Source organism: Lagopus muta, chromosome 1 (genome assembly GCF_023343835.1).
Source record: "Lagopus muta isolate bLagMut1 chromosome 1, bLagMut1 primary, whole genome shotgun sequence".
NCBI lineage: Eukaryota > Metazoa > Chordata > Aves > Galliformes > Phasianidae > Lagopus > Lagopus muta.
The window spans coordinates 61,308,674-61,451,881 of NC_064433.1; the positions used below are offsets into that span (position 1 = coordinate 61,308,674).

Here is a 143,208-nt window from a genome sequence, read left to right on the forward strand (position 1 = left end):
TGTGAATTCCCTTTTTTCTCTTCTTTCTCTACTCCCAGGTTAAATAAATCCTCACTTCCCCATTCTGTCACATCCCCAGCCTTCCCACAGCCCAAGTGGAGCACATAAAAGTGTCTGCCCTTCCTCTGCCCGCAGGACGGATTCTCCAGAGGCAGATTTTCCTGAAGATTACCGTGTTCATGCAGATGATGTTCTTGGCCACTTCTCTCCCCAACACAAACATAAGTCAGGATATCCACTTGCTTGTTGGATTTCTATGCAATTTCTTTAACTACTTACAATTCCAGCCTACCTTAACCCCACTTTTATTTTGCCATGATAGGCAGGTGAGGAGCCATTTCCTGCAGAAGTGAGGGTACGACAATTCCCAGTGATTTCTTGATTTTTTTAATACATGATAGATTCATTCATTAGCTGAATGAAAAATTCTTGCTAGTTTGAAATGACAGCCCAAAAACTTCATGCTGACCACACTAGGAGTCATTTTGGGAGAATTTCTAACGTGAAACACGTTGTGTCCTACAATGCACCAGGCGTTCACGGGTGTCCTTTCAGGAGCTGTGCTCAACCCAGTCTGTACCTGAGCTAACAGAACACAGCCAAGCTAACATGCCTGTGCCACCTACCCAGGACATCCAAATTTCCCCCTCCAGAATGGACTGGAATTGCCCAAAGCCTATGGCTAATGCTGTGTGTGCAGGTACATGCACAGGCAGTGTGTGAGTCCAGACTTCAGGCCCACTTTTCTGCTTTCTGAATGATTTCATCTTCCTCTCCTCCCCCATGTGCTCAGAGGATGAGAGACTCATAAGTCAATCGAGTTCCTTGTTGCTTCTCCCCTTCAATCCAAGCAAGAATTAGGCACAGTTTTGTTGCTCGTTTGAAGGAAAAAAAACTTGGTCACGCCAGGCTGCTGCTTATGATAGGAACTTCAATTGAGAAGGATTTCTGATTTGGTAAAGGTGTTTTTTTTCTGCTGGAAAGGCAGTACGTTATTTCTCTCCTGCTTCTTCTATGTTGGAGGTGCCAAACTAATTAGAGCTGCCAAGTGGCTTTATCATTTGTTAGTGTGAAGTAGGAAGTGGAAGGAACGTGGCACTGCTTGTGCTGTAACAACACTGCTAAATGGTACGGCTCCTGTGGGAAATTAATCAGCAGCCATGATCTGGTTTTCTGTTCTGGCTGTCAGGGGTTAGCTGAACACAGCCACTCCGTTCCAACTGTGGGCTTTTTATTATGGGAAAATTATTCTGTCAGCTGATGAATTATTCTAAAAAACCCACCTCTGCTGTTTTGGAGCAGAAGGCCTGCTTAGGGAAGCATTTCAAAATTGTTGCATCCTACTGAAATCATTGTAGTATGACAACCGTCCATCTGGAGTAATGCTAATATTTATTTAGTTATACGATGGCACGTGACACGAGAGCCTGACTCTCTGACCAAGGTGCCAGTGTTCACTGTGCTGTTCTACTGCCACATCACAGCTATGACAAGCTCTACCGTTACAGTCTTTCTGCAGACACTTTTTCCATATGAAAAAGGGAAAGGAAGGGAAGGAGGGAAAAGAAAGGAAAAAGAAAAGAGAGAAGAGGGAAGAGAACTTAATGCAATAGCAAATCTGATTCTGTGTTATTGGTAGGCTACGGAAAAGCTGGCAGATGTGGGGACAACAAAGGTCATTGGAATTTCCAGCTTCAACTGTAAGCAGATAGATGGGCTCTTGAGCAAACCAGACTCAAAGTACAAACCTGCCAATACTCAGGTCAGTTGTGTTTCAGCTCATCAGGACTGGTATCACACCTGTCTGTGACAATCAGTGCCTTGCATTTAATGGAGCATCTCTGGCAGCGGAATAGCTTTTATGTCAAGGCTGTGGTTTTTGATTTGCCTGTGAAAACACACCCTTACCTGGCTGAATTATCAAGAAACAGAAAACTCAGACTGCTTTTCTCCAATCTTGTACCCCAGGGCTGGCAGAAAAGAGGCAGCACGACTAGATAGAAACAGAGCCAGGCTACACTGCAGGGCCAAGGCAAATGGCTAAGGACAGTACGACAGCTGGGTGCTCCAGCTGGATGCAAACAGCTCGACCTTGGTGTCCATTGATATGGGGTCTATGAGAGGTCATGAAAAAGGAGGCAGACAGCTGGAAAGGGAAGTAATGTAAGAAGTCTGGGACTTGTGAGGCAGAGTTGAGAAGGGGAAACATTCTGACATTTTGGCTGATACTCTTAAAATCCATATAAATGCAAAAATTATAGCCTTTCCAAAGAGGAGGTGGCATTAGTAGGTTCCTGTAGTGACGTTAAACCTTGAAGAAGCCTCTGCTTTCAAAGTGATTATGAATTTTTATTTATTTGTAGATTAAAAGCCACCCCTATCTTTAAGTGGAGCTGATTATGTTTTGCTGGTCCAAAGGAATCTCTGTCACCACACACTGTTCACTTGGAGCACCCAACTGGCCATGGTAGGAACACTTCGTGAGACTTCACTCTTAGACATAAATGAGAACAAACACAATAAAACTAGTGTGTGGATAACTTTGCACAGGGTAGAACTGATGTAATTAGAAAGATTCTCAGTAATTTGTACAAAATTGGAGAGAACAAATTCCCAGCCTGATCCCAGGCTGTAGAACCGTGGATTGAAATGTATTATGAGTATCTGACACATTAGAAACAACAAACATCTGCCTGCTTGTGATAAATGGAAAAGAATGAAAGCAAGAGTGAGCCAGCAAGAAAACAATGAATCAAAGAGTGCAAAATGATGTTTTCTTATCATTTAACTACTATTCATACACTGCAGTCTTTGAGGGAGACAACAGCAGGTCATCCAATTGCTGAAGTTTGTTCTTTATTTTCCAGGTCCAGGCCTGAGGATGTTCCCCTTTTTGATAACCCCTAAGTTAAAGAAATTGCACTCAAGCATAGCAAAACCCCAGCTTGGGCTAACATAGATCTTGGAATTTTCCATAGTGATACTTACTTTTTCCTGTTGTGCTAAGGTAGCAAAAGACCTTATAGGAAGTTGAGTTCTAGCTGTTTCATCTCCAGTGTAATGCTTTAAAACTTGCCTCTAGATTTAAAGTCAAGTTTAGATGGTTACCAGTGATAACCACTGTCTTTGGATTTTTACTGGTGGTCTTTAATTGCCACTCCAATACACAGCATCCCTGGCCAATTCTAAAAAGAACTAAGCATTCTTAGTTGTAACAAAAGATGTTAACAGGTTGCCCAGAGAGGTGGTGGATGCCCCATCCCTGCAGACACCCAAGGTCAGGCTGGATGGGGCTCTGAGCAACCTGATGTACCTGTGGATGCCCCTGTTCACTGCAGGGGGTTGGACCAGATGGCTTTTATGGTTCCCTTCCAACTCTAAGGATTGTATGACTATATTAGTGTCCAGAATCCAGAATCCATGGGATGTGCAAAAAGCAGTCTTTGTCATAAATATAAATCACCACAAGCTTTAGAGAAATTTAGGGATTCTCCTGCTGTCAGTATTTTTAGACATGTTAAAACACACCTTCAGTGGTTAATATAAGACAGGCCATTCAACATCAGAAGACCTTTGAGGTAGAACAATATGCTGTTTCAGATTCTCACCAAGTCCAAAGCTGTGTGACTGACTGAAAACACCACAGAGGACACTGCTGAATTGTATTTCTGGTGCAGCTTTCTTAATGAAGTTTCCTATTTATGAACTGCTAGACACTAACAAACTGGTAGGAGATTTGTGTGTTTGGATTATCATATCTACAGAAGTATATAAACCCTTTTATCTTTATCAGTCAAATAGCTGCAGTTAAAGCTACAAACTTCTTCCAGCACATCCAAAGCCTGATAAAGGAAACAGAAGAATTATTTTATTTGGCAGAAAAGTCGGGTAGATTTCTTGAAGCCAAGAGTACATTTTCATTCTTACACCTCTCTCTTGATAGCAGTCCCTTTCTAGTCTAATCCAAAGGTTGTTACTGAACACTGTTTCCCATAGGGAAAAGAGTTGCTTCAGCCTATGCACCTGCTTAATATTTAATGAAGTGTTTGTTAATCAAGACTTCTTGCTCTTCATTTCTAACACACAGAATCCCTGTAACCCCTTTGGGTTCTTCCAGTCCAGGAGAAGAATGTGGACCAGCACTGCCACAGGCAGAAGGATGACTATGCAATTAAAGTTCAGGGCTACGACACAGACTTCAGGGATATTCTTTGGCAGCTGATTTTCTCTGAACCTGAGGTTTTTAAGCCTCTTAGGGGAATGACAACACATCTTTGAGCTACTTTAGCCTTCTGTAAGATGCTTTAATAACAGGTACCCTAGAACCAGGAAAGCAATGCTATCAAATCGGATTTCATACAGCAACTCTTCTAAAGAATGCATTTCAGACCCATGCTTATCAGCAATTGATGCCAAATAGTCATAATGCAGTGGTATGGACAGGAAGGTGCCTGCAAAAGATACTCTTTCTCCCCCTCTCTAATAGGTTAAATTGAAAAGGTCAGTTTACAGTCTGTCATTGTAACCACAGTTGGAAAACAAGCCTTGTGGAAGATGTTACATTTCTAGGCATTCAGACTGCAGCCTGGTTCTATCAAAAAGATCCCAAGCAGATCCTGAGCTGTCCTGAAGCATCAGAAGCACCCAGTACACATTCACCCAGTGCTGCAGTGCACAGCCTATCCTGCTTTAGAGGAATTGTCTAAGAACATTCCAATTTAATCACAGTTATCAAAGTTATTTACAGGATGTTTATGGACTCTGGTAGGCAGGAAGCCAAACTAGATGATCACAGCAGCTGCATAATAGTAAAAAGTTCAAAACAAGCTAGAAGCCAGAAATTGTTCATTTGTTGTACAGACAATAGATAATTTCTTTTGCAACTGCAGAGAACTTATCAGAGGTAAAAAGAAAAAAAAAAGTGAGTGATAATAGTCACAGGGAATAAAGTATCTTCAATTTTGCAGCAGCACTGCAGCCATATGACTTAATGACAGCATGTCCCTCTGGCATGTATTAGTGCCTTGCAGCTCTCTACAAAAGCCTGCTATTAGCTGCTCTGAAAGCATACTTCCACAGCTTTACCAAAGAAGTTTTAGTTGTTGTAAGGGGAGCATCCTGCACAGAGCTACTTCTACCTACTGACAAGTTCTAGGAGCCATTTAATTACCACCTTCAGATTCTTTTGAAGTCTATGTTGACAAGTGAGTGTGCACTGGTGGGCATTTTATCCACTTCTCTTTCTAAGAGAGAATTGCAACCAATTAACCTGCATGCTGCTATTTAGATCCATGCAGCAGCATTCTATCTCCATCCTCTTCCCAATGACCTATGGAAGATCTGTCCACTATTAGTCACTAGGCTGTACGGATTCATAGCATGAAGGCAGATATTTGAGATGCCACAGTTCTAGCACCTCATAGTCCTGAAAATAGCAAGGCCCTCTCTTAAAGGCAAGGGACACAAGACAAGCTACCACAACGTGCTTCAGGAGAAGAAAACGAGCACGAGACGCAGCCAAAGTCCTTAGAGCCCATTTATGCAAGTTTCTCAAAGGACCAGCAGATTCCCTTCCTGTGCGCCAGTTTCCTCAGAGCACCATCACCAGCTTTCTTTTGGAACTACAGCAGAAGTCTTTGATTACCCCCAAATTATTTTTAATCTCCCTCAGCAATGCCACAGTGTGCTTAGGGCAATCTGCAGATACATCTTTCCTAGTCAGCAGTGAGATTATCCACGCCACTGGACTGAACACTGTCAATGAAAAATACCTTAGCTTGACATTTTGCCTTTCTATCACAATACGCTGCCCCATGACTTGAGCTTTTATTGTGCAGCTCATCCATTCTGCTATAGTTAGCCCTTGATTAAAAGATTCAAAGGGGTTGAGTGAAAAAAACCAGAGTATTATTCCCACATTTCAAAGGGAAAACATGGTAACAGATAATAAACAAGTAGTAAAACTCAGAACACTATGCCAGTTATTGCTTCTCTGGTTTTCTATCTACTATCCAACTACTACAATTCCAAGCTTTCTCATATTGAACTCCAAATGATTCAAAAGTCAACAAAGAAAACACAAAAACAGCACAACAGATCTATTCTACTAGATGAACTTTTCCCATTTAATCCTGCACAGAGTTCAAAGAACCTTCTATTGTAAGATGAGGACTAGAGAGCCAACTAATACAATCCATGCCATGGGAATAATTCATATAAGCTGCAATTAAGCAGGCTAAGACCCTCCTCAACCAGACACTGCTGAGAGGAGCTATGCCAGAGTTTTACAGAGTCCAGAACAGTTTGGAAAGCATCAAGTGTTTTAGAGTTGCTTTCCAGCTTGAATGAGCAAGGCCCAAACAGAGTAAGGCCCAGCTCTGTACTTTTTACGTGACCAAGGACAAGGTCAGGTGCGTGCCTGGTACGTGACAAACACTACTGATGGAGTTCACTGATGATAACCCATAGGACTAAGTGATTAAAATTGGTCTTAGGGCAACTCTTCTGTGTCTAAATTAAGCAGGAGTTCTCTGACAGTATTTTCAATGTAGCGAATGCAGATTACAGTCCAACTGTAGGAGGATTTTCTTTTCCTGTGCCCCAGATTCCACAGCCTGACACAAGTATTACAATATGTGCTTGTGTCAGACTCGAGCTCAGCAAGAACAGCCTCCTCCCTCTTCCCCAGAGATAAAGACAGTCCAAGTCACAGAGCAAAGTGATTCCAGCCGACCAGCCTGTCTACGTGTATCCCAATATCAGAAGTCAAGCCGCTTTCACCCAAAGGAACATTAATGGCAAGCTGAAACATACCTGCAAAACTGATGGTGGTGTCCTATCTTCAAATAATCTGATATTGACAGCAGCTGACAGCAGCTTCTTGTGTTCTCCTCTGCTACACAAAAATTCCTTGAAGAGGGACCTGTTTCCCAGATAAAGCAGTTCAAGGTTCTTCGCTACTAAGGAAATCCATCTGTTCTCTCAGATGCATTTTAACACAAAAAAAATACTTCCTAAACCACTATCACTTTAAGCAGTGAGAGGGCAGCTGAAAAATAAAATTGGAGTGCAACCACTGACTTCACAGGTCCTAGGACTGTGTTTGTCTCCAGCTCTTAATCTCTGCTGTGGGCTGGTCTCTCCCCCCCTAGGGTGCTGCAGCATCACACTGGGGTAGCTGTTGCAGCAATGTCCTGAGAAAGTCTGATTAAAAATGCCAACAAGGTGGAGTTGAGCCACATGCTCTGAAGCTGAGAAAACAAAAACATTGCATTGGAAGAGCTACAAAATTATATTTGTCCTTCCAAGTTCCTTTGATCATAAACCCAGAGATCTGTCAAGTCACAACAGAAAAACAAATGCTGTGAACAGTTGTAGCAGGAAGAACTCTGTTAGCAGGAATGCAATGCTCCGGATATCTAATCCTTTGATCACTCCACTTTACCTTTTAGGAGATGAAAGGAATTTTATGTCTTAGTATACTTGCTACAGTAAAAATAAATTGCTGGTTTACCCCCCCACAATCCCTACATCAACATATATTATAATGAAGACTCTGCTGCAGTACAGAAGACCAGCTCTCCCTCTATCTCAGCCTTGTTTGAGATATGAGGCCTCAAAGAAACAACTGAAAAAAAAAAAATAAAAAAAAAAAATCAGTATAACTGACAAGGTTTTCCACCACTCATTCTCTTTCTAATCCTCATGGTCTGAGGAGAAAGCTTAGCTGTGTTCAAAGCTAGGCATCACCATCCCTTCCTTCAGGTGCTTCTGTTTCTCCTCCATTCCCACTCATACATCTCACCAAGCATCCAAGCTCTCTGTCAGAGAAGAGCTGCTCTGTGTCCCAGAATGACTCTTTCCAAATTCCTTCCCCTTAAGTCATCCAGCAAAACACAGAGCGCGTCTGTTACAGTGTCCCTCCAGTCAGAGGGACTGTTACTCTTCCTTCTGCTCTAGAGCAGTGTGTCCAAGAGCCTCCTCCAGTAAAATTCCTACTCAGAGGATGGAAAATTTCAGGCACGCATTTTCATGAAGTTTGAGTGAAATAAAAACAGAGGAAATGAACAGAGCCTGCTGTACTATTTCTGAATCCCTCATCCCCAGTGTAACTTCTTGCTAGAACACTCGGTGCAAAGATTTTATTTCCAAGCAAGTCAACATAGCCCCAAACAGTTTTCTGTCACAGCTCAGACTAACCTAAGAACATCAGCTGTTCTGCTTTTCTTAGATACCTTTGGGCTCTTGTTTATTGCATTATAGATAAACAGAGCTACTTTCAGAGCTGATTTTTTTTTTAATTTGCCTTTAAGCCCAGAATTCAGTGATTATAATCAACTTATTTTAAGAGAATCAGCACTAGAGGAGAATATTGCTTACTGCTTAGTCAGTCACTGATTCTCCCCTCCCTCCCTTATTGTGCTGTGAGGCAGCTCAGCCTTATCTCTTGAGCCTGTTGTAAATTATTGACTAAAAATACACTGCACAGTGTAGCTTCTGGAATAATGGAAAGACTTGAAAGCAACATTGTGATAAAGTGTATTTTTCCCTTTCAGTATAATAGTTTGTATTACTCAGAAAGACTGAAATTTTAGATTAACATGAAACCTTAGTACCCTTCTATCAGTACCAAAAAATAAATCACCTACTTAGGAAATACTATGAGAAGAATCACATCTGCTCTGCTTCCCGTAACGTTTCACTACTGCAACTCTTGAACTAGTCGAGATCCCTATTTCAACAACAGCTTTAAGCAGCCTCAGAAGGCACCAACTTCAACGTATAGCTTTCACAATACCAATGGATAAATACAACTAAATACCCACATCTTGATAGACGAGGTATAAGCTTACTTTCCTGCCCTCTCCAAACAGAGTAGTAGCTTCTGATCTCCCCATTCATGATTCAAGAGTTGCTTGGAAGTACACTGTGTTATCCCTATGCTCATACAAGCAGCAGTTGTACATCTTTCCTGCATCATGTGCTATTGACCTAAAACACATTTTATAGTATTTACTTAAACCCATAGGATTCTGTCTGGGCTTGATGTTGTTAAAGGAGCGAGTTTTCTACTAGCCACAGCATACTACCACAGCAGTGAAACATACTTCAGCATTAGTACCTTAACTATCAGACATATTGAAACAGCTCTATTTGTAAGTAGGCTATTCAGTACCAAGGTTACAGTACAGATCCGTGGCCACAGGTTCATAACACTTTCCGCCTATGCAGTAGCATAGAACAGTAGATAACCTCTTATCTACTATCTGCTAACACCAGTTGCTGTGATTTCTTGGTAGTTATCCTTGTGTTTACGTAATCTCCAAGACAGCTAACATAATGGTAGTGATGCTGAAGTAGCTGTATTATAGCATTACTGAAATAATGATCTCATTACACACAGTAATGAAACTATATTTTATTATAAGCAAAAACAGCTTTTATCACCAAGAAAACAGGACCTTTACACTTTTCAAAGAGCTACTCACGTAGCAACTGCTATACTTAGAAATCAATTGTACTTCCAATTAGAAAGAAGCACAGAGTGTAACAAAAAACCAAAACCCAGAAGTCATTAGAAAATATCCGACCTCAACTTAATTAAGCAAAGCCTGTCATATTCTGGTCCTTCCTGACAATAGTCACCGCTCCAGTTCACAGTACTCCAAAATAAAAGTGACTGGTAGTTCAACCTTTCTCAGTGTTTTCTGCATACCAATGCTACCAAAGACTGCTCTACCACAGTCCACACACAGTATGCTCCTCAGAAACTCTAGCATTTCCTTCTTCCAAAAGAAACAAACAAACAACAACAAAAAAAACAGTCATTGGATAGATACACTGTGTCTTTGTGGGGGGGGAAGGGAGGGAAAAAGCAGAGAGGCTGATGCAGTGAGAACACTATATAGAAAACTCATAGGCAACAGCAGAAGCGTATCTGAGAAGTCTGGAGAAGAGCAAGAAACCATCTTCAGTACTCTGCATTAAAAGGGTACTCCTTATGATTTTGGGACCTAAAAGAAATCAAAGAGGAAAGATTAGGCTAATGGCTGAAAGTTGCAGCTGTAACCACTGCAAAGAACCATAAGAGCAGCAGACGAACTTATTAAAGCAGAGTTAATTTGTTGCAGCTTTCTGTTTTCCACAGTGATGGGTTGCATTTGTAAACAGAGACTCTTCCCAGCTCTGAGCACACCAGGCTGCATTTAATATTCCAACATACTCCGGGATCTAAGCACTCTACGTAAGTTTACTGTTTACTACCTGGAAGACTCTCTGCAACATGACAGTTGTTTAATATATGAACCAAACTATGATGTGCCAGAATGTGTAAACATTTGAGTGTGAAAAAATTGTTTTAAGGATGAACTCCCTGGAAATGGAGCTTGAATATCCTGGATTTTAGCAAGGTTTAGAACATGGAATTATAATCACACAATCACAGAGAAACATCAAGGTTGGAAAAGACCTTCATGATCATCCAGTCCAACCATGCACCTGTCACCAATAGCTCTCACTAAACCACGTCCCTCAACACAAAATCCAAACATTCCTCAAACACCTCCAGGGTCGGTGACTCCACCACCTCTCTGGCAGCCCATTCCACTGCCTGACTGCTCTTTCAGTAGTATTTCCTAACGTCCAGCCTAAGTCTCCCCTGGTGCAGGTGGAAGCCATTCCCTCCAGTCCTATCACCAGTTACACAAGAGAAAAGGCCGACCCCCAGCTCACTACAACTCCCTTCAGGTAATTATAGAGAGCAATGAGGTCTCCTCTGAGCCTCCTCTTCTAGACTGAACAACCCCAGCTCCCTCAGCAGCTCCTCACAAGCCCTGTGCTCCAGACCCCTCACCAGCTTTGTTGCGCTTCTCTGAAGCCACTTCAGGGTCTCAATGTCTTTCTTGCAGTGAGGGGCCCAAAACTGCACACAGGATTCAAGGTGCAGCCTCACCAGAGCCAACTCTCACTTCCATGTTCATGCTGTATCACTGTTTCTGATGCAAGCCAGGATACCATTGGCCTTCTTGGCCACCTGGGCACATTGCTGGCTCATGTTCAGCCGAGCATCAATCAATACCCAGGTCCATTTCCTCTACACAGTCTTCCAGCCACTCCACCCCAAGTCTATAGAGTTGCTTGGGGTTGTTGTGGCTAAAGTGCAGGACCCAGCATTTGGTTTTGTTGAATCTCATCCCTTTGGCTTCAGTCCAGCCTGTCCAGGCCTCTCTGTAGGGCCTCGCTACCCCCAGGCAGATCAACACTTCCAGCCAACCTGGTGTCATCTGCAATCTTACTGAGCATTCACTCAGTGCCCTCATCCAAGTCATCAATAAAAATACTGAACAGGACAGGCTCCAGCACCAACCCCTAGGGAACACCACTCGTGACTGGTCGCCAGCTGGATTTAGCTCCATTCACCATCACTCTCTGGGCCCAGCCCTCCAGCCAGCTCCTTACCCAGCCAACAGTGTACCTGTCCAAGCCTCGAGCTGCCAGGTTCTGCAGGAGAATGCTGTGGGAGACAGTGTCAGAGGCTTTGCTGAAGCCTAGGTAGACTACATCAACAGCCTTTCCCTCATCCACTAGACAGGTCACTAGATCATTGAAGGAGATCAGATTGGTTGAGCAGGACCTGCCCTTTGTGAATCCATGCTGACTAGGCTTGATCCCCCAGTTGTCCTGCATATGCTGCCTAATCTCCCTCAAGACAATCTGCTCCATAACCTTCCCTGGCACCAAGGTCAGGCTAACAGGCCCGTAAATAACATTAAATAACATGAGAAAGTAATAGCATGAAAATGCTGGCACTTACATGCTCATTGCACAAGCTCTCCAGTTTCTATTAAAGCTGAGGATAGTTGCCATCTCTTCTTTAGTCAGCTCAAAGTCAAACACCTAACAAGAAAAACAGGTGGAAATCACCTCTTTGGACAAATCAGAGATTGTACGCAAGAGGCACAAAATTAAAAACCAAGCCCACATTGGAGGTAAGCTGGTTAGAAATAATGCCTGCTTCCTTCATAAAGGAAAGAAAAGGAAATCCAGAGATGCCTTTTTTCAAGACTTCAGTGGTAGAGGGAATAAAAGCCAGAAGGTGAGGTTGACATGACAGCTGTTCCAAAAACTTTGGTGAGCACTTCAGCATCACAAAATTCTTCCACCCTCTTTTTGTCGAGGATGCATCTTCTGATCCCATTCCAAAGAACAACCACAAGGCTTCCATATTCCACTTAATCCAGCTAAGCGTATTGCTGAATTCTAATGACCACTTTCTGTCAAGTATCACTTAAAGCAACACTATTTAGGAACACAAGGGCTCAAGGGTTTGCAATCTGCAGAATAGGAGACACTACATAAGGTGATGACTTTCAGCAGATATCTTCACAACAGTGCTCATCTCTTCTCCAACTGCAGCCCTCAGTAGAGGTAAACAGAGAAAAGCCCTGTGCTCTTGCCTAAGGAGGACTTGGGAAGGCTCAGAAGGGATCCCTGTTTGCTCTGCAGGGAGAAGCGATGCCAGGTCACTCGTAATTACTAACCTTGAAGTTCTCCACAATGCGCTGTGGTGTGACAGACTTGGGGATCACAATCACGTTTCTCTGGATGTGGAACCGAATGAGAACCTGCAGGAACGTATCACTGAGTCAGAGAACTGCTCTTATTCTGTGAAATGCAAAACCTATCCCAATAGCCATCTGCTGTTAACTGTACAATGAGCTGGACTAACCAATCACAGCACAGTTACATTTCACATCACACCTGCACTCCAAGCAGAACTTCAAGTATAAAGAGTGGAGTTTTCCTCCTTTTCCATATTGTTTGTGGTACAGACAGCTTCTAGGCTTTTAGCATTCTATATAAGTGCTTATTTCTTTGCAAGAACTTGAGATGGGTAGACTGAAACATCTGAAGGTGGGTCAAGAAAGCATTTCTTACTGATGGTTCATTGAACTTTTTGAGAATACATTGCAGACTATGCAATAAACAAGCTGCACGGCTACTTTGTGTGACTGCAGCAGCTCAAAGGGAGTTGAAAAATCAGGCTGTCCTTTACACCTTTTGTGTTGCTATTATTTAGAACAATTAATGACACAAACTGTGCTACAGGAAGCAGTACCCACCATCCATCTCCCACATACCTGTGCTGCTGTTTTGTTGTGCTTGGCTGCAATCTCTTTAATCTTAGGGTCATCCAGAAGTGAGGGATCCTCCGGCTTAGCCCTACACAAAGAACATAAGATCAATGGCAAGAAATCCACACAGAAAGAGCCAGCCTACCAACAGATATCTGTATCATGATGAATGATCAATGGAACAACTTGTAATCTCAAGGCTGTTAGCATAACCCGTCCAACTCCCTTGCAAACTGATCTTACCATGGCCTGTCAGGAGAGCCAAGGGGACTGTATGCTGTCACAGCAATCCCTTTGGATTGACAGTAGTTGATCAGCTTCTCCTGGGTCAGGTATGGATGGCATTCAACCTGGAAACACAAGAGTGCAGAGAACGATAGCAGCAGAACTACTTCCATGTTTCATTTATTGATTTTTAATCCAAAGGAAGTTTGTTTTGGTCCTAATTTATAGCCTATGAGATATGATGCAGCATTGCTTTTCTGTATGCCCCCACGTCCTTTCTGCTCTTTATAGCAGGTCTCCTCACAAGTGCAGGGTTCCAAGGACAGCAATACTTAAAACTTCCCTGATCTATACTGTCCCTAATGTACAGGACTGTATTTATAATTGCTTAAGTAGAACAGTCCAATGAGATGCATATACAAACAGCTGCAAAGTCACAAGAATAGGAAAGTTATTATATGGTACAGTTATAGCATATAACTGTGTACTATACAAGAGCACAAAGTTCTCCCTACTTACGTTGTAAAATCATTATGCTGTAAAAATCATTATGCTTTTATACCTACTGCACTAGCCTCAATACTGGTATTGTTTAACTCCCTTTTTATCAGCTTCATGTCAATACTCATGCCAAATACTTCCAGCCTGCAAATATTGAGTGGCTATTAATTGCTCCAGATATGAGAACTGCAAACTGTTTTCCATTACAGAATTACTATGAATGCATGTGTGCTTACCATTGGTTTCCAGGAGGCTATCAATATAACACAATACAGAGTCCTTAACAACAGGTCTGTATTCCTGCAGGTTACTGATATGCAGTATAGAACAGCCATTATGCAAGTTGTCTGGAGGCAGTGAATGAACATGGAATTTTGGTACTTTTCATAGATGGATTTGTGGGATAGCCACATACCAGACAGCACTATACCTTTAGCAGGCTAAAGAGAACGTTCTAACTACTCTGTCATTCAAGCCTTCAAAGTAGCCTTGTTCTGCTTCAGAAAGGAGTCCCTGGAAACTTGTGCTACCAGCAGGCAGAGCAACAGTGCAAGTCATGGGATCAGATTGCAGCCTTGAGTGCTTTATTTATGGTTCTGGCTGCTTGCTACCATGAGAAGCCTTCTCTTCTGAGGCATGTTGGAATATTAAATGCAACAGGATGTTAACTCAGTTCCCAGGGTAAATTATGCATACTAATGTTGCTTCAGCAGCTGCTCAGAGTAACAGCAATTAGACAAATTGAGGATGTCCTCCACTACATAACAGAAAGAATTTGGAGCATGAGGCAAAGTCATTCCTACGTGCAAGACTGAGCTGCATTACGTATGTGGCACCCAGACCATGGTGAAAAGCCTCTGATGTACTTTTAGAATACGTAAGAGACCTCAACCCCCACTGTGACAGTGCTAAATTACCAAAGAGTCAGTTTTCCTTTGGGAACTAGCTACCACTATTATAACTACCTTGCCAAGTTAATATCTCACCATGAATGAAACCAGTATGCATACTACTTGCATTCATAATTAATAACAGGAACCTCAATACACGGAAGTGTTGGACTATACATGGGATGCTGATAGAGAAATGTTTCCAAGGAGCACTATAATCCTACATTAAGATAACTGGAGAGAGTTAATAACAGACAAACTCCTAATCTTGCAAGCATTCCTGAAGTGCTAGGTTTGGAAGGACAGATACCAAGACCTATTGCTCCGAGTTTAACTTGATTATAGTAATCAGAAAGCTTAAGTAAACTTGTAGTGTGTCAAAAGGTCAGCATCCTCTACAGAAATAGAGGGGTAATCATTAACTACAGTGAAAGCTTTCTTGGCAGCGAGAGGCAGTAGGAGCTGAAAGATATAATAAGACCTCTAAGTATTCTGAAAGTCAAGATTATGAAAATACTCTGCTCAAATCAGAGATCCCACACTTGTCAAAGGGTTTGACATTGAATAGAAGTCTAGAGAATGCTCCTGATAGGCTTTCCAAAAAAGAAAAGTCCTTTTTAAGTACATATGCTCGAACTACCACAGTAAATAACAAGCTCCTGTAATCCAGTCCCAGGAACAGATGGCAGTCCTTCAAGTACCATGGCAATTTATGACAGGCCTAGGTAGATTTCACAGGGATCTGGAACCTGTCCTCTTCAGCAACTTGTGAAAGGCAGTAACCTGTCAGTTCTTAGGCGATTTAAACTGAGGGGGAAATACAGGAGCAGACAAAATACTCAAGGCTTGGTTGTCACTTCAGAAGGACCTACTCACACCAACAGGAAAGAGGTTAACAAACTTTATGAAACAAGATGCAAAGCACTGCACCCTGGAAGGAATAGCTCCAAGCAGTGACACAGGCTGGAGCCTGGATGCATAGAGAGCAACTCTGCTAGAAAGCAGCTGGGAGCTGAACTGAACATTAGCCAGTAGCGATCCTGTCATCAGGAACACAGACAGCAAGTCACAGGAACTGATCATTCCCCTTGATTCAAAGGGTAATCAGATCACCTTTAGAATACAGCATCCGATCTCCCCCTCTCCAGTTCTTTAAGCAGAAGATTGGCAGACTGGCATCTCAGCAGAGGGACACCCGGATAGCCAAGGAATGCAGCACAGACTATACCAGGGTAGGCTGAGGGCATCAGGCTTGTTCAGCTTGAGGAAGGGAAGGTCCCAGGGCTCCTAGCAATAGCTTTCCAACAAAGAAGGTCATCAAAAGCAAAGCCAGGCTCTTCAGTAGCCATGGTGGAAGGACAACAGACAGCAGGCATAAGCTGAAACAACATAGGTTGGGACTGGAAATGCTAGAAAGGCAGCCAGGCAGCAGAACACTGCACAGAGACTGTTCATGAAGAGTCTATAGAGCATACTTCAATTCAGTTCCTCAGTTTTAAGTCATCAATTACAGGAACTGACCTCTCTAAAACAGAGGAACAAAACCAAAAACAAAACAGCCACCTTGTTCTCTACCAAGTTCTTGTACACATACAGAGTTTCGGTCTACTGAAAGGTAGTTTTAAGGCTCATCTGACTTCCCTCTCTGCTCCAAAACAAAGACATGCTGGAGAGGCCCCTTGCCAGATTTCCAATTGGTAGTGCAAAGACTCCAGCCTTATCCTACAAGATGATCTCAGCAATCACTGAAGGGAGAGAAACCCCAAACAAATCCAATTAAACCTGGAACATTTACCTGTGGGTCACCTGCCTTACCTGGTTGTTTGCAGGCTTGTATTTCAGTCCTGGCTTGTTCAAGATCCTTTCTATCTGCTCATGGTTGAAGTTGGAAATCCCAACAGCTTTTGCCAGACCAGCATCCACCAGTTCTTCCATGGCCTAATGGCAAGAAGAGCCAAGTATGCATAACAGGGTCTGAAGACAACATTCTTTCTGACTTGGCTTACTTCCTTCATGAGAAGGACAGTGTTTAGATCTGCACATCTCATGTCTGAGGGACAAACAGAGCACTGGAATATTTATACCACACCTCCCATCTCACCAAAACCCAAAGATGCATTCTTTAAGGGTGCATATGCTCATACTAAGTTGAAGTGGAAAGCAGCACTTAACAACGCACCATGCTACCAGTGAGCCCCTCCAAGTAGCTCTGCAAACATGAAATAGTTTGGAGTTTGAAGTTAATGATGACATGGAGGAGGCTGCTGAGGATGGAGGGCTCAACTGTCACTGTGACTAAACTCACCTCCCATGTTTGTAGAAGATCCGTGTTGCCAGGTATTGACATGCCTTTGTCATCTGCGGGAAACAGGTCCTCTCCTGCCTGTCAGAGAGAAAGATGATGGAAACATTCCCTGCTAGGAATATTAACAGCAGCTAAAGACCATATCACAAACTGAATGCTACTTATCTCTGTGCTTATTAGTAAGCACATCAGCTTACATTCTTCAGTCTTATTTTGTTTTCACGTGGGTTTGTGGCATTTTTGCCAGAAACCATCCAAAGAAGGGCTGGACCTCCACTGCACAGCAATGTCCTGTGGCTCACCCAAATACATATAAAAAAAGCTATGCTTCACCTGTAGAATCAATGAGCTTTCAAGTTTACTTTCTGTATTACAAAAGCGCACAGTTTTTATGCGAGCATAACGGAGTCTTTTCTTGAAATATATAACAAGGATCTACCTAGGATCTGGCTTTTTCCACAGTCTTTCCATAAGGACCCAATATGCTGGCAGGTCTTTCACGAGGAAGCTTGCTAATAAAACTGCTGGCAAACGGAATGTGGAAGCCTCCTGTGCACCAGTTTGGACAAGATGCTTAAGTATGAGCTTGGTTCAGAAGCAGGTGTTTTCTCTTGATTACCACAACACATTTTCACTTTGACAGCACTGCCCAATGAAAGTCATTTCAAAGATGCATGCTTCAAAAAGCAATTTGTGTCTCAGAAGCAACAGTTAATATGGAGATTTTTATTATGCCATAACAGATTAAGCTTAAAATTTTCAGACAGAGACATCAATTGCTTCCTATGTAGCAAGTAAAAGTAGGAAATTAAAGAGCCTCACTTTTGAAGATACAAGCTCTGTAGAACACTAAGGCTCCTACAGCAAAAGTCAGCTCCACCTCTATTGTACTAACAGCTCATTTATGAAAGAGAAAAATAGAAGCATTTTCTCTCGCTCTGCAAGCCTGTAACAAGCAGGGGAAAGAACTTCTGTCAGATGGCAAATTACAGCCCTCTCACTAACAAAGGGGGCTGTAATTTCATCAACCAAATCTTTGCCACTTGAACATATTTTTGATTTGTAGAAGACGACTCCCAAGTTATACTGCCTTCATTTTGATTGTTACCCATGACTGCAGTAGGGAAGACTGCTTCTAATTTTAAGTTTACCTGCTGTATAATCAAAACAGCAGAGGATGCTGTGCAAGCAAGATTCTTAGGGGTACAAAACCAACTGAACAGTTACTGAGCTGTGAAACTGTAAGCTCTTCAAAACTGCCAGGTGCAACAAACAACGCCATGGGCACAGCTCCTACCATACCTTAAATCCAACAGGCCAGTGGATGAGGTAGAGATCCAGATAATCCAGTTTCAGGCTGGCAAGAGTCTTCTGGCAGGCTCCTTTCACCAAAGATTTCTCATGAAATGTGCACCACAGCTGGAGACAAAAAGCCAAGCCACATCATGACCAGCTGGGTTAAAGTTGTTGGAGCAATTCTGTCCTGCTTAAGAGAGAAGCCTCCTTTGGAAACTGATGAGGAATTAGATTGTGTTACTGCTCTTCAAATGGGGCTTCCTCTGAGAGCTGCTGGCAAGAGATAGCAGCACATAGGACTGGATGGGTTTATATCAGACAGCAGAAGTAGGCAGGAGGCATGAATTAAGACAGTTAACTACTACAAGGTCAGTTTCTGTATAAAACTAGGCAGCATAACTGCCTAGTAACAGTCAGGATAGTTTACAGTATCACCCATCCCACAAGGAAAAGCTCTTCCTAATTCTCAATGGAAAATAACATAAAGGAAGCAGCTCTAATAGGAGGTTACAATAAAAAGCAGGTCCCCCATAGGTCCCCTGCAGTACCAGATCCTCACCTTACTGACTACAAAGAGGTCCTCTCGCTTCACAACACCCTCCTTGATTTTCTTCTGGATCCCTTCCCCAACTTCATTCTCATTCTGGTACACGTAAGCACAATCAAAGTGGCGGTAGCCTGCATCAATTGCAGCCATCACTGCAGCTGTTACTTGCCCCGGTGGGGACTGAAGGGAAAAAAAGGAAAGAAAGAAAGAAATGCCTAAAGAATGCTCATCAAAACATCCTGAAGATCTTTTCCCAGTAAGACAAAACCCATGAAAGCCGCCCCACCAAAAGCAACCCTCAACAAAAACAAGCGAAGCAAGAAGTAAGCAAACAAAGCAGTTCTCCCTGCAGCATTCTTCACTCCGAAAACGTCTCCAGCACAGGCTCCCATGCTCGGGGCCGGCCTCCAGCTGTTCAGCGTCACCCAGCTCCCGCGCAGGGCCCCACACAGCCGAACCCAGGCCTCCTCCCTTCCCCCCGCCTTCGCCAAAAGGAGAAGCCCCAGCAGCTGCCGGCCGGGAGGGCCTCGGCCCTACGAAGCCGAGCCGAGCCCCAACGCCAGCCTCACCCGCCCGGCCAGCACTGCCCCGCTCGCACTCATCGTCCCCAGCACAGGGGCGGGAGAGAGGCGCGGGGCCGCCCCACAGCCCACCAAAAGCGGCACAGCCTCGCTCCAAGAGCCGGCCTCAGCTCGCCCGTTACCTTCCAGGTGCCGAGCCCCAGGATGGGCATCTTAGCCCCGGTGTTGAGCTGCACGTAGGTCGCCATGGCCTCACACAGCGCTACGAGGGAGACGGCCCCCTCAGAAGCCTTTAACAGCCGCCTGGCCCCGCCCCGCCTTGGCTCGGCTCGGAGGCGGGGCTGGCTCTGTTCCCCTGGGGCTCGGGCTGGGCTTTGCGACCGGCCGCAGGCTGAAGGCGGCTGTGTGTGCGGGTCTGGGATTGGCGCTTCGCTGCTTCCACCTGGGGGGAGGGCTGGTGCTCAGGAGGAGTCCAGGATAAGAAAAAAACCCAAAAAGCAGTTAAAGAGCAACGGCGGTTTTGTTCTGGATGTTGGGCGTGTTTATTTATTTACTTTCAAAACACGTTTCGAAAGCTGCCGGCGAGGAACAGTGCTCAGTTTCTTAAAATTATGTATTTATTTTTTCGGGGCGGTGGCGGTGATCTGACAACCACGAGGCCTCGCTGTGTTGAGGGAGGTGCTGGAGGCATAAAGCGTGCCGTTGTACCGACCTGCACGAGGTGGGCCGCACCGCGGCTCAGGAGCGGGTGACCGAACGCGGCAGGGCAGCGAGCGCAGCCCCGGTGGAGGCTGCAGCGCAGTGGAAAAAACCCGCCTCGTGCGTGGGGCTGCGCTGCTCACTGGCGCGTGGAGTGCGGCTTTGGGTGCCTCTCCCGCAGCTCGGCATTTTTTTGCTCCATTTAACTAAGGGTGAGCTAAGGCAATTGGTTTTCCTCTTTAATGTCCCTCCTGGTTTGTGTCAGCGCTGTCAGCCGTTCCCGGCAGGATGTGATGTTTTTTCCCTTGGATCGCAGGGTGCTTATATAACTGCGTGCTTATCATTCACCGTTTGGTTTGTTTTTTCCCTGGTGGTTTCTGGAAGGAGGGATGTTGTCTCTCACAAGACTTCACGCAGAGGTTCTACATTTTGCTTTGCTCTTGGTTCACCCGATGGGCAGCTCTGCCCCAGCCTGGCTGCTTGCTTTTCCCCAAGGCTGTGTGTCACGTAGTAGTGAGGCCTTGGGGATGAAGAAGAGCAGCCCTGTGTCACGGGCAAATCTTGCAGGCTGTCCTTGGTGATGTGCTGGTTGTTTTTGCACAGAGAGCGCTGCAGATGTGGGGCTGTGTGTGGGAGGAAGGGTTTTATTTTCTTCTGCTCTGTGCACGAGGTTTCTCACTGAAACAGGATATGTAGTATCACGAGTTTCTCAGTCTGTTTTGCTAACTTTGCATTTAGCAATAGTAATTTCACCACAGATAGTGACTTCAGAGAACAGCAGTGTTTGTCATCTGCAAAAATCTGGGCCCAAAGTAACTGGAGTTATGGGATCACAAGCACTGACCAAAGGAAAAGGAAGGGGGTGGCAGGGTCATGAGGTACAACCCCCTCAGCTGTAAGGGTCTGCAGCTGTGTGTGTTGGTGATACAAACACAGCTGAAGCCAGTGTTCTGAAGTGACAGCATGTAGGCAGCAGGCTGGAATCACAGCAAAAGTGAACTCACTGGTGGGAGACTTCTTCCTTGCTTGGAGCCTCTGCAGTGTTTATCTTGTGAGGTGGTTCATTTCAGCTCTGGATGTTAAGATGGGCTGTAGATCCATGGGTCTCGGCCGAACCTAGCTGTACAAGAGCTTGGCCTCTTCCTTGCAATGAGTTAACTCTGAGCCAGGAGCAATTTGTGGTTGCTTTGTAGTTTGCTCAGAATTAATGAGGCTTTTTGTCTTCACCTGTTAACCCTAGGTGCTGCATGTGGTTAAAAGAGATGTGGGTGACCAGCCAAATGCTGAGGAAATGTCGTGGGTGCAGGGTAGGACAAGACTGTGAGTTGCCCTGGGCTGCTCAGAACCAGTTCAGAGCAGCTCTAAAACCTTTGAGGTGCTGGAGCTCTGGCCAGCAGGATGGTGTGATGTGACCTGCCATATTGTGACTTGATACAGATATCCTCACACACTGGAGGAGGGGGCTCACAGCAGCCTGGTTGTGCTGGATCAAGGGTGCTAAGGAACAGCATGACAGATGGGTGATGGATTGAAGGCCTTGGGCAACTATCCTCCAGCCTGAGTTGACCTTACCTCATGAGAGGGACCATGATGTAGCTCATACTGCATGTTGGGGAAGCAGAGACTTAGGGCAGGAGAGTGTAGGTGCTTGGCTGAGGGGATGGGGAAGGGGAAGGAAAGGTATGTACTGAGCATTTGTGTTTTTCCTTTGGTGTTCTTTCCCACCCTCCTTAGTACTGGAATCAGTAATCAGAAGCTTGTGTACAATTGGCAATAAGTGAGTTTAAGATTTCCCTGAGATAAGACTGTTCTGCTAGGGATGCTTGTTGTTAGAGAGCATGTGCAACTCTCAGTTCTGCTGCCTCCCAGACAGGAGAGACTCCAGGGCTCTGGAGGGAGCCATGATTTCCGTCTGAGAATACAGGGTGGTGTGTGAAGGTGGTCAGAGATTAAGTACAAATGGTGTGCAAAGTCAGAGAAAGGAGGGACCTGGGGACACCACAGGCACAACAGACTGTGCATCAGGCCATAGAGTGACCAACTCAGAACAGGACTCCAACACCCTGGGGGAGAAATAGGTCTTGTGCTGACATAAAAGCAAAGCTCTTTCAGGCACAACCAGCTGCAATCATTATTGTAGACCTGTGGAGAGGAGAGTGCATGTGTGTGCCCAGCGTGAGCACACTCTCAGCAGCTCTTTGCTCACAGTGAAATTACAGAACTGCTGGACTCTGGCAGCTGTGGCTGTGCTGGTGTTGGAAATATACCATCCTGATAAATTATTTGGATCTCTAGTCAAGCAGATTTTATTCACAATTGCAATGGTGGGCCTCCTGCAAGCCGGAGAGTGTGCAGAAAACAGCGTTACACCTTTAATGCCCTATTATGTGACACTTATCTCTTTCTCCTCTGGCTCCTCATTGGCTAAGTACTTCAGGTTTGCAGTCTTCCTGATGCTCAACTACACATACTGGCTAACCATAATTTTTTGCTAGCTGAGCATCTATCACTAATTAGTTAACTTCTCACACTTGCTCATTCAACACTTGGTCATTGTTTCTGGACATCTGCTCGTCCTTGCATAGAGATAAGCTTAGAAGGAGGATAGGGGGGAGTACCTTGATGCCTGCCTGTTGCATTCCAACCTACCCACAGAGCAAGGCAATCCAGCCTTGTGTAGAGGCCCTGGCTTCTTCAGTGTTTGCTAAGTCTGTTTTTCTTTTGCTGAGGGTCTCTTATCCAAACAGAATAGCCCTACAATCCGCTTTCTAGTCCACCATACTATACCTATACAATTTGGAACATCTAAAAACTATTGCAGTTTTGCAAGCAAGAATTAATCACATAATTCAGCAACTATATTTCTAAAGTATGTTACTACCATATATGCTATTTCTACTTTTTCACATCAGCTTTTTCTAAGGAGCAGTTACAAAATGCAAATACATTGTGCTCTACTTCTTCAGATCAGTTCCCCCTTCTTAATATCTAATGCAGAAACAACATTCCATTCCTGCACTGGGAAGCTGGTGCACATGGGGTATGGCTTTTGCTATGGGAGAAGAGAGCAGAACTCTGGGCAGTTAGGACTCTGCTGCTTGCAAGCGCTGCCCTGCACAAGAGAGGAGTGCTATGGAATCTGCTAGTGAAGGGCCATGTGGAGCACTAATCCTGCTCATCCCACAGGTGAGATAGGCCTGCAGAAGGACCGGGAGGAAGAAGAAATGATTGCAGTTGTTTGGACCGCTGGATTGTGTTGTCAAGCGAGGGGGAAAGGACCCTGAAAAACTGTGATGACTGAGGGTGTGGCTCAGAAGCTGTGAGGGCTGGGTAATACTCCTCTGGTGCTGCCTGATAAGTTGGAGGAGGGCAAGGATGTGTTTGTGCTGAGGGGTGCGTGCCACACGGCGGTGTGAGCCTGGCAGCACGATGAAGGATGGTGCTGGGGTGCTGGTGGCGTGGCTGGGCTCGCAAGAGGATTGAAGTGCTCCATGTCCCACCTGTTGTGCTGGGATTTGTGGATGTTACGTAGGAACAGGGAGCTGATGGCGGAGTGGGACAGGGGCTGAGCTCAGTTTATGTTGCTACAGGATGTGGGACGTATATCTCAGTGAAATAAAGGAGGGCGACAGCGGCCGTCTGCACGGACGCCGTGCTCCGAAGCCGAAGAGGCGGAGGGAGCGAGGCAGGCCGGGGCGGCTCCTGTGGAGAACGGCCGCCCTCTGCTGCCCGCGGCGGGAGCGCGCTCCTCACGGCGACGGGCCGGAGAGCTGAAGGGCGGGGTGGCTCTGAACGGGGGGACGTGAGGGTAGAATCCCAGGATAGCAATCATCTGAAGCAGCTGCTGAAGGAACTGTATGCAGCAAGCACCACAAGTCGTGTTTTTACACCCGTAGGCATGTGGGCGCAAGCCCGATTATCCTGCTGCTCATCATACATCCTTGTTTTCTGCGTATGGAAAATATAAGAGAGGGATAAATGTGATGTGAGAGGTGGGGGGAACTGATGCACAGCACAAAGGAAAAGAGAGAGAACACCTTTTGATGTTCAGTTCTGAAGTGGTGAAATCCTTGATTGTCTCCCTTATCCTTAGGAATTTGATCTTTGCTTCATATTCCTCATAAGAGACTTTCATCCTCTTCAGCCTGTGGTGCTAGGTGCAATACAAAAGTGAGTACAAATCTGACTTTGTGTTTCAAAGTCTCTCCCTATTTCTTCCTCAGTAATTCCATACAGGGCCAGGGACTTACTACAGCTCACACTTTGCTTTTCTAACAAATACCGTGTCCTTCTTGCAAGCAAAAAACTCCAGGAACGACAATAATAGACAGTCCCTGAACATGTATCCTGTGACTTTGTAGCAGGAGGACAGATGCAGTAAGAAAGCTAGATAAATTGATACAAAGAACATTAGACCAAGCTCCAAATGAAGACACAATAAGACCATCTTCAGTATTCTGCACTATTCTGCGAGTTTTTCTCCTAGAAAGAGAGGAATTAACATCACATATCAAAATAATTTTTCAATATCAAACTGTATGGGCATACTGAAAGGATCTGCCACTCCTTTTCCGTGAGAGTCTGGGAAAGTTGAGAGAGGATCCGTGCTTGCTCTGGAGGCTGTAGGATGCCAGGTCACTCGTAACACTTCAAAGTTCTCCACAAAGTGCCGTGGCATGACAGAGTTTGAGTTCACAATCATATTTCCCTTGATCTGGAAGGTAAAGAGAACCTGCAGGAGACCGCTGAGTCTGTTGCTACAGGTCTCTTCTGAGGGATGGCTGCCCTCCAGTGGCTGTAGGGAAAAGCACGATGTGGTTTTCTCGAAGGGAATTATCCTAGGGGAATTAATAGCCATTACAAGCAGATGGCTCTGGAAAGGAAAAGTATGATGTGTGGTGTTTCAGTTGTGGAAATTTTAAAATAAATAAAAAGACAAATGGCATAGAACCAAAAGGCCATGCCTTACTCCCTTGTAAATTCTAATTCTTTCAGTATGCCCTGAATCCATTAGCCCAAGGCATGTCACAACCAAAGACCCTTGAAATACTATGCTGTTGCAACACCTGCTAGCTCCATTAGTACTGCTCAATGACACACCTTCCTTTTCTGCATCCCCCTCCATCAGGGAAAGGCTTTTGCAGGGAACGCTTCACCCTTACACAACATTAGTTAAATCAGGCCTGTCCTCATTGTGCTGTCAGCCTGAAGGGAACATGACTCTTATGCCAGCTGAGTGTGTCAGGCTTTGGGCAGCAGCCCAGCATCAGCACTTCAGAGTAGAGGGTGCAAGGTGGCACTGCTGTTCAGTATTAGTTAACACTGCCTTCCCTCTCCATACAGCCTCTGTTAATCATAGAGAAATGCCAGCACAGGCTGCTAGCTAAATCAGTTGGTGCAGTAGTAGCACCATACAGCCTACAACTAGCTGCTTCCAGTTATGGTCTCCTGGTGCTTCTTGATACCAACCCATACTGCGGTATGCCACATCTGCTGCTGCCATCTGTCTTGTTCCATCAACTAAGGTGCATTGTACTTGGGTATTAAACACTTGAGCAAGATAAAAATCTTAGTACTCCCATGACATAGTTTAAAAATGCACAGTTGTTTCAGATGATATTTTTTAAACACAACAACAGTTTTTCCACATTAGACAAGAGCTTCCACGCCGTTAGTGTTCAAACTTCTTTATTTTTGAGAGAATACAAACAAGTCACAGTTCAGGTTAGGTTGGTAAAGAAAGTGACTGCAATAAAGCAATTATGCATGTAGATCAGACATTCATTTCAAGAAAAAGCTTTGGGTCATATTCTAGAAGTGAATAATTTACTGGGTGAAATGGCAAAACAGCAAAGACAAGTACATAATGAGTAAAGAACTATTGCAGCAAGTTATTACAGTCTGCATTTTTTTCTTCAGAGCAACTTTATTATTTTGTTCTACTAGAGAAAGTCTCTTTGCTGTCAGGATGGATACAGTAGTACAAGGTACACAGTGGATCACTGTAGGTAGTGGTAGAATCTCATTAAACCCTACAGGCCTGCAGGAGGGCAGGATAAAGCTATTTTCAGTATTCAGCATTGAAAGGATACTCCTTGTGGTTTCTGCACCTGAAGGAAGACAAAGAAGAATGATTATAGGTAAAATAAATGCTGACAAGACAGCAGTTACTGACCTTCAAACTAAAGCTTTGTCTAAGTATGTTTCCATGGTGCACATTTGCAAGTGATAGCTCACTCTGCCTGCCACTAGCCAGCTCCACAGAAGCTGACACCAGTTTACTATAATCTCAACAAGGAAAAAAAATTAAGAATTTGAAGGAAACAGCTGTCACTTACATGGCCATGTCACAAATTCTCCAGTTTCTGTTTAGGTTGAGAATAGTTGCCATCTCTTCTTTAGTCAGTTCAAAGTCAAACACCTAACAAGGAAAAACAGCTGGAAATCACCTCTTTGAACAAATCAGACTGACAGAAAAGCTCATAAAAGAGCAAGTCCACAGGGGAAGGGATGTTGGTTACGAACGGCTTCATGAGGTTGGGGGGAAGGAGGTGGAGGAGGAGGGGGAAAAAGGGAGAGCCTGCTTGGATGCCCATGGCAGAAAGAATTAAACAAACAAAAAACATAAAGCCCTAAAGTCACAGACGTACTGGCTGTTGCAAGAAGCTTCATATGTAGTTAGATGCATTCTGAGACACTATTTGTTGAAGATGCATTTCATTCCAGTTCTAAATAAAGATTTGGAAGATTTCAGTATTCCAATATATTTATGTTTCTTCTAAAAGCCTGATGTCCAACATCAGGAAAATACCAGCAACTTAGCAGTTAGAGGAATAAGATCAGGATTCTTAACACTGCTTACGCTATATAAGCTTCTTTGGCATGCTACTGCACTTGTGCTCCAACCCAGCCCTGCAGGCCAATTCATTCTCTTTCTGCAGAATAGGAGACAATGTAAAGATGACCGGCAGTGTTACCCAAGACCTCTGTCAACCTCTCTTCTGCAGTTGTAGTTTTCACTTAGCCCTCAGTACAGGTAAAAATGCAGATCGAAAAAGGCCTGTGCTCTTGTCTGAGGACGACTTGGGAAGGCTGAGGAAGGATCCCTGCTTGCTCTGCAGGGGAAGGGTCACTTGTCATCGCTCACCTTGCAGTTCTCTACAATGCGCTGTGGTGTGACAGACTTGGGGATCACAATCACATTTCTCTGGACCTGGAAGCGAAGGAGAACCTGCAAGGAAAGAGAGAGAGGTACAGGCACTTACATAGATATGAGCTTCAAATTATTGCTGTCCTTGTGGTTTAGATAGTGCTTTCTGAAGAGCAAAGGGTGAAGTGACAGAGCCCCTCACAGGAAGTCTCCTTTCTCCTTTCCCATCCAGTTTTGAGATTGTGAGTTCCCTTTCTTACCATCCAGACAATCAGTAATTTATGCAAGCTTTCACTCTCTGCAACAGGGCCTGAGAGGGGACATGGCAATTGAAGATGGCTCAAGAATCTTCACTGAGGGCCAAAGATTTTCTTCCAGCATATACAGGATGGCTGCTATGCAGCCTGCAATATTGCTTGTTAACATCACAGAGACCCACTACGGTTCACTGGGAGCACACAGACCTGGGTATATACACATAGAGGGTGTATACCCTGTATATTTTCCTTAATGGATGTTATTTTCTGGTGCCCACCTACCTGTGCTGGGGTTTTGTTGTGCTTTGCTGCGATCTCTTTAATCTTGGGGTTATCCAAAATGGCAGGCTCCTCTGGTGTGGCCCTACAGAGAGAAAGCAGAAATGGCAAAGAGCCACTCTAAAAGGTTTCTGCCTAGAAGTAATTAACCACTGCATATTTGTGTATACACACACCTGCACCATTTCTCTTTCAGTTAGTCTGAAAGTTATAAACTTAAGCCATGCTAACCCGTTCATAAATTACCTATCAGGCCGTCCGAGGGGACAATATGCTGTCACAGTGATCCCTTTGGATTGGCAATAGTTGATAAGCTTCTCCTGGGAAAGGTATGGGTGACACTCTATCTGCCAACACAGGAACACACAGGTACTTGTAGAACTACAGTAATGCTCCAGAGATTTCCCCCCCCCCCCCCCCCCAAAAAAAAAATCTTAAGTTCCCTAATTATAGGCTGCCTTCATCTTTGCCTGCAGGTGGGCTGTGGGATAATATAAACCCATAATTCTGTAGGGCACTAATTTTTATACTGAGTCCTTATATACATTTTGGATTTTGTTCTAAGAAGTTTCATAAAAATCCTTGGTTACACAATCACAGCTCACATATATGCTCTTTTGTCACTCAGAAAGAATGTTTCACAAAGAAATATTCCTATATCTGTAAACGGTGCCACAGGAAGGTGAGAAAAAGAATCTCAGTCCTTTTAGTACCCAGTACAGTGGGAATTGAAATACATACCGTGATAGTCCACTTTGTTCCCCCTTTTTCCATATCCTCATGCAACTGGAATTAGATCACTGTAATTCCTGAAAACTGTTCACTATTAGCAGCTTACCTGGTTGTTTACAGGCTTGTGTTTCAGCCCTGGCTTGTTCAAGAGTCTTTCGATCTGCTCATGGTTGAAGTTGGAGATGCCAATGGCTTTTACCAGACCAGCATCCACCAGCTCTTCCATGGCCTAACAGAGAGAGCAGCAAAGTTGCTATCCATGATTCAAGACAGGGCCTGAACGCATTCTTCCTGATGTGCCTTGTCTCCCTTCTTATGAAGGGAGAAATAACTGGTAGGATTGCCCAACTTAACTCTCTTGGGAAAGAGTGGGTACTGGTAATTTTTGCACTTTGTCTTTCATCGTCTTCCAGCCAAGCCCAAAAATCTTTTTTTATGGATGAGAAATTCATGCTGAATTACACAAGGAAAAGTTTATCACCAGTCTATGATCTACTACTGTGACAGCACTGGAGAGCTATGCTCTAGGATGATGGCAAGATTATAGCCTAAATTGCTTTTATTTCTACAAAATCCTTGTACTTGAGTAGTTTGAGAACAACTGTACAGTTGTCATGGACAAGCAAAGAACTATTTCAACTTCAGATTGTTCTGCAGCTCCCCTGGGAGTAATCTGAATTTACTTCTGTACATTCTTTGTTAAGAAATCTGCCTCCATGCAGGAGCCACACTGTGAACTACTGAAATATCATTGCTCAGGACAGAAGACATGACTGTCACTGTGGCTAAGCTTACCTCCCACGTTTGCAGAATATCAGCACTGCTGGGGATAGACATGCCTTTGTCATCTGTGGGAAGCAGGTCCTCTCCTGCCTGTCAGCAAGAAAGAAAATGTTTGAAAAATCTGTTGAGAAGTTTGTCTAAGACAGTGACAGCTCAGGACCAAGACAGCTTAAACCACTGGTGCAGTCAAGAATACCAATTCTTTCTACAGTCATTTCTTCCTTCCTGCATGAAATGAGTAATTGGAGGTATTTCTGGCCAATCAAGGCAGATATTTCTGCTGGGCTCCTCAAAGTAATGACTCACCTAAACATCTACGGGGAAAGAAAACACTCAGATCCAGATTGAGGTAAGAAATTCATATGTATCACTTCATATGGTATTCCTTTTTCACCCATTTAAGAACTGATTCTTCCCCCCCCCCCCCCCCCCTTCCCAGAAGTGCATCACAGGACTTAGTTTTTGATAAAGGTAACACACAGCTCTGGCCAGTACTAAACCAAATCTGTTGAAAAGAGACATTACGTGCTGTGGCAGGTCATCCATGGCAAAGCTCAAGAATGCTGTTACCATGCCAGGAAAGTCAGAAGAGCCTTTGAGAGCAAGCTGTGTCAAGACAGCAAGACTAAACTGCATCTAACTGAGTTCGCTGCTGCTGCAAGGAGAGTTTCACTTTCATGGCTTTGTTAACAAAGCTAAAATAGAACATGAAGTTAAGCAATTCAGAAGCAAGAGGTAGGATGGAGACCACTCACACTGTAGCAGGAAGGAGAAGGTAAGACTAGAAATAATCAAACTCAGACATCAGTCTGAAAGACTTCAGCTCCACAGAAGTCACCCCTTTTGCAATGCAGGCTTTGTGGAACAACAGTAAGGCTCCTACAGCAAAGGTTAACTCAGTCTATACTGAACTGAGGACTCAGTGATTGAAAGCAGAAACGAAAAACAGAAACAATCTCTAGACGTGATTCTGTAACACAGAGAAAAGAACCTGTCAGGCAGCAAAATGTAGCCAGCTCTCCATAAAACATGATTTTCAGAGAAGCATATTTTGGATTTGTAAAAGAGAGGGAGAAGAGCCTAGCTACTGCTTGCAGCTGGGAGATCTGCCTCCAGTTTTGAGTCTGTCAAAACCTATGAAAAGACGGGCATGCAAGTAGCATTCTCAAGAATAAAGATCAAGGTTATTCTTCAGTGCTAGCAATGATTGGGCTGTAAAGCCATAAGTCTTCAAAAACAGTGATCATTAAGAAAACGCGTGCATCTCCATTACCATACCTTGAACCCAAAAGGCCAGTGCATGAGGTAGAGGTCCAGGTAATCCAGTTTCAGGCTGGCAAGTGTCTTCTGGCAAGCTCCTTTCACCAGAGGCTTTTCAAAGAACGTGCACCACAACTGGAGACAAAAAGACAAATCACACCATGACCTCCGGGGTTAAAGCTTTCCAGTGTTCTCCTGCATTAGATAAAAGCACTCCTTTGGAAGGCAACGTGGAATTACACTAACCTGTTGCTCTTAAAATGGAGCTTCCTCTGTGAGCTGGACCAGATTGTGACGGCAAGAGCAGCACGTGAATAGGGTCATATACAAAGAATCCTCTGTTGCTCAGTTAACACCACCTATGCTACTCCCTTTTACAGAGGGCCTGCCCTTGCAGTAGATGGCTTCAAAAATGAAGACAGATACCTGTCAGATATGACTATGCCTGGAACTTCTGCACTGAACATAGCAGGTAATGCCATGAAGATATGAAAAGCCATGCAGATGAATCAACTCCCCATTTTCTTTAATAAGCAAGAATGCCCACACTCACATCTTATCCAGTGTGTGTGCAAAGCAGATTATGTTGCTCCAAAATGCCCAGAACCTCATCTTGCTTACACAGAAGAGAAGCATAAGCCCCACTGCCAGAACAAGCAGAGTTGCTCCATAGGCACCAACCACTGCAAAGCCTGTCTCTTTTGCCATCAACAATGTGCAGTTACCATACTGCCAGTGCCTCTGTACCAACTCATGGCCACAAGTTAGTTATCTCAGAGCCCTGCATCACTGATTTTCACATGCCTTGATGCTTCTCTTCTTTTTCCTACTCTAGCAGGAATATGAGGTGCAGGGCCATGTTCCCCCCTCCTTTCGGTACTTCTGCTTCTCTTCAGAAGACTGCCAGAATACAGAAGGGCTGTGGTGCTCAAGGTGTTACAGAGCTTCCAGGGGAATAAAAAAATCAGTCTGACTCCATTCAATATTATCTGGCTAACTGGGGAAGAAAGCTGTCAACAGTTATGATCCTTTTCTCTGCTCTGACCTCAAAGAACTCACATTCCTATCCAATAGCTACAACAGAATCAATAGCAGTCAACATCTGAGAGGTATAAACTATATCATTGTGGTTATGGGAATGAAACAAGAAGAGTACCAAGAGTCATTTCATTTGCACTAGGAGTTTCACCATAACATTGCATAAGAATGCTTCAAGTTTTAGGTTTTTTTTTTTTTTCCTACAGCAACATCACTGGGCAAGTATGGCAGTCTCTACCCAAGGCCAGTGGACATTTACCTTACTGACAATGAAGAGGTCCTCTCGTTTCACAACACCTTCCTTGATTTTCTGCTGGATCCCATCCCCAACCTCCTTCTCGTTCTGGTACACATAGGCACAGTCAAAGTGGCGATACCCAGCATCGATTGCAGCCATCACTGCAGATTCCGCCTTACCCGGTGGAGCCTGGGCAAGATAAGGGCACAATACATTACGGTTTGGGACCCTTGCAGACTGTTTCTGAAGTAGGTAGAGAAACTTCTTCCAAAACATTTATTTTAAGCCTGTGCACACAGCATGCAGAGGCACCAGGGCCAGAGCCTGCTCCAGCCATCCACCTGCTGTTCCCACGCGGGTCCCAGCTTTGCCCAGCAGAGCCAGATCGTAGCCCTTCCACCGCTGCTGCCCAGAGACCGCAGCAGCAGCCGGCCAGGAAGGCTTTAGCTCGGCGGAGGCGGCTCAGCGACCCGGACCCAGAACGGGCGACACAGAGCCGCCACTGCCGGGCGCTGCAAACCGCGGGAGTCCCATTACCTTCCAGGTGCCCAACCCCACCGTGGGGATTCTGGCCGCAGCGCCCAAGCGCAGACAGCTCGCCATGCTCAACACGAAGGCAGCCTCCTCTCGCCGAGGCCTTTAAGCCCGGCCCCGCTGTGGGCGCTGCCTCCTGCCGCCCCGCCCCGGAGCGGGGAGCTCCGCCTTCCTGCGCGGTGCCGCTGTGTGCTGGTGGGATGGGCTGAGCGCGAACGTATGTGACGGAGTCTTGGCTCTGCACAGCGCGCGTCTATTGGGAGGGACTATGTTAGCACTGGCATTACCATTCTCAGAAACAAGGAATTACCTCTTGGGGTAGGAACTGCCAGAAGCAATCAGATTTTGTACTGGAGCGGTGCCAGGGTGAGCTGGTGGCATCAACAGCATGTGCTCTGCAGGTCTGTGAAAGCTTGGCAAGTTCAGCTGTTTGGACAGTAACAAGGCTTCTTCAGTAAGAGGACAAAACACCAGAGTGCTCTTTTTTTCCTGAGCCTGACTTTTTTGGGGAGAGGCTTCAAAGAATTACGTACCTGTGGCAGGGCTCATGTGATGACAACTCGAGTAGAATAGTTCCAGTTGGAAGGGTCCTACAAAGAACACTGAGTCCAATTGCCAGACTGTTTCAGGTACGTCAAGGCTAACCCTGAATTGGTGGAAAAACAAAAATGAGAACACCACCTTACAGAAAGTAATCGTCTCTGATTTATTTATTTCCCAAGAGCAGTGCTCCAGAACTGGAGGCCCACCTCCATCCACTTCTCCATAGCCCCTCTCTCACACAGGCCCAGTCCCACAGCCAGGCAGAGCAGAAGCAAGCCATCTCTGCGCCAGGGAGCTCTGCAGTACGAGTGCTTTTCTGTCAAGCTGTTACCTTCCAGGTGCCCAGCCCCAGGATGGGCATCTTGGCTCCAGTGTTCAGCTGCATGTAGGTCGCCATGGCTCCTCATGCTGCTCCTCAGGCTGGCTCTGCTGTGGCCCAGCCTGCTTAATCCTGATGGTGCTGCCCCTGGGCGGAGGGAGGATGGTGGAGCATTAATGTGTGTTGGAGTTCTCACGTGTCCAGCAACAAGGCTGCATTTTAATCTCAGTTCACACAAGTTCATGTGTAATCTGAAATTAATAGTGACAAAAGTTTGTCAACACAGGGTGTGCTGCGGCACAACCCATGAACTTTTCTGCTCAGTCTGTTCTTTTCTAAAAGGGGGGTTGAGGGTAGCTGTCCCTAGCAGGTCTGTGCTTGTGCAGGGTCTTGCCCCTGTGCACAGCTGCAGGCACGTGCCTTGGTAGTGATTGGCAACACGCTTCTGAAGTTTGCCCTGTTGATTACCTCCTGTTTGAGTTACAGTGGCACTTTGTCCCATGACTCGGCATTAATAAAGCCAGAGGTTGAACTATAAAGATTCAGCAAACTGGAGCCCTATGGCGTGGTGTGAAACAGCTCACAGAGCAGTCCTGTGCTGGTGCGGATGAGCGATGAGTGACACATGGAGTGGCAATAGAGAGGAAGAAGTCATTCTCTTGACCAGTGGTGATTTTATCTGTACTTCAGAGAGAGGGAAGCCAGACCCAGAGCTAGCATTGCTGCTGAATTCCCGCAGAGCGTGTGTGGTGAAGGTGGGAAGTTAAAGTAGGTCCTCAGTTTTTTCAGAATCTTAAGAGGACCGTCTTTCTTCTTGTTTACTGTGGAGTTCCCTCTTTGTTGTTTTCACTTCTAATTATTTCCAGTTATTAGTACAGGCTAGAGAACATTCTTCTGCAAAAAAAGAGCACAGAACTCATACGATTGAGTGAAGGGTGTATTTTAGTGTTTGTACACAGTGTGTGATCCTGTGCAGAGAGGTGGACATCCAAGAAGCAGCAACCGCGTTGTGACAGTGCCATAGCATAAAGAGCTTGAGGTGATATGTTTTGGCTTCCCAGGCAGCCCCAGTGAATCTGGTTCTGAGGCTATGGGAAGGAGCACACACACAAAGAGAGGAATGTGAGGAGAGTTTTTGGGATATAAGCTTGTAGCTGTCCAGAAGATAAGGTATTTAACCTAGCAGAACTAGGTGATGTTGTCATTTTTTGAGCTACACCAAATAGATGTTTTGGTGACAAAAAGAGTTGCAACATACCAGCAAGAGGGTAACTGAAGGGATATGAGAGAGGAAGAGAGCGTCAGTAAAACTGTGAGCAGGCAGCAGACTTGGAGGTACTACTATAAGATGTGTTGACATCAGAGAAATTTAAAATAAGTACATGATATTTAGGCTCATTGTTCAGTCAATAGGGTGAAAATGTGATGCTCTTTTAAGTTATCAAGAGATGCTTAGTCTCCCAAGAGTTTGAAGGAAACGAGCTGTCACTTAGAAGACCATCTCAGATTCTCCATTTTTTGTGTAAGGTGGGAAAGAGTGTTTCACAGTGTTGCTATATTTGCAAACAAGGGTTGCAAATAAATATAATAATAAAATATAAAAAATAATAAAATAAATAAACACAGTGAGAGCATCATGAACTTTCCTTGTCTGCTTTGCAATCAAAATTTTCCACAAAGTGGCATTTGGAGTACATGGAGTGTCCACTTTGTTCTCCCTCTTTTCATACCCTTTAGCAGCTTTATTCAGATCTTCATAATTCCTGAGAGCAATGCAACTGGGTTCACAATTATTGGCTTACTTATCAGCTTACTTGGTTGTTTGCAGGGTTATAATTCAGTCCTGGCTTGTTTTGGATTCTTTCATTCTGCTTGCAGTTAATGCTGGAAGTTCCAATGGCTTTTACCAGAGCAGCATCTACCAGCTCTTCCATGGTCTAGCAGAATGCAATGAAGTCACTATTCATGATGCAAGACAAGGCCTGAATGCATTCTTGTTGATATTCCTTGTTTCCCTTCATGAAAATGGAGAAGGAACTGGTGAGCTTGCCCAATTTTATCATCTTGTGGAAAGGTGAGTAGTGATAATTTTTGCACTGTTTCTGACATTGTGTCCATCTCAAAATCTCCTTTATTTTGAGTGGAGAAATTCACACTTCATTACACAAAGAAAGAAAAACCACCGATCTAGTATTTCTGAGTATTTACTAGTATTGCTACTAGTATTGCTAGTATTTAGCAATAGCTATCAGTATATTAGTTTAAGGACCAATGTATTAGTTTAGCAAAAGGAATCAATGAGTGCTAGTTGTAAAACTTTCCATTTCAGCTTGCTTGGTGTGTGAACAGTCTTGCTTTCTCTTAATTCTGCTTCACATGAAGCCCTGGAGTCATTAATAGGCTACTTATGTTTGCATTAACTAGGTGCAAGGATGTTTTCCTTGAAGTTTCACCTATATTATTTTGAAAGTTATAGCCTAACGAGGCATGGAAATTTGCCAAATTGGGGGAAAAAAAGCTAGAAGTCAACCAAAAGTCTCAGTGATGAAGCTCATGGTAGAAAAATGGGGAAAAAGTAAGTGGGCATGTAACCACCTTAGATGCTACTGTGTGTGGCCAGAGGGACTTTAGCATATACTAATGAGATCTTGGAAAAGAATAAATATGTTCCCCCAAGTAATGCTCATGTGTGTCATTTAAATGTAGAACCCAAACTCTGAGAGCACGCACTTGTTTGTGAAGTTGCTTGGAATGTATCATGAGGAATAAAGGAAAGATGCTTCCTAACACCACATTGGAGTTAGGATGACATCTTGTGTTACCCAGCCCTCCATGACTTTATTGTTTCCCTTCCCCTGTGCTAATGCTCAAAGAAAGAAAGAAGGGTAAATTTATAGGGATTTCATTTAATTTCTAAACAAAAACGATTCAACCCATCATTCCTGCCCTAACATTTCATCCAGTTCATCCAATTTCAAGCTTTAAAGTTACTTGTATTTAAAAAATGGGAGAATTCACATGCAATGGTGGATGTCTGTTAATTCTTGTGGATTAGCCTCTGGTTTGCATTGATGCAAGACTGAAGGCACTTGCTGAATAGTGGTTCAAGAGTTCAAACTGTCCTTGTTTTCCACTGAGCAGTTCTGCTAGATACTTCAGTAATCCTCCTCTCTTCTGATAAGCAGAAAATTATTACATCGCACAATTTATTCTACTGAATACATCTTCCAAAGAATAAACTCAGACAAAATCAATGGAATAAGTGCCCTCTGACTTCACTGGCAGCAACAAGGCAGATGCAGTAAGAAAGCTAGATATAGAGCTCAAAGCTAGGGGAGAGGCATAGGAAACACCAGGGGTCTAGAGAAGGCCCGGTTACAAACAGCATCAGTATTCTGCATGGAAAGGGTACTCCTTGTGTGTTCTGGCCCTGAAAGAAATCAAAAAGAGAAAGTACTTTTAATGACTAAAGCATGTGTTAGATCGAGGTGTGTTCAGTGCATGGAGGAACCACAAAAGGGGGATTTTAAGGAGCCTTGGGCAGCCTGATGTAGTGGTTGGCATCCCAGCCAATAGCAAGGGACTTGGAAGTGGGTGATCTTTAAGGTCCCTCCCAACCCAAGCCATTCTTTGAGTCTGTGATTCTGTGACTTTGTGACTCCATGATCTGAATTGTGTAAATGCCAGAAGAATGTGTGAAGATATGCGTCCCAATTTTTCTAATGTGGAGAAAGGCAAAATGATCCATGAGAACCCATCTTCTGTACTTGAAGTATGAATTGAAAATGAGTTTGTGGTCTGCTGTTTCTATTCTTTGGTTTCAAAATGAGTATATTTACTTGTCTGTTGGAGAAGTATTTTTGGACAAACCTTCTATTACTTGAATTAGTAAATTTTGTCAATTGAATTTCATGCTACCTAGCAGCTCTGACAGAAACCACACTGTGAAGATAATTCAAGAGGTAAGAATTGAAAGTAAAGAATCGATGTCACTTACTGGCTGACTACACCCATCCTCCAGTGCGTTTTGAAGCTGAGAAGAGTTGCCATCTCTTCTTTAGTCAATTCAAAGTCAAAGACCTAACAAGGGAAAATACTGGAAATCACCTCTTTGAAAGAAATGGAGTAGTGTGAGGAAGAGAGACAGCAGATCCATTTTATGTCATGGACTGCTGACTTAAGAGATAGAGGACTGCGTTTTTAATGAACACAAGAACCTCTTTATGAGCACTGTATACTCTATGTCAGGTTTATCTGCTGTGTTACTGATCTTGGCCTCCAAGCCTGCTCAGAATAATCCTTTAGTAGAGGTAAGCCTGCAGATAGAAAAAGTCCTTTGTTCTTTTCTGAGAAGGGCTTGGGAAGGCTGAGGAAGGATCCCTGTTTGCTCTGCAGGGAGAATTGATGCCAGCTTACTCGTAATCACCCACCTTGAAGTTCTCCACAATGCGCTGTGGTGTGACAGACTTGGGGATCACAATCACGTTTCTCTGGATATGGAAGCGAAGGAGAACCTGCAGGAAGAGACCACCGAATGAGAGAGAAGACAGGTGGAGGTGTTGCCATAGAAACTGAGTGTGTTTAACAGCAGTTTGCCTGTGCTGCAGCCACTTTTGTAGAGATGCCTTTCAAGTCATTCCTGTTCTGTGGCCTGTATAGCGCTTCCTGAAGAGCAAAGGGCTAAGCGGTGGATCCCCACATTGGAGACTTCCTCTCCGGTCTGGTTTTGGGACATTCAGTTATTTTCTTCCTTACATGGACTGTCAGTAATTTAAGAAAACTTCACAATGATTTCAAACTAAAAGAGTGAGCAATTTTGATTGGGTATAAGGAGAATTTTTTTTTTTTACAGTGAGGGTATTGAAGCACTGGAAGTGGTTGCCCAGAGGCATGGTATATTCCTGGTCCTTGGAGGCATTCACGATCAGGCTGGCCCAGGCTGACCTAGCTGAAGATGTCTCTGTTCAGTGCAGGGGTTGGACTAAATGACCTACAAGAGTCTCTTCCAACACAAACGATTCTACAATTCTGCAATTCATTTTCTGTAACAGGACTTGTGGGGAGAAAGGATGCCTGCAGATGGAACAATAATCTTTTCTTGGTTGATGGCAGAAGAAACAATTGCCATATTGCAGGACATACAAGGAACAATCTGCATTGTTAGGGAAAAATCAGAGGAGTGCTACAGCTTGCAGAGAATGGATTTAGGTTTTATCTGCTTCTCAGGTGTAATCTCTTTAATGACTGTGTTACAGGAAGCAGTACCCACCATCCAGCTCCCACATACCTGTGCTGCTGTTTTGTTGTGCTTGGCTGCAATCTCTTTAATCTTGGGGTCATCTAGAAGAGAAGGATCCTCTGGCTTAGCACTACACAGAGAACAGAAGATCAATGGCAAGAAACCTCCATAGGAACAGCCAGCATTGCAACAGATCTGCATCATGCTAATGGATAATGATTACTGGAGTTCTAGAAGGAGTAGTTCAAGCAAAATTGCAAAATGCCAGTGATCTTACTATGGTCTGTCAGGAGAGCCAAAGGGACTGTATGCTGTCACAGCAATCCCTTTGGATTGACAGTAGTTGATCAGCTTCTCCTGGGTCAGGTATGGATGGCATTCAATCTGGAAACACAAGAGGATGCAGAGGATGATGGTGGCAGAACCACTGAGATATTGCTGTGTGCCAGTAGTTAACAATGCAAGCAGTTAGAATCTGCCTTTTGCACAAACGGAGTAATGTCTTGGATGACATGTCTTTCATTTTCCCTTGAAAACCTATTATCGTGTAAAGTTTTTAGACAGTTAGTCTGCAGAGGTTTAACTTAGCCGTGTCTTCTTTATCCTTCCAGAAAAAATGTTTCTGGAAGAACTACGTCTGCATTTGCAAACAGTGGTCCATCTGAGCGAGAGACAAATGATGAATATGTCAGTGCTTTTTGTATGCAGAAATACACACAGAGCTGGATTCAGGATAAATGCCTTCTTCACACTGATGTCCTTTTCCATATCCCCATTCAACAGATCAGGTCTTCACGGTCAATGAACGCATTTATAAGTGGGGTCACTTATCATCTTACCTGGTTGTTTGCAGGCTTGTATTTCAGTCCTGGCTTGTTCAAGATTCTTTCAATCTGCTCGTGGTTGAAGTTGGAGATGCCAATGGCTTTTACCAGGCCAGCATCCACCAGCTCTTCCATGGCCTAGCAGAAAGAGGAACAAATTCAACACCCGGTATCGAAGATGGATCTTGAAGATGCTCTTCTGTGGCACGGTTCCCTGTTTTCAAGAGAAGCACAAATTAACTATACAGATCTGCAACGCTTGCTGAAGAAATGTGGGTGCAAGCTGCTCCAAGCTCATAGTCTAACTCCTTGACACTGTGAAAAATGCATGAGGAAAAGGACAGTGATACTCAACAATTTGCTGCTGTACAAGCACTGAAGGGTTGTGCCCCTGGCTGTAGGTAATATCACAACCTGTTATGTCTTTACTCCTGCAAAATGTGTTTGAGCAGTACAAGAACTGCCTGAGGACTTGTGGTGCATTGGACAGTTGATATGGTCAAGTGGAGAACTTCTTCCATCTTCTGCAAGGTCTGCAGCTTCCCTGAAAGAGATTTTGGCTCTCACTGTGATTTAGGCATGCAGGGATCCGCAGTGTGGAAGTAATGACTAAGCATGCATCCATCTACCTCGTATTTCCTTGATTTCCTCCCAAGTAAATGTACATGTGTGAAAGGACATTTCTGAGAGTGTTGAATGCAATGAAAGTGTGGAAAGGACTGTAAAAGACAGAGAAAAGTGGACTGTTTCTGTGGTTGAACTTACCTCCCATGTTTGTAGAAGGTCAGTGTTACTGGGTATAACCATGCCGTTCTCATCTGTGGGAAACAGATCCTCTCCTGCCTGTGAGTGTGGAATAAAAATGTTTGTAACATTCCCTTTAGGGAAGTTAGATTTGTAAGTTAACCAAAGAGGAGCATAGGAAGCTAAGATGGAATTAAAACAAATCCACACACTTTAATACTCATCATAAGATAGTGAAATCTTGAACCGTATTATCCTTTTAATTCAGGCAGGATCAGTGCATCCTGGCCATCCATTAGATCTTTCTCTCCCATTATCAAGAGGACAGAAAACACCATGCATGAAGTGCGCTTGTGGGCACAATTCCAGAGCCTGGCTCACATGGCCAGAGCAGAACAGAATGACAGCTCCAAAGAGATGTGGTATTTCAGGACAGGACAGCAGTGGTGCTGAAAGCATAGCTGGCAGCTCTGAAGATTCCACCCAAGAAAGCAAGTAAACAGAATTGCCATTACTGTACCTTGAAGCCTGAAGGCCAGTGGATGAGATAGAGATCCAGGTAATCCAGTTTTAGATCGGCAAGAGTTTTCTGGCAGGCTCCCTTCACGAGATGTTTTTCATGAAATGTGGACCACAGCTGGAGACAAAAAGCCAAGCCACAGTGTGATTTCCTGGGTTAAAGCTTTGTGTGCCATTTCATAGATGCCAGGAATGCTCCATCTTCTTTGGAAAGCCATGGGGAATAAAGGCATCTGACACTGCCCAGAACCTCATGTTCCCCGTGCAGCAGACGAGTGTGAGCCCCACTGCTGGGGCAAGAACTGTGGTGCTCCAAGGCACTACTGCTGCAATGTTTGCCAGCTCTGGTGTACTTTGGCATCACGAGAGTGCCATCAGCACACCGGTAGTGCCTCTGTACCAACCCACTACCACATGTGATCTCAGAGCAGTTTGTTTCTGATTTCTAGCTTTCTTCTGCCTACGTGGCCCTCCATCTCTTTTCCTGCTCCCCTTCCCCCTTGCCCATGCTGTACAGGTGGACTCTGAGCTCCAGCAGAGGCCTGAGGTGCAGGGCCACTGCCTTCCTCATGAGGTGAAGCAATGAGCTCGAATCAGGAATGACAAGAAGGATGTTAGGAATCGCTTTGTCCTTCGGTGTAAAACTTGACTCTAAGCTACCTACTCCGCAAACAGCATAGGCAGAGCATTTCCCATCCCCTGCTCTGGGACGAAAAGACATCAGATGTTTACCTTACTGACAATGAAGAGGTCCTCTCGTTTCACAACGCCTTCCTTGATTTTCTGCTGGATCCCATCCCCAACCTCCCTCTCATTCCGGTACGCATAGGCACCATCGAAGTGGCGATACCCAGCATCGATTGCAGCCATCACAGCAGCTGTCACTTGTCCTGGTGGGGACTGAAAACAACAACAATTTCTTAAAAAGCTCAGATCACTGCAGTTTGAATACCTGTTTCCTAGCAAAAGAAGAATGGGAAAGCTACCTTACAGAAAGTAACCCTCCCTGATGTTATTTTTTTTGCAAGATCGGTGCTTTGAAACTCAAATCCCTCCTCCTGCCATTACTCTGTAGCTCCTTTCTCACACAGGCTCAGTCCCGCAGCTAGGCAGAGCAGAAGCAAGCCTTGTCGGTGCCAGGGAGCTCTGCAGTACGAGTGCTTTTCTGTCAAGCTGTTACCTTCCAGGTGCCCAGCCCCAGGATGGGCATCTTGGCTCCAGTGTTCAGCTGCACGTAGGTCGCCATGGCTCCTCACGCTGCAGGCTGGCTGTGCTGTGGCCGCTTCCTGCCCAGCCTGTTTAATAGCGGCTGTGCTGCCCCTGAGCGGGGGGAGGATGGTGGAGCTGCGCTTGCGCTCTGAGCTCTCACGTGTCCAGCAACACTGCTGTGTTTTATTCTCAACTGTCAAGAGTTAATGTGCAAGCTGAAATCATTCCAGAATTATGGAAGTGATTGTCAGCAGAAGTAATTGCTGTGCACACCCCATAAACTTTGACTCCCAGTCCATTTCTTTATCATAAGGAGAGCTGAGTGTTGCTGTTCTCTGGTTTGGTTTGTGCTTGTTACATGCAGCCCAAGGGAATATTTGCTCCTATTTGCTCCATCAGAGAGTTCTCTTCCTGGATTTCAGATGACATTTCTACCCAGAATTCTCAATAGAATGGCATTTGGAGTATGTGGAGTGTCCACTTTGTTCTCCCTCTTTCCACGTCCTCAAGCAACTTTAATCAGATCTTCATAATCCCTGAGAACTATGCACCTGGTTTCGCAATTATCAGCTTGGTTGTTTTCAGGGTTATAATTCAGTCCTGGCTTGTTTTGGATTCTTTCATTCTGCTCGCGGTTAATGCTGGAAGTTCCAATGGCTTTTACCAGAGCAGCATCTACCGGCTCTGCCATGGCCTAGCAGAGCGCAATGAAGTCACTATTCATGATGCAAGACAAGGCCTGAACGCATTCTTCCTGATATTCCTTGTTTGTCTTCATGAAAATGGAGAAAAATCTGGTGAGCTTGCCCAACATGGTTATCTTGTGGAAAGTTGGGTACTGATAATTATTGTAGTGTGTCTGACATGGCACCCGTTCCCAAATCTCTTTGGTTAAACAGAGAAATTCAGTGTGTTAGACCAAGAAAGAAGCAACACCCATCCGGTATTTCTAGCCAGCATATCCCAGTCAAGGCAGTATTTGTGCTGGGCCCCTCAAAGTGGTGACTCACCTACAGGAAAAGAAACCACACAGATCCATGCACGGGCAAGAACAACGCTTGTGCTTACCAAATCCGTGATTACCTTTGTCATTGTTAGCAGTTATTGGGCAGTAAAGCTAATAAGTCTTCAGAAGAAGAGGTCATGATAAAGCCAAGTGCATTACTATTCCTCGAAACCCAAAGGTCATTGCATGAGGTAGAGATCCAGGCAATACAGTTTCAGGCTGGCAAGTGTCCTCTAGCAGGTTCATTTCAGCAGAGGTTTTTCAAAAAATGTGTACTTTGCAATCAACTCTGTTTCCCATTTTCCTTCGTAAGGATAACCATGAAAGCCCATGACCACACGTTCTTTGAGACATGCACAGAGCACATCATATTTTCCCAAGGTGCTCAGAACCTCATTTTCCTCACGCAGCAGAGAAGTGTGAGCTGAACTGTCAGAACAAGCACCAGTTTGTTCCACAGGTTCCAGCCATCAGCCAAGAAGAGAGGTTTAACATTCATAGATAGTTTATTTAATTTCACAAAGAAAAGTTCCCCCCCCCACTACACCCCTACACCAACATTTCATCCAGTAATGCTTTCACCCTTTAAAGTTACTTTGTGCTGATGCAAGACTGAAGGCACTTGCTGAATAGTGCTTCAAGAGTTCAAACTGTCCTCATTTTCCACTTAGCAGTTCTGCCCAGATACTTTTGTAATCCTCCTCTCTTCTGATAAGCAGAAAATGATTACATCCAACATTTTGTTCCGCTGGGCAAAACTCCTTCCATCTTCCAAAGAACAAAATTGGATCGAAGCAATGGAGTAAATATCCTCTGACTTCATTGAGAGCATCAGGGCAGACACAGTAAGGAAGCTGGATACAGAACTCAAAGCTAGGGGAGAGGCACATGAAATGCCAGGGGTCTAGAGAAGGCCCGGTTACAAACAGCATCAGTATTCTGCATGGAAAGGGTACTCCTTGCGTGTTCTGGCCCTGAAAGAAATCAAAAAGAGAAAGTACTTTTAATGACTAAAGCATGTGTTAGATCGAGGTGTGTTTGGTGCGGAGAGGAGTTGTTAAATGGGGATTTTAATGGGCCCTGGGTAGCCTGATGAAGTGGCTGGCGTCCCAGCCAACAGCAAAGGTGTTGGAACAGGGGAATCTTTAAGGTCCCTCCCAACCTGAGCCATTCCATGAGTCTGTGATTCTGTGATTTTATGATTCCATAACTCTATGATCTGAATTGTGTAAATGCCAGAAGAATGTGTGAAGATATGCATCCCAAATTTTCTGATGTGGAGAAAGGCAAAATGATCCATGAGAACCCATCTTTTGTACTTGAAGTTAGAGAGTTCCCTGGACACTGAATTGAAAATGAATTTGTGGTCTGCTGTTTCTTTCCTTTGATTTCATACTGATTGAAATTGAAATGAGTATATTTACTTGTCTGTTGGAGAAGTATTTTTGGACAAACCTTCTATTATTTGAATTAGTAAATTTTGTCAATTGAATTTCATGCTACCTAGCAGCTCTGACAGAAACCACACTGTGGAGATAATTCAAGAGGTAAGACTTGAAAGTAAAGAATCGATGTCACTTACTGGCTGACTACACCCATCCTCCAGCGCCTGTTGAAGCTGAGAAGAATTGCCATCTCTTCTTTAGTCAATTCAAAGTCAAAGACCTAACAAGGGAAAATACTGGAAATCACCTCTTTGAAAGAAATGGAGTAGTGTGAGGAAGAGAGACAGCAGATCCATTTTATGTCATGGACTGCTGACTTAAGAGATAGAGGACTGCGTTTTTAATGAACACAAGAACCTCTTTATGAGCACTGTATACTCTATGTCAGGTTTATCTGCTGTGTTACTGATCTTGGCCTCCAAGCCTGCTCAGAATAATCCTTTAGTAGAGGTAAGCCTGCAGATAGAAAAAGTCCTTTGTTCTTTTCTGAGAAGGGCTTGGGAAGGCTGAGGAAGGATCCCTGTTTGCTCTGCAGGGAGAATTGATGCCAGCTTACTCGTAATCACCCACCTTGAAGTTCTCCACAATGCGCTGTGGTGTGACAGACTTGGGGATCACAATCACGTTTCTCTGGATATGGAAGCGAAGGAGAACCTGCAGGAAGAGACCACCGAATGAGAGAGAAGACAGGTGGTGTTACCACAGAAGCTGAGTGTGCTCAACAGTGGTTTGCCGTATGTGCAGCCACTTTTATATAGCAGTGTTTCAAGTCATTCCTGTCCTATGGCCCGTGTAGGGCTCCGTGATGAGCAAAAAGGGGAGTGGTGGGTAACCAGAGTGGAGGCCTCCTCCCCAGTCTGGTTTGGAAACAGTTTGTGTATTTTCTTTCTTGCTTGGACTTTCAGTAATTTATACGATGTTGCCATTCTCTGCAACAGAACTTGAGAGGGAAAGCCATACCTGAAGATGGGTCAAGAATCTTTTTTTATGGCCAAGTAAGCAAAAGTAGCTTATATTGCAAGCCATACAAGGAACAATCTGCATTTTTTGGGAACAATCACAGGAATGCCACAACTTGTAGAGAATGGGTTTACATTTGATTTCCTCCTCAGGCGTAATTTTTGTTAATGACAGAGTTATGGGAAGCAGTACACACCGTCCAGCATCCACCTACCTGTGCTGCTGTTTTGTTGTGCTTGGCTGCAATCTCTTTAATCCTGGGGTCATCCAGAGGTAAAGAATGCTCTAGCTTAACCCTAAGCAATTATAAGAATGTCAGTGGCAAGAAACCTCCACAGGAGCAGCCAGTGTAGCAATAGATATCTCTGTATCACGATGAACGATTGATGGAGTTGTAGTAGCAATAGTTCCTGCAAAATTCCTGCCAGCTCCCTTGCAAAACTTCAGATATTCTTACTGTGGTCTGTCAGGAGAGCCCAAAGGACTATATGCTGTCACAGCAATCCCTTTGGATTGACAGTAGTTGATCAGCTTCTCCTGGGTCAGGTATGGATGGCATTCAATCTGGAAACACAAGAGGATGCAGAGGATGATGGTGGCAGAACCACTGAGATATTGCTGTGTGTCAACAATAGTCACCAAATGCAGTAGGAGCTGCCTTTTGGAAAATGGACTCATGTCTTGGGTGATAATATGCATCTGTCATTTTCTCTTAAAAACCTATTATTGTGTAAAGTTTTTACACAGTTAGTCTGCAGGGGTTTCATCTAACTCAGCTCCGTTTTCTTTATCCTTCCGGAAATATTTCATGAGGAAATACAACCGCCTTTCTGTACTGCAGTCCATCAAGGTGCAACAAGTTGTGAATATGTCAGTGCTTTTTGTATGCAGAAATACACAAGAGCTGGATTCAGGATAAATGCCTTCTTCACACTGATGTCCTTTTCCATATCCCCATTCAACAGATCAGGTCTTCACGGTCAATGAACGCATTTATAAGTGGGGTCACTTATCATCTTACCTGGTTGTTTGCAGGCTTGTATTTCAGTCCTGGCTTGCACAGCGCGCGTCTATTGGGAGGAACTATGTTAGCACCGGCATTACCATTCTCAGAAACAAGGAATTACCTCTTGGGGTAGGAACTGCCAGAAGCAATCAGATTTTGTACTGGAGCGGTGCCAGGGTGAGTTGGTGGCATCAACAGCATGTGCTCTGCAGGTCTGTGAAAGCTTGGCAAGTTCAGCTGTTTGGACAGTAACAAGGCTTCTTCAGTAAGAGGACAAAACACCAGAGTGCTCTTTTTTTCCTGAGCCTGACTTTTTTGGGGAGAGGCTTCAAAGAATTACGTACCTGTGGCAGGGCTCATGTGATGACAACTCGAGTAGAATAGTTCCAGTTGGAAGGGTCCTACAAAGAACACTGAGTCCAATTGCCAGACTGTTTCAGGTACGTCAAGGCTAACCCTGAATTGGTGGAAAAACAAAAATGAGAACACCACCTTACAGAAAGTAATCGTCTCTGATTTATTTATTTCCCAAGAGCAGTGCTCCAGAACTGGAGGCCCACCTCCATCCACTTCTCCATAGCCCCTCTCTCACACAGGCCCAGTCCCACAGCCAGGCAGAGCAGAAGCAAGCCATCTCTGCGCCAGGGAGCTCTGCAGTACGAGTGCTTTTCTGTCAAGCTGTTACCTTCCAGGTGCCCAGCCCCAGGATGGGCATCTTGGCTCCAGTGTTCAGCTGCATGTAGGTCGCCATGGCTCCTCATGCTGCTCCTCAGGCTGGCTCTGCTGTGGCCCAGCCTGCTTAATCCTGATGGTGCTGCCCCTGGGCGGGGGGAGGATGGTGGAGCATTAATGTGTGTTGGAGTTCTCACGTGTCCAGCAACAAGGCTGCATTTTAATCTCAGTTCACACAAGTTCATGTGTAATCTGAAATTAATAGTGACAAAAGTTTGTCAACACAGGGTGTGCTGCGGCACAACCCATGAACTTTTCTGCTCAGTCTGTTCTTTTCTAAAAGGGGGGTTGAGGGTAGCTGTCCCTAGCAGGTCTGTGCTTGTGCAGGGTCTTGCCCCTGTGCACAGCTGCAGGCACGTGCCTTGGTAGTGATTGGCAACACGCTTCTGAAGTTTGCCCTGTTGGTTACCTCCTGTTTGAGTTACAGTGGCACTTTGTCCCATGACTCGGCATTAATAAAGCCAGAGGTTGAACTATAAAGATTCAGCAAACTGGAGCCCTATGGCGTGGTGTGAAACAGCTCACAGAGCAGTCCTGTGCTGGTGCGGATGAGCGATGAGTGACACATGGAGTGGCAATAGAGAGGAAGAAGTCATTCTCTTGACCAGTGGTGATTTTATCTGTACTTCAGAGAGAGGGAAGCCAGACCCAGAGCTAGCATTGCTGCTGAATTCCCGCAGAGCGTGTGTGGTGAAGGTGGGAAGTTAAAGTAGGTCCTCAGTTTTTTCAGAATCTTAAGAGGACCGTCTTTCTTCTTGTTTACTGTGGAGTTCCCTCTTTGTTGTTTTCACTTCTAATTATTTCCAGTTATTAGTACAGGCTAGAGAACATTCTTCTGCAAAAAAAGAGCACAGAACTCATACGATTGAGTGAAGGGTGTATTTTAGTGTTTGTACACAGTGTGTGATCCTGTGCAGAGAGGTGGACATCCAAGAAGCAGCAACCGCGTTGTGACAGTGCCATAGCATAAAGAGCTTGAGGTGATATGTTTTGGCTTCCCAGGCAGCCCCAGTGAATCTGGTTCTGAGGCTATGGGAAGGAGCACACACACAAAGAGAGGAATGTGAGGAGAGTTTTTGGGATATAAGCTTGTAGCTGTCCAGAAGATAAGGTATTTAACCTAGCAGAACTAGGTGATGTTGTCATTTTTTGAGCTACACCAAATAGATGTTTTGGTGACAAAAAGAGTTGCAACATACCAGCAAGAGGGTAACTGAAGGGATATGAGAGAGGAAGAGAGCGTCAGTAAAACTGTGAGCAGGCAGCAGACTTGGAGGTACTACTATAAGATGTGTTGACATCAGAGAAATTTAAAATAAGTACATGATATTTAGGCTCATTGTTCAGTCAATAGGGTGAAAATGTGATGCTCTTTTAAGTTATCAAGAGATGCTTAGTCTCCCAAGAGTTTGAAGGAAACGAGCTGTCACTTAGAAGACCATCTCAGATTCTCCATTTTTTGTGTAAGGTGGGAAAGAGTGTTTCACAGTGTTGCTATATTTGCAAACAAGGGTTGCAAATAAATATAATAATAAAATATAAAAAATAATAAAATAAATAAACACGGTGAGAGCATCATGAACTTTCCTTGTCTGCTTTGCAATCAAAATTTTCCACAAAGTGGCATTTGGAGTACATGGAGTGTCCACTTTGTTCTCCCTCTTTTCATACCCTTTAGCAGCTTTATTCAGATCTTCATAATTCCTGAGAGCAATGCAACTGGGTTCACAATTATTGGCTTACTTATCAGCTTACTTGGTTGTTTGCAGGGTTATAATTCAGTCCTGGCTTGTTTTGGATTCTTTCATTCTGCTTGCAGTTAATGCTGGAAGTTCCAATGGCTTTTACCAGACCAGCATCTACCAGCTCTTCCATGGTCTAGCAGAATGCAATGAAGTCACTATTCATGATGCAAGACAAGGCCTGAATGCATTCTTGTTGATATTCCTTGTTTCCCTTCATGAAAATGGAGAAGGAACTGGTGAGCTTGCCCAATTTTATCATCTTGTGGAAAGGTGAGTAGTGATAATTTTTGCACTGTTTCTGACATTGTGTCCATCTCAAAATCTCCTTTATTTTGAGTGGAGAAATTCACACTTCATTACACAAAGAAAGAAAAACCACCGATCTAGTATTTCTGAGTATTTACTAGTATTGCTACTAGTATTGCTAGTATTTAGCAATAGCTATCAGTATATTAGTTTAAGGACCAATGTATTAGTTTAGCAAAAGGAATCAATGAGTGCTAGTTGTAAAACTTTCCATTTCAGCTTGCTTGGTGTGTGAACAGTCTTGCTTTCTCTTAATTCTGCTTCACATGAAGCCCTGGAGTCATTAATAGGCTACTTATGTTTGCATTAACTAGGTGCAAGGATGTTTTCCTTGAAGTTTCACCTATATTATTTTGAAAGTTATAGCCTAACGAGGCATGGAAATTTGCCAAATTGGGGGAAAAAAAGCTAGAAGTCAACCAAAAGTCTCAGTGATGAAGCTCATGGTAGAAAAATGGGGAAAAAGTAAGTGGGCATGTAACCACCTTAGATGCTACTGTGTGTGGCCAGAGGGACTTTAGCATATACTAATGAGATCTTGGAAAAGAATAAATATGTTCCCCCAAGTAATGCTCATGTGTGTCATTTAAATGTAGAACCCAAACTCTGAGAGCACGCACTTGTTTGTGAAGTTGCTTGGAATGTATCATGAGGAATAAAGGAAAGATGCTTCCTAACACCACATTGGAGTTAGGATGACATCTTGTGTTACCCAGCCCTCCATGACTTTATTGTTTCCCTTCCCCTGTGCTAATGCTCAAAGAAAGAAAGAAGGGTAAATTTATAGGGATTTCATTTAATTTCTAAACAAAAACGATTCAACCCATCATTCCTGCCCTAACATTTCATCCAGTTCATCCAATTTCAAGCTTTAAAGTTACTTGTATTTAAAAAATGGGAGAATTCACATGCAATGGTGGATGTCTGTTAATTCTTGTGGATTAGCCTCTGGTTTGCATTGATGCAAGACTGAAGGCACTTGCTGAATAGTGGTTCAAGAGTTCAAACTGTCCTTGTTTTCCACTGAGCAGTTCTGCTAGATACTTCAGTAATCCTCCTCTCTTCTGATAAGCAGAAAATTATTACATCGCACAATTTATTCTACTGAATACATCTTCCAAAGAATAAACTCAGACAAAATCAATGGAATAAGTGCCCTCTGACTTCACTGGCAGCAACAAGGCAGATGCAGTAAGAAAGCTAGATATAGAGCTCAAAGCTAGGGGAGAGGCATAGGAAACACCAGGGGTCTAGAGAAGGCCCGGTTACAAACAGCATCAGTATTCTGCATGGAAAGGGTACTCCTTGTGTGTTCTGGCCCTGAAAGAAATCAAAAAGAGAAAGTACTTTTAATGACTAAAGCATGTGTTAGATCGAGGTGTGTTCAGTGCATGGAGGAACCACAAAAGGGGGATTTTAAGGAGCCTTGGGCAACCTGATGTAGTGGTTGGCATCCCAGCCAATAGCAAGGGACTTGGAAGTGGGTGATCTTTAAGGTCCCTCCCAACCCAAGCCATTCTTTGAGTCTGTGATTCTGTGACTTTGTGACTCCATGATCTGAATTGTGTAAGTGCCAGAAGAATGTGTGAAGATATGCATCCCAATTTTTCTAATGTGGAGAAAGGCAAAATGATCCATGAGAACCCATCTTCTGTACTTGAAGTATGAATTGAAAATGAGTTTGTGGTCTGCTGTTTCTATTCTTTGGTTTCAAAATGAGTATATTTACTTGTCTGTTGGAGAAGTATTTTTGGACAAACCTTCTATTACTTGAATTAGTAAATTTTGTCAATTGAATTTCATGCTACCTAGCAGCTCTGACAGAAACCACACTGTGAAGATAATTCAAGAGGTAAGAATTGAAAGTAAAGAATCGATGTCACTTACTGGCTGACTACACCCATCCTCCAGTGCGTTTTGAAGCTGAGAAGAGTTGCCATCTCTTCTTTAGTCAATTCAAAGTCAAAGACCTAACAAGGGAAAATACTGGAAATCACCTCTTTGAAAGAAATGGAGTAGTGTGAGGAAGAGAGACAGCAGATCCATTTTATGTCATGGACTGCTGACTTAAGAGAGAGAGGACTGCATTTTTAATGAACACAAGAACCTCTTTATGAGCACTGTATATTCTATGTCAGGTTTATCTGCTGTGTTACTGATCTTGGCCTCCAAGCCTGCTCAGAATAATCCTTTAGTAGAGGTAAGCCTGCAGATAGAAGAAGTCCTTTGTTCTTTTCTGAGAAGGGCTTGGGAAGGCTGAGGAAGGATCCCTGTTTGCTCTGCAGGGAGAATTGATGCCAGCTTACTCGTAATCACCCACCTTGAAGTTCTCCACAATGCGCTGTGGTGTGACAGACTTGGGGATCACAATCACGTTTCTCTGGATATGGAAGCGAAGGAGAACCTGCAGGAAGAGACCACCGAATGAGAGAGAAGACAGGTGGAGGTGTTGCCATAGAAACTGAGTGTGTTTAACAGCAGTTTGCCTGTGCTGCAGCCACTTTTGTAGAGATGCCTTTCAAGTCATTCCTGTTCTGTGGCCTGTATAGCGCTTCCTGAAGAGCAAAGGGCTAAGCGGTGGATCCCCACATTGGAGACTTCCTCTCCGGTCTGGTTTTGGGACATTCAGTTATTTTCTTCCTTACATGGACTGTCAGTAATTTAAGAAAACTTCACAATGATTTCAAACTAAAAGAGTGAGCAATTTTGATTGGGTATAAGGAGAATTTTTTTTTTTTACAGTGAGGGTATTGAAGCACTGGAAGTGGTTGCCCAGAGGCATGGTATATTCCTGGTCCTTGGAGGCATTCACGATCAGGCTGGCCCAGGCTGACCTAGCTGAAGATGTCTCTGTTCAGTGCAGGGGTTGGACTAAATGACCTACAAGAGTCTCTTCCAACACAAACGATTCTACAATTCTGCAATTCATTTTCTGTAACAGGACTTGTGGGGAGAAAGGATGCCTGCAGATGGAACAATAATCTTTTCTTGGTTGATGGCAGAAGAAACAATTGCCATATTGCAGGACATACAAGGAACAATCTGCATTGTTAGGGAAAAATCAGAGGAATGCTACAGCTTGCAGAGAATGGATTTAGGTTTTATCTGCTTCTCGGGTGTAATCTTTTTAACGACTGTGTTACAGGAAGCAGTACCCACCATCCAGCTCCCACATACCTGTGCTGCTGTTTTGTTGTGCTTGGCTGCAATCTCTTTAATCTTGGGGTCATCTAGAAGAGAAGGATCCTCTGGCTTAGCACTACACAGAGAACAGAAGATCAATGGCAAGAAACCTCCATAGGAACAGCCAGCATTGCAACAGATCTGCATCATGCTAATGGATAATGATTACTGGAGTTCTAGAAGGAGTAGTTCAAGCAGAATTGCAAAATGCCAGTGATCTTACTGTGGTCTGTCAGGAGAGCCAAAGGGACTGTATGCTGTCACAGCAATCCCTTTGGATTGACAGTAGTTGATCAGCTTCTCCTGGGTCAGGTATGGATGGCATTCAATCTGGAAACACAAGAGGATGCAGAGGATGATGGTGGCAGAACCACTGAGATATTGCTGTGTGCCAGTAGTTAACAATGCAAGCAGTTAGAATCTGCCTTTTGCACAAACGGAGTAATGTCTTGGATGACGTCCTTCATTTTCCCTTGAAAACCTATTATCGTGTAAAGTTTTTAGACAGTTAGTCTGCAGAGGTTTAACTTAGCCGTGTCTTCTTTATCCTTCCAGAAAGAATGTTTCTGGAAGAACTACGTCTGCATTTGCAAACAGTGGTCCATCTGAGTGAGAGACAAATGATGAATATGTCAGTGCTTTTTGTATGCAGAAATACACAAGAGCTGGATTCAGGATAAATGCCTTCTTCACACTGATGTGCTTTTCCATATCCCCATTCAACAGATCAGGTCTTCACGGTCAACGAACGCATTTATAAGTGGGGTCACTTATCATCTTACCTGGTTGTTTGCAGGCTTGTATTTCAGTCCTGGCTTGTTCAAGATTCTTTCAATCTGCTCGTGGTTGAAGTTGGAGATGCCAATGGCTTTTACCAGGCCAGCATCCACCAGCTCTTCCATGGCCTAGCAGAAAGAGGAACAAATTCAACACCCGGTATCGAAGATGGATCTTGAAGATGCTCTTCTGTGGCACGGTTCCCTGTTTTCAAGAGAAGCACAAATTAACTATACAGATCTGCAATGCTTGCTGAAGAAATGTGGGTGCAAGCTGCTCCAAGCTCATAGTCTAACTCCTTGACACTGTGAAAAATGCATGAGGAAAAGGACAGTGATACTCAACAATTTGCTGCTGTACAAGCACTGAAGGGTTGTGCCCCTGGCTGTAGGTAATATCACAACCTGTTATGTCTTTACTCCTGCAAAATGTGTTTGAGCAGTACAAGAACTGCCTGAGGACTTGTGGTGCATTGGACAGTTGATATGGTCAAGTGGAGAACTTCTTCCATCTTCTGCAAGGTCTGCAGCTTCCCTGAAAGAGATTTTGGCTCTCACTGTGATTTAGGCATGCAGGGATCCGCAGTGTGGAAGTAATGACTAAGCATGCATCCATCTACCTCGTATTTCCTTGATTTCCTCCCAAGTAAATGTACATGTGTGAAAGGACATTTCTGAGAGTGTTGAATGCAATGAAAGTGTGGAAAGGACTGTAAAAGACAGAGAAAAGTGGACTGTTTCTGTGGTTGAACTTACCTCCCATGTTTGTAGAAGGTCAGTGTTACTGGGTATAACCATGCCGTTCTCATCTGTGGGAAACAGATCCTCTCCTGCCTGTGAGTGTGGAATAAAAATGTTTGTAACATTCCCTTTAGGGAAGTTAGATTTGTAAGTTAACCAAAGAGGAGCATAGGAAGCTAAGATGGAATTAAAACAAATCCACACACTTTAATACTCATCATAAGATAGTGAAATCTTGAACCGTATTATCCTTTTAATTCAGGCAGGATCAGTGCATCCTGGCCATCCATTAGATCTTTCTCTCCCATTATCAAGAGGACAGAAAACACCATGCATGAAGTGCGCTTGTGGGCACAATTCCAGAGCCTGGCTCACATGGCCAGAGCAGAACAGAATGACAGCTCCAAAGAGATGTGGTATTTCAGGACAGGACAGCAGTGGTGCTGAAAGCATAGCTGGCAGCTCTGAAGATTTCACCCAAGAAAGCAAGTAAACAGAATTGCCATTACTGTACCTTGAAGCCTGAAGGCCAGTGGATAAGATAGAGATCCAGGTAATCCAGTTTCAGATCGGCAAGAGTTTTCTGGCAGGCTCCCTTCACGAGATGTTTTTCATGAAATGTGGACCACAGCTGGAGACAAAAAGCCAAGCCACAGTGTGATTTCCTGGGTTAAAGCTTTGTGTGCTGTTTCATAGATGCCAGGAATGCTCCATCTTCTTTGGAAAGCCATGGGGAATAAAGGCATCTGACACTGCCCAGAACCTCATGTTCCCCGTGCAGCAGACGAGTGTGAGCCCCACTGCTGGGGCAAGAACTGTGGTGCTCCAAGGCACTACTGCTGCAATGTTTGCCAGCTCTGGTGTGCTTTGGCATCACGAGAGTGCCATCAGCACACCGGTAGTGCCTCTGTACCAACCCACTACCACATGTGATCTCAGAGCAGTTTGTTTCTGATTTCTAGCTTTCTTCTGCCTACGTGGCCCTCCATCTCTTTTCCTGCTCCCCTTCCCCCTTGCCCATGCTGTACAGGTGGACTCTGAGCTCCAGCAGAGGCCTGAGGTGCAGGGCCACTGCCTTCCTCATGAGCTGAAGCAATGAGCTCGAATCAGGAATGACAAGAAGGATGTTAGGAATCGCTTTGTCCTTCGGTGTAAAACTTGACTCTAAGCTACCTACTCCGCAAACAGCATAGGCAGAGCATTTCCCATCCCCTGCTCTGGGACGAAAAGACATCAGATGTTTACCTTACTGACAATGAAGAGGTCCTCTCGTTTCACAACGCCTTCCTTGATTTTCTGCTGGATCCCATCCCCAACCTCCCTCTCATTCCGGTACACATAGGCACCATCGAAGTGGCGATACCCAGCATCGATTGCAGCCATCACTGCAGCTGTCACTTGTCCTGGTGGGGACTGAAAACAACAACAATTTCTTAAAAAGCTCAGATCACTGCAGTTTGAATACCTGTTTCCTAGCAAAAGAAGAATGGGAAAGCTACCTTATAGAAAGTAACCCTCCCTGATGTTATTTTTTTTGCAAGATCGGTGCTCTGAAACTCAAATCCCTCCTCCTGCCATTACTCTGTAGCTCCTCTCTCACACAGGCTCAGTCCCGCAGCCAGGCAGAGCAGAAGCAAGCCATGTCGGTGCCAGGGAGCTCTGCAGTACGAGTGCTTTTCTGTCAAGCTGTTACCTTCCAGGTGCCCAGCCCCAGGATGGGCATCTTGGCTCCAGTGTTCAGCTGCACGTAGGTCGCCATGGCTCCTCACGCTGCAGGCTGGCTGTGCTGTGGCCACTTCCTGCCCAGCCTGTTTAATAGTGGCTGTGCTGCCCCTGAGCGGGGGGAGGATGGTGGAGCTGCGCTTGCGCTCTGAGCTCTCACGTGTCCAGCAACACTGCTGTGTTTTATTCTCAACTGTCAAGAGTTAATGTGCAAGCTGAAATCATTCCAGAATTATGGAAGTGATTGTCAGCAGAAGTAATTGCTGTGCACACCCCATAAACTTTGACTCCCAGTCCATTTCTTTATCATAAGGAGAGCTGAGTGTTGCTGTTCTCTGGTTTGGTTTGTGCTTGTTACATGCAGCCCAAGGGAATATTTGCTCCTATTTGCTCCATCAGAGAGTTCTCTTCCTGGATTTCAGATGACATTTCTACCCAGAATTCTCAATAGAATGGCATTTGGAGTATGTGGAGTGTCCACTTTGTTCTCCCTCTTTCCAACAGGGAAAGAACAGGGATCCTTCCTCAGCTTCCTCAACCCTACTTCCTTCCTGCTCCTCTGCACGGTTGCTGGAATGTATCTTGGTGAAGATTGACAACACACTTCGAAGTTTGCCCTTTTTGTTACTGCCTGTTTGAGTTAGTGGCAGTTGACCTGAGGTTGCCTTAACATGACTCAGCAAACTGGAGTTCCAAGCCATGGCAGGATACTGCTCACAGAGCCACTGCATGCTTCTGCCCTCATTGTTGTGGGGCTTGGCTGGATGCAGCGCCCACCCCTCTCCCCAGAGCCTGAAGCCCCACTGGTGACCTAAGTTGACCTGGCAGAGCCCTGTATCCCTGCCTGCAGGTGTAGATGAATGGTGAGAGAAACTTGGAGAACCTCTACAAATGCAGACATGCACATGGGTGAGAGGTGGTTTAATGTACAAGTCTGAGTGGGAATTGAGGCACTGATCAAACATGGCTGCTGATGTTCATGCTGGGCATGCATAGTAAAGCTTAGAAGTCAAAGTAGGTCCCCAGTTTTTTCAGTCTTGAGAGGACCATCTTTCTTGTAAACTGTGCAGAAAACTGCTTGTACTTCTCACTTGTCATTCTTCCCACTTTATTGGTACAGACTACAGGCATGTGGCCAGTGAAAAAAAGGTGACAAGCAGCAACATGATGTAGATGTCATTTAATTGGTATCACAGAGTAATGCATCCTTTTGCACAAAAGTAGCTTAGAACCCAGGTGATGGAATGAAGAGTATATTTTAATATTTGAACACACGGGGGCAGAGTTAAACCTGTGTGTGACAACATCTCTGCCGTGGAATTTCCTCACCAATCTCTTAGTAAATTGAATTGTGTATTGTATTATGTAGAGTTTATAGTGTTCAAAAGGTGAAAATCTTTCTTCCTACTTTTAACCTAGCAGAACTAGGTGAAGCTGTCATTTTTCATGCTGCACCAAACGAGGTGTTTTGGTGACACCAAGATTGTAACTTGCAAACAAGAGGATAACTGAAGATGTGTGAGAGAGGAAAAGGGAATCAATAAAACTTTGAGACAGCAGTGAGCAAAGTCCTGGAAGCTCTGTAGGAGATGCTGGCAGCAGAGCGAGGCAAAACAAGGCATGTTCACTGTAATCCCCAAGTGTAATATGCTTACATTTTCTTCTCAGTCTCGTCAACATATAAATCTTTGCTGCTTCATTATCTTGATACAAATGTCTTTTTATGGACACATATCACTTGAAGTCCATTGTATACTGCTTTAAGTTCAATGTATTCCTACCTACGTCAGTTGTAAATATAGAAAGCACTCTCCAGTAAAATGATCTCTTTCCTCCCATAGAGTTAGCATTAATTTTATAGCATCAGTTCTTGAAAAATTTTAATTAAGCTGCAATTTCCTTGTGCAGGGTAGGACTGGTTTCTTTGGAAGCCAGGCATGTCAACGTCTTGCACGTCTTCTCTGAAACTCCTAAAGAGTAACCTCCTGAGAATAGATTGGAGAGGTGGATTAATGCAAGACTGGCAGATTCTTTGCTGGATTTTCTTTAGGTCACAGCCAGCGAAAAGAGCAGGTGCTGAAGCAACAGCAGAGCCATATATTCTCAGTCATTTTTGTGGAAGAGTGGGCTTTGTAGCAGAGAATGTAAGCAACTGAAATCAAAGAAGAAGGACACCATGGCTGGCCTCCAACCCAGCTCATGGGTTGTGCATACTGAAAATTTGATCATTCCAGATGTATGTAACTGTCCAGTAAGTGTTTGTGGGTATGCATGGTCATCAAAGGAACAAGATTTTCCTCTCTCATGTACACAGACAGGTATTCCAAAAGCTCATCACTACTGAGAATAGTGTGCTGTTTTCTTTGCCACGTGGAGGGTATTGTTCTCATTGAAAGATGTTTTTGTACTCCTTTTCATGTTTTAGCAATTGGCTGTGTCTAGTTTTGACAAGAAAAGGAATGCTTAGAATGCCTTAAGAGTGTAGGAAGTTATGTTTTCCATTTGTGAAATGCGAAAGTGTTGAAAATATTTTCCTCATGTTTGATAAACAAAATAAAATGAAGCACTTGGTAAACACAAAAGTTTTATCTTGATCAGGGACAATATGAAAAATATCACTGTGTAATCTGTGCAGTGAGAGCTGAAAGGAAATTGCTTTATAAGCTGAACTCACTGATAACGGGGGAGCCCAACTGTTTTAACTGTTACTCAGGTTTTGTGAATGCAGCTGGACCCATGAGTGATATGAACCTTTAGTGGAGCTTGTGAGCTTGTCATGTCCCGGACCAGAATGTCTGTAACTTGAAGAGCTGAGCAGAGGTGTGGCCACATGTGGATTGATGCAGAAGCTGGGTACATTAATTTGGCCTGGACGTGCTTCCAGCTGTCCTAATGAACTAGATGTAACCCAGCAGCCAGAGGAACTGACTTCTCTGTGTCTAAAGTTTATGAGAACCTATATATTGAAAAGGTTATGAGGCGCTGGTCTGATAGCACAGACCTCATTTTGCAGTATCCTTCTGGAGGTACTAAAGCAACAACAACAAACAGAGATAACAGCTCCTGATCAGATACATGCTACTTCTGCAAATGCCTTTTTAGAAAGGGCAGCACCTTATTGCCCATGTGTTATTCTCACAGGTCCACTGGGCTGAGCTCAGTAATTTATTTGGTACATTGTAGATGTGCTCTTGCACAGAAAAGGTAGAGGTGGCAGCACTTAACATTTAAATAAGAATTAGACCTATTCAAAGTCAAATGCTAGCTAGTACCTGTTGTTTTTGGGAAGCAGAAAAGTTTGTCTTTTTTTCTAATACAAAAGGGAGATGCTGAAATACAGGTAAACCTATTTTTTCTTCTGTGAACAGCTAGAACTGATATAAATAGGGAATAGAGTAATTCCAAAGCAAAAAAGAATAAAAACCAGACATTAAATGATTTAAATGAGTAGATTTCCATGTGAGTAAAACAGATATGAGATGAAAATTGGACTTAAGAATTCTGAGGAATTCGTTATCCTGCCTCCCCATCCAAGTGTGATTTGTTTGCATGAAAGGCAAGTCTTGGCTGCCTTTCCACTCATGCAGCTTCTTCATTATAGAAATGGAGGGGAAAAAAAAAAAAAAAGGATGAATTAACTTGTGATGTACAGCTGTTAATTTAGGGACTTAACTCCTAAGGTTGCCGGGGAAACAGTCCTGTAGAAGAAAGGCACGATTTTTTTGGCTTGTGTAAGTCAGGGGCAACACCACTGCATTCCGAGAAGTTGTGGTAAGGTAGAACACTGTGACTCAGTTCTGTTCTTTATCCAACCAGGATAAATACACAGAACAGATTTTTTATACAGGAAAGTCTTTTTTTGTTTTGTTTTGTTTTGTTTTGTTTTGCTTTGCTTTTTGTTTTTTGTTCCATTTAAAACCAAACAAAACATCAGACTTTATTGTAAACTGGTGTCTGCAAGAGAGCCTCATACCATGGAAATAAACTTAAAGCAGCACAGGACAAATCTTTGTGATTTTTAGAGTGTTTGTGAGAAAACAGGCATACTAAATACAGATGGAGATAGCTCTCCACAAACACATCAGCAAATTTCAGGCTAACCTACACTGTAACAAGGGAGGAAAAGGTCTTAAGCAGCTCATTAAAGATGAAGCATTATTTTAATAGAAGGACATTAGCACAAGCAAACTTGAACGTGTCTTTTGTGTGCTTGTCGTTCTTGCCATTCTCTAAAATTCTGGACTTGCCATTTTTTTGCTGTTGCTTGTATTTGCTCAGATTCGTACGTGCTGTAACCACACTGTAGTATCAGCACTCTGCAGCCTGTTTTTTAATTAACTTATCGTGTCTTGACTAGACACCACCTGGCTGCTTGCTTTTTTTAGAGGAGCTGCTTTTGAATTATCTCTTCCCAGACGGTTTCTTACTGACGTCTGATGTCTGTAACATTTTGTTTATCGTGGGGGGAAAAAAAGGCAGATTCATCATGAGATTTCCCTTACTTTTGATATTGTTACAGTAAATTAATCTGTACTTGAGCGAGCTTCCTAGATCTTCAGAATATGTTTCTTGGTTGAAAAGTGGGAAAACCGGTTGTCAGAATGAATTGTTATTTTAGAGTTCTTTTGGGATTAGGACTATGGCTGTTAAGGTGGGCTGGATACCTGCATATCTTTGTTTTGGAGTACAAAAGCAAAGTGCTGGGCCATTGCTGGGTCGAGGGAAAGTGGCAGGAATGTCCTCAGCCTTGGGCTCCACACACCTTCCTATAGTGTCTAGGCACCTGCTGTGGCACAATGTTTAGCTAGAGGTGGCTCAGAGCTGTTTCCATTTACTGTTGAATGGTTTTGAAGACATAGAGAAGAAAAGGATTTCCTTGTGTATGTTTTTCCATACGTATGTTTTCAGCTTGCGATAGGCAGAAATGTAATATTTTTTAAGTTTTCAGACAGATTTTTTTTTTCTTTTCAGAAAGTGTTCCAGAGCATATCCAGAAACTTCTTTCTTTCCTCAAAGCAAAACCAATTACTACTTCAGAATAAAATTACCAGTACCTCGCAATAGGGATTATGTAAATAGGTTTTCTCTCTTGTCTTTGGAGTGTGATAACCCCACAGCAGCTTCCCTCTATGTGCTTTGCATACAATGAAATGAAGGCTGTGTTGTGTTTTTCCTCTTTATTTAGTACTTAATGATACAGAAGAGCATTTACATTTACTTAACTGAAGCTATGTTACTGGTGACAAACTCAAGATTACTTTAAATGCTTATACACTCCTCTTTTATTTGAATAGATTTTCCTCCTAAGCAATGGAGTCAAAGTGAAACAAAACAAAACAAATAGAATAGTTTGTCTTCCATATGGATTTATGTTTTTGGTTTAGACTAAATGCGAAACAACTCAGAGGGGTGAAGCTATGTACTTCCTCCATACCCAAACAAGATGAAAGCCTTGCTGTGTTTACAAATGAAAGCATGATTGTATAGGGGACTTTTTAAACAAAAGGTGAAAGAGGCCTTTTGCCGAGGAGCTTAAAGACTAATTGGTGCATGAAGGAAGCCTCACTACTCTGGTTTACCCCCAAGTTTTAGTTAATAACAGGCTTGGTTCAAGATGTGGTTGTGTGATATATTGGCAGTAGGGGTATTGGGGTAGGCGTGTGATGAAAAATTACTGACACACAGATATGTTTGAGCCAAGAAAATGTCGAGAACCACTCGTCTGATGAATGCAAGATGCAGTGAGTGGCAGTAACAAAGAGACAGGTGGAGGACTGGTATGTCCTTACCTGATAACTGCTCTCTGAGCTCTGATGGAGACTTACTGTGCATGTATTACAGACCAGAGCTCCGTGTGTGAGAGATGCATGAAGGAGTTCAGGCAAACAGGACTGTGCTGTTGTCTCAGGGACAACGCAAACAGCTTCCAGTACATTAATGCACGTAGATTTGCATGGGACTCAGCTAAACAAGTGGGTTTACAGATCAGGCTTGGATGAAAACGTATTGATATCTTGTGGACTTGCAGCCTTTCTAAGATTGAAAAAAATGAGGGTGATTGAGAAGGCAGTGACTAAAATGACTCTGGTCATTTAAACCAGAGTAACCATGCCTCAAGCTGAGGCATGAAGGAGAATAGGCAAGGAGTCTGAAGACACAGACGAATATGATGGCTGTGGTATTTAAAGAGAGATATCCCTCCTGGATAGCACTGTCCTGCCAATAGGGAAGTTAACATACGGTGTGTATCTGTCCTTCCTGCAGCTGATTTTGCCATGAAATGATGCTTGTGTTTAGTTTGGAGTGGGGATGGTAGGCAGGGAAGTAGATGTAGCCAGATTGATTTTAGGAGGTAACAGTTTGGAGTCCTCCAGGGGAAATAAGGGCATATTTATCTCCTTGTACGGAGTATGTTGTACTCCCAGACCTCTCTCAGTACAAATCTGGCCTTGAATGGAAAAGAACCATCAGATAAGCAGCAGAAAAATGATTCAGCCCTAGAAATGTGGGAGAACAATAGTGTGGATAAATGACTGAGAGAAGAGAGCATCTAGAACTTTTGCAGAGGAAAAACAGTCAGTGTTGAAAACAGCCGGAGTGTATGTGCATCCAAAAACAAGGGAAGGGTTTCCGTGGCCACACATTTGCGGGGCAGAGGGAATGGGCACGTTCCAAGGATGGAAGGGAGGGGCACAGCTGGGGAGGGCATACACAAATTCATGCAGTAGGAAAACACCTAACAGGAAGTTTTGGAGAGGTTTCAGTGTTATTAAAAAGTATGAGGATTTTGATTACAGGAGCTTCTTTTGAAGATGGAATTAATAAGGAAGACAGCTCATATATCAAGTAGTGCTAAGCAATGAGCTCAGGGTGTTCTGGAAGTTACTAGGGTTTTGTGGCAAACACTGGATCTAGCTTTAAACAAAGGAACTATTGTAAGAAAATGTACCAAGGGCATAGAGCATCATCAGCAGAGAATGCTCCCGTTGGCCACAGTTCTCATCAGCCATTAATCTGCCTTTCCTCCCTCCATTCTGTTTTCTTTCGTGCTGCCCTGCTTGGCTCCTGGCCGTCCTTTGGAGCGATGCAATTGCGCTGCTGCCTGAGCAGAAGCTTACGTGCTGAGGAAGGGAGTTTCCTAGACTGCTTCAACTACAAACATTCCAGCTAAAAAGCATCTGCTATGGCTTGGAAGGGTTCCAGAGCAGAGACCCTGAAAAACACTGCCAGCTGGCTTGCTAGATAATAGCTGCCAGAAGAGCGGAGCTGTCTGTGAGAGCTCTGAACGGGACACACTTTGGACTTGGAGCCTGAAATCAAGTTGTTTGGCTGCTTTTGCTGCTAATGAAATGCTTACGCTTCAAGCAAGCCCGTACACTTGCTTGAAGACTATTGGAGATCACTGTTTTGACTGGCCACTGCAGCCTGGCCGGGGCTCAGGTTGCAGCCTGGTGACCCGTGCTTGTGACAGCATCTGAGCACGTAAGGTGTTGGCAGTGCTAACTCTGGGACTGCAGTTTCTGGTGCCTCTGGTTCGTGCCCTTACAGAGCCCACCAGCCGCGCCAGCCCCACGCTCAGAACGACACCACATATCTGCGAGGCGCGAACCAAAGGGACCACAAGCAAAAGAACCCCCCCGCCCTTCGAGCTGCCCCTGCTTCCGGCCGGCGCCAAGCTGCGGTGCCCGCCCACTCTCCCGCAGCCGCAGTTCCGTTGGCTCCCGACGGTGCTCATCCTCCATGGCGGCCAATCACTTCCTCTACTTCAGCCCAGGCGTCACGGGCGCGCGGACGCCGGGGGTTTATTAGGCGGCTCGGGGGTCACTAGCTTTCCGGCGGCGGGAGAAGGCTGTCGCGGGGTGCGGGTCGGGCTTGCGATACGGCTGTAGCATTGCGGACGGGCCGCGGCCTGCTGTCGCCCTCCGGGTGAAGCCGCTAAGATTGCGGCCGCTGATTCCATGGAGCCGCGGGGGGGAGGGCGGATAACGGGTTGTGCGGTGGGGGCGGTCCGGGGACAGCAACCGGCGTGAGGGTGTGGGGGCCCGGCAGCCCCTTGGCCGTGACGGAGAGCGGGGTCCGCGAAGGGAGGGGGGGGCTGCGAGAGCGAGGCGGCGACGCACGGTGTGCGGGTGGGGCGGGGAGCAGTGCTCTGGTGACCCTCTGTTTTCTTAGGGGAGGCCCGGAGGCGGCTGCATCGCGACGGGGCGGCTTTGTAAAGGGATCGAGCCAGGTGAGCTTGTCGTGGAAGCTAGACCTTAAAGCTTTGCCGGGCTGGTTGCTCTGCCGAGATGAGAGGTCGTCCTGAGCTAGCTCTACTGTGATGTGTGGAGCTAGGTTTGCAGAGTGCCTCTGTGTTATGTTTGGCCCTGGTCTGCTGCCTGCGAGTTCTGGAGTTTCTAGTAGTTTTCTGCACAGTAGAGCTGCAGTAATTGCGGTATAAATGAATCTTAGGGAGCAAATGATGTCGTGGGGCGTTAGGAGACAAATAACTTTCCTCTGCTGGAATTGCAGGATTTGTTCATTTGCATCTTTTTGGGACAGGGAAACAGGTAGCTTTCCCAACTCGTGCAAGGGATGTGTGCTCTGCTTTCTTCCAGCTCTGAAAGCAAATTATGATTAGTGTAACTATTTGCACTTGTGGTCTTTGTGTGTGAGCATTTGGTGTTTGTTCTCTTCCTGCAGGTAACTAACCGAGAGCTCCAGGTGCTCTATGTGGAAAGAGTAGCTTTCAAGTCTCTGCTGGGATTTGTGTAGGTTGTTCCTTTGCCATAGGGAAGGTGAGTAGGATTATTTCCATGTGTTGTTGCTCTGAGGCTTTTCATTTAAATGCTCTGTAAGTAGCCTGATATTTAAACAACCTTGTGACTGCCAGTTCTCTGTAAACTTGTTTCAGAGTGGTGGTTTTACTTAGTTTTTTGTTTTCAAACTGGAGTTTATTGTCCCCAGATGATATTAGGTTTTAGGCTGAAGTACCCAAATAGGAGCATGTGTGAACAGGTGCACCTCTATTGTTGGATCTTGTTTTTTGCATTGGGTCTTAAGGTGGCCTTGTGAATGACTTAATTTGTTCCTGTGGACAATTGTTGGTCTGAATAGCGGTCATCCTGTTGTGGAGCTGGTCAATTTGCTAAGTAGTGGATTGTGGTGTGCAGTGTGGTTTCATGAGCCGTAGAAGTCCCTGGGTAACAGTGAGGTCAGAAGCTGCCGGTTCTCGCAAGAAATTGATGAGGCTTGGGTAGCCAACAGCAACCCTAGAAGAGGTGGGTTGGGAAGTGCTAGTGATGGTAAACAGAAGAAGGGTGTGGCAGTTTGTGTATCCTGATTGTTTGCTGGAGTTTGTGTGGTTGTAGTTGCTGAGATGGGATGTTGGGCGCCCGTATTAAAGGCTGCAGCTCCAACTGTGTTGTCTCCTCCACCTACTGAACATACCTGCAAAAGGTGTGCCCAGGTGGAGGACCTCTTGCAGCAGATAGCTGAGCTGCAAGAAGTGGTGATAAAACTGTGTGCTGTCAGGAAATACAAAGAGAGAGGCAGGTGGTTCCATGTGTGTTCTGCCATGAACTCACAGCCAGAAACGTCCCCTCAAGACCAAATGGAAGACAGTGAAGTAGAAAACACAAATATAAGTTTTACACCAAGGACCAGCAGGAGGAAGAGGCTTTCTGTATTGTATAAGGTGCCCCAGAACTGCTGGACTGTGGATGAAGAATCTGGTGTGTCAGGGGAGAAGTAGGTGTTGACTAAGTCAGCTTGATCTGTCCCCCATATAATGATCTGTCCAAACAAGAAACAGCAATGGGTGATAACAGTAGGGGACTTCATCCTGTAGGGATAAGAGGTGCCCTTTTGCTAACCTAGCCTGCTAGATTTTTTTAATTTATACTTTAGGACTCTGATAAACCTAATTTGCTGGGAACTGATGGGGTCTGTCTGTCAGAGGAGAGGAAGAGCATCAGCCTTGTCAAGCTGATGAAGAGAGCTTTAAAGCTGCTGAAATGGGAGAACTTCAGTCCACTGGACTGATTGGTTTAATGCCAGTGCCAGCAGCAGGTGCCCAGGGCTGGGAGAGAGATCAGAGGTCTTCAGGGAAACACCTAAGGAACAACACAAAGAAATTTCAGCTACTTCATCTGACAAAATAGTTTCATTGGGAACCCAGCTTGTGTGCCTATATACAAATCATATGACTTGGGGGGAAAAAAAAAAAAAGATTGGAAATCTTAGTTAAATCTCAGGGCTATGATATAATTGGCCTCAGTGAGACATGGTTGGATGACTCGTATGCCTGGAGTGCTGGAATAGATCTTATTTGGGCTCTTCAAGAGTTAGGAAAGGAGCTGAGGTGGGTAGCCCTGTGTGTTAGGGAGTGCTTTGACTGTGTGGAGCTGAGCAATGGTGATGAAAGGATTGAGTGTTTCAGAGTAAAGGCCAGTAAGGCTGATATTATAGTGAGGGCCTATCGTAGACCGTCCCGTCAAGATGGAAAGGAAGATGCAATGTTCTGTAAACAGATAGAAGTCTTATGATTGGTAGCCCTTGTTCTCATGACTGTTCTCATGTTCTCATGAAATGCAGTACAAGGAAGAAGGTCTAGGGGATTCTTGGAATGTGTGGATGATGCAGGTGATGAGTGAGCTCACTAGGGAGGTCACCTGTTGTTTGAGAACAAGGAAGGACTTGCAAATGAAGTGGTGGTTGGAGGCTGTCTCAGGTGCAGTGATCATGAAATGATCCTTGGTGAAGAAAGATGGTTAGCAGAACTCTTGCACCAAATTTCTAGAGGACAATTTTCAGCCTGTTTGGAGACCTGGTTGACAGAAGTCCCTTGGAAGTGGTTCTGAAAGGTGAGGGAGTCCAGGGAAGCTGGACCTTTTTCAAGAAAAATTGTGGAAATGCAGAAGCAGGCGATCCCAAATGCACTGAAAGTCAAGCTGGTGGGAGGGAGCTCTGGCCTAGCTGAGTAGAACTTATTTGGGAATTCAAGGTGGAAAGTTTTATGAACTGTAGAAGAAGAGGGAAACTATAGAGCTGTTGTCAAGCTGTGCAGAGATGAAATTGTAAGGGCCAAAGCCCAGCTGGAATTCAATTTGACTAGTGCAGTTAAAGAAGATTAAGTGATTCTGTTAATATATCATCAGCAAAAGGAAGATTAAAGAGAATCTCGATTACTTATTGGATGTGAGAGGAAGTGCAGTGATGAAATATAAGGTTGGGATACTGAATGCATTTGTAGCCTCGGTATTTTTAAGGTCAATTGTTTGCATGGTACCCAGCCCCCAGAGCTGGAATACTGACAGGGAGTGAAATGAAGTCCCTGTAATCCAAAGGGGTGACCTACTATATATTTGAATGTTCTTAAGCCTCCAGGTCTGGATGGGATTCCAACTGAAGGAGTTGCTGGAGGTGCTCACTCAAAGTATGTGTAGTAATTTACCATTGGTCCTGGGTTGCTGGAGAGGTCCCAGCTGACTGGATGTTGATGAATGTGACTCTGATCTGCAAGAATTCTGGGAAGAAGGATTCAGGATCCAGAGAATTGCAGGCCTGTCAGTCTGGCTTCAGTACCAGGGAAGGTTATGGAACAGATCATCTTGAATGCCATCACGTGGCATGTGTGGGATAACAGTGATCAGAAGCAGTCAGTGTGGATTTAAGAAGAGCAGGTCCTGCCTGACTAACTTGATCTCGTTCCATGACAAGGTGACCTGTTTCATAGATGAGGTAAAGGCTCTGGGTGTTTACCTGGGTTGTAGTATAGTGTTGGGTACCATTTGCCACTGTATTCTCCTGGAGAAACTGTCTGCTCATGGCAGGTGTACAGGTTGCTGGGTGAAGAACTGACTGAATGGCCAGGCCCAAAGGATGAGTGGAATTAAAATCCAACTGGTGGCTGATCACCAGTGGTGCTCACCAGAGATCAGTATGGGGGCTGATTTTTGTTTAATGCTCTTATCTCTTATCTGAATGGAGGGTATTGAGTGCATGTTAGCTTAGCTTGCAGTGTAAGGCAGGACTGTTGTTCTGACTTGCAGAGGGGTCTGTGTAGGCTGGATAAAAGGACTGCACGCAAGCATGTGAAATTGAACAAGAGTAACTGCCAGGTCCTGCATGGGTCATAACTCCATGCAGTGGTATGGACTAGGGGAAGGTAGGTGGAAAATTGCCCCCAGCAAATGACCTGGGGTTGCTGATTGACAGCCGATGGAACATGAGCTAGTGGTGTGTTTGACTGAGAAAGCTGATTATATCCTGGCCTGCATCAGAAATAGTGTGGCCAGCAGGACAGGGCTAGTAACATTTTTCCCTTCTGTACTTGACACTTGAGTGACTGCACCTTGAAGCGTTCAGTTCTGTGCTCCTCACTGCAAAGGAGCGTAGTAGTGAGTTTGGATGTGTGCAGAGAAGCTGGTGAGAGGATCAGGAAACGAGATTTAATAAGGAGTGGTGAAGGAATCTAGGGGCTATTCATTTTGGAGAAGAGGAGGCTGAGACCTCATTCTTCTCTGCTCCTGGGAGAGAGAGGAGGGGGGATTAGAGAAGGTGAGGTGGCTGACTCTCAATGAGTTCTTTTCCCAGTCCATAGACATATCTGGCATTGCCCTGATCCAGGTGTAGCACTTTGCACTTGGCCTCGAACCTCATCAGGTTTATGTATGTCCACTTTTCAAGCTTGTTCAGGTCCCTTTGGATGGCATCCCTTCACTTTGTTGCATCAGCTGCACCCCTCAGCTTAATGTCATCTGCAAACTGGCTGAGGGTACACTTGATCTCACTGTCTAGGTCTTTGATAAAGATGGTAAAAGCACCGGTCCCATGACTGTTCCCTGGGGGACACCATTCATCATCAGCCTCCACCTGGACATAGAGATGCTGACTATAATCTTCTGGCTGTGACCATCTGACCAATTCCTTACCACTGAATAGTCCACACTTCTCTCTCCAATTTAGAGATAAGGATGTGGTGTGGAACCATATCAAAGGCTTTGCAGAAATCCAGGTAGATAACATCAGTTGCTCTTCCTTTGTCCACTGCTGCCGTATATCCACTGTAGGTTATCAACTTGGTGAGGCATAGTCTGCCCTTGGTGAAGCTGTGCTTGCTGTGTCAGATCACCTCATTTTGCATGTGCTTCCCAGACACAGAGGTGGAATATATACTCCTGAAAAGTCTATGCTTTTAAATAAATGTCTGTTTTGTAGAAATGAATGCTGGTGTGTGGATGCTTCCCAAAACCTGGAGTGTGTGGGTCTAAGCTGTACTACAGATCTCAGACAGAGACCAAATTTGAGACTCTTGGATTGAAACATCTCCAACTGATTTCAGATAATGCAAGTTCCCATAAACATTTAAGTTCAGGAAATACTAAGTTCTATGTACAGAAATCAATCCTCAGACTGGTTTTGAGAGTAGACTCCTAGAGGTTGGAAAAGACCACTAGGATCATCTAGTCTAACTTTCTAATCTAGTACCCGGTGATAATACTGCAGTCTTCCAGTGAGGGCAGTGTTGTATTTTTTTCCCATTTTTCTGTCTTTTCCTGTATATTCTGTGGAATCTTGAGTCAGGGTGAACATGTGGGGCTTCCAGAACTGTAGTGCTCTTAGATGGGCTTCTGAGATGTCACACATTTGACGAGAATATGTTTGTCTGCACTGGAAGAGTTTGAGTGTTTAGTCCAGAGCACACTGAGGACAACCCAGAGCTCATTTTCAATCTTCAACTGGAGAAGATAGATGCTGCCTAGACTTACAGGGGCATAGCTGTATTTAATGAGTCAGAAAATATGCCATGTGTACCTACAGCAAAAATAAAAACATTAATCCTAGTTTATAAGAACAGAAAGGGAAAATAGGCAGGGGGACAAGATAATCTGTAAGACCAGTTCTGAATTCTATGAGATGAGTAGTTGTGCATTGCATTGCATCTCAGAATTGTTTTTGACACACATGTGGAGGAATGGTGGTGGATGAGGAGGCAGTGGTTGTCTGAAGAAGAAACAAACAGATTGTCATAAGGAGGAGTAGGGGCAGAGTGTGAGGAAACAAGTTAAAAAGAGTGTATAGTCAGATTTCAGTTGATACAGCTAATAAAGTTCTGTGTATTGCAAATTCCAGTTCTGTGGTGGGCCTTTCTGATTGCTCTGACACAGACTCAGTTGCTGTCTAGTGCCTGCATACCAGCAGAGGTGGTGTGGGCCTGGGCATCTCTTACAAGCTTGAGAGCTCCGTATCATAGAATCATAGAACAGCCTGGTTTGAAAAGGGCTGCAGTGATCATTCAGTTTCAGCCTGGTTGCCAACGACCACACCAGGCTGGCGATATCTTTACCTCTAATGCTGTAATGAGTTACCACTCAGAGTGAGGGCTGCTTCGTGGTTGGGAACCACTGATTTGACTGAGGTTCTCCTTAAGCATTTGAAGGAGATCTGTAGACAGGAATAGCTTGCCCAAATTAGGGTTGGGCTGGATGATCTCCAGAGGTCCCTTCCAACCACTAGGACTCTGTAATTCTGTGCCATCTACCACTAATTAATTGGTTAGGTGGGCTTGTCCCAACCAGCTAGGTGAAAAATGGTGTTTTCCATATGTTTGAGGATGGAAAGAAATTGAAATACAGGATACCTCTCAGGTGAAAACATATTTAGTAGACTCATGCTGCTTCGGTTGTTTTGATCCTGATAGCTGTCTGCTCTTTGCTGTCATAATGCATTACAAGTAGTAATATATGTGGGTTGTGTTTGTATGTCTCTTTTTTGCCCAGATGCCTCATTGTTAGATGCCAGACCAGTCATCTGTGCCAAGCTGCAACCAAAATGACTAAGTACAAGCTTGTTCTCCTGAGGCATGGGGAAGGAGCCTGGAACAAGGAGAATCGCTTCTGCAGCTGGGTGGATCAGAAACTGAGCAGTGATGGAATAAAGGAAGCTCGAAATTGTGGCCGGCAGCTTAAAGCTCTGGGCTTTGAGTTTGACCTTGTCTTCACCTCTGTACTCAGGCGCTCCATCCAGACTGCATGGCTGGTCCTGGAAGAGATGGGCCAGGAATGGGTCCCCATGCAGAGTTCTTGGAGACTGAATGAACGCCACTATGGTGCGTTGATTGGTCTCAACAGAGCCGAAATGGCTCTGAATCATGGAGAAGAGCAAGTGAAAATATGGAGGAGAAGCTATGATGTTACTCCACCTCCCATAACTGAATCGCATCCCTACTATGAAGAGATATACAATGACCGTCGATACAAATGCAGTGATGTCTCTCAGGATAACCTTCCAAAGGCTGAAAGTCTAAAAGATGTGCTCGATAGACTCCTTCCCTATTGGAATGAAAAGATAGTGCCAGAACTCAAAAGTGGTAAAATGATCCTTATATCTGCCCATGGCAACAGCAGCAGGGCGCTGCTCAAGCATTTGGAAGGTAAGGCTCTTCCTCTTCATCGTCTTCTTTTCTTACCTGTGTGAAGTTTTGCATCTTGCTCTACAGCATGTGTTGCTCATCTGGCCAATGTAATGTTAAATGTCTGTGGCCTACAGGAGAAATGTTGGAGCAGAAATCAAACAGTGGGGTAAAAGGGATGAGGAATGATCAGTTGGCTTATTGTAGCCATTAGGAGCACTATGTTCTTCATAAAATAATCATAGAATGGCCTGTTTTGTAAAGGACCATCATATCATCTAGTTTCAGCCCCCCTGCTATGTGCAGGCTTGCCAACCACCAGACCAGGCTGCCCAGGCCCACATCCAGCCTGGCCTTGAATGTCTCCAGGGATGGGGCATCCACAACCTCCTTGGGCAGCCTGTTTCAGTGAATAATATAGATAATATCTTTCCCAACTGATAAACAGTTGTGGGTTGTGTGGGCTCTTCGGATTTGTGAATTTCACAGACTCCAGCCTTCTGAATCGCCTCAAAGGGTGGGGGACCAACAGCAGCAGTAAATGCTTTCCCTTTCTTTCCCTTAGCTTTCCAGTTTAAACAAGTGTATTCAAGCTGAATTTTCTAGTTAGTCTAGGTACAACTTCTTTCACTGTTTTATTTTTTTTGCATTTAGTCAGCGGTTTTGTCAGAAGAGTTGAAGTCACAATCTGTTTATTAAACAAGCAATGCTGTAACATGTAGAAGAATAAACTGTCTTGGGTTGTGGGAGACATTTGTGACTACATTTGAGGCTTTAAAGCTGATTCTTTACTTAAAAAAGCTGCTGTGACATAGAGTTCTGTAGCAGGTAGGTACTTGCTAAAGCTTTTGCTGTGTTATTTCCATACATAAAAAATGCCTACCAGTCAACAGCTGAGCTAGTTGGTTGATTATCTGGGACCTGGAAAAGATGCAGCTTGCTGTTAAGTCTTTGCTAGTTTTCCCTCCCACCTCTCTATAATGTCACAGCATCCAATACAAGCAATTCTGAACTAGAAGACAGGCTGCAGTAATTTCTTCATGAGTAGAATAGAATTTAGTGACTGCACATGTACAAGAGCAACCTTAGAACCTTGTTAGAAATACAGTTGCATTACTGTAGAGTGGACACCAGATTGTGTCCACTCAGTTTTCCTAACTATAATCCTTTGTGTATTACCTCTATAGCTGTGACTGCCATGCACTTTTTGCATTCAGGCCTGCTGGAACAGTCAGTGCTGCTGATGCTTTAGTAGGATTCAAAAGCCCAGAGAATGAGACACCTGGGTGGTTTCTGGAACCCCAGAGGCAATGACTCTGGGGTGTGGATTGCTTGGATTCAGGAGGAAGACTGGTTCAGCCAGTTCTACTGATTGTGGTCAGTGTGATCATAGAATCATTAAGTTTGGAAAAAGACCCTTAAGATCATCTAAGCCAACTGTCTGCCTACCACCAATACTGCCCACATTTCCAGGTGTTGAGCAGCTCCTGGGAGGCCACATGCACTGTGCTCAATGCAGAGTGGCCCATCTCTGCTTCCAGGTGGCCATTAAAAGCCAGCTCAGCATTTGGGAGCAGCGTGGCTAAAACCCGTCTGCTCTGAAACAGTGGGGTTTGCTTGTTTCACATGATTCTTCTCTTAGGTTTGGAATAACAGGATTTTAAAGTGACTGTAGGCCCAGATCTTCTCATGATGTATTACCCAAAAGAATCCTCTCTGGCAATCTGGTGTGATGTACTGCATGAGGATGTAACAGCAGCTTACCATCATCAGGCATTCAGAGACAAACCCTGTGTACTGCCCTGACTCCAATACTTCCTGCTCATGCAACGTAGGTTTTGTGAACATCAGTTCATTCTTATCTACACCTTCCCTAGTCTGAAAGCTTCCTGCAAAATGGTGTCACTAGTCCATGGAAATCAAAGGGCCTGAATATCTTTGCAATTGTTCATTGCAGGCATAATCCTTTAAAGTAACAGGGACAGAAGGGCAGAGGGATCCCCAATCACTGTGTCCTCTGCTAGCACCCTGGAAACTGAACCATGCTTGCTCAGCTCCTCTGGGAGTGGGGTGCTGCAACTTCTGTGGAAGCCCTGGGCTATGTTTTGTGCAGTTAGGCACCAGAGCTTGAGTGAACGGCATCATCAGCAGGTGATGGTCTCTGCTTTGAGATCAGTGAGAGCAGTATAAGCTGAAGTAGCTGCCAAGATTATTTTTTTCTGAGATGGACTTGAGTTAGGTAGAATTCCTCAAGGGCTGTTGTCAGTGCCAGTGTAAATAAAACATCTGAACAAAGCAGTATTTCTGATATTACAGCCTGCGTATTTTTTTTGCCCTTAACTCCAGTATATATCCATCTGGGTAGAAGTGGTGCCTTGTCTGTAGTGGTGACTTTCTCTCTTTCTCTCCCAAAAGATTGTGGGCTGCTCTGGAACTGGACCTGATGTAAGAGTGCTCCAGGCTTGCTGGCCTGCTGTTGCTGTAGCACTTACTGTGAAGTGGGCTTTAATTTGTGTGAACTTTCTATGATAGGCTTAATATGTGCTATACTTTAGAGTAGCATCTGGGCTCCTGTATCTCAGCTGCAGCTATGGTATTTCTGGCAGTGAGAAAAATGGGCTTCAAATGCCTTGAGCATTGTTCCTAAATGAGTAATTGGTTGTCTTACTACTAAGTTAATTGAAGTTGTAGCTCAAATTTTAAATGGCACTAAATGTTTTCATTGAATTGATCTGATGAAATAGCTTCAGTTTTTTTGGAATGAAACTTAATGACTTCGCTCAAAATTTTCTCATGTTATCCTTGAAGTTCCTTTTTCAGAGGCTTTTCTTTTGAAAAAGGCCTGTGGTTCTCTGAATCTGAATGCTCTCGTTGTTAATTGGTAAAAAGAGCTTGAATTATGGTGGTTTTCCACTTGCACACACACAAAAAATCAGAGCAGCAGAATGTCAGGCTAACAAGGGTTTGATTGTAGGTTTGGATTTTGCTTTTCTCAGTGCTCAGAGTAGACCTCAACAGGACAAGTGTAGGATCTGTCTGTAGGATGTCACAGTTTGCATGAGATGATTTAGAAGTGGAACTGCAATAGTCTTGATGAAAACAGTGTTTAACCCAAACTGGATGGTACTGTTGTGTGCTCAGATGAGAAACAGCAGCAGCTGAGAGCTTGCTCTTTTGTCCCTTTGTGCTGAGTTTTCAGAGCACTTTGCTTTGTTTGCAGGTGATCTATGCAGTGCACAACTAAAAGCTGGTAAAGCAAAAAATAGCTTTCACTTCATGCTGTTAGGGATGGAGAAGTTCTTCAAAACATTTTATTCCTCTACTGACAGCTGTCTGTTTGCCAGTGGGAGTGTCTTGTTAGATGTCAGTGGCTGTTTTTGTTCTGTGACACTGCTAGCACTGACTGACCTGTACTTGAATGGGTGCTGTGCTGTCTTTTGGCTCAATTTTTCTTCCATTCTGACTACTTATCTCTGAGGTTGGTATTAAGTACCTCCAGATGAGGTCCTGGAGAAGACCTACTTGTTGCATTCCCTTCCTGCTGAAATGATGCCATCTTTTATATACGGTGTGGTGGTCACTGAGCCTTGTCATGCGATTATTCAGGGAAAAAAGTTGCTCAGGAGGTTATCTAGGCAGGGGTTATCTATCTGAAGAAAGATGTGGGTGTCCCACACCTTGGGCTTGGCTGCTTGAGGTCACAGATGGGGCAGTTCTGCAACTGTGCTTTTGGGCAGGATGGTGAGTGGGAAGATGAGCAGAGAGAGCGCTTGAGTCCTCTGGAGGACTACCTAGTAAGATTATTTTGCTGGTGTTTGCAGGCTGATATTCTTAAGGAAATGCTACTTACATGATTGTGGTGTCTGAGGGCGGTTAAGAGAAATCAGCTTGAGATGATCCATCAGTTCTGCTGAAAGATGTACTTGCATCCTCCTCTAACTCATCCTATTCTGTTTTTCTGCTGTTTTTCTTGAGCTTGAGCCTTTGTATGAGCAAACTTGGCTTCTTCATTGCTGAAAACAGCAAGAAATTGGTTAATGACTGTGGAAATACAGCCTGAATCTCTGCTGAAGACCTGGGCATTTTTCACCCTAGTTGTATAGGAGACAGCTAATGCTGGTAGCAGCAGATCTGATGTCTCTTTCAGTGCATTAGATCTTCAGGAGTTCATGGCAGGCTGTGATTTCTTGGCTGCATCGGAGTACTTTAGATTCATGGTTTGTTTTCCTACACAATCTCATTTGGGCCTCAGTAATGACCACTGTAAAATTCAGGCCATGATCGAGGTCAGTTTATGTAATGACACAGGAGGAAAGCTTGGCAGGCATAAGGGTGAAACAGATGTAGATGATAATATGCTGCAGCTGTGGCAGTAGCCCACCCGTCTTCCTTCTTGCCTTCAAATCTACACAGTGAGATTAAATGCTGTAGAGTTCAAGAGCCAAGTTATGACACTTTGCCTATTTCTATTTTACTGAAGCAGGTCCTCTGCCAGCTTGCAAGCAGCTGGTATCCATTTAAGGAGGGCAGAATCTGGTCCTGGGTGTTTAAGTTAATGAAAATACTGATGCTTTAGTCTAAGTTTGCAGGGGGGATACAAGGAACTCTTTTGGATCCCAACCACAGAGCGGCAGTTCTAGACGGATGCCTTTGTGGCTGAATTTAAGCATATGATTGTGTGTGTTCTGTGAGATGAATCATGTGGCTTCAAGTGTAGTTAACATGCAAGGGAGGAGGGGTGTAGCTATTCTCAGTAGCTGTTCACAGGATGGCTGAAGTTGGTGTGTTGCCCTCTGGGTCCATCTGGTCCAAGCTCTACTCAGATGGGCACCCAGAGCCCATGTCTGGTGGCCTTTGAAGACTTCCAAGGAAGAGACTGTGCAGCATCTCTGGACTACCTGGGCTGGTGCTCCACACAGCATGGAAGTGCTGCCTTGTATTCAGGGGGGTCTTACCATGTGCTCCCGTTTGTGCCCACTGCGTCTTGTCCTGGGGCTGGGTATCGCTGAAAGGAGTCTGGTTCTGTCTCTGCACCTTCCCTTCAGGTATTCATAGACACTAAGATTCTCTGAGCCTTCTGGTTCTCAAGACTACAGTCCTGGCTCTTCCCTCCTTTCATTAGAATAGAGATGAAATGCTTCAGCCCCTCAACTATTTGCTGCCCTTTGTTGGATTCTTTCCAATATGTCCATGATGCAAGATTCTAGGTGAAGCCTCATCACCTGAGTAGAGGTGAAGGATCACCTCTTGACCTGCTGGCAATGCTTTGCCTAATGCAGTCCAGGAGCCCTCTTAGCATCAAGAACACACTGCTGGCTTATGCTCAACTTGGTGTCCACCAGGACCATGATTCCTTTCTGTAGAGCTGCTTCCTAGCTTGGTGCCCCCCATCATGTCCTAGTTCCTGGGGCTGTTTCTCCACAAGTGCAGGATTTTGCATTTCATGTTGAACTTGATGAAGTTCCTGTTAACCTGTTTCTCTAGCCTGTTTGAGATCCCTCTGGGTGGCTTCAAGGCCTTTTGGTATATCAGCCACTCCTCCCAGTTTCCTCACTTTCAAGACTAGTGAGGTTATGCTCTGCTCCATCATCTAGATCGCTGATGATAGGCAGGCCTGGACCCAGCTCCTGGGATACACTGACCTTCAGTTTGTCCTTAGATCATTGATTGCCACCCTCAAGGCTCAGCTATACAGCCAGTTTTCAATCAAGAATTTAATCCAGCTCTTCAGAATGTGTTCCTCAGACTGTAAAAACAGAAGGAAAACTTAAGAACAGGTAAGAGGGAAGAGAAGCTGAACCAACTCTTGCAAGAATTGGCTTTGTTCATAATTAATAGGGTTTGCCTGTTTAGGACTTCACAGACTGCAAGTATTTCAGAGCATTTAATGGGCTACCACAGGTGAATTTTTCAAGCTTTTAGAGTGTTGTGGAGAAATGTAATGAATCTGATCAGTTAATCCTAAAAAATTGTCTACTAGTGAAAGTCTCCTCGTTGTGTATTTCACACCTTAAAAAAAGCCTGTGATTGATCATTCAGTTCAATTAAATGAAGCATAAGTGAGCTGGAAAAGAATTCTGAATATGACTTTGAAAGCATTTTCTTCTCTAAATTCTGTAAGATTCTTATGATGATCATGTATCTAATTGCTTCCTACTGTACAGCTGCTATTAAGGAGCAGGTGCTCAAGAGATTAACATGGGAAGTATCTGCTTAAAGAATGGGTTGACTGGTTTTGTATTCTGAAGAAGGCACTCTGAATGCTTTGGCAGTGTGTATTCTTATAATTTTAAGTAGGCAGGACTTTTAGTTTTAAACCTGGGAAAGACTTGATTCCAGCAACCTAGTACCCTTCTTCCCATATGAAATATAATGTGGTTGTGACACAGTCCAGGTCAGATGAAGTGCAAGAAAAGGTCACTGTGCTATAGTTACAGCTCATGAAGTAACTGGATAGCAGCTTAGCTTGCTCTTGGAATGGCCAGAATGGTAAGAAGTGATCTCTTTACTGTCTTCCTAGACTGTTAAGGAGTGTTCTCTGGGTATTTTTCCTGCAACTGAGGAGTTTGTGTGGCAAGTGTGATCAACATTTTGTTTCCTGAAGAAAAGCACTCCATAAATACAAATTCAAAGGAGAAAACTAGGTGCTTGCCTCAACTTGTTTATCCCAGGCTGTACTCCTCCTGCTTTGTACATCAACACTAGTTGACATTGGTGTGGTCACTGTGTTCTGTAGCAAGGGTAAAACATCTCAGAAACCATGTAGCAGCAACTACTTCTTTAATCCAGCTTTAGAAAAAACCTTTAAATATCCTGCCTGCTGACCACATTCTGTGGTTTGCTTAAGTTCTCCTGTGTGACTTCATCTGTTTTGTTTAAATCTGTATGGTTTAGTCTGGGAGGCTGAATTTGAGAGCTGGGCAGAACACTTCCTAGGGCCAAGTTCCCTGTGGGTGCATGGTGACATTTGAATGATGAAATCTGTGTTTAAGAATCCTGAAAATAAGGACTTGGACAGCTTGGCTGCTTGTTGTGCAAACCAAAGTTCTTGAGAAAAATGTTTGCGCCCTGGTGAACAGATTCTATTTTCCCCATGGACTTCTGTGTAGCTCTAAAACTTGATAGGCTCCTTAAGTGCTTTTATGTAGGTCTATGATTCTACTCGTAGATGAATACCCTTTAATATAGAGATTGATTAACTGGCAGGGTATGTGACTTTTTTGTAGTGATAGCTCAATACAAAATAGGTATATACATCCTTGCAAGGGTTTATCTGTTTTTCTTGCTCCTTTCTGAAATGAAGTGCTGATTTGCAGCTAAACTGATTACTCAGTCCAACCAAAACAGGAATAGGTCACTACAAAAGTTTTGTTTGTGTAGTCTCATAGCAGCAGCATAAAATTATTGTCACTTCATGATTACTTTTGTTTTTTGACCTGATGTCATACCGCTGTGGCTGAGTGGTGAGACTTCGTTTTTCTGTGTGTGTTGGCTCCACTTTTTCTCCTTGATGTGAAAATCACTGGTAAGCTTACACTCCTGTTCTGAGAGCCACCTGTTTTGTTAGCTGGCTTGAGAGAATTTCCTTGTTTTTTAGTCTAGTTCATATGGTGTCGTAGTTTTAGAAGCTTGATAGTGCACTTTTTCTAAGTATGAGTTATTGAAGCTGCTCTGTTTCACAACAGCAGACTTTCACTTTGGGAAATAATCTTTAATCATTGCTTCTTAACTGCAGATATATAGAGCTTATGCAGAAGCTTTGCTTAAATCTTGGCCTCAAAGTTCAATTGGACATCTGTAGAATTTTGTTTCATGTAAACATAACCAGCCATTTTGCTGAGCTTAGAGCCCCGGAGTACTTTAAACAGGTAAAATTTTCTCCATAGGTACACCTTAATAAAGTAGAAAATGCAGGAACACTCTAAGTTGTATAGACTGACTTTTTGGCTTTTCTTTGCGTTTTTCCCAATTGAATGTAGGGATGAGTATCCTGTATGTAGTTCTGGGGCTTGTACTGAAGACAAGATGTCTTAAACTTCTTTTTAGGAATCAGCTGTGGGAAACCAGTGTTCTTTACTTGCTTGCAACTATCTTAAAAATCAGTAGTTACAAGGTGTTGCATTAAAAAAAAAAAAAAAAACTTGAAGAGAAAAAAAATAACCTTAATATCCTGTATCTTTAAAGAGGATGTTTGTATTGATTGCTTATCTGAGGCCTCTTTATGTTGGGATAATACACATTGACTCTAATCCTCTTGATTTTTGTGTGTATGATTTGGGAAGATGTAGAAAATCTATGCTTAAAGTGTCCTGTATTTAAGAAAAGTACACAGGGCAATTTTTCCCTCTACAGTTCATGCATATACCAAGAATGAAGAAATTGTCTTCAGGTTGTTGGAAATTCCCTCCTGTAGTTGTTCTTAGAACACTAACCAAGCTGTGGTCTAGTTGGGAATGGAAATTGATCCTTGAGTAGCTGCTACTGCTGAAGGAAGCTGGAATTATGTTCTTAAATGCTTCAAGACCGGATTATCTCAGAAATGAGGCTGAGCAAATAAGCAGTTAGGAAGTTATTGATTGCTGTAACTCTGGGTTTTTGTCTTTGGCAGGCATCTCCGACAAGGACATCATGAATGTTACTCTCCCCACTGGTGTGCCCGTACTTCTTGAACTCGATGAGAATCTGCATCCTCTGGGCCCTCACCAGTTTCTGGGTGATCAGGAAGCTATCCAAGCTGCCATCAAAAAAGTGGAAGATCAAGGGAAAGTAAAATCTGCTGAGAAGTAAAATCGCGAAAGTTACTTTTGAAGTGTGTGTGGGGTAGTTAAGTGATTTATTTATGACTGCTAGGTTGCACTGTGTGAAAATCTCAATTTCAAGCACTAAGTAATCAGAAGGGACAGTTGTTGAATCTGTTTGGCAGGTGAACCCTCTGCCTTTCAAAAACTGGAATTCAGATCTCAGCGTGAGATTATGGATACGCAAAAGGAAATACCATCATTCAGGTAATGGGAACTTGCAGGGCAGTCTCACTCAGGTCTAGGTTTGATGGTGGTTCAGGAGTGGAAATAGAGGGGTATGTTATTGCCTTCTACTAGACCTGATCTGTTAGTGGGGAAGAAAGCACTGTACAGCACCAATCTTACTGGACTACCAAGTCTAGGTTGTTACAGGTACTAACAATGTTATTCACTGACAGAATGACATGATTCTTCTTCCAATTGCCGTGCCAACTTTTTTTCTGTATAAATTCTTTCAGTCTTTCCAAACATGTTCTATTTTACACTCTTCTTTCTCTTATTTAAAGGTTCCCCAAGGCCAGTTCATGGTCCAGGGGTGAATTTTATAGAGATGCTTGGACTGTTAGAGCTACTGCAATCTTTTATTATGCCATCATTCAATTTTTAAGGAATCTAGAAGATATACTTCTTCCTGCACAATCTTCGCAAAACACTGCACAACTGTGTTTTGTTGGTTTGCAATAATGGGATTTAACTCAAACTTCAACTGCAAATTAAGCACAAGTTTTCCTGCTTAATGTTTAAGTTATATCTTAGCCCCAGTAAGCAACCTTAACAGTTCTGGAACATAAATAACATGTTACTAGAGACTTGAGAAACTTGTTAGAATTGTTTCTTCTTTCCTCAGTGAAACTGGAAATACAAAGCCCTTCTCTAAGCTTTTCTGAGTTGGAAAGAACAGACAAATCTGTTCTACAGTAATATTGCTGTGTTACTGTTGGTAGACCTCTCTGGGCAGAAATGCTGCATAGGGCACTTAAGGTGTATTACTAAATGCAGCTCATGTAGTTATCAAGCTTAGCAGTGAAGGATGTTCTACAGTGTCTGAAAGTGTTTTCTTATAAAGCTCTCCTCACAATCAGCTTGATTCCTGTCGAGTGTGACTAGTGCTTTGGTATTAAGCTTGAACTGTGAGTGCACTGTAGTGTGTTCCAGCATTGAGATGGTTTCAAATTTGAGAGTGAATTTGGGATTGTTGTTACTTCAATTTTAATACGACACAATTATTCAACTGGTGGCACTTGTGTATGCAGTATTTGAGCTGAAAGTGTTTTCAGCGTGGCCCAGCTACAAATCTCAAAAGGCTAATAAGTTTCTTTCGTATGATAATATACACTTCCTAAAAACCTTAGACTAACTCCCTTTTTGCATTGAGCAGCTTGGTAGCTAATTTTGTAAGTGTGAAAATGGCTTTTCCCCTGAGGAGAGCAGTGTGACAATTTATGCTTCTGACACAAACTGGAAGGAGTCTTTCCAGGTCAGATACCAGCTCACGTTAATGTGACAGGAGCTCCATGAGAGATGTCTTTACTAAATGGTACTTTCTCTTACATGAACAATGCTTGGGATTTTCTTGGGTTTTGTTTTAGTAGCCCTTGCAACAGGAACAAAGTTACTTGTTTGTTTCTCTTAAGAATAAAATTGGTAGGTTTCTTTTTCCTTTGTACAAGCCAGGATATTCATCTTGTTTTCTCTGAAACCCTGTTAGCAGCTTTCCTACTACTATATCTGTGATTCTGCTTGACTTTATGGGTTTTTAGTTTTCAGTGCATAGTGACTCAGCGTCTTAGTTAATACTTGGTGTTAAGGAGTTGCATTGTTGATGACAAAATATACTTGTCAGTGCAGTGAGGGAGGACTGCTGGCACTGATTAGATTTCACTAGACATCCAGTTATGTTCATTGCCAAGAAAAAAATTACTTTAGATTCATTAACAAGACAAGCCTCGCCACATGTCATCAGTGGTAGCAGCATGTGTCAGGATGTGGGCTTAGAAAACATGATTGTGTGCCCAAATTCTCTTGTTGTTGTGGTATTGTAATGCTGGACTTGAGGACTTGAGACACAGGTGGAATCTATGTGGAAACAAATCCAGCTGAACTGGGAGATGCTCTCTAACAGAAGAAGAGCACTGATGTCTGATCTCTTCTGGGCTTGCAGTGGGGAATGGAAAGGTGAGTAGGTGTAAAGAACATTCATGTTTCTTTCTGCACCTGGAGTGATGCAAATGACTGAAGACAGCCTTTCAGAGCCTTGGGTGGTCAGGAAAGAGCAATGCAGTGCTTTCAGGTGGCACTACTTCTGTAGTTCTTCTTGAGACAGGAATGGTGCTAGTGCCCTGGCAGGTTGGACTTCATTTGCTTTGACTGTGACTCCAAAGATGACAGGATTTGGTATGCACATCTGGCAGTAATACCACCTCACAAAAGTATTGGATGGAACCAGCTGGAGATTTCATTCATCTTGAAGGCTTTGATCTTCAAGATGAATTTTAACACCTTGCACTACTTGTTTCTAAATAGCCTTGTAATTGTGTGTGTTTTCTGAATTAAACTTATGTTGAAAATAAACCAGCTTTCAGCAGTTGCATTAGGAAGAATGCCTGGCCTTTGGGCATAGCTACATTAGAAGAAAAGAGAGTCTTGCTGCTGGTGGCTTTATAAATTGGTGGGTGGAAAACATTTCTCTCTATATTTGAATATGCATCAGTGCCTCAAAGTCTTATAAGGGTAACCAGCGTCTCTACAGTTGACATCATGGATGTGGTTGATTTGGATTTTCTCACACTTTATCTTGTGGATCAGTAGCAAGTAGCTCTAGAATTCACTTGAAAACCTTTTGTAAATATGGTGGAGCTGACAGGTTCTTTATAACTCAATAAATGCACCTGAAATGGAATTTAACTTGGTCTCTGTCTTTCTTCCTTCTACTGCTTTCTGCTTTGCTTCCTTTCTAGGGCTGATAGGTAAATAAAGCTGTGACCTTCAGTGTTCTGGAGCTCATATCAAGCAGTCCTTGATCACATATCACGCGGTCAGTTGGTTAAAAATAGAGCAAATACTGCCTCATCTTTGCATGCAAAGAAACTGCTGAAAAAATGCATACCTGTTTGAAATGATAAGGACATCTACTTTGGAACAGCAAATTAAACATTCAGAACACAAGCTAAACAAATGTTCACTGTTGTACATTTGCTTTTTTGTAATAAGTGCTGTTTGATGTGTTTAAAATTGTGGCTTCTGAACATGAAGCCAACTAAACCCTCCAAAGGGCTCTGGTGTGAAGCCTGCTGTGGGCTGCTTGTTGCTGATCTTAATACAATACAGTAAGAAGACTTTAGGTAATGTGATGCGAGGAAGTGAAGGCCTCAAAGGTGGAACGTTCGGATGGAAAGGGGGAAGATGCAGCTGTATGACTGAACTGAAAAGTGTACTGAAGAAATACCTTTTAAAAGCTGGTCTTGTGATGGTATTGAGTCATTTCCGTACTGCTATTGAGTGTTTTTTAATTATTGCTAGCTAACTGAAGGTATATTTTTACTCTCTTGCCTCCCACACAAGTCAGCTTTGGTACATTGCTCCACCTTGCTTAAAATTTGTCTTAATTATACCTCAAATTCTTCTTGAGCCCAGTTCAATATACATACATTGGGGGAAAAACCCATCTGGAGTGGCTTGCTTGCCCTAATTCCTGCTTCCTTTTTGTTCAGAAGTTAAAGCACAAGGGAGTTGCTGTGGTCAATTTGGAGTCTGCACAACTTGTGGAGGCAGAATGTTCAATCATGTTTCCAAAACCTGCACTGCTTTTTTTTTTTCAGTCTATGATGATGGAAACTAAATGCCAAAGCAATACAGCTCTGCCTCCCAGGTGTCAATCATCTTGGTTTGAAGTTGCCAGTTAGCAAAGTTAATGGTGTGTGGCAATTGCTGTCTTGGTTGCGTTGGCTACAGTCTTTCCTCAGCCTGAAATTCTTGTCAGCAGCAAATAAAAGAAGGCATGGTTGCAACGCTTCTGCTCAAGAAGTCTGTGAGCTGTGGTGGAAACAAATTCAAGAGAGAGCTGCAGAAGTTTGAAGAGGAACTAGTCTTCCTGTTAGCTGTGCAAAACAGGGGCTGCTGCCTTTTCCTTCTGTTATGGTGGCCAAAAGTTCTAGGGCTGAATGCAAAAGGGAATTTGCCTTTAACTTCACATGGTACAGAACTTGTCTCCTTTGGGCAGACTGGCAATGACAGGAATGAAGTCCTTCTCCTTCCTACTACCTTATTAATCATCTCTTGGGTCTTCCTGGGGATATTCCAGCAGAATTTAGCAATCCTGTTGTGCCCTCACTCCTTAGAAGGAAGAGGTCCTGTTCTTGCTCTTCAAATTACACTGACAGAGCAGGGGAGGGCAGCAGACACCAGGCTGTGGATATCACTGTGCTGAAAAGTAAACCTTTTCAGCACAGTGAAGATCCCTTCAGATCACTGTTTTTGAAGGGAGAGGGATGAGACCTGCCAGTGGCAATGTAGGTGCAGCAGCTGCAGCAAATAGCAGCCTTGACAGAGGTGATATCTGTCAGAACATAACTTTTTTTTTTTTTTTTTTCCCCCAAAGGCCTCTTCCATCTTTTGGGAATGTATGTATGCTTGAGCCATTTCCATACTGTTTGTCTGGCAGAAAAGTACTGGTATGTATTACCTAGATAAGAGAAATTCTCTTTTTATAGCAGCAATGGAAGCCCAGTGGCAGCACAGGCTGAAGTGTGATTTTTTGTTGATTTTGTCTTCACAGCACTTGCAGAGCAAGGCAGTGCAGTACTGCCTCCTTCTATGCTGGTTGTCTCTTGCTGTTAAGGACAAAAAGCTCAACCAAATATTGTGGGGGACCCAGGTACTTCCAGAACTGTTATGTGTTCTTGTTCCTGACCCAGCAAAAGCAGTAAAAGAAAGGAAAACTGTGTTCTCTATTAATACCATCCTATAAACTGGGGGGTGCTTTCCTGGGATGTTACCTTGGAAATTCAGCTTTTCTGACAGCTGTTTCTCAGGCTCTGGTCATTGTTGTATGCTGTAGTTCTAGCTGAGCTAGTTCTGTAGCTCAGCTCTGTGGCTGTCCAGCTGTTCCTAACTGCAGATTGTGCTTTCCAGAATCAGTACAGTGGTACTGACTGAGCAAGATGGGCAAGCAAGCACAAAGATTGGTCACTATCCCTATGGGCAATTGATGATTGCTCTTAGATTGCAGTCACAGATGGATGTGCAGAAACGCAAAAGGACAACAGATGGAGCACGTGCATTATGGTAAGTGCGTGTAAGAAAGGAGGAGCAATTTTACACTCCACTGTGCTTGCAGGGGGAGCAAGACATGCTCAGTCTCTCTTGAAATCAATGTATTCTAGCTGAGCCAGCACAGGCCTGTAGTATTACAGATGGTGCAAGCGTGCCTTAGTTCAAGTGTGGAATAAATTGCAGTCGTCTAGGTTGCTTGTACAAACTGGTGATAAGTTTGACTCTCGCATCAGTAGCTACACAGGACTATCAAGGGAAATCAACAAGAGCAAGACTAGGCTGTTTGCAGGGCACCTAGAGCCTGAAGCCACAGTGCCAGTCGGTGAACGCTTGTTAATATCTCTGCATGCCTCAGGAGAGGTAGGGGGAAGTTGGTGTTGCGTGAGAAGGGAAGCTCAGCAATGAACCTTAAAAGTGAACCTTAAAAACTACTCTCTAAAAGTCTTAAATAAAAATTAGCAAGTGCTGTGTGTTTTGGGGACTTCATTTTAGCCACTCATATTTGCTTTCCAAAGGACCACATTGGTTCACTTGACTTACCTAAGCAGACTGAGTCTGTAGGTGTAGCTGGTAGAGAAAGGCTTCAGCAAAGCAAATTCCCAGTCTTGTGCTGCAGCCCCTGGTGTCCCTGCCTTTCCTAACATGTTGATATGGAAAAATGATTGTTAGTGTGACACAAAACACATGATTTTTGTTTGTGGTATTTGCTGCATACCTCAACCTATGCTGAGAAATGCATACTTTGCCTTTTCATGCACAAATAAATTCAGATTTAATAAGCTTTTGTAGCAACTAATACTCAATTTTAATTAGGCAATAATAAAGCAAACTTTCACAGGTTTACTTTCCTCATTGAAAAACCTTAGGTGGTGTACTGACATGAGAAGTCTTGTCTTTCAGTGCTGGAAAACTTGTTCTGTACTACTTCTTCCACGCTATTGGCTGAAGTGATTTCCTCAGCAAGCAGTTAGGAATACTTTCTGTGAGCTGTAAATCCTTTACACAAGCTGCTGATAAGAAGTTTCTGAGAAGATCTGGGTGTTTGTCACCTTTTCCCTGTATTGCAGATAACTGAAGTACCTAAACAGAGTGATAATTAATAATATAAGATCACATTCCTCTTTGTTAAGAACTGCATGCTTTCTCTTACAGGTAAGTTTTGTTTATCCCTTTAGTCCTTGTTATGTCCCACAGTTTTAATTCTCCCTGATTCCAAAATGGGTTTGGTCTCAACTCAATTGCAGGTTAGCATATAGAGTAGGCAAAAGACTTCTATTAATATTAAGTAGCATGCACTGGCAATACCAGAGGCAAACAGGCAAATAATGATTACAAAAATGCATGACTCTTTTTATCCTTATATAAATCAGTGGATAAATTGTTTTTCAGTATTTTACTAAACTTATTTTAAGTATAATTCATATTCTCAGTCTTCGTTCATGTCACACTGTTAAGCAGGTTACGGGTTAGTGTGAATTATTAGGAGACTTTACTAGGTGTTTTGGTATTTAATGATATGAACTGTAGATTCACCTTTGCCTCATCACAGGTAAGTCCTTATTTCTCCCATCTGTGAAAATGAGGCATTCAGAACTTGCTGCCTTACATGACTGTTCTGCTTTCATTTGGAGTTGAGATTCTGTAGTATATGAGGGGACGTGTTTGGTAGGATGTAGAAATTCCAGCTTGGGATTTGCTTCAGTACTTTGGCTCTTGTTTCAATGCGGATGTGTAATTGAAGCTCTGTTAAATCTTTCTGCTCTTTGAGTGCCTGCAAGTATTTAGTAATGTCAGTGTTAAGCCTTTTTTTCCCTCAAAAAATGCCTGAGAATCTGACAGTCTGTGGCAGAAATCTCCTGTCTCTTCCATGACTATGCTGCTGTTGTATTTTTGACAGTTTATAATGATGTTGGTCACTGCAAACTTTCCTTATATTTGGAATAGTACCAGAGTTTTTAGATATGCTCGAACTGACAAATAACATTTGTTGTTTGAATCATTTAGGATGGAAAAGACCTCTAAGATCATCTAGTCCAACTATCTACCTACTGCCAATATCGCCCACTAAATCACGTCCCTTAGTACCGTATCTACCCTTTCCTTAAACACCTCCAGGGATGGTAAGTCCATCACATCTCTGGGCAGTGTTGTCACTCTTTCAAAGAAGTTATTCCTAATATCCAACCTGAAATTTCCCTGGCACAACTTCAGGACATTCCCTCTCATCCTATCAGTGATACCTGGGAAAAGAGGCCGACCCCCACCTCACCACAGCCTCCTTTCAAGGAGTTGTAGAAGGCAATAAGATCTACCCTGAGCCTTCTCCTGACTGAACAATCTCAGTTCCCTCAGCTGCTTCCTGTAAGACTTGTGCTCCAGACCATTCACAGCTTTGTTGCCTGTCAACAAGTGAGGCTCCAGGGCCTCACTTTCTTGTTCTGAGGGACCCAAAGGTAAACACAGTACTTAAGCTGCAGCCTCACCGGTGCCAAGTACGGATAGGCTGTCATCTTCCCAGTTCTGCTGACTGCAGTATTTCTGATACAAGCCAGGATGACATGGCCATCTGGGCTCAGTGCTGGCTCATGTTTAACTGAGTGTCTACCAATACCCACAGGTCCTTTTTGTCCGTGCAGTTTTCCAGCCACACTGCCTCAAGCCTGTAGTGTTGCATGGAATTGTTATGCCCAAAATGCAGGACCCAGTACTTAGTCTTGACATCCAGAACCCTCTGTAGGGCTTTCCTGCTCTCAGGCAGTTCCTCACAACTTGGTATCGTCTGCAAACTTCCTAAGGGTGCACTAAATCCCCTCATCCAGATCATCAATAGAGATATTAAACAGGATGGGCCCTGATATTGGCCCTGAGGTACACCGCTTGTGACTGGTTGCCACCTGGACTTAACTCCGTTCACCACCACTCTCCAGGCTTGGCCCTCCAGTTGATTCTTTACCCAGCAGAGTGTACTTGTACAAGCCATGGGCTGCCAGCTTCTTCAGGAGAATACTGTTGGAGACAGTGTCGAAGGCTTTACTGAAGTCTGGATAAACTGCATCAGCAGCCTTTCCCTCATCCACCATGCAAGTTAATCACAGAAGGAGATCAGATTGGTTAAGCATGACTTGCCTTTTGTGAATCCATGCTGGCTGAAGCTGATCCCCTGGTTGGTCCTGCACATGATGTGTAATCTCACTCAAAAAAATCTGTTCCATAACCTTCCCAGGAGGTCAGTCTGGCAAGCCTGTACTTTCCTGGATTCTCCTTATGATCTTTCTTGTAGATAGATGTAACATTAGCAAGTGTCCAATCATCTGATACCTCTCTGTTCACCAAACTCACCCAGCCAGCTGGAGAGGGAAGTCAGGGTTGTTTCTGATGAGCAGATACCTCCAAAGCGTTTTATCTTCTATTTTCTTCTATGTCCTTAATCAGCTCCTGTGCTTTTCCTTTCTTCCATCCTAGAACTTTCTTCAGCAGCTCTGTGCACAACACCCCCACACACTCTCCTCAGCATTGTGCCCCCATTCATTTCGGAGTTGCTTAAATTGGTGTTCAGGTGGGAAGATGTAGAAGAGTTCAGAGAGAGTTTGAAAAGGACATGTATTCAAAAAATCCTGGGAGATGCTGTACTATGGTATGGATTTCCAACTGGGTAACATTTTGCATTTTATGGTCCTGTCTGCATTCCTGTGATGCATAGGGGAAAATGAGGATTTTTTTGTATTTAAATGGAAAAAGCCACCCATGTGAGAGAAACATTAAATGATCCATTTTTCTCTTAACTTTTCTCAGTTCATTTTGCTCTTTCTGTTACTCCATTGAATCTCTCTATCCCACAAGCAGACATTCATGCACAGCAGTTTTCCAGAGCTGACAGTGGTCCTACTTGTGTAGCAGGACCAGTTGGATGTAGGGGGAGGGTGTAATGACCTGGTGGATGTTGCAACGCATTTCTACTGTGGGTGAGCTCAGCAGCGCTACATGACAAATGGTTTTTACTGCTCTGGCTTGCCAAAGACTTCAGTTTGTGCCTCCACCACCACTGGAGAGATTTGTGGTTGCTCATCACCTCATGGATCAGGTCTTTTGTTAATGATGTCTCTGAGAACGTGTCATGCTTGCTTACAGACACCACTTGATGTTAATTCCTTCAGGACTCAAGGATAACGTGCCAGGAATGAAGAGGAATTGGTTGAGTTAACAAAGGGAAAAGTCACTAGCAGAAACATTAGTGGTGCTATACTAGCTATGCTTGTACTCCCAAAAGGCTAAGCTAAGGATTGGTGAAACACAGTGCAATCTATTTTCCAGTTTTAGGTACATTTGCATTTTGTTTTCATGGAAGGAAGAGAAGAAAGGTTTCACAAAGCCCAGTTGTTTGCTCTTGGTTCAGGCGGTGCTTGGTAGGTTTGCCTCCAATGTGTTTGTTTTTAAGTGTTGCACACAATGATTTCCACTGAGGTCAGCGTTTCTGGAAATCCAGGTCACTTAAGTTGTCTGACAGGGTGCAGAGCGTGACTACGTGACCAGGACAGTGTGGGAGGGAGGGATGAGACCTGAAAGGGCCTTTCTCGTAGGTCCTGCTGCTAAGCAAACAGTTTGGGTGGCTTTCGTATTTCCACTGATGACAACAGAACTCCTGACTACAAATACAATAGTGGATTTTGTTCTTTGTGCTCGTGTTTTGCCGTGCTTACCTTGATTGTTATAACCTGGGATCCTGATCCTTCTTGCAGGAAATGGTAGAAGCCCCACTGACAGCAGAGGGAGTGGATGAGGTTCCCCACAGATTTTTTATCCACTGGATACAGAAATAAAGCAGCAGACTTTAAAATGCAGCTGTTACAGTTTGTCAGGATGTTTCTTTCCGTATTCCTATGCACTTCATGACTACAGCCTCTGATGGACCGGCAGGAAGAGGGCCAGACATCATAGGGTGTGAGTAATCATCAATTCTAACTTGTTCAGTCACATATGCAGTGAATTTTAAGAAGGCATGAGATTTCTACTCCACCTTTTCTTTTGTATGGGTCCTGGTGGAAAAGTGGCTAATACCGGATACATCTTGGTGATGTATGCATAGCCAGCTGTAATACAAACTGGATCTGGAAGAAGAGCTGCCTGCTGATGCAGCACTTCAGGTCGTGTTCCTGATAATGTTGTTTCCGTCACTGATGGGACAGGCCTCCATTCCCCTCCTTTTTGGTGTCTGCGGTATAAGAATCCTTGCTTGAATGAGGCCCGTCCTTGTCTCCTTTTATTGGCAGCAGAGTAACAGGCCTTCTCAGGATGTGAATCATGGGACCGCTCTGTAAGATGGAGTACTGTGTCCAGGTGTGGAGCCCTCAGTACAAGAAAGACATTGAGATTTTGGAAAGGGTCCAGAGGAGGGCGACTAAGATGATCAGGGGGCTGGAGCACCTCCCCTATGAGGACAGGCTGAGGGAGTTGGGCTTGTTCAGCCTGGAGAAGAGAAGGCTGCGGGGTGACCTCATTGCAGCCTATCAATACCTGAAGGGAACCTACACCCAGGAGGGGAGTAAACTCTTCAAAAGGGCTGACAACAGCAGGACTAGGGGAAATGGATCCAAGTTGAAGGAGGGAAGATTTAGGTTGGATGTTAGGGGGAAGTTCTTTACTAGGAGAGTGGTTAGGCCCCGGAACGGGCTGCCCAGGGAGGTTGTGGATGCCCCGTCCTTGGACGTGTTTAAGGCCAGGTTGGAGGGGGTCCTGGGCAACCTGATCTGAATGTGTATGTTTGGTGGCCCTGCTAGGCAGGGGGGTTGGAACTACATGATCCTTGGGGTCCCTTCCAACCCGGGTGATTCTGTGATTCTGTGATCTGTTAGGTGAGATTGATGATGTCTTCCCACCAGCGACTAAGGCAGCTCCAGTGTGACTAGGTTTGATTTAGCATCTGCTATGTAGAAACATATAGCTGCACCCATTCCCATTGGGATGTCTGCAGGCTCCCTTCTGGACTTGCAGCTCACCTGCAGCGTGAGTGTGTCCATGGTGTCAAAAGATGCCTTGGGGACGTGATACTCTTCCTATTTTCAGGCTGTGAGTGAATTGGAAGAATTAGACTAGGGTAAGTGTAGTGTGATTCAGGAGAGCAACACATCCACGTTTCTTCTTAGGAAGTAAAACGTTTTACAGAATGTCATTGTTCACATAGGGTAGTCCCCTCCTAGAGGGCACTGCGCTCTCTTCTCTCTTCATCAAGTTTTAAAAGTTCTTGCGTTGAAAGCTGCAGTCTGAGTAATGGAGAAAAAGTTTGGGACTGCATACTTAGCTTCCAGAAAATGCCCACATGAATGTGTCTGTTTAAAATGCAGCAACCACAAGGGAAATTCTCAGGACAGATGACTTCAAATTCAAAATAAAAATGTAGCAGGAAATTAAAAAAGAAAGACCTATGACCAATACCCATGAAGAATCATTTGACCAGTGTCTAGAATTCAGCTGCATAACAAATCGAGGCAAACCACCAAGAAATATGCATTTGTTATGGTTTTTCAGTTACATTTCTCAAGTTCAAAACCACATTAAGTAAATAAAGCTGATTCAGGGAATTAGTGTATTAAGGTTTTCATTGATGTACTTGTAACTGCAAAACATATTTCACAGTATTAATGTCAGCATTCAATCATTGCTTTAACTCTGCAGTCAGTATAATTGGATGCACCTGATAATTAAAAGCTCAATCCTTATTCCTTGATGCTTTCAGAACTTCACTGAGCCTGCCAGTTGCTGTTTGTATTTGCTGTGTGTACAGTTAATAGAGATTTGAGTGCTGAAAACTCAGATTGTTCTGACAGTGGTGTCTCTTTTGTGTCTGTGGTGATTTTCCTCTGGGAAGATGGTGAAATATCTACCTGTCGTGAATAAGCAAAAAGTCACAAACTGCCCTGTTTCAAGCAATAGCATGACTTAAAAATAATTTCTTAGAAACTGGGAGGTAAATCTTCTCCATTGGGTCACTGGTACATTTGATCTGTTGTGTTTACAAAACCTGTGTGGCACTGTTGGGTGCAGAAGCACACTGGTGCCACATGCACAGAGCTACTCAATGGGACAGCTGGCCACTGAAAAATACAGAGGGAAAGAAAATGATACTTGGTTCTCTTTATAAGGCTGAGAGAACAAATTATACAATTGGAAGCTTGTATTCTATTAGGCTTTAGAATAAAACAGTTCAGCTAGAAGGAACCTTCTGGGATCATCCAGTCCCACTGCCCAACCACTTCAGGGCCTATCAAAAGTTAAAGCGTGTTTCTAAGGGCATTGTATAAATACCTCTTGAATGTGACAGGTACAGGGCACCAACCACCTCTCTTAAAAGCCCCTTCCAGCATTTGATCAACCTCATGGTAGTGATGTTTTTCCCATGCTCAGTCTGACCCTCTCCTGAGCAGGTTTGTGCCATTCCAGTCCTGCCACCAGTTCCTGGGAGCAGAGCCCAGCACCTCCCTCTGCTTCCCCTCCTCGGAGCTACAGGGAGCACTGCTGTCAAGCCTGCTTGTTACCCAATGCAGCATGAACCTGTTCATCTTTCAGTCGAGCAATTTGTCTAGAAGGATACTGTAAGGAACAGTATGAAAGGCCTTTTCACTTCCTTCCCTTCATTCACCAAGTGGGTGACCTTCACATGGGAGATAAGTCACTGAAGACTTTCCCTTTTTGAATCTGGGCTGACTATGCCTGATAACAGCTTTGTTCTTTAAATGCCTTTCAGCAGAATCAAGGATTATCTTCCCCATAATTCTTCCAGATACTGATGTTAGACTGAAAGGACTGTAGTTTCATGAGTCTTTTCTTCTGCCATTATAGGTGGGTGTAACATTGGTTCTGTGGGAACCTGCCTGCATGGTCAAGACCTTTGGAAAACTGCTGGGAGGGATCCAGGTATAACGTCTGCTAATTTCTTCTGTGAATGGGATTTCCAAATATTCAATATTAGAAAATATTTGTGATAATGAAAATTCGAGTTTATGGTATATGAGTGTATGTATACATTAAAAATATGATCTCCTGTACGTGACAATATAACACCAATTTTAATGGAAATTCATACATCTTGAGTACGCTGCCATTGCTCCATTAAAATTGCCTGTTTCAGTGTTTGTTGTTTGCACATAATGACTTACTCTTTTAAGTGAGAAAGGCTAACTATTTTTTTTAAATGAAAGCAGAATAAAGCCTTTTAATACTTTCTATCTCCGTGCCCCAGCAGCCAGAGATTAGCTGAATTTCTCAGAACTCAGAGAATTCTTTTGTTTCCTGTAGGCTAAGAACAAGCATGAAAAATGTCAAGTGAGGTAACAGGTAATTATCTTTGTATATGCATGTACATAACAATATACGCGTTTTCCCACCTTGAATAAGCTCCCAGTTTGACAGTATAGGATTTCAAGGGGCTGTGTAAGACAGCATAGCAGTAACACCCATTGCTTCCCCTCTTTGAGCATGATCCCCTCTCTTTTGGGATGGAATCATAGAATAACTTAGATTGGAAAAGACCTTAAAGATCAAGTCCAACTGCAACCTAACCTAACCATAGCAGAGAGCGAGCTGGAGCTCTTTTGTTGTGAGAAATGGATGGCAGAAGCCCCTTGAGCTTTGATGTTGTTTATTGATCTTCCAGGCAGGCACTGAATCTGTTAGTTTTTCCACTAAGAAGACTCTTAAAAAGTCTTGCATGTGTTTTTTTGCTGCTGCTGATTACAGGGCTGATGCTGTATGCTCAAAGAGGCTGGGACGTTTCCAGGCATGATGAGTTCCTGCACGTTCATGGGAACATGCTGAAGAAAGCTGGCAGTGAGGTAGGAGAGTTTCTTTCTCTCAGCTTTTCTGTATGGCTAGATAAACAAGAACCAAGTGAGCAAAGTATTCTGGCCTAAATAGGAAGAGCACTTTAAGCAGAAGAAGGACAGCAGCAGATTCTTTACGAAGTCAATCAAAACTTGCCTGCTTGACATCTTCATACAGTGTTGCCAAGATTTTATCCAATTTCTGAACATGTAAGAACTCCACTGCTGGGCCGGGGTCTTTTCTGTTCTCCTCCCCTAGAGTACACTTTTAGGGCCTTGGGGCTACTTCATTCAATGTTAGAGTTCAAGATCACAAGTAATAAGGCCCCAGTTTTGAATCCTCCACTCTTGCAGGTTCTAAATTTAATCAGAGGCAACAGGCATGGTGTAGGGCTAACAACTGTGCTTTCCACATAAAACAAGGCAAAAGCCTCATAGTAGGCAGAGATAAAAAGCAGTTCCCCAAAGACCAGAAGATACTGAATAAATGTACCTCTTCCCCTTGCATCACCCTAAAGGCAGTTTAAAGTTTGCCAGTGAGAATCTAACCAAACATGAGTCGGAAACCTTGTCTCATTATTTGCACAGATACTTATTGAGATAAAAGAGATCATGAAGCAGCTTGAGGTCTGCAAGCTGCCTGGTGCTGCAGCAAGAGCAATCCTTTCCTCCCATCTCCTGTGTGACTTGGAAGGCTCTCAGCAAGTCCAGCTGTGCTTAGCTCTATAAAAAGCAGTCAGGAGCAGCATATTTAAAGAAAAACCAGCGTGTGCTACTATTGTCAAGAGCTGATTAAATTTTTTTGTTTCCCTTAGAGCATTTCAGAAGACCAAAGTATTTTTTTCATGGAGAAAAAAAATGAAATGAGAAACCACAAATTTCGGGTAAAAATATTTTCTTTATGAAAACTGGAAATGATTTTGGGAAGTGGTTTTGTAAAGATTCTTCTTTTAAATGGAAAATAGTTTCAAGAAAACAGGAGAAAACTCAATTTTAAGATCAGGCTTCTTTGTCCAAAAGGAAAGCATTTTGTGAGGGGAAAGAAAGGGAAAAAATGATTTTGTAATCTTCTATAAAGATGCTTGGCCTTTTTTCAGAATTTCTTTGTTTCTGCATCTTTTTCTGCATCTTAATTGTTGTAGTTCAGCCTTCCCAAGATGCACTGTTATTTATCAAGGAATTGTGTTAAATGCGTCATTCTTTCACAGGAAGGTGGCAAAGAGGAATGTTGCTGTTGCAAAACAGCATTCCTGGGTGCAAGTCACTCTGCTAAAGCTCCCTGCAAGGCAGATAAATATACTATAGAATATTTTCATCCCGCAAAGAATGTCTGCGATGAGTTGTCTTTTCCTTTCTTAAAAGTACACCACATATGTTATTGGGCCAAAACATTGTTCTCAAATCAACTGCTTTCTGTATCAAGAAACTCTGTGTCTCTGTCAAATTTCTGATTTCCAAAGGCAACTAAAGGTTGGATGATGCTGGGCTATGGGATGGAATAAGCTGCTATTGCTATACATGGATATGTTCTGGGCAGAAGTGACTTTTTCTCCTTACCAAAAAGAGTTAAACATGAAGCAGGTGTGTCCACATGCAGAGCAGACAGGGGGCTTCAGGGCCAGTACTCTGATGCTGTCTTTGAAGGTAGGGGACATGATGTCTGGCTGTGGATGTTCCTGTTCACTGCAGAGGAGTTGGACTTGGTGGCCTGCAGAGGTCCTTTCCAACTCCGAAGATTCTATGATTCTAAGACAAGTGATTTTGTTCCTGGATGAGATTTGCAGCTGCTCTCCTGCAGCCACATGGATGTATCTTTGGAGGATACAGGGCAACTACTTCATTAGGTTCAGCGGTCCATGTCTTCACCGTAGATCTAATGCTGTATGAAAACAGAGATAAGCGCCAGCAATGGCTTTAACTGTCCATGCTGAGCAATGGCTTTAACTGTCCATGCTGACCTGGGCCTGCCAGAAAGCCTACAGAAATGTTCATTCCAGCATCAGCAGTTCCTGTTCTGAAAGGCACTGTGGTCCTCCAGATCTGCCCAGCTCTCCCTGAACTGTTGTGACTCCATGCTGAACCCTTGGGGCTGGTAATAGCCAGCAGGACTTTATTTAACAACTGAAAATACCATTCCTGCAAGGGAGAACCACCCATACCTATTCAGAGGTGCCTATCTTGTCTTCAGGCAAAATCCACGTGTACCACCAATGGCTAAAAAAGGGAGAAAGCTCTGCACAGCAGGGCTGCTCTGAAGAAGAAAAGTGCTTTCACCACTGAAAATTACAGTTTTTCAGGAAATAAAGGTGGTGGGAACATGAGCTATAAAGGTCACATGAAGTTCCCCATAACAGACTCTGTGACAGGAAGTTGTAGCAAGGTGGCGTTCAGCCTCTTCTTCCAAGTAACAGTGATAGGATGAGAGATAATAGCCTTAAGTTGCAGTAGGAGAGGTTCAGGTTGGATATTAGGAAACATTTCTTTTCCAAAAGAGTGGTTGTGGAATGGAACAGGCTGCCCAGGGATGTCACTGTCCCTGGAAGTGTTCAAGAACCGTGTGGATGTGGCATTGAGATATGGTCAGTGGGCACGGTGGGGATGTGTCGAGGCTGGACTTGGTGATCTTAGAGTTCTTTTCCAACCTTAATGATTCTATGAATTCTATGATTCTAACTGTTCTTGAAAATGGAAACAAATAAATATACGAGTGGCAAGAGTCCTACCTAAAGCAAAGATCTTTATTATACAAGTATTACCCAGGAATTTCCCCTAATTATTGAACATCACTCAGCCACTTGAGTGTGACAGTGGTGTTGCTGGAATAAGCCTCAAAAATAAGAACAAACATTACCCGTGGTTTTCTGAGACTTGCAGATGAAGTTTCATTGTCCCAGCGCTGAGATTCATCTTATAATGCTTTGGCATGCCTTCACTGTCTAGATACTTGTGCTCCATCTAGTGAATAAATTTACTGCTCATCCTGGATCAGCTCTGGCTGTGGAGAGGGCCTGGGGAAAAGCAATGCAATTTATGGATTTGACCTATGCAAAAATGGGAATTACCCAGGAAGAGTCTAAGTTTGATTTTACCGGAAGGGTAAGAATGACAGCGATTGTAGTTTCCAGCTGCTCATTGACATGTCTTTAAATTCTTAAAAGACTTGAGGGTTTTTTCCTTACTGAAGTTTCCCATGAAAATCTATTTGTGTTTATATCGAGTGGGCGGATTTACTTATTATGTGAAGCAAATGAAGGGGAAGAGGTAAAATGAGAAAAGCTGGTTCAAGTACATTAACTGTGTCTGTTACAACCCATCCTTACTGTTCTTGTTCGGCAGCCAAAACACATTCCTCTTTTATAAAAGAAGGAACACAGGGGCACCAGCTCACAGATCTTTAATGCAATAAAGTTGTCTGGAGATGTATGCGAGGGTCCCCATGGTGCTGGGCACTGATGAGAGAAGAGAAGAGACGCACTGTGCCAGCATGGAGACACTCCAGACCTGTTCTGGTGCCTGCTAAAGACCCCAAGAGGCTCAGAGAGGTCTGGGTTTGCTCCTTCCTTCTTCCTTCCTGCTATCCTTCTGCCTCTCAGACTGCCTTGCCTAACCTGCTGCACATATCTTAGAATCACAGAACTGTTTGAATTGGAAGGGACCTTTAAAGGCCATCAGATTCAAAGCCCTGCAGTGAACAGGGACACCCACGGGTAGATCAGGTTGCTCAAAGCCTCATCCAGCCTGACCTTGAGTGTCTCCAGGGATGGGGCATCCACCTCCTCTCTGGGCAACCTGCTCAGTGCCTACCACTCTTACTGTAAAAACCTTTGACCTTATATCCAATCTGAATCTCCCCTCTCTTAGTCTGGAACCTCTTTCCCTTGTCATATCACAGCAGACCTTGCTAAAGAATCTGTCACGTTCCTTCTTAAAATCCATTTAGATACTGAAAGGCCACTACCAGGTCTCCCCAGAACCTTCTCTTCTCCAGGCTGAACAGCGTGGTATCTCATGCTACGTTCCACCTTTTCTTTTTCTCTGTTTCCACGTTGAAACTGTGAGTGGGAAGTAGAAACAAGGGGCCATGAAGAGAAAGACCATGATATTTTTTGCTGAGAATTTGTTTTTGGAGTCCTGTTTGATACTTATGAAAGAAAGCTGCTCTTTCCAGTTTTCCAGCTCTGGGCCAGACCCAGGGGCTAGCAGATCCCATAGTTGTACCCCACAGCCTGATCTGCACTGCACACCTTCTTCTTGCTGCTGCTTTTGCCTTAAAACCGGGCTCCCGTGTCACGGTCCTGCTGGGTGTTGAAGCCTTCTGTCTGTCCCCATGGCCCAGGCTGATGGCTATGGTTAGTGAGGTGGCTGTTGAATGCCCAAAAGTGTTTTGGGGATCACCACCTCTCTCCTTAGCCCCTGGCCATGCACGATCAGGCTGGAAGGAGCACAACTGAGAGCCGTTTGTTCTGAATGTGCGTGTGTTTTATGGAGTGGTGACAATATGATGTGCACATTTCAACCAGATGTGATGGCTGCGTAGCATAGTAGCAGCAGGGACGCTCAACTGCACAGTAAGTGTCATTTTCTTTGGGTAGAAGTATCCTGATTTTATTTGAAAACCCCTGTTATTACTCCTGAGTTTGCTTAAACTCATGTAAGAGATATATATGCACCATATATTAAAAAAAAAAACAACAAAAAAACACACACAAAAAAACTATTTTGCAAGTATACAGCTTAAATACATAGGGCTTCTGTGGTTGATGGGATTTCTGCTTTCAAGTGAAAAAATAATAATTAAAAAACAGACTTTTATGCTGAAAAAAGATTTATTAAGGAAAATTCCCTTCTCCTAAAAAGAAGCACGGAAAGATATCAGTCTTGTTTTGTGTATCTTATGGCCAAATTTATATAGGTCTTGCAGAGACTAGCTGACTGCTCTTGCAGGGCATCTGCAGCTCTGCTTATTGGTCTAGCAATAAAAGCCATAATAATGGTATCTGTGGTGCTCTGTGCTGTTAAATATCCCTACAGCAATTATTTTTCTCAGTACCACTTCCCCATTTTTTTGAACAATAAGAATTTGTGTGATGAATACTGGGGTGCAGAGGCTCCAAGCAGTGGTACAGGAAGTCTGGTCCCATATTTACCTTTCCCTGCAGCCGTGTCATGGGGTAAGGAGGATGAAGCTGTGCCACTGATGGCCTAGGAGACTCCCAGGTGACACTGAGCTGAAGGAAATGAGTAAGTCCAGAGCACAGTTCTGTGTCTTCTTTATTGACTCTAAATGGGTGCTAAAACCCTGCTTTCCACAGCAGAGATGAAAATATGATCTTGACAATAAATGCTGTGTGATGTTCACTGCCTTTTTGTGCCTACCCTTAGTCAAGCTTCAGGTCAGACTGTTGGTTTCTACTGCTCACAGCTTTAGGCTGACACTGCTTCTTGGATTCTTCCATTTTAGACAGCTTTTGTTGTTAGTTGCTGTTAGGTTACTTTACAGCTCTGTCCATGAGGCGGCTTAGTTCATTTGTCAGCAATTTTGTCCCTATGGACATTACAATGGAAAAAAAGTAGGTAATTACGTACTATTTCTAAGGATCACAGGTTTTTCACTTACGTCTGTGGTTTGGTGGCTTGCACAACCTTCACAGCACACCGTAAAAACATTACGTTCTTATTGTATGTGTCCCCTATGTATATGAGCCTGATTGAGGGGTTCCACAACCTTAACTACGGACTTCCGTGAACTCCATGGTCTTTAATGCTGACATTAAGAGCTCCATGCTTGCACTCCTGATCTAGTGAGCAGAATAGCATTTGCAGGTAAAAAGGCAAAAGTCAGAAACCTGCCTAAAGGAAATCAGAAAACCTGCTCAGGATCTACATCTCTGTGGTAAGGAATCAATAGGGAAAAATAGAAGGAAATACACATGGGGAAAATTTCAAGAGGAATCAGAAATTGTGGAAATCTGCCTATGAGATTTCTTTTTTACTATGATGCAATGCTAAATGCATTCAAACTGCAAAAGACAGGCAACTTAAAACGAAGTACAGGAGCTGACTGCTGATTTTTTTGACCCCGTGGAAGAGCAATGAACATGCTTTGGTGAAAACCATCAAGGAGAAGCCTTCAAAGGAGAAGCCTTAAAATTATCTGACTGCCTGAGCCTTCTATTGAAGCACAGGAGCTGGTGTGGAGCTCATAAAGATCTGTGTCACTCCTGATCACTATTGGCCCTGGCTGGTGCTTGAATAGTTGTAATAGGGTTTAGACAAAGGTTAGAGATGCTCGGATTGGGAAGCTGTGTAAGGAGAGGATTAGTTGGGTGTTAGGAAAAGTTCATCAGAGTTCTGGAACAGGCTCCCCAGGGCAGTGGTCATGAACCCAAGCTGCTGGGGGTTCTTGTACAGTGCTCTCAGACATAAGTGTTGAATTTTGTGTGGTGCTGTGTGAATGATTCTTGTGGCTCCCTTCTAGCCTGGGACATCATAGAATCATAGAATGGCTTGGGTTGGAAGGGACTCCAAGAATTATCAAATTCCAACCACCAACTTCCAAATCTGGTACTTGACCAGGCTCCATCCTGGTCTTGAACACCTCCAGCAACAAGGCATCCACAGCCTCTCTGGGCAGCCTCTTCCAGCTCCTCACCACTCACTGTGAAGAACTTCCCCCTGACATCCAATCTAAGCCTTCCCTCCTTGAGCTTAAAACCATTCCCCCTTGTCCTATCACTGTCTAATATACCATATTATACATATACACTATGATTCTAGGTTTCTAACAAAAAGGAACAATAGAACAGGACTGAGAACTACTTTTAAGAGATAGAAAACTGTCCTAGAGCACACACGTGAGCACAACCAAAAGTTTTATCTGTGCCTGGGAAAACGTGGGTGAATTAAAGAAGCTCAAGTAGTTCCTTGACAAAAGCAGTGAGGAAGATGGATTATAAGAGAAGGCTGGTGAATTTACAGAGCTCCTGGGGAGAAGAAAGCAAGATGTTATGGCTGGGGTGACAGCTACCGAGCAGACTTTCGAAGTGGCTAATGTAGCAGAGAGCAAGTCATTTATCAAAGGCAAAAGAGACTGTCTGTGGAGTTTTTTAAACATACCACTGCTTCCTGAAGAAAAATTAACCTGTCATCAGATGAGTTTTTTGAATCTCTGGTCCTTTGAAGATTTTATATTGGAGGACATTTGCTTCCCTTGACATAGTCAGATGATCCTGGGATCAAATCTATCCTGTAGATGAGTCAAGAACATTTTCACTGATATTTTCCTTGAGAAAGGAAGTGCTGAGAGGCTGTTCATATGGTGTCTTCTGCTTGGGCTAGGCTGAAAATATCAGACATTTAGGACAAATGAAAATAATTCAGGAAAAGATAATAGGTCAGATGCTCTGAAATGCAAGTCCTGCTATGGGGAACTGAATCAGGACACATTCCTCTTGCCACAATATTTGAGGGAGTCTTTGCAGACCACAAGCTCCATCTTTTACTGTCATGTGAAAGACCCAGCCTCTGGCCACAAGAACCAATCCAGTCTTCTTATCCAGACTGCCTGGGAATCACTGCCAGTAGCTCTGCCAGGGCTTGGTTTCCCCTGGGAGACCTCTCAGCTGGGCTCCATCCTGCTCTCTCTGGCCATGGTTGAGAGGACAAACTCACAGCCCAAACTGTCTACGACAAAAGAGTTATTGGCAGAACTCTGTTTCATTTAGTGTGCTTAAAAAAATAAATAAAAGAAGAAAAAAAAACCATGTATTTTGATTTTGTCTGTTAGTATCCTAAACATTCCTTTTATGAAGACTAGATATCTAAAGACATTTCCTTATAAGTTCAAAGAAACTTTATGGAGTCCACATGTGATCTACATTGTGAAAAAAGTACTTTTTCTTAAAATGCTATCAGGAGGAAAAATGCCCAGCAAGCTGACTCTGGAAGTGACTGATGCCAAGTGCCTCCTCCTCCAGCCTTCATGGCCACTGCTGCAGACAAAACTGTCCATGCTGTGGTTCATATTCATACTTACTCATATTTTGGATATTCTGATCTGAGGCTTATATTTCAATTCCTTTTCAGGAGCGACATGACTGGAACCCAAAATGTCTGGGAATTCAAAGACTATAACAGCACCTCTGAATATACAGGCTGAGGAAGCAGAATTCCTTCATATTAGCTAAACCAGCTCAGTAACACCCTTTCTTCAAGTTACTTGCCCATCTCTCTTTTTCCTGTCTGGATCTTGGCCCAGTGTTGCAAGTGGCCTCATCTCCAGCCCCGTTTCAATCTCCTGGTTCTCCTGATGGGACCTCTTGGATGGACCTGAACTCTGTTAATCTCTTGCCCCGTCTGGGGCTGTTACCAGCCGTTCCAGCCCCTCGCCCTGCCCACAGTTTCAGCTCCCTTGGGAAGGCACAGCCTGCATGGGTCTGGCTCCAGGCTCATCCCTGCTTTGGAAGCAGTCCCAAGCTTATTGCCCCCTGAGATCAAATTAGTGCCAGGATGATCATTTAGAACATTAAGAGCTAATATTATTGGTACTTGGTTTTTATGCTTGAGAACATACGGTGGATGGTTTTATTTGTCCACACTGTTTCCAAAATATTAAACTTGATTATACATTTTTATTCAAATGTTCTAGTCTTTCAAAGAACTGAACAGTGCAATTAGGCTCAGGATATTTGAAAGCAGTAGAAAAGTACAAATACTATTGGCAGCCGTTTGTTGTTATTTTTGCAATTTATTTAATTAGTAACTAAATTTAAATATAATTTTCCAAGTCTGTTTTTTAATCCAAATCTTTAATGTTCTCCAGATCCACTCCAGGTTCACTAGACTGGGTAGGAATTAAGGCATTTTTTTGATCCAGGGGAAAATGCCATGCTGATTTAGAGCATTCCTTATTTACTTACTTTTGCTCTTTTATTTTTAGCTATATTTTGCATTGCATTTCTGCATATCTGTGTGTGTGTATTTTAAAATTATTTTAGACTTTTAATTTTTATGTGGCATTGATTATTGGCACTGAAGTTAAAGACTGGAGTTGATCAAGCTATGAAATTACTGTATCAGCACAACCACTTGAAAGTCTCTGCCGTGTACTCAGCTCTGCAATTATCAAAGCTCAGTTCAAACTTTCTACAGGATCCTACAAAATACATTCGTCAGCTGGGCAGGAGGGAGAAAAAAAGAGCAGTGAGAATACCACTCATTCATTTACCTACCTAGCTCTGGTCCAGAGTTTCCATACTGAAACGCAAAGAGTTCCAAACTGTTCCCTGTAAAGGAAACTTAAAAATGGAGTCATGATAACTAAACATGAAAAGCAAAAAAAGTTCTTTTCAGTATGTTCTAGACCAAAGGAGCTCCTTGCAAGAAATCTGTTTTTACTAAGTTGAAGTGCAGAAGGAATGACTGCTGCTGCTTTGTTCAGGCACAGGCTTCCCTCCATGCTGCCCAACAAGGGCAAGTTTCTTTCTGGGAGGAAAATACGGAGGAAAAGTCTGCATGCTCTGGAAAGAGAGATTGCATTTTCCAGTTGGACTCTCTGTGCTTTGGGAAGACATTCCAATCATCCTTAAGGCTGCAATGTTCTTGTTTCAAGAAGTTGTTGTAGGTCCCAGGCAGAGATATCTCTTGGCTGAGTGCCTTTGCTGATGTTGATGCACCCTTCACAGGGTGCCATGATCACTAGTGGGTTTTCACAGCACGATGAAGGCCTCCTTGTAGCTTTAGTGATCCCCGTGAGACTCAACTATGGCACAAGATGGAGGTCTGAGCTGTCTCTGTTCTGTGAGATTGCAACAGAGGGTAGTCTTTGTGCACCAGGAACCACAGGCTGCTGGCTGGACTTTACTGCTGTGGTCAGGCCATTGCTGACTCACTGTCCTGGGTGACTGCACAGGCAGAGGAGCCATAATTCTTGTGGATTCCACCAGAAAATGATGATCAAAGGCTGGAGCACCTCTCCTGTGAAGAAAGGTTGAGGGAGCTGGGCTTATTTAGCTTGGAGAAGAAAAGGCTCTGGGGAGACCTCATTGTGGCCTTCCAGTACTTGAAGGGAGCATTTGAACAGGAGGGGGAATGGCTGTTTACATGGGTGGATAGTGATAGGACAAGGGGGAATGGTTTTAAACTGAGACAGAGGAGGTTTAGATTAGATATTAGGAGGAAGTTTTTCACACAGAGGGTGGTGACACACTGGAACAGGTTGCCCAAGGAGGTTGTGGATGCCCCATCCCTGGAGGCATTCAAGGCCAGGCTGGATGTGGCTCTGGGCAGTCTGGTCTGGTGGTTGGTGACCCTGCACATAGCAGGGGGGTTGAAACTAGATGATCTTTGAGGTCTTTTTCAATCCAGGCCATTCTATTCTATGGGAAAACTGGTGTGCGTGGGGAAAACAACAACTGTGCTTTCCAATTCCTTTCCATTACAAACCATGACACTCTTATTGACCTGGAGCAGAGTAAGGAGGATGAGAAGCCCTGCTGACACAGCAGGTAGCTGGCAACACATGTTCACAGAATGGGACTTCTTTCTTGATATTAAATTAATGCACAATGAAGTATTATAGATATTCCTTCTACATCTTAACCACACTTAGAGGGCTTGCATTATTAATGCCAAATATAATAAAAATGTTTTCTAATCTTGATTGAGTTTCTGGTTCTCATTTGCTTCCTGGCATCTTATGTTTCACTGCCTCTTTCCTTCCCCCATGTTTGTATTATGGTTCTTCCTTCTGTGTCTTTGACTACAGACATATGGGCCCTGTCCCTTTCAAGGACTTTCTTTAGTTTTTCTTCCCTTTTGATGATTAAGAAATGTATTTTGAATTTTTGCTCTTCCTTTCCTTTTTGAACATATTAGTTTATTTATTTATTTATGGGGGGACACTGGAGGAGTGTGTGGGGAGGATCTTTGGTTCTTCCTTTTGCTTTAATTTTCTGTCCATCATCTGCTATCACTTCCTCTTTTCTGTAATGTGGGAATCTGCACTGTGCTAAATACAGCACAACATAGCTGATGCCAGGTTGTATTAATCTGTGTCCTTTGTTTTTGGCTCACTGCAAAGCAGGAGAATAACATGAGCCCAGAGATTACTGGATCCACAAAACTCTCGAATGCAGCAAATAAAATCATGCAAGATCTTGCAATGCTGTGTCTACCAAGAACATTGAAGCAAGAAATCAGAGACTTAGAGGACATCTGTGAAGTCTAATGTCACAGATGGGTCCAGGTCTTTGTTGGGGGCAGTGGGAGGTGGTTTTTCTAGTGTATGATCTAAGGGATTGTTCAAATATTCCACTGTGGCAATAAAATCTGTAGGAAGATCACACAGTCTGAAAACATTTTTACTGAACTTCTTAAGGGAAATCTCCCTGACAATTTTTTGCTGTTGCTGCTGGCTACAGAGGTTTTACCCATGTAGTAACACTGTGTGTCAGCGTAGGACCATGCCCTTACCTCACGAGAGATCCCTCGGTGCTTTTCAGGCCATATATAGGGATGGTTCCCTTACCTCTCAGGCAGAAGGCCATGCCAGCTGCACTTCATTGCAAACCTGGCAAGGAACGGGAGCACTCATTTTTCCTCTTGAATGACAATGGAAACTCTTATGCTGGTAGAAATGTGGTTACCTCAGCCATAATTCATGGGGCTCCCTCTTGGAAAAGCAATGTGCTGGTGGATGTTTAATAGCCAGAAGTGTTCAGGGTGTCTGTTGAATGCTTTGGCTACAGGGAAGGCAATGTTCCCTTCCCTGTCCCTGAGAGGCCACTGGGGGATTGATTTAAAGTAGCAATAAGCACACTGCAAGGCAGGAAAAGGATCAAAAGACAGTGAGCTTAACAGCTGTTCGCCAAAGTATTTTATTCATCGGTAAGCATTTCTGACCCTTGGCTGATGTGCTGATGGTTGCTTTAAATGCTGCCTTGTGGGTCAGAAGGACTGAGACGCTGGAGGTAACTCTGATGTTAAGTCTTACTCTCTAACCATCTGCCTTTCATCACCAGTACCTTCCTGATGATCTTCTGTCCCTGCTTCTGCTTTATCTCATCCAAAAGTGATTGTTTGTAATGTTAAAGTGAGGTGTGTGAGGACAAAATAAAAAATGCCAAATAAAAAAGATAGGTTAATGATAGAATAATAGAACTGTAGAATCACCAAGGTTGGAAAAGACTTCCCAGATCACCTGGTACAACCTACCATCAGTATTTCCCCACTAATCCGTATCTCTTAGTACCACATCTAAATGTTTCTTGAACACTGCCAGAGATGGTGACTGAACAACCTCCCTGGGCAACCTGTTCCAGCACCTGACCACTCTTTAGAAGAATAGATTTTTCCTAATATCCAACTTGAACCTTCCCTGGCACAATGTGAGGTCGTTCCCTCTTGTCCTACCACTGTTACCTGGGAGAAGAGGCTGACCCCCAATCCCCACCTCACTGGAACCTCTTTGCAGGCAGTTGTAGAGAGTGTTAAGGGCCAAAAATGGGTCCTGAAGAAGAGGCCTAAAGCCAGCCCTGGTGGGGGAGAGGAGCACTGGGTCTGAAGGGAGGATGAGGTGGTGAGCCAGGAGCCTGGTTTTGTTTGCTTCTCACCCTTTCTACATAGGCAAGGGGGCTGCTGTTTCATTTTTGGCTGTGATGCTACCTCGTACCACAGCTTGCTCCCTACCCAGCAGGCAAAACATCTTCTATGTTTCTAGCAGGGAAATTTACCACAAGAACTGCTGTCCTGATAGGTGGTTTCCTGGGGAAGTGGGGAACACTGATGTGGAATTCCAAAGACGAAAAGAGACAGTTCCCAACTCAGAGTGGAAACACTATCTCTCACTATTTCTCTGCAGACAAACACTATCCCTGCTAACCCACAAACATGGGGAGGGGACAGTAGCCCAGGGGCTGGAGGACAGACTGTATTGAAAGACCAGATCTCTATAGGATCAGGAAGGTAGAGTTGATGGAGCGTGAAGGGCAGAGCATGCTTAGAATGTGGATGAAATGCAGGCCCCAGGGAAGAAGTGGTAGGAGAAATCTATGGCAGGGGGAGGAACACCTCTGTATCCAGCAGCAGCTCATGGTAGTGTGCTCCCGTGGTGAAGTGACGTTTTGTCAAAATCTGGCATGGAGTTGGGCACAGGCCAGAAGAGGTGGAGGAATGAGGTCTTCCTGTGACCATGGTCACAGATCATGTCCCCAGGAAAATAGGCTTGGGTAAAGCCCCAGCAGCCCAAGGGCTGTGAAGCATCTCCTCCTGTAGAAGTTGACAGTGAACGTCTGTATTCAGTGATCTTGGTGGAAATAAGGCCTTCCAGTCCTTTCTGTTCCTTTAGTGAATCTAATACTGGGCGGTGGGCAAACTTCTGAACAGAGACGTATGACTGATGACATGTACCTTAGAGGTCTGAGGGCCCACCAGCCCTGCTCCATCATCAAACCCAGCTGGGATTCTGCAGAGAGATGTTTCCTAGGAAGGGCTCAGAGTGTTTTGGTGGTGTTTTTGGATCAGGAGAGTGTTAAGCGGTGAATTGAGGACAGGACAAAGAGAAGCAGTGTGAAGAAAGGTCTCTGTTGTCTGTTTTGGTCAGGAAAATACTTTTGTGTTTGGAAGATAATCCAAGCCCTGAGGAGAAGGACCTGATCCAGGCTCTGTGGGTGGTGTCAGCCTTCCCTGGTTGCAGAGATGGGCCAACAGTTCACAACTGAGTGCATTTTTGTGTGTGCTTGCTTGGTCTACTCCAAAGTGCTTTTTCTTTTAAACCTTGACTTGTGCTTTACCCTGTGGGAATAGTGTTGTTTGAGCTGTTTTGATCAGCTCAAAATAGAAAGCCAAACACGACTGAGCTTGTGTGTAAAACACAGTGATGTGCGTTGGCTGCACTGTGCTGGCCTCGCGTTGCAGATCAGGCAGACAGAAGAAGTGGATATGGTCCTATTTATTGTTACAACTCTAGTTGAAGACAAAAGGAACATATCGTGTTGTGTGCAGTCATGGATTTGGGGTTCTATGCACCTGCAGATGCAAGCTGAGTAAAACTGTTCCCTCATTGGTGAACAGTGATACAGCTAAGGGCAGCCTGTAGGAGAGAGAAGCACTCACTGAATACTCACAAAGCAGCAGAGGCCCTTTTGACTGCATTTATCTGCCAGCAGCCTAATTCCACAGAAATAATGTGTGTTAGCATCAGGCTGTCCATGTGAGTGTTTGGTTCGCCCTCCCCAGTGGTGGGTCTGCAGAATTTTGGGGGCACCGGGATGCTTTTGAGATCACACCACCTTCTTGAGCACAACACCTGCTGGCAGCCCGAGGACAGCAGTCTGCTTGATTGAAAGGGGGCTTTAAATTGGGAATGCCAGCCCATGGTGTTTTGCATTTTCTCCCATAATGACTCAATTTTTCTGCTTATATTATGATGAATAGCAGTTTGTGAATTTGCCAGCCTTGGTGTAATACATCCTTGAATGAATGTGACAGGGGTTCCTGGTTTGTTTTTGTGTGTGTGTAATTTTTAACTGCAGTTGGCAGTGGTAACTGGTTACTTCAAGTCAGTGAACTCAATCAACAGTGTGCAGTATTTCTCCTTTCTTAAAGTGGTCTTGAACAGATATGTGAAACTGCACTTTTAGAATGCCTGCTGGCCTGTGCTTCTCTGTGGCAGCAACTTCTACTAGAGATTTGGTAGAGTGAATACTGTAGCTGTATAACTTAAATGAAAAGATGGTGAACAATTTCCTTCATCCTCCATAATCAGGAGATGATGGTGATCAGCAGCTATACTAGAAAGATAAGTTGGACTCTGACTCTTTTTGCTGCAGATTGTAGACTTGCCAAGCCCATTCCTTTCTGTAAATCATTTATTGTTTTTGTTGGCAATTTGTTGGAACCTAGTTAGTTCTAGACATCTAGACATCTAGATCGTTAGTTCTAGACATCTGGCTGCTGTGTAATACCAATCTTTGCACCTACAATAGCTAGACACATGCAGGTTGGAGAAGTGGCTGCTGTGCATCATGAAGATTACAGCAAGGACTCATTTGGCTGTGCATGAACAGGCTGGTCCTTCATGTTGGTATCTGTCCTCCTTGATGCTGACAGGCTTGCACTGTGCAGGCATAGTCAAAAGTTGGACTTGACAGTTCTTATGGGCCCCTTCCAACTCAGGATATTCTGTGATTCTAGATGCCAATATTTGTGCAGCAAGGATTTCTGCACTATGTGCATTGCTGAGGGTTGCAGCTGATGGAGCAGGAGTTTTGAGGTACATCAATATGGGTAATGCTGGATTATGCTCAAGCTTTGCATGTAGGTGAATGGTGGCCCAGAGCTTGTTTATCCTCCATGTACACCAAATGAAAATTGTGCAAATATTGTCCTTCATAGGAATGTCAGATGTATTTCCTGATGAGATCTCACAGGACAGTATAAACACAGTTATTTGTACCTGACAAAGTTAAAAGACAGGATCTTTTTAACGTCTATACTGCTCAGGTTCAAAAACAAAAGCTAGTCTGCAGACTGAGATGTGTTATCATTTTAAAGCTGTGAGTTAGTATTTCCATCCATTGTGTTGAAAACCTGTTGCTCTGTGGGGACAAAAACCCACAACTTTCTATGCTCAGAATGAAGAACAATACTCAAACAAAGACACAGCTTTTTTTTTTTTTTGCTTTTTTTTAACTTAAGTTAGCCAGACCCACCATGTAAAATATATTTAAGAAATACAGCTGAATAGAGAGCATAATGGGTATTCACGTTGTGCTCTATCACTTTAAAATGCCAAATACCCTTGGCAGCCTTATTTTAGGTCATGTCACTGGGGAGAAGCTGACATCCAATCAGGGAGGACCCAGTTTGTTGTCTGACGTGTTGCAGTATGGATAAAGCAAACAGTCATGAGTCCCCCTCTAGGACTCCAGCTTTATGGAGCTGGCAAGAAATGATTTCTTTGCAAGTACCAGCTAAAGAGCTCAGTGTTGTTGTGGGAATTTCTCTCTTGTTTTATATTCGCCAAATCCACTTTTGGCACCTCCAGCAACTACAGCATTGAAAGGATAAATGCAGCTCATTAAGGGCCTAATCCAAAACCCATGGATGTCACTAGGATTTTGTGCCAGCACTGCGACTTGGTTGGGTTTAGCAATAAGCCATCATCTTCTCTCCACGTGTATGTGTATCTGTGATTTAACTCTTGGGTAGTACCACTACGTGCACCTTCTCCAAGGAGCACGGCAGGGTTCAAAGCAGTGGGTGTTACCTCCCCCTCTCGTAAGGACCCATCCTTTGTTTTCCTCTGTACTTATTAGCCAAAAATACATCATCTAAAGTGAAAACACATTCCGTTCTCTTAGTTTTATTCTTTGCAGTGTTATGACACATCCCTTGGATATCGGCTTTGTTAACTGTCATCAAATTAGCGTCCTCTCAGCCCCAGAATGTATGCTCATGGGTCCTGCTGGCCTTGCTAGATACAAAGATCAGTGCCGTACCTCCAGCCAAAACTGCAGCCCAGGGAATGCTCCCCTTCCCGACCTTCTGCCTCATGATTCACCTTCTCAGCATCTGAACAGTGGGACAGCAAGTTAGCATCCCTGCAGTTGGGAGAGCTTCCTCTCCTCCACAGCAGAAGTGACTGACACCAAATTTACTCACTTTTACTAGCAGAACCTGCGGCCAAAAATACTGGGTCCAAGCTTGAAACGACTTGTTTATCCCTCCCATCCAAATTTGCTTTAGATGCTTTATCAAGTTAGGTAAAGGTCTTCACTGCTATGAACTGGACTGAAGTTACGGTATGACAAGAGTCTGAACATGTTTTGCCACATCCTTCTCTTTGAATCTTAGAATCACTAAGGTTGGAAAAGACCACTAAGATCATCCAGTCCAACCACTAACCCATCCCCACCATGCCCACCAGTCATGTTCTTCATTGCCACATCCATATCTTTCTTGGTCACCTCCAGGGACGGTGACTCCACCACCTCCCTGGGCAGCCTATTCCAATACCTTACTATCCTTTCTGAGAAGAAATTTTTCCTAATATCCAATTTTACTCACTCCTAGATACACAAGGTCCCTTTAGGAGACCTGATGCCACCACAGGCTGAGCAAAGATACTGCAAAAGGTGACTGTTCTGTCTCATGACCAGCAAGAGCTGCATCTATGCCATGGTCAGTAAACACTTGTGTGAGCAACTGGGTGTCCAAGGCCTGCTCTCAGGGTTTACATCAGTGTGAGAGATACCAGGGTACAGCTCCTTGTGATCTGGGGATTTATGGAACAGTTATTTTAATCACATGATTAGCATTTAGATAAACAGTCAGTGAGTAACCAAGGCATGTCCCCCAAATGGAGTGAGTCAGACACACCATTTAAGGGAAATGAGAGGGGAATAGCCTCATTCCAGCTCCAGGCTTATCCCAGAAGTGTTCCAGTGCTTGGCCTGAGGCACTGGCAGGGAGTGGAGTCTCACAAACTTTTCATGCATTTCTTCAGCAAGATAATTATGCAATTTCACTGTTATACCACCATCTACCAAGCATTACCTTTACAATACTCTAATGCAGTTTCTCCAATGACTCCTGTGTATGCCTATGGTCAGTCAACATTCATGTTAGCTATGCATGGAAGCTCTGTCTTCTGCTTTGAGCAGAAGAATGTAATCAGCTGAATTGGGCTTTGAAAGAAATCCTCATACTTTTCTCACTTAGATATCTGCATTTTAGAAACAGATGTTCCATATCTTTTTTTTTTTTTTTTTTGGTGATCTCCAAGCAATCAGACTAATCTTGACATTGCAACAGAGTGAGTGAAGGGGAACTTTGCATGCCTGTCAGTCAACTCTTCTTTCATGCCTGATTCTAACTCTATTTACAAACCTATTGATATTTCTTCTCTTTTCTATGCTTCAAGGTACAAAAGGTAAATTCAGGGTGAATTTAGGCACGGAGAGAATGGATTTTCGGTACTGTAATGCCAGTGTTGTCTTTTAATGCGTGGAAATTGCTGCCTGGTCTCCTGTGAAGTCAGTTTATGTGAAGGTCAAAGTCTTGCAAATATTCAATTAGGAGACCAGTCAAGTATGCGGGATTAAGTTGTTTATATAACTGTTTGCAGAACCACAGTATGAGTTCACAGGCAGGCATGGGAGCCTTGATTTCCCAGCTGATCCATAAAAAGGGTCAAACATAGTATACTGATAACCCCGGTACACTGACAAACTGACTACTCTCAGTCCAGTCATGACTGGAGCTTCCAGTTCCAATTCCCTGTTGTTTCTCAAGCTTAAGCTGGAGGCTGATAAGTCTGTGGTATGTGTTACTTAAAAAAAATCAGTCACTTCACCAGGTCCCACTGCACAGCTCTGTGTATATGTAGGCAGTTGGGTATGTGCAAGTAGATTCTGCTTCAAGTGATCCATGAGCTCTGCCAGGGAGCAGTGTGGTGTGGGTTGTGAGAGCTGGCAAGAGTGGAAGAGGCACCACAGAATAAGATCTGAAAATAGGAGTAGCATCATGCTCAGCATTTCCTGATATCACTTTTCTTTGTTTCTACCTCTGGCACCAAAATTCTGGTGAAAGCTGGGGATAGCGCCTGGCTTTCAAACAAGAGGAAGCCAGAGCCTTACATGAAAGTAGGTCAAAATATGTCTTCTTGTTGAGAGAAGCAGCAGCTTTCTCACCCCCAATGAATGTTGGTGAACTATTGCAGGACTGATGGAAGACAAAAGGAAGTGAGGGAGTAAAAAGTGAAAAGAGGAGCATTTCATATACTGAAACTTCTACAGTTTAATTTTGGAGTGGCATCATTTTTAAGGTGAATTTTTTTAAGACTCTCAGGAAAATTATTAAAAAAAATAAGAGAGAGAGAAGACTCCAGTGTGCTAAAAGCTTCCTGTTCTGCTGTTCTGGTTGGACTGGGTAGAGATGAAGGCATCAGTGAGCCAGTAAGACTGTACCCAGCCCCAGTGTGCCAAAAGGAGGAGTGGCTGCACTGAACTTGGTTGTTTCTCTATGGGTAGCTGGAACGGAAGGGTAGGGAAGTCCCTCATGCTCTTGTATTTCTTAGAAAAGCTGCTTTGGACAGCTTACAGTTGTGCTGTTGAGAGTATGTGACTGTTGTCTTTTGAGATGAGAGATGCTGTGACAGTGCAATGTATTACTTTTGTTGCTGTGCTTCAATTTGTTTTTAAGCAGTGGTATCTATACTGGAGATATTAATAGACTGAATTGTCAAAGCAGGGATTCTTCACTGCTCCTGCTGGAAAATGCTTACTGTATTCCTGTTGCTACAGCATGTACAGCTATGTTACAGCTAGTACAGTCTGTTTTTCACTAAGTGTATCAGTGAACAATGTTTAAATAGAGTTAAAAAAAAAAAGTACTGGCAACAAAGAGATGACTTATCATTTGCAACTTTAAGAAGGAGCCTGCAGCTATACGAATCTGGAAATAATATAAACTTAACCCACAGGACTGTTGCATTGGTTTTAGAAGAGCTTACTTTAAAGCTGTTATGTGGGCTTGCTAAGAGACTGAGTAGTTGGCAAGGATGCTAACGATTTATGGAATGTGTCTTTGGAAAGGATTAAAGCAGAAAACATGTTGCTTCTTACCATCTGAGCTAGGAATACAGCTCTAAGGGGCAAGCGTTAAATTTTAAGAATTCAGTATGTAAAACTTTTAAAGAATAATTTTTTTCTTCCCTTGTCCTAGTGCTTAGGATCAAATTCAGTCCAGACCGGATAGACTAAAAATCATTCCCATCTGACGTCCAGGAAAAGGTCAAGAGTTAAAGGAGTACTGGCAGTGGTGCAGCAGTTCCCAGCTTGCGTAAGTACTATTTGTGATCTGCCCAAGACAAGAGTCAGCATTTTAGCTCCAAATGTCCCAAGTCTCATATAACTGTGTCCCTTCATTTTCTCCCTCTCAGATGCTTTTTAAATCTGCACTGTACCAAGTAAAAGCACAGTTAAAACTGAAGCTTGAGAAGTAGGTTAAAAATCTAAAAAGCCCTATGAATTGGTTGGGAAAGCTTTCATTTCCTATGTTCATTTGCCCTGTAGTGACTCTCTGTGTAGATACTCATGCTCCAGTTCCTCACTGTGTCATCCTCTTCCTGTGGCACACTGTCCTAGGCTCTGTTTGAAATGTCAGCGACACATCTCTCTAATTGGCACCATCTTTCTCTAAGAGATTCCCTGTTACTAATGAAGATAACTCCATATTTTTCCCTGTGCGTGTGTGGATGTGTTTTTGCATCCGTGTGTGTTTGTGAAAAGCACCAAGAGAGGACTTGCTACCAAACCTCACTTTCTATCCAGGAGAAAGGAGAGGCACGGTGCTGTTCTCAGCCTTAATATTAGCCCTCAAGTGCTGTCTCCTCCAAGGAAGATGGTTCCTCTGAGGCACACACAAGGAGTGCAGCACAGCTGATCCCATGAAAGGCTTTGGACATCAGATGTTTTAATTTAATTTAATTTAATTTAATTTAATTTAATTTAATGCTGCAATTTGTGTTCAATGCAAATTGCATAGATTTTCCCCAAGAACGTGTGCTGCAATGGGCAGTGTCATACCTAAGCGCAGGTGTAGATCCAGAAAGATGCAAAGCAGAATCCTCCTTTTTGTCATGGATCATAATCAAGCTAGCTACCACTAGCAGTATGGGGGCTGTGGTTGTGGGGCATCTCACAGTACCAGTAGTCCTAAATGTTTGCAAAACTACAGCCACTTGCTCACTGTGAGGGTGGATACTATTGGAAATGGAAGATACAAGATAATAACGTTTCCAGAATGGACAGTGTCCCTTTTCTCACAAGCATGGATGCCATGCCCAGTGATTTCCTCCTTCTCCACACACTCTCTTGGCTAACATAAAACGAGACCTGGTTTGCAGTGACACTGTGGTGTGATGTGAACGTATGTTGTCTGCCATCTGTCAGCTTTCATGCAAATCTCGATGACTTCAGGGGTGAAATCACAGGAAGGGGGAATCCAAGCCCGAAATGCAGAACGAGGAGCTTCAAGTGTGGAGGTGTATTTTTTCACACAGAAGGATCTTCTTAGGGGATTCGAGTCATTTTGGAGGACTTCCACTAACCATGGCATGGGAATCCTTCCCCTAAGAAACTCATGTCTCTTTTAGTCTAGGATCTTTCATGAATTTCAGGGTCCAGTCCTGTGGAAGCAGTGTGAATGCATTGGATAGAGTGGACTTGGTTTAGGAGTGAAAACGTTAAAGCCTTCCACTAAAAGATGCACCAAATATCTTTTTTTGGGTCTAATTTTGACATCCTTGATGATTAACTAGCAAAACTGTGATAGGATTTGTGTATGACCTTGTTCTCAGAATTTGGCTCCAAATTCTATTCTACTAAAAACTTAGCTTTTTTCACCATATTACTTCTGATGATAGAAAAGATAGTAACAGTCATCTTGAGAACCATGAAAGTATTCACAGGCTGTAATTTCCCTGACTCCCTTCATCTGGGGCCTCCATCCACACCCCTTTGCCCAGAAGCCTCACTTAAGCTTATCCCCAGGTTAGCAGCCCTTTCTGGATTTTACTGTGGAAATACCATTCTCTAGCCCAGTGTTTGTCTCCGCCTCCTGGGTTCTCCTTTAGATCCATACTCTAAGGCTCTACAGCCTGTCTCCTTGCACCTTTGCAGTCCTGAGCTAGATTCTATCTCCCGCTGCTCTGAGGAGATTCCCTGGACAGATTTTGGACTTGGTTCTCTGCTTGCTGTGCCAGGAGTTGCAGATAGCTGCTGTGCATTGCTGAGGTAAGATGAGCATGTGTAGCTAACAGAATTAAAAAGATGAATCTAATAATGATAGCACTGGTAAAGCTTGATTTTTTGATTTCTCCCTTCCCTATAGTTTCATGGTTTTAGTGTTCTACAGTTGCTTCCCATTACCTTTCCCACACAGGACACTTTGAGTGGTCTCTGGGCATAGCCCAGTTATGGGCTGTGAAATAAAACAAAATGATGTCTCTGGTTTCAAGCTGTGGGTATGCTGCTTAGCTGACCAGAAGGTTGAACGGTACAGCTGAACCTATAAACTCCATTGCAGCCTTGCTCTCAGTACAAGTGCCAGCTTACACCTGTGTCCTTAGATCCAGTTTGTGATATTTTATTTTTTTTTAACCTGAAAGCATTGAGTATCTTTTGAGCAATTCTTTCAAATTGATTTGAAACTTTATAAATAACAAAATTCCCTAGGTGAAGGGAGTAATGGATAGGCAGAAGACTGCAACCTTTTTCCATACGTGATGTGGCTGGAAGGGAGTCTGTGACTTTGAGCAACGTTTTGGGTTGTGTAGTGAGCAATGGTTTGGGTTGAGTTTGAATGATTTTTTATTTTTATTTTTTACCTGGGAAGTAAGAAGTGTGATCTGCTGAGTCTGGGCCAATACAGTTAACAAATAAAGAGGTAGAATGAAGATGCGGGCCAGGGGATGTGGTGAGAGAAGCAAAGGGAAAAGACTTGCCTTGGCTTAAAGCAGGATGAAATAATCATTTTACTTACACAAGTAAATTACTGAGGAGGAGTTTTATTTCTTTTTTCTGTCTTACCAGCAGATTCCACTGTTTCATTGCTGCAGTCTCTCTTCTGCTGACATCTCCATGCAGTATGATGCTTTTCCCAGGCATCTCCATCAGAGCATGTGTGCATGTTAAATGTCTGTGTGTTATTTTTACTGCAGCATGTTAATGAACAAATAAAAATTGCTCTTGATAGAAATATAATTTTGGATCTACTGAGGAGAGTTTATTCCAGGGCTGGCATGGTAGGCATATTGTCTACTGGAGATGGTGTTGTCATCTGGCAGAAATGATTGTGGCCCTTGGAATGGCTGCAAGGGTGCTGGGTGGAAGGAAGAAAAGGGTTGGGTTTAAGTTTTTGAATCTTTTCAAGGAGTTTTGCCTTGGCAGAGTTCTAACCAGCTCTGATGGCTGAGAGTTCAGTGATAGGAGTGTTTTTAAGTGCCTGGAAAACGTACTGGATGCATGACTGTGGCAAGGGAAGGCTCTTTGAAAGGGCAAACACCTGGCCTGCACCAAAGGGCAGATGGAAGTGAAGATGATGCAATGCATTCATGATACCTTGAGTGTTAATATGCAGGTGCACCTTTCTGCCTTCTGCATGAGGGATCCTGGCCATGGGCTACTGTGGAAGCTGACTGCATGTCCAGGATGGCTTGTGGAATATGCTCTTTGTGGCCTTGTTTAGAACTTTATGGAAAGGGCAATGCTGGCAGGCTGAACTGCTTCATGTGAAGCTATGGGTTCAAGAACCGAACTGTCCTTACTTTCTTTACTGCTCCTATGACCTCTGGATCCTCTAGAAAAGCTAATAAAAAGGGTCATTTTTGGGCATTTCATGGGAAACGGGATTGCTTCACATTTACAAAAACATAAACAGAGGTCTGCCAGCAGCTGTAGCTAACTGTACCTCACTTAAAAACATAAGAGACAAGGTCTGAAATACAACTCAGAAGAAGCTAATTTGTTTAAGAGGAGGTTTTACAGATCTATGCGCCTAGATACAAAATATGTACCTTAACATGATGCTGAGTCACCGTTGAATTGCAAAGGAAGTTTTTGAACTTCAGTTTCATTGCTTAATTTTCAACGCTGTGTAAGGACAAATAATCTTTAATACGCCATTACTCTGCCTCTCTTATTGCTGTACAACTAATAATGTGAAATTAAATTGATTAGATGATGTCATTACCTCAGAAAACGATTATTACCTTGCCTTTTCTGATATGATATGTAATTATGGGTATTTTGATTTGTTTTGGCTTATGCTTGGATTAGAGACAGTCATGTTTAATTAAAAAAAAATTGTAACTTTTGTTGCAAAATCTGCTACACATAGTTAAGTTGCTTACCTGTAAAGGATTTCACTTATTCACTTGAGAAAGTTGATATCTGCATGGTGGACGTGATAAACATTGCTGGATTTCTGGGTTCACGATTCAAATCTAGATCTGAATGTTCAGGCAGTCTTGATGTTCAGGCTAAAAGATAAGAAAGGGTAAGTGTGTCAGTAAGCTTGTCCAATACTGACAACACTCTACATTCCAATAATGTAGACTCCAAGGAGTCAGGCTCCTCTCGTATTTTGTACTTGGCTTAAGCTAATGAGACAGAATAATATTAAGCTGTCTGTTGTTTCCCTATTCAGTTGTGAACATCTAGGACTATGTTTAGATTCTAATTTTTTTTTTTCCTCCTACAATAGTAAGGTCATTTTTTTCCCAAGGAAATCTATAATTCTCCAATGAGCTTTTTGTCTCCAGGTGCTCCCAAAATATTGCCAGTTATTGAGGAAACTAGAAGCAAAAGGTTACTAGGCCTTCTGATCTCTATGTTAGGACATAGACCTGTTAAAATATTTATAGTTCCTGTGGGGTAGTTGTTGTAGTCTAGTAGCCTGTGGGAATTGGGTATGAGGGTCTCATTCAGACTCTTTTATTTCACACATTCATTTTTTGCTTTTTGAATAAGCAGTGATTGCTGTGAAATGGGGAGAGTGGATTAGGTCTGATGCTTCTGGATGGAATTGTCTTAATTTGTTTTGTGGCAACATAAAACACATCATTTCTCCATTTAGTGTAGTGTGCATGTGATGGCCTGGTGACTAATGTCTTAGTGCTTGGTCCAGCCTGTCTTCATGCACTTTGTGCCACTGTGTCCTCTTTAGTTCTCTTATTTCCTCTGTCCTGTGACAATTGAAAGCGCTGTGAATTCCCCACAGTTCAGTGTCCTGTGAGGATAAGAAGTGCTGTCTATGCTACAATTTTTAACTCCAAGTACACAGAAGTAATTGATTTTCTCAAGAATTATCTGAAGTTAAGTAAGGTCGAGTCAGATAGAATTGGTTCAGGTAGAACTATTTACTAACTTCTCTGAACCCACACTTCCAAAACAAAATGAATCTTTTTTCTTCTCTAACTGAAAGAGAATATGTCCTTGCAGCAGATGACTGGCTTTTTGGTTTATCAATAGTGCTTTCAGAGTCTTTTTTTTTTCATGTATTTTATTGCAGAGTATTTTGCTAATTCTTCAGTAGTCTTTTTTCCAAGCTAGACAAACCAGTGTACTCTATCTCAGATCTAGGTTTCTGCTTACCTGCTGTTGCCCAAACCCATAGCCTCTGTTTGCTCTTAAGCTTTTTAGTATTCTTTTGGCTGCTGCTCTCACTCCAGTACAAAATATCCTTGGAAATTCAATACCTTGTTTTTCTATTATTTAAATTATGGCTCACCTTGTAGTTCAATGAATTTAATTAAAACATTTCCTTATGCACATGGTGTCCATGTGGACAGGGAATAAAAACTTTTAATCTTAAAACTAGGCATATGTAATAATTACAACAGAAGATTGTTCCTTATTACATTCTTCAGGTAAGATTAATGTTTATATTGCCTGGATGAAGACATAATCGTAAGAGATGGCTTTAAAGATTTAGGTAGCAAATAATGAACAACCATACTGTGAGAAAGTTATGACCTAGTTTGAAAGTTTAGGAGTAAGAAAACATGGAGATAACCAGATATTTTGACTATTGTATAGAAACACTCAAGCAGTGCCAAAATGTGGGATATAGGCAACCTCTTCCGGAGCCAATGATAATGGGTGCTATTCTTCAGGTGAAGATTATCACCTCTATACCTGTTGGCTAGGATGACTGCTTCAGTGAAGTGAGTCAGACTGGTTTAAATGTGGCAATAGCTCTCTTTTGACAATGAGAGGCTCCTCTGAACTGTGGTAGGTTAGGGAGTGGTATTAGCAAAGGTGGAGGGAATTCTCCTGTGTGGATAGAGTTGAAACTTAAGACTTGATTCATAGTTTTTGACTACCTGCCCCTAGTCACATTATTTTATACAATAAGATGTGAACACATAGTTATAAAGAACCTTGCAAAGAAGTAGGATGCAGCGTGAATGGCAGCCAGCTGTGAAACCAGACTGGCCTGAGTTGCTTCCCTAGCAGTGCCTAGCAATGCCTGAGCTGTTGCTATGTCTTCTCTGAGTTGTGTTTACTCTCCATAGAGGTCTCAAACAGTGTCTTCAGGATGGGGCTACTAACCTAGTTAGGAAACAACTTTCAAGGGATGTTTTTTGATCTAACCTGTTTTGTTTGATTACAGGGTTTTCTGCATTTCTCCCTTTTGCTATAACATCTTCATCTTGTTTAGGTGTCTCTAGCAATCTAGTTTTCACTGCCAGCACTTCTCCAACTACTAACACAGCAGTTGCAATGCTTTGGCTTTGTTTTTCTGCTCAAAATCCAGCTGAAATGGATAGAATCCTTTCAATCTCGGTTCTTTGGATCCAGTTGTTTTGAAACTGAAAACTTCTGCCTTGGGTGGGAGGCTTGGGGACAGTAGCAGTTGGATACTCTTGTGGTCCTGATGTCATGTTGTCTATAGGATGAGGGCAGGCCAAGACTACGGCCTACTGTTGAGGATCCAGAGTTCCCTCAGCAGGGATGGGTTGTTTATAGGAACGGGGAAATATATCTGCAAATAAAGCAAGCGAGGGTTGATTTTATAGATCTAGGGCTGAAGAGGCTTAAAATATTTTGGTGAGACTGAGAGTGGAAGTTCTAAGGCTATAATCCACAGATAGCTGGCTTTCAGTAGTGCTCTTTCTTATGGGGAAGCTCATCTTGTATTCAAAGGAATGCATGTAGTATCAGTGTGGATGAAACTAGTGGTCTGTCTAGCGTGCTAGCATCTCTTCAAATGGCCAGCATTGTACATGTCAAGAGAAAACTGCAACCAAAAGTTGTGGAATAACTGCTTAGGATTAAGCAATGACTGCTGTAAGTCAAGTCTCCTTTTCCATCCTTGAATACAGCTTTGTGTTGCTGCTGCCTCTGAGTTGCAGAAACTGCACTTCCAGGAATGTGTCACTATTTGAGATTTCTGAATCTTCCTCCAGACATAAACTAATCCTGTGACTCTATAGTGTATTCTACCCTTCTGTCAAGGCTGGGGTGTCTTCTTTTGCTCCCCATTCTCTGTGCTCTCTTAGAGAAATTACTAATCAAAGGCAAAACAAGCCATCACATATTTAAAGTAAGACAAGTAAACAGCTATAACAAATTCAGTAGGAAAGTTGCAATGATATTCAATATACAGTCAAGCGTTCAAAAGACAGAAAACTTGAAAATTAATGTGAAGCACGCTAATTCAATTGTTTATGCTCTCTGAGCCATGTAGTGGATCTTGCATTTTTAGAGCATCACAAAGCTATTTTCTCAAGTGATTGTATTTCACTATGATTGTGATACTATATGGAGCTGACATGGCTATTTAGCATTTTAGCCAGATGATTAATCCCAAATGTAAATAACCTGTTACAGTAAAATGTACTTCTGTAGATTCTTCCTTCATTCATAGCTCCAAAGTGAATATGGAGATTATTTGATGCTTCACTTTGAGAAGTAAAAAATGGTTTACCTAAGTTTGAGAGTAGTTGTGGAACTTTCCTTGGGCAGGTATTGCTAGATGAAAGCAAATACTTTCATATGTGAAACTCTCTGTAATGATGTGTAATCTTGATGTAGTAATGTTATATTAGTTACCCTTTCCTGAATGCAGAATGGTAAGAGGAACATTCAGTGCACAGATTGAGTGTATTACTGGGAGGAGCGTCCTTGAACAAAAAGAGAGAAATGCGTTGGACAGAAAATACTATTTAAACACTTTAAAGGCAGAGTAGTCTCACCCAGAGGGGTTGTCTCCACTCGATCTCTTTTGATACAACTACAACCATTGTTACTAACTACTCCACTGAATGGAGACTACAGAACTTTATGTGCGGGAGTTACAATGGCTTAATCGTTTTTGCTGAAGTAGCCCAACAAAGAAGCTTCTTCAAGCTGCCTACAATCAATGTTAGTCAATAGCTTTTTTTTCTAAAATGTCAATTTTTTGTACCTTACAATGATTTAAAAGTATATCTTAACATAGTAACTGCTTCCTCAGCTAGCAAAATACTTTAATCTCTGCTTGAATGATCAGTCAGACCATTATTTTTTTCTTCTGCCTTTCTTTCACGTGGTACCAGTGTGAACAAGCTGCATGGGGTACAAACAGATCCCAGTTGCATCTGGCAAGAATTTCGAGGGAAGCAAAAATTGGAAGAAATTGTTCTATGTAACAGTGTCAAACTTGTGAAAATTGGGTTTCTGAATGCTTTGGACATCAAAAAAATAAATCACTGGATGCATAAAGAGGAGCCTCTTCACATGTTGTCCGAAGTGATGAAAGCACGTACAGCATGCTCTATTTATAACTTAGAAAGCATGTGCAGTACTACTGTCTTTGGCCACATTACTTTTATCATATTTGCAGAGCAGTTACTAAGCTGTTCTGTTTTGGAAGCACAAAAAAGACTATATGGACTGTGCAACTTGCCTCCCAAGCTCCAGTATTTCAACAAGACTGAAATGTGTTGCATGTGTCCATCGCACAGGCCGTTATTCAGAATCCGTGCTGTGGAAGTCTTTTTTTTTTTTTTTTTTTTTTGACTTCAGTATGTGCTGGATGGGGGCCTTTGGCAGTTTCTCAGACAGTATCGGTACTAGAAGTGTGTAGTAGAAATGCAAGTTATGGCTTGAACCAGTGATTGAGCACCTGGCTGGAAAGCAGGGCCAACCGAAGGGAGCTCAGGTGCGTGCAAGGCACCTGAATGACCAGAAGGGGTGGAGCCAGGATCCCCCCTCTTCCCAGACTTCATTTAAGTGTCGGCAGTGGAGGCAAGGATATCTCCCTGGAGATCCCTCCATTCCTGAGATCTTCTGAAGGTAAGCAGGTTGTTTTCCCCCTCCCCCCCTCTGTTTGGCTGCTGCATTTGAACAAGTTCTTGCTTGCTGCAGCCTAGGTCTTAGCTACTCTGCTGTCATTGCTGCACATTCCATTGTATTACAGCTTGACACAGTATTTTCTATTTAGTTGATGTGCTAAAATAACTGAAGTGAAAACGCGTCTAAAAGACTCTTACTCTTGCTACCTGAATGTGTTGGTGGGCCATTCCCTTTCTACAAGCTGTAAGAGAAGACTTCCTGAATAATTTGTTATTGACCAATCATCCTGAATGTTCTCTGATCTGGAAATCTATGAGCAGGTGAATCCCAGGGTACCATTTTAACACGGGTATTTTAAGAGTATAGCTGTCTATGCACAGGTACAGTCATAGCTCTGGATGGCTGTAGGACTGTAGCCTACAAATTTGGAATAGAGACAGCACAGTTCTTTGAATGTTTCCTTGCTGATGCTGTCAAGAGCACAACTGTTTTCCTGCTGAGTTGTTAGGATTAATTAACTTGGTTCTTACCTGCTTTGAGCGAGTAAGCTTTGGCCTCTTTCAGGTGGGGGGTCAGAAGTGCTCCTATAGTATATGCAACACTTGTAACTTACTTACCTACAGAGTAGAACAGTTCTGCTGGAAGGAATCTTCAAAGATCATTGATTTGAACTTCCTGATACTTCAAGGTCAACCCAAAGTTAAAGCATGTAATTGAGTGCGCTGTCCCAAGTGCCTCTTGAAAATTACAGACACAGGGCATCACCCACCTCTCTAGGAAGCCTGTTCCTAATGTACAGCCTGATTTTTCTCTGGTGCAACTTTGTGATGCTTCCATGTTGTATGTGAACTGCTGAGTTGCAGCCTGAACCTCTGATTGATCACCTGAGGTGAGCAATGAGTCAGGCAGAGGAGCACAGGTGAAGACAATTCACTTGTGCTGCTCCTAGACCTATTTAAGAGCTGGCTACCAGTAGGGAAGGATCTCTTCTGGAGATCACCTCTGCTGTTGTTCTGTGAGTGAGCCCAGGATAGGGGTAAGCCTTCTATTTATTCTCTTTTGTTATCATAGTCTGCTTTGCCTAACTCTCTTGTTTATTTTGTGATTATAACATCCTAATATTCTTTGGTTATACACATGTCCTGCTATTGGTTCCCAGAAGCAGAACCTAGCACCTCCTTGATTCCCTTCCTCAGGGAGCAGTGAGGTCACCTCTCAGCTCCCTCCTGGCTGAGCAACTGGTATCCTCATCTCTCCTCATAGGACATACCTTCTAGAATAATTACCGGATTTACTGCCTCTTCTGGATGCTTGCAATGACCATGATTCATGCAGCTTTGTTGCATGAGCAACATCAGCAATACAAGGCTTATTGGCAGAGGGCATCTTCTGCCAACACTGCCTTCTGTGCTTGGACTCCTAATGCAATATGCCCTTGATGCAATCTGTTGGACTTGGAGTAAAGTGTGTGTGTGAAAACTATCGCTATTGTAGAGTTCACTCACTTTAATGGAAAACAGATCATGAGAACAACAATCTTCCAGTTCCCTTATAAGGAAAGAAAGGCTTGGGCCTGATGTCTCTAAAGTAATGCACAACCCTGGTTGAAAATTAAAATTACTCCTTTCAGATGCTTATTAGAATGCAAAATGCTAAAACTGCCATTTATTTCTTCAAATAGACAAGATTAGTGAATTGCATAATCAGTGCTTTCTCTAAGTTGTAGGCATATGGTGAGAAGCTGAAGTGTGCTTGGAATCTTTTAATTTGAAATAATTAAAAAACAAACAGAACCCCAACAAGGCACCTGTGAATCACACTTGTTTCTGTACAGCCTGTGACCCTCAGTGACAAATATGTACAATGAGAGGTTGGTGCTATGGGTTCTTTGCCCAAAGATAGAGTAATGCCAGTGATTCCTGCAATACTGTAGAGCAGAATTGCTGCTGTGTAAGTGGTCATTATAAGTAAAAACTCTGTTGCTTCTATTTGAGGTTCTTTACACGGGGAAACGCTTGGGATCCATCTGAGGCTATGTCATACTTCATGTTCAGGCAACTGCTCCACTTTGAGGAATGATTCTATGAAAATATTCTAATATTTTAAATGTTAACGTTTTTTCACTATTGGCTTTAAGTGTAGAAATGAAATGCTTTTTGAAAGGTATATGCTTCCCAGGGTAAATTTACTTGTCATATGTTATGTGTTTTTTATATATATATATATATATGCATATATATATATATGCATATATATGCTCATGTAACACACAATGTAATTTTTTTTTTTTTTGTGCTGGAGCAGTTAACATTGTACAGCACGTTTTTTTGTTTTTTTTTTTTTAGCATATTTTTATGATTCCCAAATAGAATCTACCTCATGCTTTCTTCCTTCCTGTTGTCCCTGCTTGGTTACAGCAGGCAGTGTGGGCACTGCATAAAGTCATCTGTCCTGGAAATGAGCCTCCATAAACTTTTCTTAAGTATGGGATTATTATTTTTTTTTTAAACTCCATCTATTGCCTTTGAATAACAACTGATGCTTCAAATAGTTTGTTTCTAGCTTTGCCCTGATTTTTCACATCCCCCCCCCCATCTTTTTTTTTTTTTTTTTTTTTTTTTTTTTACAAAAAGTGATTTCAACGCTGAAGAGAAGTAATGCATACAGTAGTCAAGGTCTGGATAAATCCAGTTTTTTAGATTTAATTATATAGATTTAACTCTGCATTTTTCTTCATTTCAAAATTTATTCTGGTTTGAGAACTGTAAGCCATTATCTCTTTGTAACAGTTTTTACATTTCCACTGAGATTTCTAGTCTTCAGTGTTTGTTTGCCACTTTTAGAATCAAGAATAATATATTACAAAGAGTTTGCATTTATTAAAGGCTTATTTTTAAAATTAAGTTTATTGAAATAAACTTTTGTCAGTGCCTGTGCTATGCATTTTTAATCTTTTTCATACTGAGCCTTTTCATTTTTTTCTTCTGTTTGAAGACACTATCCTAGCGCTAGACGTTACTGTATTATTATGAAGAGATTAATAGAAAAACGTTGAGGATTTCACCTTGTTATAGGTTTGCTGCACTGTACTAGTGAAGAAAGATGTTAAATTTGACAAAGAAATACTTTACTTTTATAATACTTTAGCCATCCAAGTGGCTGCTACATGATTGGTAGTGTGTTTTGCAGAGTTAGTTGAGTCTAATTTGGGCATGTTCTCCATCAGACATCAGTGAGCTCTGGGCAGAAGTAATGATGATGGTGACTGGGTAATGAAGGTTGTTTGCCTTGGAAAAAGTACAGCTGAAGTCTGCAAAATGTACGTATTTTCTTGGAGTTGCCTAGTAAGGCTGCGAGCAGTGGTGTCTCTTAAGACATCTTTGGGCACAAGATCTCTCCATCCCCAAGTGTAGGAAGTTGGGAAAGGAAAATAAGAGGCTGGTCAAACTGGAGGGCAAGAAGAGAATGCACAGGAAGTGGAATTTCTACACAGATGAAGGTCTTGCAAAAAAGACCTATGGCAACAGCCTTCCTCATTATCAAAAGTTGAAGAAAATTCTAGATAAAAAGGCAAAAGACTACAGGCAAAAGAAAGAAGCATAAAGAGAAGGATGCATGTAAGGAAAACAGTGGCTGTGTTCTTTTTTTTAAAAGCAGTACAAGTAGTAGATGGAAATACTGTATTTTTTTTTGCTTTAGTGAGATACAGTAGATGTTATAGTGTTGTAGCAAAAAGCATAAGCAGTTAAGTTAATGAAAAAAAGGGAGGAATATAGAGATGCTGATAGGCTGTGCATGGATGAGGTCAGGAAAGCCAAGGCCCAACTGGAACTGGACTTGGCAATGGGTGCTAAGAGAAACAAGAAAGGTTTCTACTCCACACTGGTGAGACCTCACCTGGAATACTTTGTCCAGATGTGAAGCCCTCAGTACAGGGGAGACGTGAGCCCATTGGAGCACATACAGAGGAGGGCCACAAAAATGATGCAGCATCTCCCCAGTGGGGACAGACTGAGAAAGCTGAGGCTGTTCAGCATGGGGAATTCCCCTGGGAGACCTGTGAGAGCAATCTTTCAATTTCTGAATGGGTATCTGTTGTGATAGGACAAGGGAAAATGGTTTTAAATTAAGAGGTGAGATTCAGATTGAATATAAAGAAGTAGTTTTTAAGAATAACGGTGGTGGATTCCTTGTCCCTGGAGACACTCAAGGTGAGGCTGGACAGGTCTCAGGTCTCCCCTAGTTCGTTGCAGGGGATTGGGCTGGATGACCTTCAAGGGTCCCTTCCAACTCAAAGAATATTATGATCTTTGAAGGTGACTCTATGGAGTTCACTTGATATTTTGTGACTGCTGTATCCTTAGGTGACCAAAAATTCCAAGTACCAGAGAATTTCAAGTATATGAATCAAAAGGTTTTTTTTTTTTTTTTTTTTTTTTTTTTTTTTTTTTTTTTTTAAATCCTAGAATTGATCTACTGCAGCAACTAACCATGTATCCCCAGTAACTAACCAAGCTGCTGATACCTGTAAATTTTCTGTATATAATCCATGTCTCTGATGGTGGGGATTCCCAGGGAGGCTGGTGTGGCTCAACTCTGGTTGTCTTGCTCTGGTGATTTGCATTAAGGAATCATTTCACCTTTCTAGAAGGGAACTTCACTTCTGAAAATGACTTTTTTACATGCTTTCATTCTGAAAGCTTTTGAGAATTTGCAGAGAGGATATTGTCATTGCTATGTAAGTTTTCCCAGCTTGAGTAACAACTAAAACTGGTTCAGCTGACTCAAACTGCATGAAAAGCAGAAGAATAACTGCCAGTATTTTTCCAAATCCAGTACCTGAAAGTTGTCTTATCCAGAGGTGTCAAATGAATCCTAGTCCAAGATTTAGGACATTAGGAAGTATTACTTTTCAGAAAGGGTGGTCAGGCACTGGAATGGTCTGCCCAGGGAGGTGGTGGAATCACCGAGCCTGGGGGTGTTCAAGGAAAGGCTGGATGTTGTGTTGAGGGACATGGTTTAGTGGGAGCTACTGGGAATAGGTGAACGGTTGGACTGGATGATCTTTTAGGTCTTTTCCAACCTTGGTGATTCTATGATTTGTCAGTATTTAGACACTGATCTTACAGGTGCATACCATATTCTTGAAGGTTGTAGTGATTCTTCTTGTATATGTGTATATATATAATTCTTCCTGGGGTGACTGAATTATTGGAGAAGCATGTGATTTCCTGTAGGTGCTATAGATACCTCAAGTGCCTTTATGTCACGTGTAGCTCTGTCTGGTTTCCAGTCACCTTGATGGCACTGGATGATTTAACTTGCATCACTGAAATGAATGTGATTTATTTGTGGATGGAGGTAAGCATGAGATACGGTATTGGAAATCTGGCTCTTTCAGTAGTGATGAAAAATAAAAAGAAATAAATGCTGCCCTTTCTCATTAATACAATTATCATGTGCCGTTAAACATGTGCTGATACTCTTGAGAGGCTTACATTATTCATTAGGCATATGCATTCATTAGTGCAGTCATCATAAAAATAAACAGGGGAGTGTCCAGTATGAGGGAAACTTCAGGGAACAAGAGCTCACATTATATAAAGCTATGATAAATGTCTCCTGTGGCATAATTCTAACTATTACCATCTGTAATTCCTTGCTGCTATAGCAACTTAAAGTAAATATTAAAAATAGTCTGAAACAAGGAAAAGCACAGTGGGGAGTGTCTGTCCTGAAAGAAAATAAGCCTTCAGTGTGACCAAGCAATGGCAACAAAAAGGACTGAAGAGAACTTCAGGAATTTTAGATCAGAATTTTTAATCTGCAGAGATGGGTGGGAGAAGAATCTCAAAATAGTGTTTATAAGCAGTTTTAGTTGTGCTACCAAAACATTACCATGTGCTCAGTGCTGTGCTTGTCGCCTCTTTTTCAATGGTAAACTTGAAGTAACCATACTTGAACTGGTAAGAGATTTGTGTGTATAAATATAAAGAAGTTTTTACACTTTTTTTTTTTTGACAGATGTGGTTTTAGTTGTTTTTGTAGAGCTAGGGAGGAATATGCCTTTGTGGTGCAGTTCTTAAGTTATAAGCATTGCAGTGGTGTTCAAATAGTATTACAGGTGAGTGTTTAGGCCAAAGAGAAAGTTTAAAAGGAAGCTGCACTTTCATGTCAGGTCAGCACAGGAGCTGCTTCCAGTGTCTTGCTGAAAATTGCAAGAACTGAGAGCAGTGCAGCAGGAAAAAGTCACTGGAAAGAATGAAAAAGGATGATGTGATGGAAGGGGGCACAAAGGACTGCTTAAGTTATTTAGTGTTGGAAAGTGGCTGAATGCTTGAAAACCTTGACAACTTTGCTCTTTTAGGCTTAAGTTGACTAGGGAAGCCCTACCTCTGAGTGAAGAGAAGCTTTGTATGGAAAGAGAAGCTCTGCTGAGGGAAACTGGTAACAGTTCTGGTTGTGTCTTCGCTTTAGTTTAATTGGAAAGAAGATTTGTTTCACTCCTTTGGTGAGCATTTCTATTTCTGTATGCTTATTAGCATTCCCTTTTGTTCAGTTGGCGGTCACTTCAAGAGTGATTTATGATAGGAGATGAGAAAACAACTTGAGATATGATACTGGGCAGTAACAGGGAAACCTAGAGATAGTTGTTGCTGTATAACATTCTGCAAAGTTCTATACACAGTACATGTACCACGGTGAATTCGATGCACATGATCAGTTTTGAGCTTGCTAACCAACACAGACGGTATACAAAACAGCTTGGAAATCCAGGTGCCACTAGCACAAATGAGGGCTCTGTGGCTGCACTTGCAGTACATGAGACCAGAGGAACAGAAGTCTTGGCCGTACTGTCACTGATAGGCAGGTTTTTATCTCCAGCCTTGTTTTTGGTCTCTAAGACAGCATAATGAATATGAATTCTAAGAGGCGGTGAGATGTAGATGCTTGGATTTTTAGGAAGGCTCAGACCCATCGAAACTTTAACTTTTTGAGATGTACTGTGAGTTCCAGTTATGGCTACTCTATTGTTGAATTTTACTAGGCATGTTTCCCTTCTCTTTAATTTTTCTGCTTTCTGAAGCCCAGTGTAATCTGAGAGTTCTCTACATTTGGCTAAATTTTCTGATTGCTGCTGGCCTTGGCCTGCTGTATATCTGGAAGTTGTGGACACTTCTATGGCACAAAACCAGGCTGCACAGCTTCTGTGTGATGAGTCAGCAGCTCTGGAAGTACTACACATTATTGGCTATGCTCAAGGTAGCTGTTGTAACATACACAAGCCTGAGACATCTTAAACATCAGGCTCACTGCCCAAACCACCCATATGAGTCACTGGGTAAGTGCAAGCCTTATCACTTGGCTGTGTATCTTTTCTCATGATTAGCTGAGCAGAAATGTGGCATCATGTACAGTGCTGTGATCTGGGAAGTCTCTTCCAGTCTTCTGTGATTTGGAGGACTGTACCGCTTTCTCCTCACTGATAAGTTTTTTCCAGGCTTGCAGTCTTAGCCCAGAGTAAAGGGGGAAAATGCTCCTAGGATTCCTTTTCTGAGGCTTTTGTCTTGTTCCTGGTTGACTCCCATGCCAGTGTCACACAGAGAGATCCCCAAATGCTATCTGACCCCACTTCAGCCAATAAAATAAAATATTCATAGCTTCATATGAATATAAAATATTCATAGCTTCAGCCACTTCGCCTGGGTTGCAAATACACCTTGTGCCAAAGGGCATATTCATAGAAGTTAGAAGAATATTGTTCAGCCTTGTGAGCCTCACTCCTGCAGTCTTCATCTTCCCCCATTCATCCTGTTTAGTTTGTGGGGAATCCATTCTCACACTGAAGTGCTTTCTGGCACGTTGCAGGATAGAAGGGTTTTCCAGGAGTTCTGGGAATAAGCCAACTGCTTGGAAGTTCTGATGGAAATGCTTTTTGGAAGGTGAATAGAAAATAATAAAACTCTCATGTATCTGTCTTAAATGGGCTGTTATTCAATAGTATATCTAGTTGGATGTGTTGGAGATGCATATATAAGCCTGCTTGCTTTGACTGTGCTCACTGCATGTATTAGCACAGACTGCGTTCTTGGCTGTCTCCTATTAGTGAAGATAAAATTTACAGCCTGGATGGATGCTTCAAGAAGACAGAAGATCCCATAGCAGCCTAGAGATGGAAGAGTTCACTTGGGGAAGTTTATCTCTTTTTCCTGATGGTGATGACATAATTTTTACTTTAAGGAATAGGTCTTATGCTGATGTATTTTAAGCTTTTATGCCAATATCTTTATGTATTACATTAGACAGTCCCTGTTGTAGAGGTTTCAAATATCAACTATGTTAAGATATCTGATCTCTCTACTTCCCAAAAATTCCAGTGTTGTCAAATGAATGCAGGAAGCTGATGGAAAGTTAAGCAATGTGCAAAAGACTTGACATAACTTCATCAGGATTTACTAACTTTGGTATGTAGCTAGCTGACTTTTGGCTGAAATAGCATCATAACTGAGATCAGTAGTCAGCAACATGTTCTCTATGCATCTAGAGAATTCAAATTATTGTTTTATGGGGGAAGTGATGGCCATGCAGTTAGGTGTTTCCATCTGTGCGATCCTCTATGAGTATAGTGGTAAACACATAGCACTGAACATGTTTATTGCAGATGTGGGAGGTGAGTTAAAGCAAATCTTATTGTGTTTATGATTCTGTTGTAAAATTTTAGTTCTTTGGAAACTTTGCAGAATTTTACAGAAGTTCCAAATATCTGCTTCCTGGAGCTATGCCTTGTCTTTATTGTAGTTTAGTACTTATGTACTCCAGAAGTTGCCCAACTCCCTGTTTGCATAGGAGTCTAACATGAGCTCTGAGCTTGTCCAGTCCCCTTGACTGGAAGTCCTTGCAATGTCTTGTCACAGGTGAGGGTTTTGCAACAGACATGTTTTTGAGCAAACTTGAGCCCTGTTTTGCATGAATTGAAGTTTATTCTGGAACCAGTTTAAATCTTGCAGTCCAAATGCCAGACTACGTAGAATATATGGTTTTGTGTGTACTTGAAAAACTCAAACAAAACTTAGTTTTTCTTACTGAGTTTGGTTTTTGCAGTTAGAAGCTCTATTATACTGTCTTTCCTCTGTGCTATTATTATTAAATTGAAACTGAAAGATGTAAATAACTACTTCCAAGTTCCAAAAGGCATTTCCTTCCTTATTACATTCCCCCTAACTTTCCGTCTTGTACAGGCTGCAATAGTTTCCATGCTTGCTGTTCAAGATCCCATGAATCTGGAGAGCTCATGGTGACTATCATTTTATTCTGCTGAGTACTTTAAAAGTTGTAATGAGACTGCGGTAAAGTTAATAGGGCCTCCTGGTTATTCTCACAGTACTTGTAAAATTACTTGGTGTCATGACTTCATATCCAGACGATAGCATAAAATTAGGAATACTCTTAATGCCTGTTCTTGGAGATGAATACGTTTTAATCCATTGGTGCTGTGAAAATACAATCATTTTATCAGAGAGATAACCCAGAACTTTTTCAAATGCTGATGAATACCATGCCAAGTCTTTTCTGTGTCCAGTGATAAAGTTCAAGGCATGATGCACTGGACGCATGGGAAAAGACTTTCCTGCTTGTAGATGATTGATGTACCAACCTTCATTCTTTTTCCAGTATTCTTGAGGTGGAAAAAGCTCCAAACATTGCAAGATCTTAAAAAATAAATAACTAAAAATAAAAAAAAATAAATCACTTGACCTATTTTGGATCTTAATGTTTTATCAATTAAAGTTCATTAAAATTACACAAATCTCTTGCAAGATATGCAGGGCCTTGTGGAATAAACTTGTCCTCAGAAAATGCTGGCTGGCTTAAATATTTATTTCTGATCTATGATGATTAGTGTTATATATAAGTAGCTTTTCTGTTGCATTATATTTTTTATTTAATAGGGAAGGGAGGAAGTGAAATGCTAGCATGGCTTTAATAAGAAGTGTTTTTGTTTTTACGGATATTTACTCTTTGCAGAACTAGGTGATATTATACTGTCTTAACAGACAGATGACTTCAGATAACTTTTTATGGTCTAAAATTATAGGTGAGATGTATTCCAATTGTTCGTGAACCACAGAACTGAAGGATGTGACCATAATCAATGTTCTTGTACTAGCTTCCAGTATTTCCTTCCTCTTGGCATAGGTGACCAACATTTTGATTTGCCTGAGCCACACTGAGTGAAGACAATTTGAGTTGGGTCGCATGTATATAAGCTGCTCTGAAAGTAATCCTATCTTTTCCTTGGAAACTACAACAGATACAGTGAGCGCAGTAACTGTTTGATAAAGCAAATTCTTGACTACAAGAAACTTATTTATTTATTTTTACAACATAGTCTCCACCATCAGTTATGCATTTTACCAGAAATGAAAATGAACAAGCATGCCGTACTCGTCAAAGCCTGCTCCAACACAAGGGACCCATGGCAGCCACTGCTGAGATGCACCATCCACTACCTCACTGTGCTGGTCTACGCAAATATTCCATTAGCACTGATGAATATCAATGGACATAACTTTTTTGGCAGGCAGGATTTCAACTATGCATGTTCTCTTTACGCACACATCTGTGTCAGGTGCCACTTTATCAGATTATCTCTCTGCTGGCATCTGTTGCATGGCAACTAGATGTTACAGGATAATGGTGGGATGCTTCAATCTCTACTGCTGTACCGTCAACATACTCCTCTGACATCGTGGGCCAACATAATAAAATGGGAGGTTGTAGCAATTAGACAGATCAATACAATCAGAAAGGCACTACAACGAAGGTGTGATGACAGAAGGACTGCCTCAATAGAGAGGTGCTATAAAGGAAGGGAAGAAGACTACTTATCCATACAAGAAGATTCTAGGCTTGCAGGGGAAAGCTTCTCCAAGGAGGAATCTCCTGAAAGAGATCCTTCCCCAGTGTCACTAAATCCTTAAATGAGGTCTAAGAGGTGGAGTCTGGCTCCACTCCTGGTTGCACACCCAGGGCTGACTGGGTCCTTTCCTGAGGTGGTTCAGGCTGTGACTCAATAGCTTCCATACAAATCCATTACTTTCAGAGCAGATATTCTATTAACTCATGCATGAATGATATGCAATCACTTGTAATCAGAGGCAAATGTCATGTGGTCTCAGTAAAATGCTGGTCTAGTTTATCTCCATTGTAAGAGGCTACTGAAGTTGAAGGGATCCTCTTTGTAGTTCTTGGGTTCATCCCAGGATGAGTATTTGGTACTACATTGTTAAAAGCCTCGGGTAAATAAAGGCTTGCCTGGTACTGGCTGGAGATGAACATCTTGTAGATAGTGGCAATTGTACATTTTTAGAAGTAATGTCTATGTGCCTATTCATCACACAAGATGTGTGCCTGTCGACAACTGATCTGTACATGTGCAACGTGAATTCCTTGGACTGATAGATTCTTCCTAGGTTCCCAGTGAGAATATGGTTGTTGGTGATGTCAGACCCAGAATTAACAGGACTGAACTTTTTTATTATTAACAGTATTAACAGAATTAACAGTAACAGACCTCCTGGAGATGAGCATTTTGACTTGATGAGGCACATGCCACGGTCACCCAACACATGCCCAATGGTGATGCAAAGGATCACTATGCCAAGTCAGAACAATGTGTCATCCGTCCAAAGGCCTCTAATATTTGATGATGGAACTCTTTTTTTTTTTTTTTTTCCTGTAAGCAAGAGGAATGTGTGTTTTTTGAATGGAAATTTTTGTACCTTTGTATTATTTCATATTTTGCAGGATTGCCATATTGGCCCAGAAGAAACCAGTACACTGTTCATCTCTGGGCAGCATTAGCTTCTTTGGGAAAGTGGAGTGTGCTCAGGCTCTAATAGCAGCTGCAGAGGTGCTTGGCATCTATGATGGTTTAGTGAGGACCAGGATTTATTTTCTATGAAAAATGACTCTAATGTAAATGGGTTAGGCTTAACATTTCCACAAATTAATTGAAAAGTGAACAACCTCTTAAGAAAAATAAGTTTTTTAGATGTTAGGAAGTTGAAATTATAACTAAGTACTATTGCAACAGGTTGTAACAGCTCTCTGATAAAAAGCATTGATCATATTTCACAACAATCTTTGGCTGATGTTGGTGGTACCAAAGAATTACTGTGTAAAAATAAATCCCTTAAAAATTCCTTAACAAGGTAAAGAATAAATGGTATCTGTAAGTGTCTGACTTTTCTTCTCTATCTGAAATCCTAGATAGTGTTCTTAATCATAATGTTCTATTCTGGAGTAGGAAAATGTGTAGCTTTTGGCCCTGAAATGCAGACTGTAGGAAAACTATTTCACAAGCTCCAGATTTATGCTAATTGTTAATTTGGCATGATTATCAATACCACGAGAAAAGTGACAAGGTGATCTCTTCCACCTGTGTATCTGTTTAAGCTCTTAAGATATCTGAAGCTGCTTCCTCGGAACTCCCTTTACTATTTTGCAATAAACTGTCGGGAATGTGAGAAGCTGCAGAGAATTTTACTAATGATATGTTGTGCCCTAAGTTGTACTTTATGCTGAATTATACAGCAGTACTTCTATGTAGCATGTAGAGTAATTAAATCTGGAGCTTACGGCTAACATATGGTCTTATGAGATTTAATTCAGTTGATTGTAGTGTTGGTAGGAGAACTAACTCTATAATTTAGATAGAGATCTGATGTCCCCTCCAGTATTTGAGTATTTAAAAACACGATTTTAGAAGTCCATTTTTAATATTCACAGTAATTTATCATTTTAACAGATGTACTCGAAGCCCAGTACAATCATAGGTTAAAGGAAAGCGAGACATTAAAAGATCTGATAGGCTGCATCCAAGTTTTGCATGCGTCTTTCTCTACAGGCTTTCATGGAATGTGGCCCACTGTAGAAATAAGTCTCCAATTCTCTTCACTGGAAACACTGACAAAAATTAATATGCTTCTAAAGTGAAACAGACTTGGAAACCAAACAAATCTCAGCCTCTTATAATTGTCCAAGCCAAAGGAAGTGCAGAAGCTAAACAAATACTAGAAGAATGTAAGAGATTTTTTTTTTTAATACCTCCAAGCGTTAATAACAGAGATGAGGTAATAGTGGTGAGCGGATTTCTTCATAAGTCCAAGACCAGATTCATTAATACTCCTTTAAATATGTTTGCTAGCTGGTCTGGTAACTTGTCTTACTTTGTGCCACATTCTAGAGTGGGAGGACAAAGAAATCAGGAGGTTGAGTATCTCTTGTTGGTAGCAGTGCTAAACAAAACAGAAGTGTAAAAATGCACTGTGAAATAGTTTTTTTGTTTTTTTTTTTTTTTTTGAAAGCTGAGCATATTCCCCTTTCATCAAGATTCAAATTCATTTGTAATTGTTTCCGCTGGAAGTATGCAGTGATGTGATTTTGTAGTAACTTGGCTTTTCTTGTAGTGTCATGTGAATAGCAATTGTCAGGATACAAAAACAAGACCCTGGAAGTTGTCCTGGAAAACATCATGAAAATGCTGCCTTTCTGTGTTCATTAACTGCAGTGATTCAATTGAGGTCAAATCTGTGCTTGCAGGCTGACTTTTGTCACCTTCTTTTAGCTCAATTTTTTTTTTTTTTTTTTTTTGGTAGAATGTTGCTGTGAGGAATGTCCACTGTTCAAGCTCTGTGTTCATAAGTTTCGCTGCTGAGATAGTGGTGCCAGTCAATATAGGTGTAAACATAATGGGCTTAATCTTTCAGGACAGTACTATTTTGTATGGGGAAAAAAGTAAAAACAAACCAACCAAACAACAAAAAATCCGACCCCAGAACAGTTTTCCTATGGAAAAACTACTGTTCTTGGTAGACTGATAAATACCTAAAGATTATCTTTCTGTCCCAGGAGCAAAACAGCTTTGAGAAACCTGCTTTTCAGAATGCGACGATGGGAGTTTACATAGATTATTTCTTTTTAGAACTTGATTTCTGGGCTTTGTGAGTGAATCCAGTTTCTTCCTAGTGAGGGAGGCCAGAAAACAGTTGTTCTGAACTCTTCTCCAGCTGCGATTTGTAGTGAAAGGCACAGAGTCCAGAACTCTTTGAACAGGTGGAGGCCCCACAGGCACACAAGTCCCTGGTAAGTACTGAGAGCTCTCAGTGTGGAGTACTGTTGAAGCACTGAAAATAGTTTCTGGACAAACACCAAAAATCCTGAGGGCTTAAGTCAAGGAAAATCCCCCTTACCTTGCAAGTAGCTCGCAGGAATAAAATGTAAAATCAGATCTGTGTTAAATCATTCTACTTATTGCAGTACACTGCGGGTAGGAAGAGGAACATATTATCCATTCCTTTGCTGTATACATTCCAGAAAAATGTTTGTTGAATTTATTTATAGGCACTTGAATGGTGCTTGCCATTGCAGTATCATTTTATTGCTTTTAGGGCATTCGTGCCTTTAATGGAAAAGGACAGATGTTTTGCTTCAGTTTTGCAAGTGAGGGCACATCACTGAAATTCCAATCAGACAAAAATGTTTTTCTAAAACAATTTATTTTTCTCTCAAGAATGCCTGCTGTTCTGCAGCAGTTCTTGACAGCTTTCTCAAATGAAATGAAGTAAATGATGGTAAATTTCTGCTATACATAGATTTTTTTTTTTTTTATTTTTTTTTTTCTCTCTCATTTAAAGCACTGTTTCTCTAGGTTTTTATTGGTTCTGTGAGAGGCATATGGTGGGGAGTTAAGCTGGCTGGAAAATGTTAATTGCTGATGGCAGTGAAAAAAATATTCAAGAAAATTCTTTTGATTTGTAAAATTTAGGCAGAGATTGTTAATAAAAGGTTGTTAGAAATAATGAAAATTAAAACACAAATTAATTGTAACCCTCTATCCCTGAATTCCTAGGATTTACTACAAGTTTTTTGTTAGCTGGGCTACTGGGCAGTACATCATAAGAAGCCAGTGTCTGCTCAAAAACAGCCTCAAGAGTGAAATTGCCTCTGTAGACTTCTAGGACAATTGTTTCAATACCTTCATATTTTGGAAGGGGAGGATTTTTCAAATGAAATACTTAATTTACTTTTTTTGTGATTGTTCTGATGTGAGAAGTTAGCAGTTTTCAATGGAAAACATGATTTTAATGGAAAAGTATTGCTGAAAGCCCATTCTTTCTAAATCAAGTTTTCTAACTGGTTGTTGTGGTTTAACCCGGTAGGCAGCTAAGCACCACACAGCCATTTGCTCCTTATTCCCTCCCAGTGGGATGGGGGAGAAAATGGGAGGGATGGAGGGACGTAATAGAACTCGTAAGTTGAGATAAAAATAATTTACCAACACGGAAAGGGAAGAGAGATAACAGTAGTGATAATAATAACATACATATTTACAAAACAAGTGATGCACAGTGCAATTGCTCATATGTTTATAATTGCTGCTAAGCAGTGTTGTACAGAGCCAAGGCTATTCCCAGCAAAGGGCCCAAGGAGCTGGGAGGAGACAGAATTTGGACAGCTGACTGAAACTGGCGAAAGAGATATTCCTTGCAATATGACATCATGCAGAAGGAGTTTTGAAAGGGGTAGGAGTTCATCTCTCTCCTGCCTCTTACGGGGCTAGCAGGGTATGGGTCAGAGGGTGGTGAGCAGTTGTTTTTGTGTCACTTGTTATACACACTTATATGTATAGGAATAGTCATATCTATTATCCTTTTCTCTATCTTTGTAAATAGTTTTCAACCCATAAATTCTACTTTTTTTTTTCCCCAACCTCATTCCACTGGGAAGGATGGGGGTGAGTGAACATGTGATGCTGAGCCACCTGCCAGGTTAAACCGCAACAATATTTTTAATTATATTCTCTATTTGTTAATTATTTGGGCCAAAATTATATCTGGAATATGATTAAAAAGGAGAACAGGAAAATCAGAAAAAAAACCCCAAAACATTAACTGTCAAGTCTTTTATCTACATTTATTAGTATGTCATGTGTGGTCTCTGGTAATATAAAAGGCAAACTGAAAGTTTTGACTTTGATAAAGCGTGCACAATGAGTGTGTCTTCTGGTGTATTTTCTTATAAGGTTTTTGCCAGTCTTGAAAATGTTGCATCTTGCTCAAGAGCCTGAAGCTAGAATGAAAAGTGCTAAGTAAATAATGCAATGGAAATTCAGAGAGACTCTCAGGAAGAGAAGAAATTTGATCTTGGAGAACTTTCTGGTAATCCAGTCTGAGAAAGAGAGGAATGACTACTCAAAGCCGTATTTTTTAGAAATCCTAAGGTGAAATTCCAATTACCAAGAGGAAAAAAAAAAAAAAGGAAGGTAACTGATGGTGGAAGGAATGCTTTTTGGTCAGTTAGGGATAAAGCTTTCACCAGTACAGCTGTGCTGTTGTGGGGCACTGGTCAGGGAAGCTTCAGGATAGGTGGCCTTTCAAGAGCGGGGGATAGGAGAACTGATTGCCCTTCTGAAAAGCAGATGAAATGATGGAACTGCAGAAAGGCTGGAATGGATGGAAACTGGAATGGCTTTTACAGATAAAGTGAAAGATTTTTCTTTTATGTGCTTCTTTTGATGCTATACTGGGGACAAATGCCTTCTGAAGGTAGAAAGGTGTCTAAATATGATGAGTCTATGCGTCACTTGGTCATCAGTGAGTAGATTGCTTCTATAACATCTCATAAGCCAACTCTTGTTTAGCAGTGTTGTAAGACAGAAGAAAAATATATTAGAATTAAAGTACAAGCTCTTTGTAAAGTTGGTGACATTGGTTATAAAATTCAGACTTAGGAGCTGAATATTACTGGTGCTGATTCACTCCAATTGGTTAGGTGAAACTAAGAGCCTTAAATCTGATATATTGACCACTGAGTTCTAACTTCAATGGACTGGAAATTTCATACTGCTATACAAGAAACTTTCTGCCATCCTAAGAATTGATTAGTTTCTGCTGTACTAAGTATCTTGGTATGTTGCTGTACAGTGCAGCAGAAGCAGTCTGTTGGATGCATTGTAAAACTGAACTTCATCGGTTCATAAATGTTGGAAAAGACCTCTAGGATCATCTAGTCCAATCAACAATTCACCACTACCACAACTACTAACTCAAGTTCCTAAACAGAATCCTAGAATACACGTATGTTGGTGCATTAAGTTACAGTACATGCTTTCCTGTAAAGGCATCTAAATCAATATCAAATTAAAATAACAGAAGTGTGAAGAGAGCTCCTGAAGTACAGAAATACCTCTCAAGAGCTTCTAATGTTCTTTTCTGGCATAGCAGCATAATATCTGAAAGGGAGGAAATGCCAGCTTACTGACTTATCTGATTCACGGTCTACCTAGCTTAAATTATGCTTACATCTTGTGTTCTGTATACAGTTGTTTGATGCTGTCCTACTAGACAAATGCTTTCTCTCAGTGTTATGTCTGCTCCAGTGGTAACTGATGTTACTCTTATATATACTCCTTGAAACTACCTACAAGAACTAATGTGTAATGTGAAATCTGTTTAGACTAGGGGGTTATGTATGTTCTTCAGCAGGTAACATCATCCTCCTTGCTGCACGTTCAGTGTTTTACTTTTCAGATAGATTGAACAGTAACTTTTGTTCCGTGTCCTCCAAATACATTCTCTGTTAATAGGTAGCAATGTGTCCCATTATGTATGCTGTAGTTATATTTTGGGGATTATTTCCTTTTGGACTGCTTGCAGAGACCTCAACCAAGAAAGTCAGCTGTAACAGACATGCCTAGCAGTTTTACCAGCTCATTTCACATTGGTCATCCAGTGACTGTTGGAGTACCCACTGCTTTGGACTGGTTGAAAACCATTTGCTTAAGATGGAAATATTTCATATCCTATTACTAATCCCCTGAGCCAGCTGGCTTTCTACCCCCATGGTCATTATTTTTTTAAGGAAAATCATTTAAGTGTAGAAACTCGGCTTTGTTCTTTCACTTAGGTCCCCAGCATTCTGTGCTATGTCAGAGAATCCTGAGGAAATCTGGGGAAAAAATGCAAAACTGGGAGACTGCAAAGGTGTGAAGGTGGTTCTCTTTCTAAACTGCAGAAAAAACAAACCCAAACAATGTATCTAGTCAACATATCTAATGTTGCATGCTAATTGCAACTTTCTCTATGCTTCTGGAGTTCTGTAGTTTGTATCTGGATTTGCTGTGCTTTTTGTCTCCAAGTTTTCCTGTATTGCTTTTCACTTTTGTTAGTGCAAAAAGAATTGTGCTCTACAGCTGAGTGTGTGAAAAACAACATATTAACTTCCTTTGAATTTCATAGAGAGCTCTGACAAATGCTTGCTGAAGGATATGGATGTCTAATCTTCACAAAATGTGGGTTTCAGTGAGATTGGCAGAGTGTTACTGATGAAAACAAACTTGCTGGAGAACGATTTAATGGTTGCAGTAAGTTGTCTAGTGCTTGAAAAGTTCTTGCTCTGTTCAGCAGTGTTCAGTGTTGCCCTACTGATTGAGCCTCGAGCGTTACCACGTACTTGCCTTTAGTGATTTCACTTCAGAAGGTATGTATTTGTGCCAGTTGCAATCTTTTCAGAGATGAGTGGATTTCTGACAAACGGCACGTACATGTGTACGTTGAGTCTAACTGCCACTTCAGTCTTCGCAGTGAAGATCATGAAGCTGGAACTTAGTTACTTGAGTATTTTAGGTTGCTACATCCTTGAGGGAGCTAAGAGGAACCACATAAGTGTAGAACAATATTATGGGAACTTGACATACTGTCTGGAAAGCATGTCTGGAAAGCTGTGGGTTTCCTTTTTCCTCATATGCCTCTGTGTGAATCTGCTTTATTGCAATGCCAATGAATAATTTGAGCCACTTATATTAGACGCTTGTGATCCTACTCATTCGGCTACTTTTTCTTTCTGCTGTACTGGCAGAAGTTTGATTATTTTTTTTTTTAATCTGAGAATTCTATCATGGTTAGGGTTAGTCTTCATTAGATGGAAGCTTTGTGCCTTACCAGTGCTCTTATAACATCTGAGTAGAGCTCCTCTAAGTTTCGTGGTCTGTATTGGGAGAGATTCTTATTGCCATGACACATAAGTTAAGGGAATGGTAGCTTGTTCCCTGTTCTATTAAAGATTTTAGGAGTCATCCTCAAGCTTTTTCTATACTCGAAGCTCTTTATTTGCAAAATAGTTATAAGATCTTTAACTTCTTGAGTGAATAGAAAACCTTTCTGGAGAGGGATTTCAAAACTGTTCCAAAACCCATTTGCTTTTAAGAATCTCTTCTGGAAATCAGTATATCAGTGTGAAATAAAAATTACAGCAAACTATCATTGTTATTTTTTTTAAAAAGGATCTTCTGGTGTTTTGTGACTATTTGTGCACTTTTGGAAATCTCTTAAATTGTGATGACAATATCATCCACAGCATCAGGGTTTTTTTGTAGCTTTTGTGAAAGTACAAAAACAATGGTTCTCCACTACCTTCTTTTTTTAGTAGTGAATAAATGGTGGGTTTGTTTTAAGTGCTTCATCACATAACATAAGCGCAAACTTTTATATAAAAAAGGATGTCTAACTATCCAATAAATTGTTTAATTTGTTATGACAGGTCTTGTATTTCTATCCAAACTGCTATTTTACTATTTCCACCCCCACCCCTCTTCATATACTGAGATCAATGCATGCAGTTCTCATTTGTCTATATACATGTGTCAGGTTTGCTTCTACTGCTGTATTTGTCATAGTTGTCATTTCTGGAAATGCTGGGACAATCTGTTCTGGGTCTGGAATGTGAGGAAAGGGGACCTTTATTTGCTCTTTTGAGTGAGAGACAATGCATCAAAGTGGTGTTGTGACAATAAAAATGTGTTAAAATTCTTGATGTCTCTAGCTGTGTCTAAATATAGCTTAAAAGCCCAGCAAGATTTGTGGGGAGCTAATTAAAGACAGTATGGTGGAAAGTGCTAAAAAGCTGCCAATTCTAATTAAGAGGAAGTTATCTCAGCAATGTTCTTTAGTACTCCCATTTACCCCAAAACTGTTAATTAATGTAATTAGTGACTTATTTGTATTCCTAAAGACTTCCTCTAGGGCCTAACCTCTCTAAGCTTTGTGTAAGTGGGTGGATGGTACTACTTCTCAGTTTCCCTCAGGGCCACAGGCATACTGACCATCAAACAAGTCCATTGAGGTTTTGTCTCTGCTTGGGCAAGTTCTGAAAGATCATTACTCTGCTATCCTGTTTTAAAAATGATTTTGTATTCTTAGATAATCTTTTGTTCCTTGTACCTTCTGGATGTGTTGAAGTGAATGTCCTTTTCCCTCCGACTAAATATTGTCTGGAATAACTTTTTATTGTCTCTGTTAATTGTTTGGATCTCTTATTCATTTTTCAGTTGAGCTTGACAGTAGCTAAAATGTGATCACACTTGTGACTTCATAAACTATGTTGCATTGCATCTGGAATTGAAAGAGGGATGTGAAGGCAGTTGTGATCTCACAGGCTGTTCCAAATATTGTTGAACAGAAGGATTTTGAATCTTAAATCAGCTTCTGTCATGGGAGCAATGTACAGAAAATTACAGCTGCTTTTGAGAGCAAAACCTCTTCTGTAAAGAGGATTTTTCTAAGTTTCTTCTGAGTTTAATCTGAAATAACAAAGAATCAGAATACATAAGGGTACTG

At 42.8% G+C, this 143,208-nt stretch overlaps 3 protein-coding genes across 17 annotated transcripts; 1 reads left to right on the forward strand and 2 right to left on the reverse strand.

The window, feature by feature from the left end:
• Positions 1–9,403: 9,403 nt before the first annotated feature.
• Positions 9,404–19,735, reverse strand: LOC125703121 (aldo-keto reductase family 1 member B1-like). Its single transcript, XM_048967196.1, has 10 exons — positions 19,601–19,735; positions 18,910–19,077; positions 18,357–18,473; positions 17,055–17,132; positions 16,565–16,687; positions 13,377–13,483; positions 13,140–13,221; positions 12,540–12,623; positions 11,813–11,895; positions 9,404–10,013 (listed from the first exon to the last, which is right to left on the reverse strand). The coding sequence occupies exons 1-10, from the start codon at positions 19,664–19,666 to the stop codon at positions 9,971–9,973; spliced, it is 951 nt and encodes a 316-aa protein (XP_048823153.1). The 5' UTR covers positions 19,667–19,735; the 3' UTR covers positions 9,404–9,970.
• A 6,053-nt stretch (positions 19,736–25,788) lies between these two features.
• Positions 25,789–55,544, reverse strand: LOC125703061 (aldo-keto reductase family 1 member B1-like). Of its 13 annotated transcripts, none has more exons than XM_048967045.1 (11): positions 46,547–46,652; positions 32,699–32,814; positions 31,876–32,043; positions 30,597–30,713; positions 29,331–29,408; positions 28,642–28,764; positions 28,050–28,150; positions 27,807–27,888; positions 27,265–27,348; positions 26,456–26,538; positions 25,789–26,227 (listed from the first exon to the last, which is right to left on the reverse strand). In XM_048967045.1, exons 1-11 carry the CDS (start codon positions 46,560–46,562, stop codon positions 26,185–26,187), a joined length of 1,011 nt encoding a protein of 336 aa, XP_048823002.1. In that variant the 5' UTR covers positions 46,563–46,652; the 3' UTR covers positions 25,789–26,184. The 13 variants fall into 13 exon arrangements, with proteins under 13 accessions (XP_048823002.1, XP_048823020.1, XP_048823011.1 ...); XM_048967063.1 differs by lacking the exon at positions 32,699–32,814 and adding an exon at positions 46,324–46,439; XM_048967054.1 differs by lacking the exon at positions 46,547–46,652 and adding an exon at positions 32,922–33,027.
• Positions 55,545–63,110: 7,566 nt separating this feature from the next.
• BPGM (bisphosphoglycerate mutase) lies at positions 63,111–82,506 on the forward strand. Of its 3 annotated transcripts, XM_048967218.1 has the most exons (5): positions 63,112–63,266; positions 63,580–63,637; positions 64,090–64,184; positions 70,170–70,822; positions 79,410–82,506. In XM_048967218.1, exons 4-5 carry the CDS (start codon positions 70,222–70,224, stop codon positions 79,586–79,588), a joined length of 780 nt encoding a protein of 259 aa, XP_048823175.1. In that variant the 5' UTR covers positions 63,112–63,266; positions 63,580–63,637; positions 64,090–64,184; positions 70,170–70,221; the 3' UTR covers positions 79,589–82,506. The 3 variants fall into 3 exon arrangements, with proteins under 3 accessions (XP_048823184.1, XP_048823175.1, XP_048823166.1); XM_048967227.1 differs by lacking the exon at positions 64,090–64,184 and having other exon boundaries at positions 63,111–63,266; XM_048967209.1 differs by lacking the exons at positions 63,112–63,266; positions 63,580–63,637; positions 64,090–64,184 and adding an exon at positions 68,188–68,404.
• Positions 82,507–143,208: the final 60,702 nt, after the last annotated feature.

What these genes read in the sequence shown, in the direction of transcription:
- LOC125703121 (XM_048967196.1), bottom strand. Translation starts at nt 19,666, where the DNA reads ATGGCGACCTACGTGCAGCTCAACACCGGGGCTAAGATGCCCATCCTG. An exon ending in ATCTTCTACAAACATGGGAG is followed by an intron (nt 16,688 to 17,054) that starts GTGAGTTTAGTC and finishes TCTTGCCATTAG; the next exon opens with GCCATGGAAGAACTGGTGGA. An exon ending in GGCTCTCCTGACAGGCCATG is followed by an intron (nt 13,222 to 13,376) that starts GTAAGATCAGTT and finishes TTCTTTGTGTAG; the next exon opens with GGCTAAGCCGGAGGATCCCT.
- LOC125703061 (XM_048967045.1), bottom strand. An exon ending in CCCCTCGGACGGCCTGATAG is followed by an intron (nt 27,889 to 28,049) that starts GTAATTTATGAA and finishes TTCTCTCTGTAG; the next exon opens with GGCCACACCAGAGGAGCCTG. An exon ending in GCATTGTAGAGAACTGCAAG is followed by an intron (nt 26,539 to 27,264) that starts GTGAGCGATGAC and finishes TTTCCTTGTTAG; the next exon opens with GTGTTTGACTTTGAACTGAC.
- BPGM (XM_048967209.1), top strand. Translation starts at nt 68,364, where the DNA reads ATGTGGTGTGGAACCATATCAAAGGCTTTGCAGAAATCCAG. An exon ending in AAGGCTTTGCAGAAATCCAG is followed by an intron (nt 68,405 to 70,169) that starts GTAGATAACATC and finishes TTTTTTGCCCAG; the next exon opens with ATGCCTCATTGTTAGATGCC. An exon ending in GCTGCTCAAGCATTTGGAAG is followed by an intron (nt 70,823 to 79,409) that starts GTAAGGCTCTTC and finishes TGTCTTTGGCAG; the next exon opens with GCATCTCCGACAAGGACATC.